The 140453-nt window shown below is 32.3% G+C and overlaps 2 protein-coding genes across 2 annotated transcripts; both read right to left on the reverse strand.

Annotated features, from left to right (window-relative positions):
• Positions 1–27945: 27945 nt before the first annotated feature.
• Positions 27946–46188, reverse strand: LOC127714834 (uncharacterized). Its single transcript, XM_052220865.1, has 7 exons — positions 46038–46188; positions 44955–45016; positions 40510–40581; positions 39521–39610; positions 31862–33283; positions 30989–31184; positions 27946–30282 (listed from the first exon to the last, which is right to left on the reverse strand). The coding sequence occupies exons 1-7, from the start codon at positions 46087–46089 to the stop codon at positions 29078–29080; spliced, it is 3099 nt and encodes a 1032-aa protein (XP_052076825.1). The 5' UTR covers positions 46090–46188; the 3' UTR covers positions 27946–29077.
• A 25124-nt stretch (positions 46189–71312) lies between these two features.
• Positions 71313–107659, reverse strand: LOC127714833 (uncharacterized). Its single transcript, XM_052220864.1, has 5 exons — positions 107534–107659; positions 79577–79799; positions 78775–78992; positions 77227–77407; positions 71313–75961 (listed from the first exon to the last, which is right to left on the reverse strand). The coding sequence occupies exons 2-5, from the start codon at positions 79797–79799 to the stop codon at positions 73281–73283; spliced, it is 3303 nt and encodes a 1100-aa protein (XP_052076824.1). The 5' UTR covers positions 107534–107659; the 3' UTR covers positions 71313–73280.
• Positions 107660–140453: the final 32794 nt, after the last annotated feature.

Consider the following 140453-nt stretch of genomic DNA (forward strand, 5'->3'; position numbering starts at 1 on the left):
TCTGAGTTGGTGGAATATTTTTGGGATGTTATATCACGCTCTTAAAATGAAATAATACGGAAAAATCAACATTTCTTATGACAGGGTTCATCTGAACTTCACCTCGTTTCCATGTTTCTTTTGTCAATATTACGTTCTCTCAATTAGGTTAGTTAGGTCAACTACCAATTGAGATTTATTTCATTAAAAATGATTTTTTGGCAAACATGGCGGTACTTTAGAAAGCGGCATAACTCTTTGACTTTATGTTGGAGAAATGTTTAATACAAAGTTAATTCCTTCCCCTGTTGTTATCTGATTTCAGAAGGCGTTACATCTGCAGATTGAAAGTGGCAGGAAAAGTTGGGAACTGAAATTATATTATAATCTGTGTAATTTGTGTTTAAATAGTACGATTAAATTGTGGATCTAGAAGAAAAGGATTGTATTCTGTGAATAATTAGATAATTGTAATATGTAATTTGACATTGATAATTTATATGGCCGTAATTTGCCGTAATTTACATCTATGTGCTTGAAATTTCCAGAGGTTAAAGAACATTATAGGTTTTTAACAAAGTTTTTCCTGTAGTACTTTTTTATTGATCCGTTACAAAATGAGTACAATAAAAGATGTCCTGCAAATATTGTGTCTAGTGAGTGGTTTTGGATCAGCTTAAGCGCCGGAAATTTAAAAATTCATAGTTTATTTAGAGAGAATTTCATTTCACGATGATAGTAACTGTAGTTGGTAGATCACTGAAAAAAAGAAGGGACGAAAAATCTGGATCGCAATAACTATGTTGATGGTGTTCACTTCAACTATGATGTTGGCATACCAAAATAGTTTGGAAACATAAGAGGGGCAATTATTCAAGCTATGGAATGGAAGATAGTTTATCGCAGTTCAGTATTGGACAGATTTTAATTTATGTATTTGCTAAAATTTAAAGCTATTAGGCCTTGGTAAAATATCTGAAATTTATTAATTCGATAAAGAATGGAAGTCAATTACATTTACATTGTTCAATTTATTTCAAAATTGGGGGTATAACCTGAGTATCATATGCCACACATAGTTTATGTAACTATGGTATATAGTATCAGGATGCTTTGTTCAGATATTAATTATGTCAAAATCAAGGTTCTTATAACCTGAGTATGGTATGCCAACACAGTTCTGTTAACTATGGTATATTATAACAGGATGCTTTTTTCACGGGGCTTTATAGTTACTGCATGGTTTATAAAACGCCATTTCTTATTTAAATATGTTTTATGTACAATTTCATATATACTTTACTATAACTACGTTTGTAAAAGCAGAAACACGTCGCATGTCAACATTCCCAATTGTTTTATGTTCCTTGGATACTTTCTCACACGCAAAGTATTATTAACCACAAGACCACACAACTATAGGGACAGAATATAAACAAACAAAGTCATAAACTAAACGGCTTGTAATTAAAAGTGATAAGAGTTAAAACACAGCTGCATCATACATTAATTTTAGCGGTCTTTCAGGAAGTACACCACTAATTCATGGCCCCATTGCTTTCTATTTTAAATTCCTCAATTTCAAGCAGACACAGCTCTTTTGTTTCAAGTTCAAATAAAGTGACAATCATTGCATGTCAAAGCAACACTTTATGGTTTCTTGTACTGGAAAAATCAACATACCTTTAATGGCATATAATAAAGAACTGGTTCCCGGAACTTCGGATATACCAAAACAGGTACTTCAGATCTGACATACAGGCAAAAAGTACCCTCTTTATAAAATTTGGTGCAGTTTTTTTAATATTCAAAATTATAAGTCAAAAAGTGTTCTTCAATGATCACCAGTCATTCAGCTTTCATGTGATACCAACAATACCTAAATATTCTACATATTTTGAAAGTTACACTCATGCGTAAGAACTATTTTGTGTTAAATATGTACTACTTTCTGGTATGTGCTTTCTGGCCGGGCCGAATTAGTGGTGTTACACCTATAACAGAACCAAACTTTCTATACTGACTTCAGCATCACTTTATTTCATTCTATGATCTATTTCAAGCAATAAAAACACATAAAGGTTAAGTCCAAATACTATTTTACTAATTTTAAGCTCAAATTGGACTGGTAGTAACATATAGGTTATTCAAAGAAAACTGCATATGGATATTATAAATAGCCAATATACTTATTTTATTCTCAATATCATTGTTGTATTTAATAATTTCTGTTAGTAAAAACAATGTGCTTACCAAAGTCATATTTCACCAGAGTTTGTTCATTTAATAAAAATATATTAGACCAAACCTAAGACATAATTGAGAAAATTGTCCCCCCTTTTTTTCTTCAAATTGGAAAAGGGACATTTTTGGTATAAACCATACTTCTGTGATACAACATAGATTATAAAGAGCAATTTATATATTTTTCAGCTGGATAACTTGCTAAACTGGTTCAAAATTGCATGTACAGTGAGATTTTGGAATTCTTATATGAGTATATACCAATTGCCTAGATTGTAAAAGGCTATCATAAGAAAACCAATAAAACTTGAAAAATCATAGGATTATTTGACCAAGAGCTATTTTTTTACCATAAACAAGTCATTATATACATGTTTTATTGATTGCAATTCCAAATAATGCAAAAATAAAAATTTGGAGTCAAGTCTTAACTGCATGCATGTTGTGTGACCATAAAAGGCTAAAATACCTGATTATGTCAATTTAAGAGCTGAAATTTCCAATAAACAGAATTGTTCATCCAAAAAAGATGATTAAACATGTTTACTTACATCAAATATGACTTATTTTCATTGGAATAGGTACAACTTCTAAAAATTGAATTTCTGATGATTCTCTGTAATAGGAAGTACTCCACTAATTCATGGCCCCATTGCTTTCGATGTTAAATTCCTCAATTTCAAGCAGACACAGCTCTTTTGTTTCAAGTTCAAATAAAGTGACAATCATTGCATGTCAAAGCAACACTTAATGGTGTCTTGTACTGGAAAAATCAACATACCTTTAATGGCATATAAGAAAGAACTGGTTCCCGGAACTTCGGATGTACCAAAACAGGTACTTCAGATCTGACATACAGGCAAAAAGTACCCTCTTTATAAAATTTGGTGCAGTTTTTTTAATATTCAAAATTATAAGTCAAAAAGTGTTCTACAATGATCACCAGTCATTCAGCTTTCATTTGATACCAACAACACCTAAATATTCTACATATTGTGAAAGTTACACTCATGCGTAAGAACTATTTTGTGTTAAATATGTAATACTTTCTGGTATGTGCTTTCTGGCCGGGCCGAATTAGTGGTGTTACACCTATAAGACAATCTGCTAGGATGCATGAAAACAATTAATATAGAATGATTTAACAACCCTGACCATAACATATTATTGTAGTCAATTAAATATTGATTACAGAACTGAGATAAGAAATAATTTACAAAGTTTAGCTCTATGACACTTTTTGTTTTGTTTTATTGTAATTGTAACACTATACATGTAGTCACTGTTTCAACACTAAGGTCAGACATTGTAAACATTATTCACATACGTGTATTTAAAAAAAAAACAAAAAAAAACCGGATTTCAACATGTTCAAAGTTTGAAAGGTAAACAAATATGCATTAAATGAATTTTAGGTATGTATGGTAATCAAGTACAGTGCATATGGCACTGAGATAAATGTATTGTACTTGGATACATTATGTACTAAAGATAAGTGCATATGGCACTTAGATGAATTTATGGTGCTCTAGTGAATATGGTGCTTTAATGAGCACTGTATATGGAACTTACATAAATTTATTGTACTTGGAAACATTATGTACTGAAGATAAGTGCATATGGCACTTAAATGAATTTATGATGCTCTATTGCATATGATACTTTTTGTATTTAGGATAAGTGCACATGGCACTTGAATGCATTTAGGGGTATTGATTATACCAGGTATATGGTACGTAAGAGAAGTGCATATGGCATTTATATGTTTATTATGTACAAATATCACTTGTGGACGTTGAAATTCATATCATGCATTTTTATATTTTATGTTCTCTTTCAGCATTCACCTTATCAGAAATAACTTCGCAGTTACCTAAAAGAAGAAATCGCAAAAGAAAAAGGACCAAGATGCTGAGGGGATTATGGGAAACATAGACAATGCTGATCTAGGGGTGGATGTACCTAATATTGACATTCCTTTACCCAACTCATCAAATTCGAATAAAAATTCTGACCAGTTGTCTGGGAATTCATAGTCTAATCCTGTTCAAAACTCAAACACTGATTCTTCAAATCGTGATGTTTCAAATATCGATAATGAAAGTAATGATGATCAAGTTCTGGGTAGATTTACTGTTGCAACATCAATCATTACACAAACTGTTGTTACAATTCTCAAAAGAACTGGTGTTATACAAGGCAGGGATACAAATACATCAGATCTTACTTTAACAACAGCTGTGACAGACCAGTCGCAGAGTTTTAATTCCATGATGCCATCAACACAAAGTAAGACTACATTCAATGCACCATCCCAGTCAGGCTGCCTACAGTGTTCGGCGTCTTCGGTGTCATTTGAAGGAACTCCAAATTAACGAATGCTTAACCATTCATTTCAGAATAATTCAAGCATAGGTACATCTTCAATAGATTTAGTTGGTCAATGTTTATCTCGTCCACTGGCTTTGGGTGTGAACTCTAAACTTACAGCTGATATTTGGTCAAATAAATTCACTAACCTGGAGAATTAATTAAAATCCAAATCTAGAGTGGTAAAATATGTTCCAGTAGAGAAGGATGATTCTTTAATATTTATTAAAAGTAATAATAATTAGGCAAACATTGAGTCTATGGCGCAGTGGCAAGTGGTATTCTTTCGCATTTATGGTTCAATTTATTTTGAAAAATATCCTCATGAATCACCTAAACTTATGAAATATGCGGCTACCATTGCAAATTTGGCAGAAAAAGTGGGAGTTGAGGCAGCATTTTTTTATGATCAGGCATATAGGCAGTAGAGTGAAATATACCCTTTGCTTTTACCATAGGACGGAGTAAATGGGGAGTTGTTCAATGAGGCATTAGCCATGGAGCTAATTGATTAACCAAATGCCTCGTAGCAGCCCTTTTCTATACACAGCCCCACGGCTTCAGTCCATAAACGAAAGAAGTGTTGCTATGCATTCAATAATGATAGAGACTACACAGCCAACATTTGTGGATATGAACACATCTGCAAGGTTTGCAATGGAGACCACAACAGTGTCGATTGCAAACAATCCAAACACAAGATGTATATTAATTTTTTATGTAGATCTTTATCATTGTTATAAAGAAGTAAAAGAGAAGATTTAATTATGTAGATGACTAAAAATGAAATGGGCACATGGGCCTCTTTCATTCAATCCTTGATACATGGAGTAATAAATATTATAATATTTTGTAGTTTAGATGGTTGTTGTAAGGTGTTGGTTGCCATGGGGACATGAGCCTCTGTCAACCATAATGAAAAAGGGTATATACATATAGAGATAAATGTCATAAGACATCTATTAAAATTGGAACTATGTTTGTTACTGTGATTCGAAATGAAATGGGGACATGGGCCTCTTTCATATTATTCCTTTGTACATTGCGAACTTAAGGTGTAATATTATGTAGTTTATATGGTTGTGATTAGGTGTTGGTTGCCCTGGGGACATGGGCCTTTGACAACCCATAGATGTAATTCATGGCCAACCATAATCCGAGAGGATATATATATATATATATATATATTATATTGTGTTCAATTTAGACTTTTATATATATATGTGTATATATAAATGCCATGAGACATTATAACTACAACTAGGGTTGCTATTGTGCAGTGGAATAAACGTTTTTATTTTGTTCTATGTATCTATGTTGTAATATTTACAATAAATACAATCATTTTCCATCACTGTTTTAAAACATTGTTTTCGAGGATAACTTAAGACATAATATAAAGAGATTATAAAACCAAAAGTAATGATTTATCCCCGTCTGTCATTGCAGACGACTACAGCTTGAACTCTAGACGAACCTTTTTGTCATAAAACTTTGGAATCCCATAAAGTTTGATGATTAACTTTCCGCTCTGTAATAAACTCTGTGGGAAATACTATTATCTTTCACGAAATTAAGCAGACGAAAATATTGCATCGTATTAACACAATTATAAGCACAATTAAAACGAATAAAAACGGGTTTACTCTATTCAAAAACTATAACTAAAAGATAAAAGAAAATATGGTAAATATAAGTTTTTTTGGTGTTTGGTTGCCATGGGGACAGGGGCCTCTAGAAGTCATGTTAAAATCTGTACATACATGTATAATCACGAGATTGATGGACTGGGCCTTTAGTAACCAGAATATAAGCTCTTAGATACATGTAGATAATTTAGATTTGTGAATTTCTTTCGGTAGTTGGGCCTTATTGTATTTTTAGAATTTTTTGTCACTTGCTTGGAGTGGGGATATTTTTACAAGGAAGGCTTTATGTAACAATATGATGGCGAGTGTAACCCAATCGTTGATGGAATGGGTCAATAAGGTTTTGTCATTATAAACACATATGTTGTTTATAAATATGATTTATTGATTTAATTATTCATGTTTATCATTTTGTTGCGTCTTCTTCATTTTAATAATAAATGACAGTTTTCAATGCATGTATGTGTTTGTTTGTCATTCCTTAATCCCATCAAACGGAGCAAGCCTGTGTTGACAAAAATACATATTATATGTCTCTGCTACAAGTAATAGATTAACTATATTTTGTCTGCAGCATTATTGTGAGGTGTACAAGTTCGACTGACAAGGTCCACCAAGAGGAAGTTTACCAAGTGCATTAGAAGAGAGGCGAAAGATACCAAAGGAACATTCAAACTCATAAGTCGAAAATAAACTGACAACTCCATGGATAAAAAAGAAAAAGACCAACAGACAAACAATAGTACACAAAACACAACTCAGAAAACTAATGACTGAGCAACACTAACCCCACCAAAAACTGGGGTTGATCTCAGGTGTTCCGGAAAAGCGATCAGATCCTGCTCCACATGTGGCACCTGTCGTGTTGTTCATGTTAGTACAAACCCGGTAGTAAGTCTAATTAGGTAGGTCACATTCGAGAAAAGGGGGCGCGATTGTAGTTACGACATTAGGAACATATCCGCTGTCATCTGTGAAACGGATATTACATAACGATCATTAACTCGTGATGGCGTCCGTAAAATTTACGAAGGGATGATTTCAACTTCACCACTTGGAAGTCTTGGTTTAATAGCTTCCTTGTGAGCAGCAACCCTCTATCAAGGAAATCATGATAGGAAATACAAGCCCTGGAATATCTTATCAACTGGGAGATATATACTCCGTATGTAGGCTCTGCTGGAATGTTGCTACATAGAAATGGAAAGTTTGCAATTGGGAAGCTGACATCATCTCCTTAGTCGCAAAGCTTTGTTTTCAACCGACCCTCATTGTCAATTCCTAGATGTTAGTCAAGATATGAGGTAGACTTAACTGTATCTGTTGTATCCTTTATCTCAAGTTCGATGGGATAGATGCGTTCAACATAGTCAGCAAATTTTGAATTATTTAGTGAGAGAACATCAGCTTTATAGCGGAAAGTAAAGATAAAGGATACTGCTAACTTATTTTCTTTCTTCCAAAGAAGTTCCTGTATGAAATCAGCCTCATATGAAATATAAGTTGGCAAAAAGAGGGGCACAGTCGATTCCCATGGGAATGCCTATTGTTTGTTGAAAAACACGTCCTCCAAACGTAACAAATATTTTGTCAATCATAAAATCAAGCATCTTGATAATATCAGTTTCAGAGAATTTGCTGTTTGAATCAGAGTGATTTTTTAAGTAGGATTTATCCCTCCCAACACAAGATACTTGTATCTACGTTGGTATTTTTGTTTTTATGAAACAAAACATGACCAACTATTTCATTTTGTCTTTTAGTTTGGAATGGGGAATACTTGTGTAAAGTGTAGAAAAGTCAAATGTTGTAATGCTATTGCAAGATGAAAGAGTCTTAAATTGTATGTACTCTAAAAGATCTTTAGAATTTTTTAGTATCCACATCTGATTCACGCCACCTCTAGAATAGGTAGTTTCACAATAACTTTGAAGCCCGGCTTTGATTGCTGATAAAATTGATGTTGATAATTTAGAAGGAGACTTTGTGGAGCACTTTGAAGACCAAGCAATATACTGTTGTTTGTAGGGACACTAATGTAGTTTATGTATCCAATACAGTGATGGGCGATCCAGTTCTTCATCCTTGGTTGAAATTCCAAAGGAACATAGACCAGACCTACATGTATGATTATCCAGGATTTCCTCTTTAGTAAGTGTCGTGGGGGTATATGTTGAGTTTCCAAGTGAATTATCAACGCCTAATTCATTAAGTAAAGTAAACCGTATATGATCTATAGAATGGTAAGGTGTACATATCCGTCTGACTGGGTATATCTAACATTGACGTTATTTTCACGGTCCATTGGTCCAGATTAGGGGTTCTTAAATACATGAATTTGGCAATTATTTTCCAGAATTTAATTTTCATTCCAATAATTACGATTTGTGGTAGTTTGGATAATTTGTCTACTTTTGGAGTAATCTTTTTTTTATTTGAATGTTTATTTTTAGGTTTGGTTTCAAAAGACGTTTTTAGAAAAGGATCATGTTTTGTTTGAACGACAAAAAAAGTTGCTATGCGTAGGAACCATCAAGGGCATTTTTAGTTTTTGATTTTAATCAAATGTAAAAATATGTTATTATTCAGATACAGTTAGATGTATTAGTATAGTCGTCAATGTGGTGTCTGACACTCCGCTTTTCCCCATGAATACTTTAATTTTGGCAATAACTAGCAAAAACTAAAATATTTGTTTTGTTTTAGATATTGAGATTGATTTAAAATATAACTAAATTTTCAATTTAAAAAAAAACTAACCTATACTCATTGTTCTTTTCGGCTTTCTTTATCTCAGGGGCAACTGAGATTTTGGAAGATATTTGTTAGAATATTTTATTTGGTTTCTTAAATAGAAAAATTAACCAATAAGAATTTTACATTGTTCTGGTGACCATTTTTTTTATTTAACCTGGTGGAAACTTGAAATTTTTACAGAACATTTTCCATTGAGTTTAGTTCAAAGTAACGACGACGAAAAGCGGAAAATCCATAGAAACAACAAGGAACCTTTGTGGCATCCTAGCCGTCATATTTGCTAACCGACCGGCACTAAACATGCTAAATAAGGAATTTTCTTAAAGGGTCCCCAATTATTACTCATTATATTTGCCATTAATTTCTAGAGAAAAACAAGTTGTTTAATTCAGAATAATTGGTTACACTGACTTTCGTCATATTGAAAAGTCATAACATTTTATATACAGTACTTTACGTGGATTATACTTGCAAGGACGTTATGTATCAGAGAAGAAGAACACTAGATTTCCCATATGATGGCTTATGACCGATATTTTTTTACCAATTTATACCCTGAAGGATTGATTTGCATACAATTAGAATACAATACAAATGGAAAGAAATAAACAAACTTTTAATGACCAGTTACATAGATGTGTTTTGAACTATTTAACAAGTCCACTTTCCACAGTACTGTGGACTTTTTTATAAATGGAGCAACAAACTACATAAGTTCAGACATAGATAATATTTTGATAAGTTTGTATTTTTATCTACCTTATGTTTAATGATCTGGAATCAGACTATATTTTTTTTCATCTTCTGATCATTTTAACCACAAAATTGAAAAATCCTCTTTTCTCTTTTATTCCTATTATACCAGCCTTTTTCAATTTCCTAAACAAATATCACAACTTTGTATTTATAGAGATGTCTCCTACTTTTAAAACTTGTTTCTGATAAAAAAAAAAATATTAGTGTTGTAATCAATTTTAATATTTCTATATAAAATGATTCAACTATTATCTTAATCAGAAATTTATTTTTCAAAAAAAGTTTTCTCGTGCTTAATTGAATCTATATTTGTATAGCCTGTATCTTGTAAATCTTTAATCTTTTTTTTTTGGATTGCATATCTTTTTCACAAAAGAGAACCATGAAAAAGTACCGGCAAAATAAAGAAACTTGGCCAAAGAAAATGTATCATCTAGAAGAGGATTGTTATTATTTCTGAAAAGCCTTGCTAAATATTTCACTGACTGTATAATAATCTTAAGTACATCATTTAATTTCATTGTTTAATAGTTGTTTCAGGTATGACGAAATGTCAACGAGCGAACGTATGTCAACAGGTGCTCACTATCAGCAAAACAAAACTTAATGATTATATATAAAGTTAAACACAGCTGCTGTGCCAATATGAGTACAATATTTCGATGAATGCTTTGGCTTCAGTTTCTTTAAATAATGTGCAAGCGTACGTGTATATATCTGTTTGATATTTCGATATATAACTAAGGTTCCCTCGAGACATAGTGGAATAATCTTTGTCAGATCCACTTGAGGCTTAAAGTTAAAAAAGACAAATAGGTGGCACGGTAGTATTTCCTGGTCCATAGGGATAACGATAGCCTTTTTAAGAATTTTTCATGATTTTCTAACACTGCCCAAAAAACTACATACACAGTTAACTGAAGTACTTTCATTATAATATCTAGAAACAAATTTGAAGATGTATGATGACCGTTTACTTTTTCTGCTATCTTTATAAACCTAAGGCCACTAGTGCTTTTAGATCTTTAATCATGCAGTGACTACAAAATTCTCAAAAATTCTCAAAAAATCAGTTTTACCTGTATGTGAAATTATTTCATATTTTTCAATACCTGATTCATCCCTCAGTTTGGGAAAGTATGTTCAGCAGATGCTGTATTTGTTGTCCAATCACACTGTTCAGATACAATGACTTAAGAAGGGTACACAAACGAGCAACCTATATTCCGGAATGTAAATACTACCGTGCTACCTTATAGCTTTCACCATGTTCACTTTACACATAAGATTTAAAGTGGAAGGGAATTCGACAACTCCGCTTAAGCGAAAACAAAAGACGGTTGAGGGCATAAAATCAAATGCCTAAACAGGACAGCCATATCCATCTGAGATCGGTTTTGTCTGATGGAACTCCTGCTTTAGTTTTTTAAACAATTGTAAAATCACATAATTTATGAACAAGAAATGATATTGGTTTATGCACTAAAAATTATACATTGGCTTTTTATTATAACCTTATCAACATTATAAATTGAAATTAACGTTACTCATTCATGAAGAAATATAATAAAAAGGTCAAAGTACTTTAGTACTTAAATAATATTACATTCATAATATTGTTTTATTGAATTACATACAAGTTCGAATTATTTATTATCCAATGTAATAATTGCACAAAATAACAATATCATCCGAGACTACAGAATCGTTATAAGGAAGTTCTTTAAAAGTATTGTATAATACCTACTGGGCAACTCTTAAACAGCTTGACCAATGTTGAAACTTTAAACAGTTGTGGAACACTGACAGATAATGTGCATGAAGTATAATATTCCAAATTCAAAAGCTAGTTTTTCTCCTTTGAATTTCATGCGATTTCCACAATTTTCGGTAATTAGTATTATGTTTATACAGGCGCCTTGGAATTTTACGCGCATCAGTATACTACAATTGTGTTTTATTTGATTCCTAATAATAAACAGTCAGGGGCATTACTTAAACAAGTAATTTTTTTTAGTTACTCATATAGGTAATTTTTGTTTTTAAAAATTATAAAATTACTCAATAGAGTTATTTTAAATTTCAATAGAAACATTGACTAAATGTAGTTTTCATGAATTTTTACATCATTGTATATCATAAAATAAAGAATTTATTAGACTTTAGAGGAGTATAGAGATAAAGGGTTACTTTAAAAATAATGACAAAAATATTACTTGAATAAGTTATTTTATACATCTTTGAAAGAATTAGTAATAACACTTATTTAAGGAACATATGTATTTGTTTTGGGTTACAAATTATAAATAACTTCAAGTCTTAATTAAATCACAAGTTTCTATCTATTTATATATGTCTACCTTCAAGATTTTTGAGGAAAATGATATTTTAATAGTCCCAAGAGACCAATCTTTGACCCAGAAGCGTTGATATGAAAGATAAGTGCGTCAGAAAGGCAATTAGTGTTTCAGAAAGGTTAGATTTTATATTTCATGGGGAAAATAACCAGATGACCGTGAAAATTTGTTAAAGCTAGTAAAATCTGTATAGTTGGACACCTATAAAACAAATATTTAGAAAAGTTACTTATATAAGTAATATTTGAAACAGCCTCGTTTTCAACATTACTTGTATAGGTAATTTCAAATGTTACTTATTCAAGTAATGCCCCTGACTGATAAGTGCAATTTGTATCGAAGAAAATGTTATTGTTGCTAAACAACGTTATATATGTCAACATAAAAATAAGGAGACGTGGTATGATTTCTTATGAGACACCTATCCACCAAAGTTCAAATAAATTGGATGTAAGCAATTATAGGCATACGTACGGTCTTCAACAATGAGAAAAAACCATACCGTATAGTCGGCTATAAAAGTCCCCGACATGAAAAATATGAAACAATTCAATTGAGAAAACTGACGGCCTTATTTATAACGAAACAATTTACGAAAAACAAATATGCCAAACGTGAACCAACGACAACATCTGAACTACAGGCTACTGACTTGGGACAGGCATATAACGAATGTGGCGGGGTTAAACATGTTTGTAAGCGCTCAACCCTCGCTTAAATCCAGATTGCATACAAAAGCAAAGAGTTGTTGTATAGCCTTTTAATGAATCGAAAGTGTTACACACCTTCAACAAAGAACATTGATTTGACGTTCCCAGGAGTTTTTGAAGTGCTGACAAGTCTTTTAAAATTTATATTATATTGAAACATTTTCCATTGGGGAAACATGTATTTTCTTCGAGCTGGCACGTGATAAAAGTTAAAACATTTGTTTATTTATCCTCTAGTTTCATGATACGGTTTTAAGATATCTAAGGAACACTTATATTTTAATATGTTACTAGAAAATACCCGCGAAATATACTTTGGTTCATAATTTGAAGATATATAGTTTTGGTGTAAGCCGATATTAAGATGTTAAATACCACCACTAAATATGACACCCAAAAGAATAGTCTTCCCGAAAGAAACTATTTTTTCAAGTGTTTCCGTGCTCAGAACCACCCCTCTATATGAGTGGGCTGAAAATTTTATGCATTAATACGAAGGGAAGGGGGGGGGGGGTCACTTTCCAGCCGCAGTTCTGTACCCGTTTTTAACCGAAAACCGAGGTAATCCATTCATCCTTTTCATGATGAATTGCTGCGGTTCCCCGGAAGGAAAAGCTCTTGACGTGTAAAAATCTGTTGGAAAATTGCGTCGAGGGAAAGTGTATCACAAAGTGTTTCAGTGTAAGGTCAATCCGCATCTGATTTTAGGTGTTTCCGTGCTCAGAACCACCCCATATATGAGTTGGCTGAAAATTTTATGCATTAATATATGAATGGGGGTGGGGGTCACATTTCAGCCGTACTTCGGTACCCATTTTAACCGAAAACTGAAGTAATCCCCCCACCCGTTTCATGTTGAATTGATGCGGTTACTTTCCAGCCGCACTTCTGTACCCATTTTTAACCGAAAACCGAAGTAATCCCTCCACCCTTGACTCCATGTTGAGTTGCTGCGGTTCCCTGGAAGGAAAAGCTCTTGACGTGAAATCAACTGTTGAATGTTTATATCGAATGTTTTAAAATTTGAATCTTGGATGATGAATCGATTGATAAAATTAAAATAAAATTTTGAATAAGAAAAATTGAATGGTGAAAATTTGAATGTTGATGTTGAATATTGACTCCTGTTTAAATCAATTAGTAACCTACACCGATCTGTGCATCCAGATGGAAAAAATGGAATTCGAAGACTAAATAGATACAATTATCAATTAATTTCAATAATTAAAATGTCCAATATCTGATTCAGCTTCAAAACAGTTTGTATTATGTATCGATGAGTACAATGTGTTGTGTCTGTATACTTATATTCTGCTGTTGTCTGTTCTATGGTCGGGTTGTTGTCTCTTTGACACATTCCCCATTTCCATTCTCAATTTTATTGTAGGATGCTATATTTTGTAAGATTCTTGGTCATTTCAATGTCCCAGCTGCTGATATGATCAAAGCTTAGTAAGTACATTGATTGAATTCATTGTTTTCTCCTTTCATTCGCAATTTACCATATACATTTCTATTCTATACTAAATAAAGTAACAAACAATTTGTTTTTATCTTATGTGTTCCCTTTTGACTTCCGATTTTTATTTATATAGAACTTGTGGAGAAAAAAATATCTAGAATATTATTATATGTAAAATATAGATAAACCATTTGTACTGATATGCAATACATATATAAATACACTCAAGAAATGTTTTGGCTTGATTATTTAATTACGGCATAAACCCAGTTGACCGTTGTATCTAAATGTTTTATTGTTGATATTCAGAATTAAAGCTTTGACATTTTGCACTCCATAAATTAAACTTATAATAACCTTAATGAATTCAGGTCGAAAAAAAAATCCGCCTTTAAACATAGATGTTAGTTGACAGGGGTTACTAACTAAATGAAATGTATCTTTAGATGTTTACATTAGGAGATGAAAATCAAAAATTTTCTTACGCAAATAGCGAAATAAACTTTAAAAATTAAGCCTAAGTTTTCTCTTTTGAATTGTTTACATTTTGTTATACGGTATGGGGTTTGGTCAATTCGAAGAACCTGCGATGACCTGTAATTGTTCACATCTAACTTTAATGGACATATTTTTTTTATGGCAATCATACTACTTCTCCTTATTCTATCATTTATCTGACGATTCGTTACAACTTATGAATCTATTTAATTAATACAAAAATAAGAAGATAACATATGATTGCCATTGAGACAATCTTCCATCTCAGACCAAATGAAATAGAATTAGTAACTATAGGTAAAACATGAGCACATTCATATCGAAAAGGAAGCGATGAAAGGCCTCGACATGACAAATATGAAACAATGCAAACGAAACAAATTAACGGCCTGATTTATGTACAAAACAATTAACAAAAAAATATGATATACAGCAACAAACGACAACAACTGCATTACAGGCTCCCGACTTGGGACAGGCACATACAGAATATTGTGGGGTTAAACAGGTTTGCGGGGCCGAACCCTCTATTTACATGGGACATTGTTGTAAAAGTACAGCATAAGAACAAACTATAAAAATGGGGTTTATTTAGCTCATTAAAATTTCGTTTTATCAGACTATTTTTTAGCTATCAGAATCATATCAGAGAAATATGTTTACATATTTTCCATATAATATATGAACCTCAAGAGTTTACTCCGCAGTTAAAGATCCAGAGCGCCTGGAGGGGTGGGAGAGGGCTTGGGTGGATTTGACGTGATATAACTTTGTATGGACACACCCATAGGAATGATTGGGGTATAGGAATATGACAGCTTATGGTTGCTGTAACTGGTGATAATTAATAAAATATGTTCAAAATTAAAAAAAAAAAAAAAAACAAAATGCAGAAAAAAAGTTTACTTTGTACTGTACTGTCACATGAAAACAGAGATTGTTCAATTAACCTATATTGGACTCTAGGAACTTCGTCATTGGTTCTATGTCATACCCTACTGGTTATTTTTAATTATTATTATTTGGATAATTGGCTTTTAATGACAGTTCTTTGATTGTTCTGTAAAATGTATTCACAACTTTAATAGACTCGAGACGATGTACAGCTTGTGATAATTTTGTACCTGTCTCTTTTGAAGACTGTATATGCTGCCCTCTAGATGTCTTTTGGTTATTTAAGCTGTTCGACTACTGATCTCATAATATCCTAACAGTCTACCAGGATTGTTACGACCCAGTAGTAACAGTGAAAATAACATTACTCAAATGCCGTGCGCTTTTCTTGATTAACCAGCTTCAATATGTACGCTTAAAGTCAAACATCTGAAAGAAAGGTAAGTGGTGTTCATTAAGTTTATTTGCTTGTTTATCACATGTACATGTATTAAACAGTGAAAAACATCAGCGATGCAATAAAATGAATCTTTTTCATTTTATACATAATGAAATGTCTGTACCAAGTCAGGAATATGACAGTTGTTTTCCATTCATTTGTTCATTGTGTTTGATCTTTTGATCTGCCATTTAATAAGGGACTTTCAGTTTTGAATTTTCTTTGGAGTTCGATATCTTTGTTATTTCGTTTATTTTTCACACCGTGAAAAAACCTAAAAAAATGACGAACGAGTGAATTCAGATGGACCTTATTATCAAAAATACTAAAAGACGTTTTCAGAGATACGAAAGAGGGAATTTTCACGGTCACAGTGAATCAGAATTGTTCACAAATACCCTTAATAAAGTAGTTCAAAAAATAGATTTCTAATTTTACAATTCAGTTTATATTATCAATCTCATCCGCTCTGCAACATTACACGTCATCTATTGACACCACTAAGAAGTGGTAGTAGCTTATTTGACAGGAATAGTAAAATTAATAATAAGGTTAAAACACAATAGAAATAGTTTTAGGAACCTAATAAATAACCTTGTCTCAGGTTAGGGGGAGGATTAGCGCCAACAAACTAAATGAATCTCGCCACATTCTGTATGTGCCTGTCCCAGGTCAGGACCCTGTAATTTAGTGGTTGTCGTTAGTTGCTGTATATCATATTTATTTTTCGTTCATTAATGCCGAGCTTCAAGGGAAATTCAAAACGGAAAGTCCCTTATACAATGGCAAAAGTTCAAACACATCTTACGAATGGAAAACAACTGTCATATTCCTGACTTGGTTATGTAAAAAATATTTCAATTAAAATTAATCTAACTTTTGAAAAAAAGAAACAAAGATCACTCCGCCAAGCCATGTTGTTTCAATAACACTACAGGGAGAAATGATTTCAAACAATATAAATATAACAGATAATATATATATATATTAATATATATATAAAACAGTGTTCGCACTGCGAGTGTGTATGAAAAATATACACATAATAGTATGTACCTAATAACAATAATACTGCACGTTTTGCTATTGCTTTCAAATAAATAATCAAATCGTTTCACTTTCAATAGTCATTTGAAAAAAAATATTGATTTAATTTTGTTTGCTTAACGTCAAATCACAGTTATTTCACGCAATCCAGGAATACAATGAATTAAAAAGTAAAACACTATGTAGGTTCTTTACGGTAGATTGACCAAGATGAATGACAAGAAATTTTATCTACCACGTGAAAAAGAAATATGTTAGATAGAGGCAGTAGTTTTGCCTCGCAAAAGCTGACCATCTATGGACTCAGAAATATTTTGCAAGGGTTCATTAATAAAGCATGACATTTGCCCTTCAGAAGGCATGATGTTTAATATCGTCTTATGCATTCCGACCTGCTTGTGACGTGGCTGCGTATTTATTCATCCCACACATCAAAACGAACGTCCCATTTTAACATAGGTTTTACTGTCGGACGGGAGAAGATCCGGGGCGTAATATTTTTATACTCGTTTCACGCTTTGGTTTTTTTTTAATAATTGGTAATGGGAATATATACACAATCCTGAGGCAAAAGTTATAGCCAGAACGCTGCAAAACAGTATTTTGAATAGAGAAACCAAGACTTTGAACAATGTTGTCTATGTTCTTAAATAGCTTGCTCGATAGGTTGTGTGTTTGTTTTCGTATGGGCACCAATTGAGACTCTCTTATATCAAAATTGGTCATGTAGTGTTATAAATCATAGTTTATGGCCAAACTTAATATAGATCTGTCTTAAAACGGTTTGATTGATACATTTAATAATACTTACGGTAACGTTGATGATATCTTTGCTTGATAACCAAGAATTCTCATATTATACTACGGAACGTTACCTCAAAGGAACTAACTTTAAATAAATCTTATCTTAACAACAATAATTTTTTTTTCTAGATTTAGTTATTTCAGTTTCACACGAATAAAACAAAACCATTTTATGACAGATACCTGCAGATTTTATTTTTAAAAATGGGATACATGTATCACATTTTAATATTACAGTAAAGTAATGTTATTTTAAAAGCCGGAAATTTAGATAAGATCCATGTAAACGCATTGAGCTTTGAAGAAACTTATTCCTAAGGGATATCAATTTTACACTGTAGTGAGATCTTTCTGTGCTTTGTGTCAATATTACAAGTCAAGCCATTTTCGACTGATTTTTTTAGTTATTTCTATTGTTGTGTTGTAACACCACTCTCCCATGTTAGGGTGGGTTGAGCGTTCACAAACATGTTTAACCTAGGCACATTTTGAAAGTGCCTGTCACAAGAAGGAGCTTGTAATTCAGTGATTGTTGCTGGTTCATGTACCTCAAATTTGTGTTGCGTTTATTGTTTTGTTATAAATCAGGCAAGGTTTTTCATTTAAATTGTTTCAAATTTGTCATGTCGGGGCCTTTTAATCTGACTATTTGGTATGGGTTGTGTTCAATGCTGAAGGCCATACGATTACCTATAGCTGCTACAATCCACTTCATTTGGACTCGGTTGATAGTTGTTTTATTATTAAACATACCACATCTCCTTATTTTATATTAAATATATCGATTTTCGCAACAAGTTAGAATTGATTTGTTTTGTCTTGTTTAATTTGTGTAATGTATAATATATAAGATGATAAAAAATTCTGGTAAATTGACAACACTTAGGTGAACTGCAAGCTTTTCCAGGTTAGCATGTTTTGCGGATTAGATCGGCGTCTTCGGGACAAGGTATACAGAAATTAGAATCATTTAAAGAAACTCTTACAACATGACATTAGGGCGGCTTTGGTTTTTATTTTTTTTATTCATGAAATAATATTATTAAAGGCAATTTAATCTAAAAAAACTTTGCTTCCACATTTTATGGTTTTGAACGTTTAAATTGGAAACAACTGTATAAATTAAGTTTTGAATATCCACAAAATATGCATTTTTTCAAACGCTGCACCATAGATTTAAGTGTACCATAAGTTAATATTCTTTCACAGTTATGATAGTCAACGAGGTTGAAAGCGTTAATCTTACTTACGGCGTCAGTAACCTAAGTGGACCAGATCTGTAAATGATACAAGTGTGATAGTGTCTGAATATGCAAATGGTTTGACTTTGCCAAGTCTAGTATTAGATTCTGTTAAATGGTCTGATCAAGGAAGTTACGAATGCAGTTTTACCAATACCGCAGGATTATTTGAAACCAGACTCACAAGACTATTCGTAAATACTTGTATGTTGTATTGATTTCATTGTTTTAAAATACACTTTCAAACTAGCTATGCTGACGATTTTAAAATAACCTCTAAGATATTTGTACCAGAAAAGCAGGATAACTCTAACATGAATATTGTTAATAAAAAATGTTCGATCACCCACCACTATAATATACATTCACCAGATGTACAAACTAAGTAATGTTGGTCGTTTTTTTTTAGAAATCTCAAGTATCAAATAGCATTTACTGCTACTAAATATGAAAATAATATGAACAGAGGAAAAATAAAAATAACCGTTGATAAAACTAGTGTGTCTGACGCTCATTATTTGATGTACCTTCATTAGGAACGCTCACAACGAAAAGTTCGAAAAGCATGGAGTTATAACCTTCCTATGTCAACTTTGCCTTCGGGAGCTGGAACCATAGTTTCTTAATAATTTTGAACTTAAACAACGAAAATTTTAAGAAATGTATGTTATAGATCATGTCACTGGTGAAGCACTGACTTTCGGGCTCCATTACACCAGCCGTGGTATCCACTCAGCACTAGAAAATAAAAATGACACTTTATATATCAACCTGTTGATGCAATATTCCTGAGCTAGAGTTTCCTATTATCATTTTCTTGACATAGGGTTGCTGCTTACAAGGAATTTGATCGTTATGGACTACATTTGTTACAGATTACCAAAGATACATGCATGTTCCTCTTGTAGCCCAACCCCTTCAGCTGTCCTGGATTGTGACATCACCGAATGAGACTTATCACCGAATTTGTACTTATCATGAGCAAAACACGACGGGTGTCACTTGTGGTGCAGGATCTGCTTACCCTTTGAGAGCAATTGAGATCATCCCGGTTTTTGGAGGGGTTCATGTTGCTCAGTCCGTAGTTTTCTATGTAGTGTTTTGTAGACTTGTTCGTCATTTTGTAATCCGAAGGACCATGTGAGCTTTTCCCATCACTTGGCGTCCGTCGTCTATCGTCGTCGTCGTCCGTCAACTTTCACTTTGCTTATTTCTCTTAAACTACTAATCCAAATATTACCAGACTTGGCAGCAATACGCAATAGGATATCTTGTTTTAAAACTGTGTCCGATGACCCTGTTTGCCTACAAACATGGCCGTAATGGCTAACAATAGAACATAGGGGTAAAATGCAAATTTTGTCTTTTATCTTGAAAACCACTATTGAAAGAGAAAACCTGACAGATACAATGTGTTTAAAATTATGAGAACTACCTGCTAACTAAGATATCATAACTGTCATACGACTTCTTATAGAATTTTTGCATTTAAACGACAAATTTAACCATTTTTTTCGTTTTTGCCTATTGTCTTGAAAATTATAATAAATACTTTATATTCAAAAATTGATAAGCAAGACAAGATCTACAAATAAATTCGATGGTCAAAATCGTCAGACAATTCCTTATCGGAGTTATTGCCCTTTAATGACGATATTTATTTTTTTTTTGTTTGTTTTTGACTAATATCTGAAAAACTAAATTAGATAGATGGAAATTTAAATAGACAAAAAATGATCAGCAAGACAAAATCTACAAATAATTCAAATTGTTGAAAATGGTATGACGACCCTTCATAGGAATTATTCGCCTTTAATGATGATTTTTACTAATATTGAGTTTTGGACTAATATCTGAAAAACTATAATCAGGATAGTAGATAGATAGAAACTTAAGCTAAAATGATTAACAAGACAAGATCTGCAAATAAGTGTACTGACCGTATATATCAGATCATTCCTTATTGGAGTTATTGTTCTTTAATTGCGATTTTTATCCAAACTCAAAACTGAAAATCTAGGTATAATACAAAACCGAAAGAATTCAAAAGACAAATCCCGGCACACGTGTACAATCAGTCCCGAAAAATGTAAAAATACAAGATGGTTCATTGAGTTCAATTCAAAACCATTGATACGTATAAATTGACCATATAAATACAAGAAATACATGAAATAATTGACGAAAGAGGAAGCAGGAAGCAATACATGCCGAAGAAATCTAACCGTTACCTACCAAAATCTTGGTGCTCTGGAAGGTCAGCTCTGTCAGTTCTACTCGTTACACCAATCATGTTACTCCTGTTTAAATCCGTTGATGATTCATATATAGTGATACTTTTATAAATTTTGACTTGGATGGAGAGTTGTCTCATTGGCACTCATACCACATCTTCTTATATCTATAAGGTATGATACAATACGGATTAATAAATTTTTCTTAACTAACACGAACAAGTTACCAAAATTGAAAACTTTTGGTACAGTTTTTTGTAAATAATTGTAATATATCAGTTTTATATTGATACTGAAATGATAAGTCTTTTAGCAAGATATTGAAACTTGAAAATACTAGCCCGACTTCGTATCATCACAGGTAGGTAGAATAAATAAACATTATTAACTAATCTTACGTTTAGTGATTTGAAAATTTTACTAGCTATTTACTAAAGAAACAAATCAATTTTGTACTATGAAATTCAGTCCCTTTGAAAATATGTACTTACCTTTCGACAGTCCAATAGTAGTGTCGTCGGTCAAGTGATACTAAACACACATAATACATTTGCAGTTTGAACAAATGCACATGTTTCTATACATATCTTCATTTAATCAAAAATCAAAAAAACAATTATTTCAAAATATACCTTTAATAGTACACCCATTTACCAATCATTTTAAACATTTCCTATGAAAAATGGTAAAATACTTCCATACAACCAGAATAATCGCGTCATGGCTGTGCTGAGTTTTTGTTAGTTCCTTATATTAGTTCTACATTTATCAATTGATGAATTGTGCTTTTATTCAAACAAAACTATTTGATAATCGTTTTGTCTATTTCAGCAACGACAAGGTGTCCTTGCCGATGTCATAACAGAAGAAAACTAGAATATTGGGAGTCGAAAAAACCACGAAATCAAACAATTTAGGAATCGAAGAAAGAGTTAGAGCCAGTCATACGACAGATTCAAGATCAACTAAAAGTAAACAAAACTAAGCTTTCGCCAACTACTCGCAAATAACATCGGCTAAAGACGAACGCAAGTCATCTCATACAATTGGTTTTGTTGGCGCGTTATTCATTCTGTTATTTTCGGAACTGTCTTTTTCATAGATCTAGTAATGTTTAGACAGCACATAGACAACATCAGGAAAATATGTGGTTATAAGAAGAAAAATATTAGACATAAACTAGCCAGGAAAAGGAATCATGAACAATGTAATATTTCAATAGCATAGAAGAATCAATTACTCTAACAAGTTTGTTGAAATCAATTTCATAGGCTTTTCAATGTTGTACATAAGGTCTTATTAAATCATATACATTTTTCTTGACACTGTTAGGCTTTTTAAATAGATGAGTAAAATAGGGCATTTAAAGATTAATGTTATTTTTTATAAGTAGATTTACCATATGAGCTAGTTGAAGATTATCAATATTTTCATATCCCCATTTCCTTTGGTAGTTCAACCGATGGATTATAGATTCTAATTTGATATGACAATTTCTTTAGTAAAGCTACGTCTTTGACTTACAAAAAATCGTTATACATTCTCTGTAAACTAAATGCGTAACATGTTGCAATGATTTGGAGCAATAGTGCATAAGGTTTGAAAAAGAAAACAATACAACCTTCAATTACCTATTTACTATCTATCATAAATGACGCTTTGAGAGAGGAAAAAGAAATTATCATCAGTCGGACTGAAGCTATCTTTGTAAAATACGCACGTTCTCCTGAAGGATAATATTGACTATTTTGAGGCCACCAATAAAGTCTGGTAAAAAAAAACGAAATGATAATAATAACAGAGTTATTTTTCCCTCTTAATACGAATAACGACGATAACATTAGGTTAGAGGTGCTTTCCGTTAAAGATTTTTATTAATGTTTCATGTAACCTGGACAAACTTAACAAGGAACCTGATGTTCAGTGGTTGTCGTTTGTTGGTGTGGTTCATAAGTGTTTCTAGTTTCTCGTTTTTTATATAGACGAGACCGTTGGTTTTCCTGTTTGAATTGTTTTGCACAAGTCATTTTGGGGGCATTTATAGGTTGCTGTTCGGTGTGAGCCAAGGCTCCGTGTTGAAGGCCGTACTTTGACCTATAATTTTTTACTTTAACACATTGTGACTTGGATGGAGAATTGTCTCATTGGCACTCATACCACATCTTCTTATTTCTATTAACAGACGTTATTTCCAATGTTATATGAACAATGTGTGTGCTTGCATGTACTTAAATGTCAGACTATGGTAATTTTCGAAAACATGTATCATACAAACAATAGTCTGAAGTACTCTACAAATTGATATGTATGGTAAAAGTTTTAAATTGAGTACGAAGCTAAATTTTACCAAATATATCTTTAGAATATCACCGTTATAAGCATCTAACACATTTTTCAAAACATAATGAAAGTAGGACATTATCAACAGACAATCTAACAAAATTATAGGTGGTTATCAAAGTAATTTTTATAAGTTCGATTATTGAGACACATTACTTTTATCACCTGTTACCCTAGTTAATGGTGCTCATTTGTAATTAAAGATTTGAAATGCTTCCACAAAAAAATAGTATCAGATCAACTTCTACCTTTTTATTAGGAAAGATACGATACGTAAATGCATGTAGTTCCAACCTTTAATATAATTTAAATTGTCATTATCGTACATTCTTTCATTTATTTGAACATTATGACCACGAATGGTTCAAGATGTAATTTTCTAGCTCATGCATAGCTCCTAGCTTATATATGGCATGGTATTGGTTGCAAAAATTTGATTTAAATGCAATATTTTTTATTCAATTGGTATATTTCTTCATTTGAATGCAATATTTGTTTATTTGAATGGTATATTTTTTTCATTTAAATGCAATATTTTTTATTCAAATGGTATAATATGTCATTCAAATGCAATGTTTTTTATTCAATTGGAATATTTCTTCATTTAAATGCAATATTTTTTATTTAAATGGTATAATTTGTCATTCAAATGCAATATTTTTTTATTCAATTGGTATAGTAGTTTTTTTTATTTATATGCAATAATTGCATTAAGGTCAAATTTGCAACAACGTTTCTGATTGGTCGGTAATTGTTTGGATTTCCCCCTTTCTTTCTAAACATGAGTGACCAAGAATTAAAAAACGCGTCAGAATATCGCCCCTCTAACTATTATTTCTATTGCAAAATTTCGATGGTCAAAACGTTCGGACCACCACTTTTCAAAAACTTGCATTGTATATGGATCTATATGCAAGTATATCGTTTTTTAACTAGATTAGACACCGTTAATTTTCCCGTTTGAATGGTTTACACTAGTCATTTTTTGGGAGCCCTTTATAGCTTGCTGTTCGGTGTGAGCCAAGGCTCCGTGTTGAAGACCGTACTTTGACCTATAATGGTTTACATTTACAAATTATGACTTGGAAGGAAAGTTGTCTCATTGGCACTCATACCACATCTTCTTATATCTATATACAACATAAACCAGACGTTTCTCATACTGTTTTCTTTTTTAATAAATCATTTGCCGCGCGCTGTGTACTGATTGATACTTCAGTCTGGGAGAACAAGATTTATTCCAGTACTAGTTGTAGTTAGCTTTGAGCAAACTTCCAGTAATTGTAAATACTCTTTATGTCGGTGCGTTGTGTCTATTGTCTTAATGTTAGTTTTTTTTGTGTATCTCATACCGATCTTTTGAGTTAATCTAATTGCAACTGATTAGTGCAGGTTGTTCTTTTATTGTACTGTTACACCACTGTCCCAGCTTCGGGATGGGTTGAGTGCCGCTCACAAACTTGTTTTGTACTGTTACACCACTGTCCCAGGTTAGGGGAGGATTGAGATCCCGCTAACATGTTTGACCCCGCCACATTCTGTATGTATGCATGTGCTTGTCCCAAGTCAGGAGCCTGTAATTCGGTGGTTGCCTTTTGTTGCTGCGTTATATAGATATAAGAAGATGTGGTATGAGTGCCAATGAGACAACTCTCCATCCAAGTAAAAATTTATAAAAGTAAACCATTATAGGTCACAGTACGGTCTTCAACACGAAGCCTTGGCTCACACCGAACAGTAAGCTATAAAGGGCCCATAAAAATTACTAGTGTAAAACCATTCAAACAGGAAAACCAACGGTCTAATCTATATAAAAAACGAGAAACGAGAAACACTTATGAACCACATCAACAAACGACAACTACTGAACATCAGATTCCTGACTTAGGACAGGTGCAAACAAATGCAGCGGGTTTAAACGTTTTAATGGTACCAAACCTTCACCCTTTTTCTGAAACAGTAGTGTAACATCACAACATAGAAAGACACACTATAAAATATCAACTGAAATAGCTTAACTCAATCAAAGGACATATAAACACCATTAAACATACACATATTTGTGTTTCGTTCATTTTTTTGTACATTAATTCGGCCGTTAGTTTTCTCGTTTGAATTGTTTTACATTTGTGATTTCGGGGCCTGTTATATAGCTGACTATGTGGTAGGCTTTGCTTATTGTCGAAGGCCGTACGGAGACTTATAGCTGTTGATTTCTGTTTAATTTTGTCTCTTGTGGAGAGTTGTCTCATTTGCAATCATACGATACCACATCTTCGTTTTTATATCAACCCTGCACTATTCTTTATTTGCCTGTCCCAGGTCAGCCTGTAGTTTAGTGGTTGTCGTTGGTTCATGTCGCGACCCGTAATTGATATTTTGCAAATTGTTTTGCTATGTATAATTAGGCCGTTAGTTTTTTTCGTTTGAAATGTTCACACTTTTCATGTCGGACCTTTTATAGACGACTTTACAGTATCAGGTTTTTGTCATTGTTGAAGGCCTTACGATTGTGTATAATTGCTAACACCCACTTCATATTTGAACTCCGGTGGATAGTTGTCTTATTAGCAATCATATCCCATCTCTTCGTTTTTATATTATATACCTGACTTCTAAACTCGTGTTTTCCTGAACAAGCATGAAATATTTGTCACTGGGCGTTAACAATTAGCAACAAAACAATCAATCAATTTAAACTTGTGTTAAGTACTGTTCCAGCTAAGAGTCAGGCAGAGCATGGTACATTGATATCACAAAATTGCATCTTAAGTTCTCTTTTTATAACACCTTACCCATATTATTATTTTTCATTGTTCAAATCTTTTTAATTTTTCACCGTTTCCATGGTAACGCAAGATAAGGTAATACCGCTTGAAAGGTCATTGAAAACATAAAAATTCACTAATTTGACTATATTTTTAATGCAAAATTATCAAATCCAGTTAAGAAATGGCAAAAACAACTAAAGTATATGTTAAAAAGTTACATTTAAGAATGCATTTCTATACATGAACATCTCCTATCTTACTTTCTATGTTAACACTAATGTTTTCTGTTGAACATATAATCAGAGAAAGCGAAATTGTCCAAAAAGGCAGTTTTTTGACATTTTTGAACAATGGTTTCAAGAAAAAACACATTCACAGGAACATTTCATTTATTAATATCAAAAACAATGCTGTTTTTGAATATTTTGATGAAAAAAAAAAATCGTGTTTTTTTATTTTTTACCGGAAAAAAGTTTATCAAAATAACTTCAAATTTCACGGCACAACAAATAACCATTTTGACCCTTGAAATTGACAATTAAAAAAAATATTTACTTAAATAAACTGAATCAAAACATTTGTCAATCAAATACTTCAGTTATCAATTCTGTTAATTGTTTTCAACTTTTGATGACCTTGACCTTAATATAATGACCTTTAACAAATTGCATTACTACTAGAATTTCAGAAAAAATGGGATCATCGGAACCCTTTTTTGCTATTTTACAATACAATGCTTCATACAATGAAGACCAGCAAAATAACATGAACTTGGTTAGAATTATTAGTTAATGGCAACATAAACAATCAGTTGTCTACATGGGTGTGAGTATTTAAAAGATTAAAAACTAGAGGCCCACAGCCTAAATAGCTCAACAGGAGGGAAAGAATTTCAAAAATCACTTTTTAAAAAATTCACATTTCATATGCCATAATTCAAAAGATAGTCAGATTGTTATGATATCTTGAGGGTGTGTAGTTTTCATCCTTCTAATTTATTTAATCTAACTACACCTTGCATCAAGCTACTATATATATATATATATCTAAAGCTTTAGAGGAAAAGTAAAATTGGAGATAAAATGCTCCACTGGGCGCAGCTTGATACGACTGCAGAGGTCGAACCCCGAACAGTAGGGGCAAGTATGGACACAATATTCACGCTTGATACAGCACTGAATTTGGATTGTGATTAAATATTTTACACAGCATAGGTTTCTGACACAGAATGAATGTGGTCTAAGAGCTTAAAAAATTTTAATTTACCTATTCAAACCATATCATTATTATTTGCTTTTATATATAAATCAGAAATAACCAAATTTAAAATGGAAAATTTTAAACAAAAAAAAAGGAATAAAAAATCCCCCCCCCCCCCCAATTTTTTGAACCCCCTTATGATTCATCACCCCCAAACTCAATCCCAGCCTTCCCTTTGTGGTATGGTACCTTGCAGTACAATTTCAGAGAGATCCATACACTTGAACACAAGTTATTGTCTGGAAACTAGAAAAATGCTTGTTTTTTGGCCCCTAATTCCTTAACGTTAAGGGCAATTACCCACAAACTCAAACCCAGCTTTCCCTTTGTGATATGGAACCTTGTAGTACAATGTCAGATAGATCCAAATACTAATACACAAGTTATGTCTGGAAGTTACAAAAATGCTTATTTTTGGAACCTTTTTGGACCCTAATTCCTTAACTGTTGGTACCATAACCCCCAAAATCAATCCCAACCTTCCTTTTGTGGTATTTAACCTTATGGTAAAATTTCATAGAGATCCATTCACTTAAACTAAAGTTACGAGTGCGAAAACCAATGTCTTCGGAACGTCATACCAATATACGACAGACAAAATTTTTTTGCGGTCATATAAAAATCACAAAACATTGACATTTCGAAACTGAATATTTGTTGAATTTCAGATATTAATGAAAGGTGACCATCTTTGATGTTTAGTCCTAAAAGATTCTGAGACAAAGACAGTTGAAGATCTTGAAATATGCTACAATGTAAAACAAAGACCTAAGTCTGCAATGTGACTGTATTGGACTTCCTATCAATGCAAAACAAGAATGTGTCCAATAGTTCACATATGCCCACTCACACTATTTTTTTCTATGTTCAGTGGACCGTGAAATTGGGGTCAAAATATAATTTGGCATTTAAATTAGAAAGATCATATCATAGGAAACATGTGTACTAAGTTTCAAGTTGATTGGACTTCAACTTCATCAAAAACTACCTCGACCAAAAACTTTAACCTGAAGTGGGACAGACGGACGGACGAATGAAAGCACATACCAGAAAACATAACGCCCCTCTGCTATCACAGGTGGGGCATAAAAACATGAATTTTATAGATGACCTTTCAATAAACTTTCTTACAAAACTTTATGTTCAGACGACTGAGGTACGAACAATGAAAGCCAAATGATTGATATCCCTCACATTGAAATTTTGTCACAGTGAAATAAAATGTCTTCAAGATTTAGTTACAAACAGACAAACAGAGTGATTGACTATAAATGTAAGTTTTCATGGATTTCTTGATTCTCTAATTCATTCAGCACGGCCAATAAATCACTGTCACCAGCATCTAAATCACAGCTGTCTATACACATTATTGTCTTCCCTGCATTCATAGCAAGTCTTGAAAAAAATGATGCAATTTGGCTAGGTTGTAACCATTCATTGGGGGAAAACTTTCGTCTTCCATTTTCTGACATGTTACGCATGTTCATAGCAACAGCTGCTGGATTTTCTTTCTTGCCACTAGCCTCTCCAATCTTAAATAGTTCTGTAAGATATGATTTCACATTCTGTGAAAATCTGACATACTTTTTCTCTTTCTTTAATGCCCAACCCATTGCAGGTATATTCAAATTGTTGCTGCTAGAGGTTCCAGTATCAGATTCAATAGTGACATGAGTAGAAGCATGAAGATTTTCACATTTTTCAGCCCATATCTTTTTAGCTCTGTCATAAGTTGAGTCATTTAATAGTTGTTTCGAGTGTTTTCCAATGAGAATGTGATCTTGCATTTTTTCAAATGACTGGTATGCCTTGGTGCAACCATACTCTGGGCAATAGAATACGTTGTCAACATTATTGCCTTCATGGTCTTGTAATGGAGAGTCTAATTCTTCTAAGACTGTAGTACAATTTGATGATTCAGGAATTTGTTGTTCTATGACTATTGATTGGTTTGATGATGAGGAACTTTGTTCATTTGCAAAGGCAGTTTGGTTGGATGATACATGTTGTTCATGAATTTCTGCTGATGTTCCTTGTTTTAGATTGATATGCCCTGATGACTCATGATCTTGAAAGTCATCACTGATGATCTGTAAACAAGTAGCTGGTTGTTCATCGCGAAACATTTGCTTTACCTTGTTGTTCTCGATAAAGCAACCATCTCCTATTCTGTATGCTTTCCATGTTTTTATTCCAGAACTTGTGTACTCTACATTTGTGATAAAGCTTACACCTTTCCAAGAATGTGTTTTAAGCTGATGCTTTGTTGTATCAACATCAACAACTGATGTATAAACTCCTTTAACTCCAGCTCCACTATCAATCGCTTCTTTCATCTGCATAGCTGTAGTGATGTTATGGCCTTCTGCAGAGAAAATTCTCATTTTTTGTCTCATATGGGCAATTTTAGCATCACAGTAGCTTTTGCCACTCTGGGCCTCACTATAATCATAACGTTTGATTTGTATCCCTAAAAGAATAAATAATGCTTTTGTTTTTTTCATATTTATAAAGATACAACCTACAAACATTGATGAGAGTAAACATATATATTGAAATAATTCTTATATGATTTGCATATTAAGGAATAAGATAATATGATTGGTCGAGAGGGCTTCTGGTAGTGTCTTTTGACCTTATTTTTTTTTTTAGATAGATGACCCTGACAAACTTACTTTTTGTAACAAGTGTGAACAAGATCTTGGTGATACTAACACAAACTGGCTTGAAGTTAAAATATTTATTTTTACCTCTCATTCATCTTTAAATGTTAGTGAATTGGTCCAGCAAATACACCAATTTTAAAATTCCTTTAAAAAGTATATTATCCTACAGTGCATTTCACTTGTTCCTTAATTTATCTTTATGTTGGAGATGGATTAAAATTTATAAATGTGGAGCAGGATATACATGTATGCCTTCCCTTCAAGAAAATCCCAGAAATTGCTCATTCTTGAATAAGCATTTGACAATGTTTGATACAAGTTTTATAAAAATCTAGCAATTATGGTATATGTGGGAGCCCTTACAAAGCAATTTATGTCATTAACATTTCCAAGGGGCATAACTCACTGTTATTTCTATGCCCTCCCCCTCTTATTATGTTGGGCATGGTACCAAAACAAAATCCTAAAAAACTCCATATTTGTATTTCGGTGAAAGTGATATAATGTTACCTGTTCTTTCTGACAAACTTGGTATTGCTAGCCACAGCTGACCACAATGGTAACAACCAGCATTGTCAGATCTAAGGTATGCCTCTGTGATTTGTGGTAACTGTTTCTTAATAGAAGATAGTGTGTGCTCCAACAGGGATAAAACAGCGAAGAAGTCCTGCTTCACATGGTCCATTATATGAGTAAAGGTCTTGTGCTAAAATAAAAATCAGTTCTTATTGTATACTGTCAAAGTATGGATGGTGTTTAATATGACTTTCTACAAATAAATAAAACTAGAACACACCCGTGAAATAGCTGTCATTTAGACCGTGGTTAAAAGTATGTAAAACTTCTGTAGGCTGACATTACAATTTTTTTCTTTCATCCTCCTTTTTCCAAAATCTGTAATTTTTTGTTTTCTATTATTCAATTCTTCTGTTACTATGAACATACATATACTATAAATAAAGTGTATTTCCTATTTACTATCATTTCAAAGTTTACTTTCCACTGTGTCACCAACAGTAAATAGCAAATACACTCTATTTATAGAATATGTGTGTTTATAGCTTACATACAAAGCGAAAAAATTGTCCTGTTCCCAAGTATCTATCAAAACTATTTGTTGTTTTCACAGTCCTAAATATAACGGAAGTCTTGTCTATGACTTAAAAATCTGTCCAATGACGGAAACAATATCTGGACGCCTTATTTTCATTTTTCTCTCAAAATATCCGAAACTGAATAATCATACAGTAAAAGAGAATGACAAATGCGACTGTGCATGGTACCGTTAGGACACGGATGGTTGATAATTAATTTATTGTGGAAAGAAGAGAAGCAACACACAAAATAGGATTATCATTTAAATAATATTACTAGTACTCTTACCTTTAAACTGTTGTCTTCATCTTTAATAATGGCAACACACACATGCCAGTGCATCCCTTTTTGACCAAAGAAATCTTTCATTCTTTCCCTAAACATCTGTGGAAGGTATTTCATTGCCCAATCCATGATAATAATTACTTCATTGCCTTGTATGCTGTTCAGAAGATCAAACCTGGCATCATCTTGGTTGATTGTTCTCAAGATGTGAGATCTCCAGTCCTCAATCTGCCTTGTTGATATTTCCAGGTCTTGGAGGAAAGCTTCTTGATCCTCTGGACAGCTGGATAAAATGGCCAACCGAACTTCTTCAACAATATCTCCAAGCAGCAGACATCTGTCGCAAGCCTTTTGATGCAAATGTTTACATCCAATACTAAGGGCACCAACTTTTGGATCACTTAATGAATACTGCAGGCAATGGAAGGCACATTCATCTTCTCTTTTTATGTGCAGTTTGTAATCTGTTTTTAAGTACAGTCTGCTATTTAAAAGTTTGCTCTTAACTTTACTCTTCCAGTCCTCTGTTTTGTTCAGCTTGGAAATTAAGGACAAAATGTTGTCAAATGCTGTGGTGCCATCTACAGCAATGTTGTCTAAACCCTTAAGGCACTTCCTTTTGGATGCTTCACATGCATTCAAAACTTGATACAGTGTTGAGTCACTTAGAGGATTGAAATCATTGTCGGCACAGTAGAGTTTATACAGTTTAATTAAGTTTGAATGGATGACTGTTCTAACAACATCTGGGATAACAAGAATATCTCCCGAGTCTAATTTTAGGTCATGGGTAGTGTAAGATGATATTTGGTTGAAAGATGGGTCACTGAAGAATTCTACAGCATGCTGTAACATGGCATAGTTTATTCTCTGCCTATGTTGTTGTGTCTTTGAAGATTGTATACATGAGCCAGGACCATTAACAAATGCATGTTTTCTTGCTTTATCTATTTGATATTTTGTGATCTCAGGAATCCATGTCAACAAATCAGTTTTTGAAAACTGGTTCACAACAAGAGACAAAAGTTGACACTTTACATCTGCATCCTTTATATTTGTGCACATCTGGGAAACAACATGAAGAAGGTCATCATCACCTTTCATTACTGGAACCTGATCAGAAATTCTCCTTAGTTTAGTTCCTTGTTTAGGTGCAATAGCATTATATAGAGCTTCAGCTGTTTCCTCTGCCTTTCTTTTGTAGTATCGGATGGTTCTGTCTTTTGCTTCATCTATATTTGTGTTCAGCTTTGATCTAAGTGGACTGATACAACCTTGACCTAGAACATAAATAGCCTTGTTGATATCAGCAATTTGGATTTCTTTAAGAGGCAATGCTTCGTCCCCTTGGCTCCAACTTGAATCTTGACTGCTGCACACTGTACTAACTTGCCCCTCGCTGTCTTGTGAATATGTGTATAAATTCTATAAAAAGAAAATCATGCAGGTAACAATTGCCATTCAAGAAGAACTAAACAATATCATATGTAAGGATGTTCAACAATTTCTTAATATACATGGTTAGAATTCAGCATATCAAATTAAAGACTAACATTAATTATATTTTTGATGTCAGAAATCAAACAAAGTTTATCTTATAATAAAAAAAAGTTTAATTTTGGACCCTTTTGACCTCAATGTTGACTTATTTGACAACAGGGCCCAAAATCCAAACACAGTTAGATTCAGCATATCAAAGAACCCCAATAATTAAATTTTTGTTGAAATCAAACAAAGTTTAATTTTGGCCCCCAATTTGGACCAACTTGAAAACTGGGCCCATAATCAAAAATTTAAATACATGTTTAGATTCAGCATATCAAACATATTGTCAAAGAACCCAAAGAATTAAATTTTCGTTAAAATCAAACTAAGTTTAATTTTGTACCCTTTGGATCTAAATGAAGACCAATTTGAAAACGGGACCAAAAATTAATAAATCTAAATACACGAATAGATTTGTCATATCAAAGAACTCCAATAATTCAATTTTTGTTGATATCACACAAAGTTTAATTTTGGACCCAAATTTGGACCAACTTGAAAACTCGGCCCATAATCAAAAATCTAAACGCATGTATAGATTCAGCATATCAAAGACCCCCAAGAAATCAAGAATATTTTTTGTTAAAATCAAACTAAGTTTAATTTTGGACCCTTTGGACCTTAATGTATCCCAGTTTGAAAACAGGACCAAATATTAAAAATCTAAATACACGGATAGATTCGGCATATCAAAGAACGCTAATAATTCAATTTTTAATGAAATCAAACAAAGTTTAATTTTGGACCCTTTGGATCTCAATGTGGACCAATTTAAAAACGGGGCCCAAAATCCAAAAACGTTATACATGGTTAGATTCAGCATATTGAAGAACCCCAAAAATTCAAGAATAAAACCCCATTGAAATTGGTCAAGAAATAAACAATTTATACAAATATTATTTTTGGCCTCTAATTCCTAAACAGAAAGGGCCATAACCCCCAAAATGGATCCCAACCTTCCTTTTTTGGTATGGAACCTTATGGTACAAATTCAGAAAAATCCATACATTTACACACAAGTTATTGTCTGGAAACTAGAATAAACTGCTTCGCTGAGCGCAGCTGGATACGCCCGCAGAGGTGCAACCCTGAACAGTTGGGGCAAAAATGGACAGTGATCGGGAAGGACGTGCGCCTTGCGCCTATTGCGCTTATCGACCAGAAATGGCGCATAGATTGACAAATGTAAGCGCCCGCGTGGCGCATGATATTTTTCACTTCTTTTTGAAACGTTGAGATATCGTAAAATGGATTTCCGATCGTATTTCGTGCCGCCATTTGTGCATGAGTACACAACTGTGTAGTGTTTACTCCAATGATAGGAGCACCTATATATTTTTGGGACGTCTCGGGTGTTTTCCTATGGTAATAATAGCAACATGCGGTATGACTGATTACCCAAAAAACATAATTAACCATCATTCATGAAATAATTTTTTATAAACAACTTTAAATTTGTGAAAATTAGCTAGTACAGGCGAGAATTCTTCTCTAATTATAATCTTTTAAGTAAGCTTGCTATTATTTCGATTGAAAAACCCAAAAGCCTTTTTATGAATATCATAGTATTTGTCTCCATAAAAGGGGCTTAGCTGTCCTTGTCATTTCTTTTGGTCTTTGGCTCGTTTTGACATTTTGTAAACATGCCTTCAGCGAATTGTTGTTGTGTCTTATCAATTAACGTTGCTCTCTACTGTTATTCTTGTCATCGTGATGAAGTAATAATAATACAAGTGCAGAGGAAATGCCAGAAACTTCCTCTAATACTGGAATAAGTATGGTATCGACGAAGACCCAAATTTAATGTAAAAAAAACCCATGAACATCAACAACATGAACAAGGGAACAGTACCAGTTTTAACATTGTAAATAAAGGTTATCGTAAATATTGCCCGGTTTGGAAGAAGTTATTGTATATTCATTGAAATTGAAATTACAAAATCACAGGAACAATATCCATGATATTAGTTAGAATCATACTTGTAAGTACAGTGAAATATACACTTTTTTTATTTTTTGTTTTTATTGTAAACGAATGGCCCATTAATTCTAAAAATGGCCCATTGAATTTATTTTTGGGGGGCCCTGGGCCCATAGAGAAAAAATCCTTCCAGATCACTGAATGGACACAATATTCAAGCTTGATACAGGTCTGAATTTGGATTGTAATTAGATATTTGACAGATTATAGGTTTCTGAATAAATGTAGTCGAAGAACTTGAAATTGGTTATATGAATTGAATTTATATTTAATTAAAGATTTCTTGCTGTTGTGCAAAACATTGTGCCGTTGCGCAATGCTAAGTAAATCTGTTGTCAGACTATAAACAAATAAAATCTTATAACTCGGAAACCTAAATTCGAAAATTTATAAAAATCAAAAGGGAGCTTACAAAAATAGATATAAACACAATTTACCAAAGTTTCATAACTTTTGAGTTATTGTCCGAAAACTGGAAAATCCCCATTTTTGTCGAGCCTGCGACTTTTGTCGCAGAAAGCTCGACATAGGGATAGTGAATTAGTGATCCGGCGGCGGCGTTAGCTAACTTCTTATTTAAAAGCTTTATATTTTAGAAGCTAGAAGACCTGGATGCTTCATACTTTGTATATAGATGCCTTATGTTACGAAGTTTCCGTCTGTCATATGTCCATTGTCCTTTTTTCCTCATTTTCATGGTTCAGTGACTACTTGAAAAAAAAGTCAACATTTTTTGTAATGTTAATTTCTTTCTTGTTATGAGTAATAGGATAACTATATTTAATATGTGCGTACCTTGCAAGGTCCTCATGCCCGTCAGACAATTTTCATTTGACCTCGACCTCATTTCATGGATCAGTGAACAAGGTTAAGTTTTCGTGGTCAAGTGCATATATCAGATACTATAAGCAGTAGGTCTACTATATTTGGAATATGGAATGATTGTAAGGTGTACATGTCCAACTGGTAGGTGTCATCTGACCTTGACCTCATTTTCATGGTTCAGTGGTCAAAGTGAAGTTTTTGAGTTTTTTTGTATTTTTTCTAATACTATATGCAATAGGTCAACTATATTTGGTGTATGGAAATATTTTATGATGTACATGTCAGTCTCGCAGGTTTTATTTGACCTTTACCTCATTTTCACGGTTCATTTCTCAGTGTTAAGTTTTTGTGTTTTGGTCTGTTTTTCATCAACTATAAGCAATAGATCAACTATATTTGTTGTATGGAAGGATTGTAAGGTGTATATGTCTGTCTGGCAGGTATCATCTGACCTTGACCTCATTTTCACTGTTCATTGGTCAATGTTAAGTTTTCATGGTTAAGTTTGTTTCTTAGATACTATAAGCAATAGGTCAACTATATTTAATGCATACATTGATTGTAAGGTGTACATGTCTGTCTGGCATGGTTCATCTGACCTTGACCTCATTTCCATGGTTCATTGGTCAATGTTAAGTTTTCTTGGTTAAGACTGTTTCTTAGAAACAATAAGCAATAGGTCAACTATGTTTGGTTTATTGAATGATTGTAAGGTGTACATGTATTTCTCGTTTGGTTTATCTGACCTTGACATCATTTTCTTGGATCATGTTAAGTCTATGTGTTACTTGTAGTAAAGCTTTATATTTAGGACTATCAACATAAAATCAATGGTTAGTAAAGAAGGCAAGACATTTCAGCGTGTGCACTCTTGTTGTAATGAATAAAACCCCATAAATCGGAAACGTATAGTCTAAAAATTATTATAAAAATCAAAAGGGAGTTCATGTCGATAGAAATAAACAATATTAATTCGTCAAAGTTTCTTGCAAATTGGTTAAATTGTTTTTGAGTTATTGTCCGAAAACTGGAAAATCCCCCCTTTTTTAATGAATAAAACCCCAAAACTCAGAAACGGTAAATCCGAAATTTACAAAAAAACAAAAGGGAGCTCACGTCAATAAATATAAACAATTCAAAATAGTTTCATGCAAATTGGTGAAATTGTTTTTGAGTTATTGTCCGAAAAACTGGAAAATCCCCCCTTTTTTAATGAATAAAACTAGGGATGTCAACTTGATAAAGATTTACTAATCGGGTACTCGTTGGATTTACAGAGCGATACTCGAGTACTCGCTCGGAAAAACATCTACAAAATGGAAACACAAAATTATACCTATTTTATGTATTGTTTGTCGTTTTCTTATGAACTTAAAACCCTCAACATTATTACCTAGGACTAGATAATTGTTCCAGGAATTTTATACCATAATTAAAAGCTCATTTACTACTTGTACCAATTAAGTAAATTTGTAATAATCTAATCAATTAATTAATCATGTTAAAACACGTCTTTAGAAAAATGATTACTCAAACAACAGTATTTGGGAATCGTAAAAAAACACATTTAATGGTCAGCAAAGGGGTAATGATTAGAACTTATTGATGCCTTTAATCATTTTCTGAGGGTCGACACAGGGTGCAACGAATTTGTTCTTATTTAGAAATATTATCTTGTCAGCTGTTTCTGGGACAAGGTGATTTCTCAACTTTGTTACGTATTTAACATTCCTGCTGATGAAAATATTTGCTCTGACGGTACAGAGGTGGGGGAGGGGGAATGACTATAAGATTAGCTAAAAGTGTAAGACTTGGAAAGGTGGTCTTGTTCCAAGCCTACCTCTGTTCGGAGGAATTTAAAATGACAATTAAACCCACACATTCGAGACATATTTTAATATTGATCAATATTTAATTTCCTATGAGGCGCTCTCAATAACAATATTTTTGTTTAAGCTTAAGAAAGCAACAACATTCTAACAGGAAACTGATTAGTTGAGTATCGTTTTGGTATTCCATACTCGGTACTAACAAGCAATACTCGTTGACATCCCTAAATAAAACCCCAAAACTCGGAAAAGCTCACGTCAATAGATATAAAACATTCACAAAAGTTTCATGCAAATTGGTGAAATTGTTTTTGAATTAATGTCCGACATGTTGACGACGGACGGACGGACAACAGTATACCATAATACCTCCCGTAAACGGGCGTATAGAAATGCTTATTTGGACCCCTTTTTAGGCCCTAAATTCCTAAACAGTTGGGAACATAACCCCCGAAATCAATCCCATTAATTTCATAGAGATCCATTCACTTTAACTAAAGTTATTGTCCGGAAACTAAGTGTCTTCTGACAAAACTTGATTTTACTGTCGCAAATATCCGTTTACCTAGCTCCGCTACGCGTCGCTAGGTAAACTCAATTTGCGACAGTAAAATCTACGTTTTACGAAGGCCAAGCTTAAAATACAATACAGTTATCTCCTAACTTTAAAATACAAACAGGACACAGATGAAGTGACTCTCATTATTTTACATTTGTACTTTTTAATGTTGTAAGATGTTTGTCAAAGCTTATGCTGCATGTACATGTATTTATTATAGAATCGTGATAACCATAGTTTCACAATAAAAGTTGTGTTTGGTCATGTTGGTGCTGCCCTACATGACAGGTACCATACATGGAACAAGTAATGCTGACTAGTCAGGAGCATCTGGTCTTACTTTTTGTTTTATATGAGAGGTCATATTGTTATAGAGCTTTTTGTTTTAAATAATTGAAATACTGTAAATTCAGAAATTATTGCGATGTTTTTATTATTGCGAAAAATGCGACAGGGTTATAAACGCAATAATTTAAACTCGCATTTTGAAATTTTGTATATGAATTAAACAGGATTTTTCTCAAAATCGCAAAAATTAAAATCGTATTTTAATCTAAAATGACAAAATCGCAATAATAAATGCACGCAATAATTTCTGAATTTACAGTAGTACATGTATTTTTTTTATCTTGTGTTCAACTGTTGAATGCTGCTTCTCATGTGGGTTCTTTCTGTTTGTCTTGGACCAAATAACACATCGTTTGTAAGAGAGAAGATGGTTTTTTTTAAATTTAAGCCAGAATTATTTCAAGATATACAGATAAATAAGTGCATTCATTTTCTAATGTTATATGTCTGATAATATTAATTTCTCTGAATATGAAGTTATCTGGATGGATACAATTCTTCTGCAAGAAGTTTTCAACCTTTTTTATTTGGTTATATTGTTCCTAAATGTGTTATGATTACAGTGACTAACTTACCTTATCAAAGGTAGATGAATTTGTCTTTCTCGTGCGAAGTGTATAGTTACAATGCTCATCTTCATCATCTGTTGTAACCACTAATTTTGACTACAATATAGAGAAAGCAAGTTTGTTGACTTAAATTTGATTTTTGTAACAACAATATATTTCTCTTATACAAATCTACTCCTACATGTCCTAAAAAACAAGAGTGCAACTTCTAAAATTTCTCCCCTGTTTAATCCCTTACATATACTAAAAAACTAAAACTTAACATTGGAAAACGAACAAAAAAATGAGGTCACAATCAGATAGACTGATAAGCACACTGAAGGAATAACAGTACTGTAGTTGAAGAGTTGCCACCGTCAATTGTTGATTTGACTGTCGCAAATGCAGTTTTACTGGCGACGCTTGATACATGTCTGAATTTGGATTGTGATTAAATATTTTACACATAATAGGCTTCTGACACAGAATAACTGTAATCAAAGAACTTAGAATTGGTTATATGATTTGATTTATATTTATATATTCAATTTTTTTGCTTTTGTGCAATACACTATGCTGTTGCGAATTGAACCCCCCCCCTCTTTTTTTTTGCTTTTAAGCAATACACTATGCTGTTGCGTATTGACCCCCCTCCTCTTCAAAAAAAATAAATTTGTTACCCCCTCCCCCTCCCCCTTTATTTTGCCAACAAGAAAAAATATTGGAAGAAATTTTATTTGTTAATTTCTGAAATCTGAATTGAGAAAAAAAATTGCCCCCTCCCCTCTTCCAAAAAAAAATCTTTCCCTCATGATATGTTTTTTTTCAATTTATGAGTTTGAATATTCCTTTTGCATATATCTTTCACAAACCTTTTATAACTGCATACACATGTAACATCATTTGGCTCTTATCTAATTGTAGAAATTATCTACCCTGTTTCCCCTCACCCACCTGCTTACTACTTCACCATACTGAACAATATATGTATGTGTGCCACCCTAAATTATACTTACAAATTTAGTAACATTAGGTTTGTCTTCATTTGGATCATCAATCTCTATATCCATGCCATTGCCATTGATATCCTACATAAAAAAATACAATGCTTATCATTGATGGTATTTAATTTTTGATTGATACAATTTAAGTGAAGACAATAAATCATATGAAATAAATGTGGATAGTGTCCACATGTGGACACAGATGATGCCCCCGCTTGCATATCATATAGTTATAAAGGGACATAACTGAAGAACAGTAAAAGTGACGCTACCCAAATTTGAACTTGATCTGAGTTTTGTGTGTAAGTCTCATAACATTTGGTTGAGGCTAACTTAAGTAGAGAACAGAAACTAAAAATTCAGCAATTTTTCTATTTATAAAGGGGCATAACTCAATAATGGTTAAAGTGACACTACCCAAATTCAACTTGATCTGTGTTTTATCAGTGGAAGTCAAAATTAAACATTGCATTGTATAAAGCATTGATTGTAGTTGATTCAACTATAATCATGGACAAAGGAAGATAACTCCAATTTAAATAAAATGCTCCGCAGGGCGCAGCTTGATACGACCGCAGAGGTCGAACCCTGAACAGTTGGGGCAAGTATGGACACAACATTCAAGCTTGATACAGCTCTGAATTTGGATTGTGATTAAATATTTGACACAGCATAGGTTTCTGACACAGAATGAATGTGGTCTAAGAACTTAAAAATTTTTAATTGGACATTCACCTATTATGGTCCAATATCCAAAATCTAAATACATGGTTAGATTCAGCATTTCAAAGAACCCCAAGAATTCAATTTTTGATGAAATCAAACAAAGTTTAATTTTGGACCCTTTTGACCTCAATGTGGACAAAGTTGATAATGGGGCCCAAAAATCAAAAATCTAAATACATGGTTATATTCAGCATATCAAAGAATCCCATATATTCAATTTTTGTTGAAATCAAACAAAGTTTAATTTTGGACCCCGATTTGGACCAACTTGAAAACTTGGCCCATAATCAAAAATCTAAATACATGTTTAGATTCAGCATATCAAAGAACCCCAATAATTCAATTTTTGATGAAATCAAACAAAGTTTAATTTTGGACCCTTTGGACCTCAATGTGGACCAATTTAAAAATGAGGCCCAAAATCCAAAAACTTAATACACGGTTAGAATCAGCATATTAAAGAACCCCAAGAATTCAAGAATAAAACCCCATTGAAATTGGTCAAGAAATAAGCAATTTATACGAAGTATCTTCTTTTGCACAATACTGTGCAATTGAATATTTCTTGCTATTGCGCAATACTGTACAATTGACCATTTCTTGCTATTGCGCAATATTGTGCTATTGGATATTTTTTGCTATTGCACAATACTGTGCAATTGAAGATTTCTTGCTATTGCGCAATACTGTGCAATTGAAGATTTCTTGCTATTGTGCAATACTGTGCAATTGAAAATTTCTTGCTATTGCACAATACTTATTATATAATAATTGACACATCCTGTTTGGTGTGTATCTCCTACCATATCATTATTATTTGCTTTTAAATATAAAACAGAAATAACCAACTTAAAATGGAACATTTTAAAAGAAAAAAAAAGGAAAAAAAAAAAATTCCCCCCCCCAAATTTTTTGAACCCCCTTATGATTCATCACCCCCAAACTCAATCCCAGCCTTCCCTTTGTGGTATGGTACCTTGCAGTACAATTTCAGAGAGATCCATATACTTGAACACAAGTTATTGTCTGGAAACTAGAAAAATGCTTATTTTTGGCCCCTTTTTGGCCCCTTATTCCTAAACGTTTTGGGCAATTACCCCCAAACTCAATTCCAGCTTTCCCTTTGTGATATGGAACCTTGTAGTTCAATTTCAGAAAGATCCATACACTTACACACAAGTTATTATCATGAAACTAGAAAAATGCTTGTTTTTTGCCCCTTTTTTGGCCCCTAATTCCTAATATTTTGAGGCAATTACCCCCAAAATCAATCCCAGCATTCCCTGTATGATATGGAACCTTGTGGTACAATTTCAGAGAGATCCATACACTTGAACACAAGTTATTGTCTGGAAACTAGAAAAATGCTTATTTTTGGCCCCTTTTTGGCCCCTTATTCCTAAACGTTTTGGGCAATTACCTCCAAACTCAATTCCAGCTTTCCCTTTGTGATATGGAACCTTGTAGTACAATTTCAGAAAGATCCATACATGCACTTACACACAAGTTATTGTCATGAAACTAGAAAATGCTTGTTTTTTGCCCCTTTTTTGGCCCCTAATTCCTAATATTTTGAGGCAATTACCCCCTAAATCAATCCCAGCATTCCCTGTGTGATATGGAACCTTGTGGTACAATGTCAGAGAGATCCATACACTAACACACAAGTTATGTCTGGAAGTTACAAAAATGCTTATTTTTGGCCCCTTTTTGGCCCCTAATTCCTTAACTGTTGGTACAATAACCCCCAAAATCAATCCCAACCTTCCTTTTGTGGTATTGAACCTTATGGTAAAATTTCATAGAGATCCATTTACATTGTACTTAAACTAAAGTTAGAGTGCGAAAACCAATGTGTCTTCGGACGACGCCGGACGACGACGCCAACGTCATACCAATATACGACCGCAAAAATTTTTTGCGGTCGTATAAAAATAATAACTTGATATTTAGAAGAAAATAAAAATTTTGCAATTTTTTCCATTTATAAAGGGGCATAACTCTAGAACGGTTAAAGTGACGCCACCAAAATTCAAACTTGATCTGTGTTTTGTTGTAATAAGCATTGTGTATAAGTTTCATAACATTTGGTTGAGGCAAACTTAAGTAAGGGAACAGAAACTAAAAATTTAGCAATTTTTCCATTTATAAAGGGGCATAACTCTAGAACGGTTAAAGTGACGCCACCAAAATTCAAACTTGATCTGTGTTTTGTGATAATAAGCATTGTACATAAGTTTCATAACATTTGGTTGAGGCAAACTTAAGTTAGAGGACGGAAACTAAAAATTTTGCAATTTTTCCATTTATTAAGGGACATAACTCTACAGCGGTTAAAGTGACGCCACCAAAATTCAAACTTGATCTGTGTTTTTGTGGTAATAAGCCTTGTGTATAAGTTTCATAACATTTGGTTGAGGCAAACTTAAGTAAGAGGACGGAAACTAAAAATTTTGCAATTTTTCCATTTATAAAGGGGCATAACTCTAGAACGGTTAAAGTGACGCCACCAAAATTCAAACTTGATCTGTGTTTTGTGGTAATAAACCTTGTGTATAAGTTTCATAACATTTGGTTGAGGCAAACTTAAGTTAGAGAACGGAAACTAAAAATTTCGCAATTTTTCCATTTATAAAGGGGCATAACTCTAGAACGGTTAAAGTGATGCCACCAAAATTCAATCTTGATCTGTGTTTTGTGGTAATAAGCATTGTGTATAAGTTTCATAACATTTGGTTGAGGCAAACTCAAGTTAGAGAATGGAAACCAATTTTGGGACGTACAGACGGACAAGGGTAAAACTTAATGCCCCCACCGCTACGGCGGGGGCATAAAAAGGCAATCAATTCTTACTAACATTTAATATTATGGCATATATTTTACGGCTAATTTCAAGATGCAGATGTTGGTATTCTATCATGTCTATTGTATACTTTGTCATAAACAATATGCCGGCATACATCTGCGTCTTTATATTGTATTTCATATACATACATGTACATACAAAAACTAATGAGATATGGTATACAGGTACATGTAATTGTTAATAAGACAAATATCAAACAAAGTTTAAATGAATTGGATAAAAACAATTACAGGCAACTGTACGGCCTTCAACCAAACCCATATCATACATGTATAGTCTGTTATGAAATTAAAGGCCCTGACATAAAAATTATGAAACTATTCAATTGAGAAGACTAACTACCTAGTTTATCATGTTTGTATATAGGTAGCAAAAAAAAAATGACAGACCTGAAGCTACTTATATATGTAATTTTCTGATTGAGAGTTTTTGTCATTATAAACATCTTTTTTTTTTTAATTCTCCCTCCCATGAATCAATAAATCCAAACCTTCCTTTTGTGGTATTGAACCTTCTTAAAAGATTTCATAGAGATCCATTCACTTAAACTAAAGTTATTGTCCGGAAACCAATATGTCTTCGGACGACAACGCAGACATCATACCATTATACGATCCCAAAATTTTTTTTGCGGTCGTATAAAAATAAATGATAAATTCAATGCAATTTTAATGGTGGTTCCTTTAGCAATTTATTTACATACATGTACATTTGTGTACACCAGAATTATCATCCACCTCACATGAAGTGTAGAAAAAGAATCATAATCCTCGGGTAGTGGAGATATCGTATAAGAAAACCCAAACCGTTTGCAGTTATACCTACATGTTGTTTTCTATTGGTATATGTAATAAAACTATGTTACCTTTTTTTCTGTACATGACATATATGCTTTCAAGTATTCTCCATTACATTTTCTGCATATTCCTTGAAAGAAAAAGAAAAAAGAATGCATAAAATTCATATAAAGAATATATATATGTCATAATGTCATAGTGGATTATATACATGTACAATGTATACAGCTTATAATAATAATAATATAATAATAAATACTTTATTTAAAAAATCATGTAAATTTGTACTGTCTAAGTAAATTTAAATTATTTTATTGGTGTAAAATCCAAAAACCAAGACATTTGCAAGAGAAGCATAAACAATATTTACAAACATATAAAACTTAAATTTATTAGAAACATTCATTTTATATAAGTATATATTTAGATATTTTGGATATTTAGAGGAGGTGATACATTTTGAACTTTTGAAAATTTGAAAGTAAATGATAAACTTCATCATGTTTATGCATAAACTTTTACAAGTATCAATCAAAAGTGAAAACATTAACTTGCTATGTCCCCCTTTCAAAATACTTGATCCTCACCTATAAAAAAAAACTGTGGTTATATAATTTAAAACTTATTTTTTGGGGGTTCAGGTTTGTGGTGGAAAAAGGGGGGAGGGTATCTGTATCTGTATTGGTATGTGTAGAATCCTGTTATGGGCTTATGGCTTTTATACACAGTGGAGAAGAGCCCCATTGTTATGGGTGTTCTTGTAGGGCGGTCTTAAATGCCTCTACAGAACCTGCATGCACAACTTTATCATATATCAACTTGACATGGCAGATTTCAAAAATAAAGTTCATGTAGGGGCATATGTTAATACAAAAAAAATGAGAATGGTTAGGTACATGTAGGGGTAATTTGTCAATACAAAAATGTGCACTTTGTTTTAAAATACACATATATCATGTATATTATCAGTTACTTAGGGAGAAGTGTCCTTGAAAATGTAAACATACTGAACCTGTTTAAAGATTTTAATCGTTTGTTACCAAACAAACTCAATGTATCAGTTATGAACAAACATGTATATATTTGACAATATAATTAATGAATTGGAATACATACATAATAAAGTACATTTTTTTGAACATTGTACTTACCAGAGCCAATGGGCACAAGTACACCAAAGTCGGCTAACATTCGTCTGCTCATGGCCGTTGTAAAGCTCCGATAAGGCTTGGCCTTTCCCTCATGAATTGGATATTGGCACAATGCCTTTTGTCTCCAGTTTATTCCAAGGAAATCTCTATGATAAGGGGACGACCATTTGATATTCTGGGGGGGGCCAGGAGGATTTTGAAAATAAATAACTCAGCCTTGATAATCACAAAAATAAATGGTTTGTTCTGTGGTAGTTTGAAAATAAATAACCTGACTTGCAATGTATTAAAAATAAATAACTCGGCAGGTCTATTTAAGAGCATGAGATTGCACCAGATTCTTCATAAAATTCAACTTTTTTTTTCAAAAAAAATCGGGAATCACTTCCCAAATCTTTGAATAATAAAAGTATAAATATTATTTAAAATACTTGAAATGTCTGAAAAATGGGTTTCATTTAACTTGAGGTTTATTGTCTCAGGAACACTTAACTCACTTTTATTACATATGGCAGTAACTACATTCAGGCAAATGCCTCATGTAGGAAATTTCAAAACCAAAAGCTTGTCTTCATATCAAATTGTTTTCACATCAAGTGTCTTGCAAGAAGCAAGTTCTGTTCTCCCTCAGACGTAGATCCTGTTTTTTGGGGATCAATGTTTCTTATTTATTTGTCTTTTGTTCATTGATTGCCCTTCTGTATTCTGTTAGTGTTGCATTCCTTTTGTAATTTAGTAATTTTGTTATTAACTTGATCAAGAGTTTAAAAAAAAAACAGCAGCCACATACTTAACTATGTGAATTAAATCTTTGCTTTATCTTTGTCTTTTGATGTTGTTCCTAAAAACTTAAGTCTTACACTGAATCTATACATGTTGCTTTGAGACCAAAATATTGTCAAAAAATGATTAAAACAGAACTTTCATTTTCAGATTAAGAAAGGGTATGGGAAACACATTTTGCATCATTAGTTCTATAGCAACTTGGGGGCTTCAGCGGCTCCAAAACCCTTCAAATTTTTTTAGCCTCGCTCCGCTCGGCATAAATGATTTGCAGCCAAACTTTGATATCTTGTATGTATGCAATACATGTATATGCAGTTGGGAATTCAGAAGATTCATTTCTACAGATGATGATGATTAATTCTGATTAAATGGTACATAATGATTGGACTATTCATGTATTATTTATAATAAAAAATAAATTTTAAAATTGTATGTTTTCAAATATTATAAATATAGTTGTGAAAATAAATAATCAGTCCCTTGCTTTAATGAAAATAAAAATCTTGCTTCAACAGTGCAGAAAATAGATAATCTGTCCTCTTAGTTTACAAAAATAAATAACCGATCAAAAACAAATCCTCCTGCCCCCCCCCCAGAATATCAAATGGTCGTCCCCTAAGGACAAACACTGAAGTCACTCTCAACGGTGAACAAACCCACTCTTTTTGAAATAAGTTCCCCCTCGTATGTGACGTCTGCTACTCCTGTTACACCTGCATTCAATCCAACTTTCAACAAATGAGCTTGGATATTCCTCTGGCAGTCCTTTAATCTTGATAAAGTTGTATGTGAAGGGTGCAGTGATGATATTCCACACTGTGTTGAGGCAAAAAATCCAATTGAGCAGGAGCCCATGGGGGCTGCCATTGTTGAAATCTATTGCATTGTGGGTAATGGGAGATAACTCTAACATATATTTTAGCATTGTTCAGTCTTTTTGTAAGGACAATATGTGTATTAATGAGACAAAAACACACAGAAACAATTATTGTTATAATAAAATATGACATTTTATTTTCTTAATTTGTAAAGATATAAAGGTTTCCCATTTGTTTTTTCAAGTATTTCTTCAATGAAAAATATATATTTCAGTACTTTTATAGTACATTATTAAAGGCATGAGGGCACAATCTGACATGCTAAAATAGACAAATTATAATATATATCACTTTTTTAACTATGTCAGCTGAAAGTAGTTGAGAAAAACTGTTTATATACAAATAATGCATCAGATTGACCAAATTCATGTTCCAAACATTATTTGGTATCTGCCTGATTCTTAGGCGGACTACTACTAAAATAAGAGGAAAACCATTTGATATTTATTTATTTGTTGGGGTGGGGGACTGAAGGATTTCATATATATGAGTATGGTTGCCTTGTAAGAGCAGAAAAAAAGGCACGATTAGCGACAGATTAAAATGAATAATAATGCCCTCTCTTCCCTTCCCCATCCTTTATCTATAAATTTAAACTGACCACTACGGAATAGCCCAATAGTGTTGAAAGTAGCGTTAAACACCAATCAATCAAAATCCCTTACCTAGAATATCAAATAATCTGTTATTGTCCGTGTAGTTCTTATATTTATCCAGCTTATCGTCCTACAGGGATGTCTTACTAAGGCTTTCATACCATAAAACGTTTATAACATAGGTCACATTCTAATATATCTGAATTCATAAATTTATTAATGTTATTTAGACTAAACGACGCCATGTTTGTTATGTGCCTCTGTCGTCTAAACAACCTATCAAAAAAGAAGAGGTGGAAGAGAGCCAGAAGATCTTCCCAATGCAAAAAAAAAAAAAAAAAAAAACAGAAATGGACTTCTTCTGGCTCACTACCGAAGAACAAAAAAAAAACGCGCCCCATTAATATGTTTTAAAAACGCCTTGCCCCTATACCTTTTTTTTCCCAAAAATTGACATTGTTAAATATATATACATATATATGATCATCATTAAAATGCTATTGTATTTTTATAAGACCTACTTTATTACATGATCTGGGACTAATGACATCTATCTAAGTCCAAGCATACAGTAAGTTATTATAATATGAATATGTTTCTTGTTTTAATAACCACATTTGATGTTATAAATGAGTCACTATTTATCAGGACAGGAATTGGGTTTACATAGAGAGAATAATGAGCAAAAAATGGATATGGGGTGGGGCCAAACCTATAGATAACATAATAAAGAAATGATGAAATATAAAGAATACGTCGATTGTTTTTTGGTTGCCAAATGTCCAGTAACAAATATTTCACGCATGTTTAGCACAAATATAATAGAGATCAAAGGATAAAGAATAGAGTGAAATGGTAAAAACTAAAAGATATAGAGTTATAGAAACTATCTTTAATCTGAATCCCCTCCCCTCACACACACACACACATTTACCATTACTGCAAATATCGCATATATACATCTCTATACAAATTAAATAAAAAATATTGCATTTAAATGAAAAATATCAAATTTTTGCAACCAATACCATGCCATACTTATAATATTTCAACTTTTTTTCCAGACACCTAGTGCTGTTACGTGATTGGTATATGTCGTAGAATTGTTTCTCATAAATCTGAAAAAAGCCCAATAAAACTTTTTTTATAGTTATATCTTTTCAAATCAAAAATAAAAAAAAAATCGTATCAGCTTCTTCTATTTTATCTTAATGCAATATGCAAGGACTTGCATTGCATATCATTAAATTCGACAGGAACATGACAACCTAGCCATCGTTTCACAAAAAATCGTACGACAATCTTAGATCTTACGCCGGTCGTACGTCAAATCGTAATTCTAATGCAATTATTTCGTATCAATGGTTCTGATACACCTTATCGCTATTTGTCCGCCATTACTGGACATCACAAAAGTTCCCGTATAATTTTGACGTCATAATAGAAAATATATGACGCCACAATGGAAAAGTGATTGTTGTATGACGTCAGAAGTTCAAGCGGGACAGATTCTCGGGTCAAGCGGTCAGATTTCCAAATAGCGATAAGGTGTATAAACGTATTTACACTTTTGGTATTTAGCTATATTTTGCCTCCGAATGACCTTAGATCTACTCCGAATTACCTTTTGACGTCAGACAACAATCACTTTTTAATTGTGACGTCAAATGTTTTGAATTATGATGTCAAAGTTTACGGGACATGTGTGATTTTACGTAATGGCGGACAAATTTGCATACAAGTGTAAATACGTCTATTGGATGACAGTACGCGTAAAATTCTCTATCTCCTTGTCTGTAACTAAGGAAGCCGACATTTTGAATTGCGGAATGTATTGACTTGTAATTTTTACAATTATAAACAAAAAAACTCACATGTTGCACCTAGAAATCTTCTTTCTATCAAATTTAATTACATTCTGAAGCGGTCAAGAAGCCAGAAAACGCCCGGTGTTTACGTTTGACGCCGGAAGCATACCTATGACGTCACCTAGTTTAGGGGCGAAAGAAGATAACATCTTTTCGCGGAATTTTCTTTAATGAGAATTTTACACTGAAATAATGATAGAAGTTGAATGATGTACTTGTTTTGTATTAGACTAGATATAACTGTATTGTATTTGAAGCTTTGCGGACGTCCGTCGGTAGTTTTACTGTCGCAAATACCCGTTTACCTGTCTCCGCTACGCGTCGCCAGGTAAACTAAATTTGCGACAGTAAAACTACCGATGGACGTCCGCAAAGCTTCAAATACAAAATAGTTATCTCTTAAGTTTTTGAACGTTTCATAAACACTCGTAATTAAAATTTGATCTTAAACTTACGAGTGTTAACTGGCAGTCGTAAGTCAAATCGTAGTAGTTTAACCTGTTGAAATTTTGTAAAAATCAACAACATTACATTATCTTACATAAAATTAAGTTCCATTGGGTGAACATAATACATGTATCCATGTCATTAGTCCACAAAAGACTCCTGATGTGCATTGCGTTATATTGATTGATTGGTGTTTAACGCTGATGTTTAACGCCACTTTTATTACTCTGTGGTTTATAGTGGAGAATCCAAGTCAATTAAGGTCAGAAGAGTACGGCGAATGCACCTGCCACGAGCGGGTTCAAACTCACAACCTCATTGTTAACAGGCTAGTGATCGCTGTAGTTGAACTACTTACACAATTCGTCCACCGAGGCCCCTACTACATTACAAAATTCCCTTGAATACTAGGTATTTATCTATAGTTTTGTTTGTTGATAGTATTGAGATTTTTTTCTATCATTGACATTTTCCATCCAGTTTAGTATATTTACCACATGTATCTACTAGTATCTGTAAATTTCCAAAACTCTCACAATTAAAATATAAGAACAATTGCCAAAAAGTATACACTAAATTTTGTGTAATACTTAAAGAGCATATTTATGTATACATGTATGAATACACCCGTATTATTACAGCCTTTTGTCATCAGAGTCTATTTCCTAGTATCGATAAACCTGAAAATCATAAACGGCATTTTCTTAAATTAAAATATATAAATAGAGGTATTGATTTTATTAACTTATCTAGTACATGTATATTCAATGACTCTACCATCCAAAGCCAAATACCTCCATATTTTGATAATATAGAACCACCTATTATTTCGTATTCTTATAAAAAAAACCAGCAGAAGTTTGATTTTTAATTATACGTCAGTTACATCAGACGTCAATATAGAAAATAATGTTCCTTCCACTTGAGATTGTGAAACATCTAGTTTTAGATGTGTTCCCTATGGTCATGTCCTTACAGGAGACCTCAACATCGTCGAAGACCGTGAGGTCATAATTTTTCCTAAGAAAGGACCGAAATATCGTCCTCCATCTAGAATAGATTGGAAACAGTGTCGTCAGGTCATTAAAGACGCTAGATGTCTGTCTACTGTAAAAATTGGTGTAAACGTGAAAAATTTGATAAAAATCTCTAGACAGTTATTTGAATAAAATTATGAATACTGTTAATATTCGTATATCTCATTTTGAAAACAAGTTTGAAATTAGTAATAGGGTCCATGATATTCCCATTTCCAGAATATAAAATAAACTCCAAGTACTCGCAAAGCGGTTTGTGTTCGTACCGGCAGACAAAGCAGCAAATAATGTAGTGGTGGTGTGACGCATATACTACATGGAAGTTCTCCAAAACGAAATTACAAATTCATCACATTCAGGTCCGTACGCTCCATAGAGAGTCAAATTGTAAACAAGCATATCACTGCCACTACCCAGCGTAAAGCCTCTTCCGAACATTTGAAAGTCCCTACTATGTACTGGTTACCTAAATTGCACAAAAAACCATTTAAATTCCGTTTCATCTTCGCATCTAGTAAGTGTTCTACTACCAATCTATCAATGCTTCTAACTACCTCCCTTACTACTATCAAAGAACTTGTTATTAACTTTTGTAATAAAGCTTATGAAAATAATGGTATTAATTATTTTTGGAGTGTTAAAAATTCTTTAGAGGTTTTAGATAAAATACATGCTTTTGATGGTCCTTTTAATTCTGTTGACAGTTATGAGTTTTCTACTCTCTATACTACACTTCCACACAATCTTAGCAAGAAAAAGTTTTCATATTCAATTAAATGGTCTTTTGAAAAATCTCATTACAAATTTATTTGCTGTAACTCGTTTAAAGCCTTTTTCTGTAACGAAAAAGGAAAGTATGCACACAAAAAAAAATATTACTAAGTAATTATATTTAACTTAAATTAAGTATTCATTTTTATTACTCATTACTAGGAATTACTTACCAATTACTCACTATTACTAGCAATTACTTATATTTTACTAGATATGAAAATAGTTACTTGAAACAAGTATTTGTTTTACTGAAAATGTGTGTCTATAAAAAAAATTACTTAAATTAAAACAAATACTAATAATTATTTTACTCACTTGAGTAAATGAATTACTTAGTCCTTATTTAAGTAATAACTTACTGTTTTTAGTAAAAATAAATTACTTAGATTAAGTTATATAACTACACATATTTATTTTTTTATTTACACTAAAATGCAGTATGAAAGTTACTGGAATTACTTCTGATAACTTGAATATAAAACTTGTTATTACTAAGTAGGCTTAGGCACTACATAATGTTGTTTGCTTGCATAAGGCTTATTATATATAATAATAAATGCTTCCTATGAAATTTGACTCCATAATTTTACAATTTCAACATGTATAGGTTTCACAGTCTGAAAATTGCATAAATTTGGATAACTATTATAGCAATTTTCTTTAAACAGGCTATTATTTCAACTTGGAATTATTTAATTATGGAATTTGCATAATTTCTTGTGCTTGAAATTTTTTTTTAAATTCCATGTTTATTCTGTATTTTAATGTTCTGTGTGGTGCACAACACTTTCTATTACAAAGAAGATAGCATATTTTCAATAGAATGTACTGTGCCGCGCGCAACACTATCTATTCAAAATACATTGTATGGAAAGTGTTATGCAATGCTTAAAAAATTATAATGCAGAATAAACATGGAATTCATTAAAAATTTCAAGCACAAGAAATTATGCAAATTCCATAATCAAAAATAATTCCAAATTAAAATACTAGCCTGTTTTTAGATAATACTTTGAAATGCTGAAAACAATTGATTGGAATTACTCAGTATCATAATTACTAGTCATTACTTAAATTATTTTCATATCAAAATATCTTCAAATTATCATTATTAATTTTTGATATAATTTTTATAATGCTTACTTACATGACTTAGTCTTACTAAAATTGATAATTAAATATCTATTATAAATGTACAAAGTTGTATCATATTTCCTGTATTTAATAAGCAGTATTTGATTTGAGACTGAAAAAATATTCAGCCAATCAGAATTAAGGTTTCATTTGACTTTGGTAATCTATATTTGAAAATTGGCTGGAACTCATTCAGATTTATATTTGAACAAAACGTATACTGAGTTTGTTGAAATACTTGCACGATTGACAAGCATGAAAGGAAATGAGAACCTTACAAAAAGGACACTTTGTGGGTATTCATGTTTCTGGCTACTCTGTGTGTACTAATTCAATTAAAATTAAATGAAAATGTAGCACAAAGAGTTGCTGGGGAGGTAACCCATGTTAACTTGCAACAAACAAGAATAGAAATGGATTACAACAAAGGATATAGTATATGATAATTCTTTAAAAAGGTATGTTACTTTTTCAAATTATATGCATTTATAATAAAACAGTGTAGAATTTTTATTTTAATCTGTAAATATATTATATATATATACAATTTATATGTAAAAGAATTACTCAAAACCTACAACTAAATTTACTGTTGCAAGTAATTGTATTTCCAGAAATTACTTGCCATAAGTAAAAGAATGGCTTACAAGTGGTACACGAATTACTAAGAGTATTAAAAGAAATATTCAAAGAATTACTTACTATTATTAATAGAAATACTTTATGTGTATTAAAAAAAATTACTTACTATCATTAAAAGAAATACTTAATGTGTATTAAAAGAATTACTTACTTTGATAAAAAGAAATACTTATATGTATTAAAAAAAATACTTACTATTTTTAAAAGAAATACTCAAAGTGTATTAAAAGAATTACTTACTTTAATTAAAAGAATTACTTACTTTTATTAAAGGAATTACTTACTATCATGACTATAATTAAAAGAAATACTTAATGTGTATTAAATGAATTACTTACTATAATAAAAAGAATTACTTAATATATAGGAAAAAAATTACTTAGTATTTATTAAAAGAATTACTTAAGATACATTGAAAAATTACTTACATTTAATTACTAGGGAATAACTTACAATTAATTGGCATTACTAGCAATTACTCATTTTTTGACAAACATTTTTACTTGTTTTTTTACTTGATATGAGTAAAATGAATACTTGTTTTAAGTAAATTCAAGTAATTTATTTTTTTGAGTGTGCTAGATACACTTACTGGAAATGTGAAGATATGATTGAAGCTTTAAATTTTCTCCTGGACAACATATATGTACGTTTCGGTGATAAAGTGTATCGATAAGTAGTAGGTATTCCTAGGAGTTCTCTAAATATACTACCGAAATTTACCCAATAGAACTTACTTTAACTAAATCTAACATAAACAGCAGTAGTTGTCCTTTTCTGGATTTGGACATTTCAATCTCTAAAGGAAAACTCCATAAGAAAATTTACGACAAAAGAGACGATTTTTCATTCCCTATTGTTAATTTTCCTTTTTTAGACGGCGATGGTCCTTTGGCTCCATCATACGGTGTTTATATATCCCAACTCGGTCGTTATGCCCGTGTGTGTAGTGATGTCATAGATTTTAAAGAACGTAATCAATGCATCACTGGTAAATTATTAAGTCAGGGATTTCGTTACCATAAATTACGTAAAACTTTTGCTAAGTTTTTTCATAGATACAACGATTTGATTAGTAAATTTGGCTGTACCTGTAGAAAACTGACTAAAAACGCTATTTCACATCCTAAATTTTACGGTAATATTGTACTTAAAGCGCGGAAATCGCTATGTGATCCGTGTAAACTCATCGAACCTTTAAACAAACTTATTAGTAAAGGTTATCTTACCAATGTTGTAATTAGATCTTTGAATATAGTTTACATTGGCACTAATATCGATTTTGTCATCAGCAAATTAAAACATAACTAAATTTGTATTCTTTTCAAACGGGATGTATAAAGACACACCCACGTTCATTTTGATCTATAAAGAGGTTAAACTCCTAACTATCCTACTGTCTGTCGATACATTTATTTTTGGCATTGCACAAGTCATGTCTTCTTTGACTGTCCATGACGTTAAAATACTAAATCCCTGGAATGTGTTTTAGTTGATTTTAGTCTCTGATGCATGATTTTTTATTATTAGTTGTTTTGGCTTTTAACTAGCTGTCAGTAACTGCGAGTACTCTCAAATCGTACTTTCTTGTTTATTTGACCTGTTGATACTAATTGTAATGATTTTTTGTTATTTAATGTTATTCAGGGTTATATCTGGTCTATATACCAGCTTTGATAAGTGTTTGGTATTACTATAAATTTTCACTTCGTACTATGAACATCTAAATTATTTATTTTTTTAAAAATATTTCCTTTCTCTATTGGAACTGTACACGTATACATAACAACAAAATTATTTTCATTTACCTGTGTTTAAAGTTATTGCAAATGGCTGATATTTTTGTTCGAGCATATTGTTTTTCTTAAATTGTTTAACATTTCATACCGATATAACATGTTACTTTTATCATTCTTCCCTTAGTTTATTTATTTTGCATTTGCATTGTACCATAGGTCAAATTTATTTGTTCAGTGTATGTTCACTGGTGTTAATATGTCCTTTGATTGAGTTAAGCTATTTCAGTTGATATTTTATAGTGTGTTTTTCTATGTTGTGATGTTACACTATTGTTTCAGAAAAAGGGTGAAGGTATGGTACCATTAAAACGTTTAAACCCGCTGAATTTGTTTGCACCTGTCCTAAGTCAGGAATCTGATGTTTAGTAGTTGTCGTTTTTTGATGTGGTTCATAAGTGTTTCTCGTTTCTCGTTTTTTATATAGATTAGACCGTTGGTTTTCCCGTTTAAATGGTTTTACACTAGTAATTTTTGGGGCCCTTTATAGCTTACTGTTCGGTGTGAGCCAAGGCTCCGTGTTGAAGATCGTACTTTGGCCTATAATGGTTAACTTTTATAAATTTTGACTTGGATGGAGAGTTGTCTCATTGGCACTCATACCACATCTTCTTATATCTTTGTCCTACTTATCCGGTATATTCTGTCATAGAAATAAATTAAAGCTGTATTTTTAGCATATTATTTATTGTATCACCATTATATGTTTGGATGACACAGTAGCAAATGCAGAGGCATTATAAAATATGAAATGAACATATGCACATTAACGATACTACAATCTGTCGATACCCATATTTTGGCATTGCACAAGGTCATGTTTTTCTCTGACTGTTAATGACGTCTTCACTCTAAATCGTTTGGATGTTGGATGTGTGCTGGTTGATGTTTTAGTCTTAGATACATGATTCTTGTATTAGTTGTTATTGGCTTTGAACTAACTGTCAGTAACTGCGAGTACTCTCAGATCTTTACTTAGTGTCTTTTTTATTGTTGGATGTATAGATACGCTGACACGTCCGGCCTGTGTTTTCGTTATATGTTTTCTGCTTTGTATCGATCTGATGAGTTAAGCCCTTTTCAACTGATTTTTATAGTTTGTTCTTATGTTGTACTTTTACACCATTGTCCCAGGTTAGGGGGAGGGTTTGGCACCAGCAAACTAGTTTAACACCGCCACCTTCTATATTTGCCTGTCCCAAGTCATGAGTCTATTCTGTGGTTGTCGTTGCTTCATGTCTGTCATATTTATTTCTCGTAAATTGTTTTGTTATTAATTAGGCCGTTAGTTTTCTCAATTGAATCGTTTCATACTTTTCAGGTTAGGGCCTTTTATAGCCGACCACAAATGTATACGGTATGGGTTTTTCTCATTGTTGAAGGCCGTATGGTTGTCAATGATTGCTTACATCCACTTTATTTGAACTTTGGTGGATAGTTGTCTCATTTGTAATTATACGACATCTCCTTATTTTTATATCCATGGCTTTTTAACGGGAGCTTGGAATGTAGTTTTAGGCGTTTATAAATAGCAAAATATCTGTTGTTCTATAATAAGTCTCTATGTCGTGTCCCTTTGAAGTAAAAGGCTGATTGAATCAGTATTAAAACTCAGAGGGGGATTTCAGTGGGGGTGTGGGCTAGGGGATGGGGCGCTCCCTTATATAACTACACATTGCCGGTGGGTTCCTCTTTAAAAGAAAAGCATAAACCCGCATCAGAAACTATCACGATGCGTAATGAATTTTAATAAACATTTGTAGATACGTATAATTTCATGTAAACAATTTAGAAATTCATTTTGATTTGGATTCAAGAAATGCCGAAGACCTAATGAATTTGTTTTTTTTTTTATTATTTCATCATTCTTTAAAAATGTAAAAAAACAGACCCAGCTTGCGCCAATTTTTCTTATAAAACCAAAGCAAAAAAATATCTTAAAACTAGGCGGAACACTTTCCTCACAAAACCTTTTTACCATACAAACATAAAAAAACCTCATAACCATTTAAAACTACGATTTTGAAAGCTGAGCTGAAAAAAAATCTGTGATAAAATTTTCTTCCTGGTTTTGAAAGAAAGATTCTTTTTTAGACATTAACGCGGCTGTCAAAGAAAGCACCCTTTTTTCTTTGTAATCGTAAGTTTACGTTACGTTTACGATCACCTTTGTGAAACACTCGTAGCTAAAATCTTACGCTTAACGTAAGTTTGATCGTAAACGTAAATCGTACGATTTTTTGTGAAACGCTAGCCTGTTATACAATAATTACAGATATATTCCATTTGATAAATCCCAACTCACCTTCGACATTAATGACATCGCCGATGGTGATTTGTTATTTTATTAACAAGATTATTTCAACACATGGGTGTCACATTTGCAACAGGAACTACAATCATGCCAGACTTTGTTTCGCTTTTTCTTTAGAATCTTTATTTTGTCACCTTATTCTTATAGCAATGTCAAAGTTGTTTCTATCGTTCGTATACATGGTATATTATGTATTTGTAATTGTTACAACGCAAAAAGGTTGTTAAAAATAGAGTGTTCCCCTCTCCATAAATGTTTTGAACGATAACTAAAGAAGGTTTAAATCCTGTAATTTTTTTTATTAATTATTTTGAAATATAATAAAGTAATGGCCTTATCGTCCTGTTATAAATGGGATATAGATTTAAATAATCAGATTGTAGATTAGAATACTGTTTATAAAAACCGGAAATTCGTTTTTCAAAATGTGTTGCCTTTTGTTATTTAAATGCTACATCTACAAATGTAGATGTAAGAACATATTGCCCACTAAAATATAGTGGGATAGAATATATGAAATATTTGATTATTATAGACAAATACTCTTTATGTTTCCTAACTCCTGCTCAAAAAGTTAAAACTAATCACAAGCATTAAATCAACAAAATCAATTGTAATATATTTTCTTATATCCTTATAATTTGATTACTTCTATAAGGTCATACGATGTGCCTTGTACTGTATTATGTAATTTTGCATCTTTCATCTAGTAAAAGTTATTAAAAAATAGAAAAAAGGAGGTCTTAAAAACAAATATGAAAAGTCGGACAATATTTTCTTGGACAAACTACAATGTCGTTAAATAAAATCATAATTGGGACTGTATTTACAGATTTTTTAATTGATTGATTGAATAATTAATTAGAAAGAGATTTAATCATGTCACAAAAAAGAAAGTTAAGACCAATTGTTACTCCTAAGTGTGTTTTTATCATTATAAATGCATATGTTATTATTATTATAAGCCTACTAACGATGTTGTCATTTTGAATTCCAAAGAGAATGTAAAAATAAAAATGTTCCTTTTATCCAACAACTTGAGGAAGAAATATGCATGCTTCAACTATTTTAACGAAAACTGGTATCCACTAAGTTACTGTAGAGTTCGATTTTTACCATATATGTAAAACTACCATACAACGGTAATTTTCGATAATAATTCTGAAAACAACATACTGCACAGCTCATTAATAGATCTTTTTGTAACGTTTATTGGAACTTGATAAATGTTTTAAAGGTTGAAACTTGTACTGTGAAGATATGTAATATAGTTATTTTCAACATTAAATTTTGGTGACCGTTGCCTTTTCAATGAAACAGCAAAAAGATACAAAAAAAAATAAATTTTTAAACTGTATTCAAGCTTGCCAAAATATGACCTCTACTGCATATGTATGCAATTAGTTCTTGAAACTTTAAAAGAACTGCTATCACCAAGAAACATACAAGTTTAGGGTGACATTTTTAATTGCTTGCAATTGGAATTCAATGTATTAATCTGTCTTCTCTATAGCACGTTGAAGGTGTTACGGCCAGAAATCACCTTTAAATTGTAGCCAACAAAAGACACAAATCAATAATAAAATTTAACAAGATTTATTATACACAAATTTACAAGAATTATTATACAAATTGAAATATCAACTTAATTGTTAAAATATAAGTCCGATCCTTTGTCTTTTCTTTATCCGGAATTCTTCTCTTAACTGTAATCGAATATGTCCAATAAGTTTACAATCTAGTATGATGTAGTTAACGTAAATAAAAAGCCAATCCAACAACTCCAGAGAACTTCTGAGAATATCAGTTTATTCATGTATAATCTGTCCAATTTCGGTTTTGGTTTATATAGCTGTCACGGAAACCTCTAGAACACTGTAGAAGGGAAACTCATAGAAAACTCATAGAACGGAAACCTCTAGAACGGAAACCTCTAGAATACGGTAGAAGTTAAAATTACACATGTATAGTAGATTATGATCATTCTGGAATCATTATGTAAGTCAAATAGAAAGTTCTAAGCATTCCATCAGTATCTATGATTGTTCCAGTGATTTCTAAACTGCACAGTAATAACATTATTTTGTAAACAACTATAAGACCACACTAAACAAATTAGGCCAAGATAAATAAATATAATAATTACAATATCATAACTAAGTTATGATAGACTTTATATGTTTAGGCGTGTGTGTATATTGAATTGTGCTTGTGGTAATTTGTGAACCACACAGGAGGATTGGGATTAAAGAAATACTTATGTTATATTCATGTTATGCTATTTTTTGAACTCTTTTCAACAATATTAATTGTTGAATAATCTTAATCACATGTCGGAAAATATACATCCAGATAAATATTTTGAAATGGGGTTTCAGAAATGAACTTGTAGCATTATAGAAGATCAGTAGTAAACATTAATACAATTTATGAATGGAAAATTAAATAAACTAGGTAAAACTGTCAAGTTGGCTAGCACGCATAGTCACTTCCATCAATAGAAAAAAACACCGGTAAAGGTAATTCAAAAGAAACTCTTAATTGTATTGAACGGGTATTGGCATGCCACTTAAGAAAATTAATGGATTATTATGGTGGGGATTTAATCTTCGTTTTAATATGTATAATGCGTTCATATATTTTATGGGATAGTGGGTCCTGGCAGCCAAAGGAACGTATTACATCGTGAACTAAAAACATCTTGTAATGGCAATTTAGAATACATATGCTTAGGATTATTTGCAGTTTTAAAATGGGAAATAAAGGATATCAATTTATGACACAACATCAGTATGCAAGTAAAAATAACACAAAAGCAAAGGAACAGTGCTTTCTTTGCTGTTCTTCTTTCAAAGTCAATGAGCCTTTCAATGAGACGAGTCGGTTTCCGTAAGTCATAATAGCTCATATCAAAACATGTTGTACCTTAAACATCACAATTGCGTATATTTTATTAGAAGTTCTAACAATTAAATTGTTGTGAATGAACGTATTGAAATTTTATGTGAAATAGTTCTGCAACCAGAGTTCTTTTTTTTTTTTAAACTTTAATGCACTGGAAGAACACACACCTACAGTGGATATCGATGGAAAGTATAAAATGTGTTATAAAAAAAATAACAAAAATACCGAACTCCAAGGAAAATTCAAATCGGAAAGTCCCTTATCAAATGGCAAAATCAAAAGCTAAAACACATCAAACGAATGGAAAGCAACTGTCATATTTTAATTGCATAAGAGTTTGGTCGCAAAAACCCTGACTGGTCGCATTTTTTGAGAAATTGAGGCCACATGCCAAATTTCAAATTTATCATAATTTCAAACATGAGGAAAAAAGAAGGAACATTCTGAGATATATTCAGTAGAATGCTACAACAACGAATAATAAAAAAGCATATACTGCAGGGGATGTCAAAACGACTAGACAAGTTTAACTATTTGTATGAACACCTGCCATTGCAAAATGGCGTTAATGCTGAATCTTCTGTCTTTTTCCATTTATGACAACGACAATGTAGATCATTTTTCACCAAAGCATATGAGAATTATTTTCCAAGCAGTTATTTTTCTCCATTAAATCAAGCACAAAATTCAAACACTGAAACTATGTTTTTCCATTTTGCATTCAACATGTTCAAACGGATGTTTATTTTGAAAAACTAGTATATGGTAATCGTTAAGAAATGTCGTGTACTTGCAAAATCGACAGGTCAGTTATTATCCAAAGCACGTCGTCACCCGAGGCGAATGCGAGGTTTAAAAAAATCATCGATGTAACTTGATTTGCTTTACCTGTTGGTTCAGTGTAAAACAAATCAATTTTATGCCATGAATATTCTCTCTGTTAAATTATCCTGATAAAAATGTGAAGTCTCATTACTTTTTGGAGCTAAGTGAATGATCATAATATTAACTGGATAATGTTGTAAATTGAAAATCGACCAAGACCCTTATATTACCTACAAACATTAGCTAAAATAAATGTAAACAGTAAAAAACATTTCACACTGGGAAATCATAAACAAGAATTTTAGCCACGCGTCAATCTCTTCGTCATTGTTTGCAAAAGCGGTAAGCGTATTAGCACGCTTCACCTTTTTGACACGGACACAGTTCGGTTCAAGACGGATTTACAGGTACGAAGTAAAATCTTGCAAGTAATCTGAAGACATTACCTTTTAGAAAAAATTGGGATTTAATTCATTTTGGTCTTTCCAGCCAAAGTCTAAAATATACTGTTTTGGCGACTGTGCAATGTGTGAAAAACTCCAAATACTGGTCTAAAGCGAAGCTCTAAAGACATATTGCACAAACTTTGATTTGTATGGGGATAGTTTAACCAAGCTAGCATCTTTCTGTTTAGCTCTCCTTACCAGGAGTTTACTCATATTACCATGCTGAAATTTGGCTTTCCGTTTCTAGTCATAGATCCTTGCAACAAATGTTCTTCTGACAGCAACAGTGTCATCAATTTCAACGCCTGAAAGGTTGTAAAAATCAAACTGCATATATCATGTTTAGGGAGAAATCTACAACCATCTTTATTGCTGGATATTGTCCCTGTTTGAATAAACTCATCATAGATACTTAAAATAAATTTTGAATGTCAGACACATGTTTCTTCAACAAATGACTCATCAGTGACGCTCGAAAAAAATATTTAAAAAGGCAAAATAAAGAATGAAGTTGAAGTGCATTGAGGACCAAAATTCCGAAATGTTTTGCCAAATACAGGTAAGATAATCTATGAAACCACAGTTCTTGGCTGTTTCTCATAACGGGAATAAATGCACAAAAGAATGAGGACATCTGTTTCCGGAGACTTTATAACTATTTGACCATTCTTGTTTTGTCTACCTATATCTTTTTTCAGCAAAAATGACATGCACGATCATTCGGTTGTTTACCTTTTCGTGTATCCTAAATAAATCCTGAAAGTTAGTAGCCTCTGCTGAAGAGAACTCCTTCACAACAATTGGGTCGACAAATTTCCCGCTAGAAAGAGTTTATCCTGATGCGAAGTAAACACAATCTATTACCTGAATTACCTTTTGGCTAGAATTTACATCAGTTCGTTTTCTCCTTTGGCAGATTTGATAAAAATTTGATGTCGTATCTATAAAAGACACCAACAATTGTAGCTTGATTTTTGATTTTGAATGAAAAGTAGAGCCATATACCCAAAAGCGTTAAATTTCTCAACGTTTAACAATTTTTCTGAAGTAATTTCGTCCCTGACCTGACCTGCACTTAAGCTTAGACTTTTTCCTTAAGCCTTCGAAGGTTTTGATTTTCGATCTAGGTATTGGGCCATAGAAGTCTCAGTTGTCATTTTCTGGTAAAAAACTATAGAAAACGATTTTGCTATACCATCATCAAATGGGTTGTCATTGACGATTACATTTCCTTAGGCGCCTGCATTCCAGTTGAGATGTCGATGAGTGACTAGAGGTAAGGCTTAACATCAAAAGGATTTGTCAGTCGCTGTTGAACATGATCTATAATAAGTTTGACATGTTCTTCGTCTCCTCGTTAGTCAGTTGCTCTAGTTTCCTCAAGAGAGGGTTTTTCGGGAGCAATAAATCAGTTTCGATCTAATTTATGCATTAAACTCTGCGAGCATCCCTACTTAGATTATATTTTTCCGGATCGATAGCATGCATATTAAATGCTCTTGAGACGAACATTTATACATAATGCATTTTCCCAAACCAATCTTATTCGTTCTCCTTTTAGGACTAGTAGGGGAAACTTTACAGGACTACTAAAACAAGCCATTGTCCGGAGAAAAATCTTATCCAAAGGATTCGGTTAACTATTATAAAAATTCAAAAAATCCAAGCAACAAAAATATAACTTATAAAAAAAAAACCAACACAATATGTAATGAAAAAACATCTAAAATCCTAAAAAAATTCTTTTTCTTATTTTATTTTTTTCAAATATCTAATTAATCACAGCTAATGTACAAAATCACATCGAAACTATAAAATTAATTGTTGAACAAAACGTCATAGTAATTGAACTTCATAAATGGTTATTATAGACAATGTAGGGGATTAACATGATTAACGTATATGAATATTTCAATAAATCGTTGTCAAAGCCTATCCCAGCACCCCAACTCCATAGATCACAAGGTGTTTCGAACATCTATTTAGACCAATTAGAATAAACTAATTGACCATGGTCATGCCCATCGTCAGGAGCCCAAACCATTGCATGGTGACACTTAATCTTAAAAATACTGTAATTTTTATAAGGGGCTCGACACCTCGTGATCTGTTGGACTAATACTTTTCTATACTCTTTCTTTTCTTTCCATGTTTATCAATTTAACAAAAATAGTATAGAATATATTTTCATAACTTGCAACATGTTAATTACCATGAGTTGCAGATGTTACTGTGTCTTTCAAGTTTTTATGCCTACGGAAAGCGAAAAGAGGTCTTTTATCAAATACAAGTTTAGCCTCTTTGTCATCTTTTAATTTATCCCAGTGTTTTAAAATATTGTTCTTTAAGGGTGTTTTCTGTCTTCAATACACTGTGGAGAATACCAAGGGAGGCGACTGCAATACAGATTTGGGGTTAACCATTAATGTGTCATTTCTTTGTTTTGCAGTCACTTCCTGCATAACAGTTTTAATTTCATTTCTTTATATCCCCTTTTAATAAGGCATTCAGAAAATAACGCGTATTGTGTTTGTTAATCTACTAGATCGTTCGTACATCTCTTAAAGCGAAGAATTTCTCCTTAAATTATGCCTCTGAAAGTAGAGGATGGATAGCTTGAGGACCTCTCTAAGTACTGATAATTTTCATTTTTTGCCAGAATGTCGTGATGTCTAAGATTCCTGTGTCTCTAAGTCTTGGGCCTTTGAATACCAACACATCTAAAAACTGCATTTTAGTTTGTAATTTCTCGTATGAAAATTTTAGCAATGCATGATGTCTGTTAGCAGATTCAAAACATTTTGCTATTTCATCATCTGTACCTTCATTGTAAATACAAAAGCCATCGTCCCTTAACCTAAAGAGGCTCAATATTTTCTGTTTATGTTGGAAAGTCCTTAAAATACTATTTGAGACTTCATAAACTCTCAGATCGGTAATTTCAGGTGATTAACTATTTCCCATTGGAACTCCAGTTGAAGTTTTGTAAAATTTATCATTGAACATAAATTCATTATTTTCAAGAACTATCTTTAGAAGTTCCAATATATATCGCAGGTGAGGCAATGGTATCGCATGTTTACATTTAATTATCGTAGGCCAAGCATGTTTGATTGAGTCAATAATTTCTGCATGGAACATATTGTTGTACATTTCTTTTATGTCAAAACTGACTAAGTAGGCGTCAGGTTTTACCCGCAATTTCTTTATATTATTTATAAATTCCAAAGAGTCCCTTAAATGTGTTTCTTGTTTTACTAATGCTGGAAGCATGAATTTATCCAAATTCTTCCCTATTCTCTGTAAAGCAGTACCAGATAATGAAACAATAGGCCTCCCTTGAATTCTGACATTTTTATACAGCATAGGATTCTGTTGAACCCTTTCCATTAGTTCAGGATCCAGTTTGTGCAATTTAGGCAGAAGATACAACCTTCCTGGTTTAGGATTTTACTAAGCAGAAAGATATTTAAATGTGATATCATCCATGACCCCTTTCCTATGCATTTCAAAGATAATATTATTGATTTTCTGGTTGGTCTCTATTATATTTAATTTTTCAATTTCTATGAAGTGAGTAGCACTACTAAGTTGCCTCAGTCCTTCATTTATATATTCTGTTTTATCCCAGATCAGTGTGGTGTTATTTTTATCTGCTTTTCGAATAACTAATTTTTTGTTTTGTTTCAGGGAAGAAATTGCCTTTCTTTCCAGCGTAGTGAGATTATCATGGGCTTTTTGTATTGTTAAGTTATCTATCTTAATCTTAGTTTTGAATATATATGTCTCAATTGCATTGTTTTCAAGTTCCGGTTCGTAACCGGTTTGTTAATAAGGGATGACGTTTAAAACTATCACCCTTGTCAAAATGATATTTACATCTTAGTTTTCTGGCAAATGCCGTGTAAACCTAGAAATTCTTCAGCCACCAAATGAGAGCTCAACAAAGGCACGTAGCTAAGAGAATCACCCAATGTGAACTCAAAAATGGCACGTCGTTTTAATAGAAATGCTAAAAACCAAAAATTCCGATTCTACAATAAAAAAGAACGGAATGAATATAATATGCAGCATAAAAGCATGTAATTAATCTATTAAAACGCAAATTATCAAATCAGGAATATATCCTGTTGGCGAAAGGCTTGAAATTTATGCCAACGCCATCAAGCAAAAATGCAAAAATGTATAAACTAAAAGACTACAATGAATTTGCTAGAAAACTACGATGTGGATATATGTTCAGTCAAGAAAAAACTGACCTTCAACCATTTCGTAGCAATGCAGGATATAAACCTGCTTATACGTGCCATACGTTTGAAATTATATCAATTTAACGCAGCTTGAATTATCTTTTCTACCAATAGAAAAAAATATAAAAAAACAATCTTACTAAGGGCGAAAGAATATCAATACGAAATTTGAAAAATGATACAACAATAGTAATAAAAAAGGCAGATAAAAATTCAAATTGTGTTATTTTAGACAGGCTAGACTACATAGCAGAAGTCACAAGACAACTAAATACTCAACATTACTGCCAATTAGATTCATTTAACATAGCAGAATTAAAAACCCAGGTTATTGAATATGTTACAAATCGTTATACGACCAAGGCATTATCGACAACATATCATTTAAATTTTAAACAAATGGTCAAAAATTAAGAGATGCACGTCTAGGGAGAATTTATATTCTTCCAAAAATTCACCGTCTTGAAACGGAGACGTTAAAAAAAATACAACATGATGGATTAAATGAATTAGATGTAATTCCACCTGGCAGACCAATTATATCACAGTGTGGTTCCGTAACTGAACTTATCGGTCATTATGTTGATTATTTTCTTATACCTATAGTTCTACATATATAAAAGATACTACATCTTTCATTAATATCAATGAAAAATTAAAACCTATGGCAAATAGCCTTTTGGTTTCGTATGAAATAACACAGATGTTTACTTATCTTCCTCAAGCTGCTTTATTAAGTGTTGTTGAACGTGCCTATGACAATTTTGACAAATCAAACTTCAAAGTCGATGCTCCGCTGGTCAATGAATTAATACATCTGTTGAGACTCATTTTAGAAAACAATGTATTTGAATTTGATGGGAAAATATATAAAAAACAAAAATAGGTACGGCAATTGGTGCAGTCCCTTCACCGGAAATTGTGACATACTTATGTTCGAAATAAAGAATCACATAATTTCTGCATTTCAACATAAAGACAAAATATTCTATCATGACAGATATAGGGACGATGGATTCATAATATATGATGGAACATCAGATAAAATTACAGAATGTTTTCGTCTTGCAAATAATTATAATACCTTATTAAAGTTCACCTATGAAATCTCAAACGATAAAATATCGTTCTTAGATGTTGATGTAATTAAAGGTCAAAGATTTACAACACATGGCATTCTTGAACTTGAAATACATTTTAAAGAAACAAATTCTTATATCTATCTGCATAGAAATAGCTGTCACTCGCAGCATGTATTCCGAGAATTTATTAAAGGTGAAGTAATACGGCATATTAGAAACACAAGTGACCATAACAAATTAATAAACAATCAAACTAATTTCAAAGTGAAATTATAAGATAGGGGTTTTGATAACGATGAAATAGATGATAGTATTACTGATGCTTTATCAATTGACCGTATTGAATTATTACAACAAAATAAATCGAAGGAAACAGAAAATATTCCGTTAGTTTTAATAACTAAATATAACCCATATATACGTAAAATAATAAAAACGTATCATGAAACACTGGCATGTATTGCAGTTTGACGAAGATTGTGTACAAATATTCAATGTTGCACCAATAGTTGCGTATAAAAAACATAAAAGTGTAGGAAATATGCTTTGCAGATCAAAGTTAAAGACTTGGACATAAAATTGACAGTTGGACTCCTGATGATGGCAGACCTGTCATAATGTCTAGATCTATTGATGACCATCCCAAGCTTTAACTGCCGAAACACTAAAGAAGTGTCGGGTCTCATCAGGCAATATGGGATGCGTGGTTGCACGGGTGTTTAATAATAACAAAATGATTAACGTATATGAATTTTCCGTAGTTAAAATAGGTGCGAGTAATGTATTTATTTCTTGATTTTTACAAAACATTTTGGAGTTTGTTCATTTGAAATTTGCATGTAGTAATTCAATGATATATTGTTTTCACTCAAATATGAAATTCTGTTTTTATATCATATGTTTCCTCGTTTTTAAAATTTAATTCATGAATGGTATTTGTTTATACCTTAATCATCCCTATGACCCTTGATGATATGTGTAACAAAAATATTTACAAACAGAGCCTGAAATTGAATTAAAAATTAAAAGTGACTACCCAAAACCCATAAATTAAGTGGCATCCCATATACAGGCTAAAATAAAAAAAATGACCAAAGAAGTTTTTATCACCAGACGAAAGTTAGAGTGTATATATTATTTTTTCATTAACAATTTCTAGCAGTGTGTTACATGTGTTATTCCGGTACATTAAACTCGTTTATTAAGCGTCTTTTTCTCGAGGTCAGTGACAGTAATAAAACCTTCAACAAAGAAATTGCAATTTCTTTCCTATCTCCTGAGAAGCATATTATGAACTTAAATTAAGCAATGAAACATTTTATGATTTGGTTTGTCTTCTATTTGTGTTACTTCATATGCTGGTATACGCAAATCTGCCAGTTCGATCTGTCAAAATGCAGTTGATTATAATTTTTTTGTACATGTTTTCGACTGTTCAAACCGAGTGAAACTGACTTTGAAATATAATCCTACAGCATAAAGGCTGGACTAAGAAAAATATGCATGAATACTGGATCTATAAACAAGTTTTTTCGATTATCCCCCTTAGTTAGTGACGTGACTCCCAGGTGTCGTCGTAATAGCGGTCGCCATTATACCCGTGAACAAATTGAAAACAAGGTTTAGCGTTTATCAATCTTAGCGAAGAAAATCAACATAATGGCAACAGTAGCAAAAGCATGGAAACCTCCGGGTGTTGATAAAGTCAAGAAATGGATTGACGACATGCGTGTGTGGCCAAATATGTTGTACGGAGATATTTACAACTTTCTTGTTGAATCAAAAGCAGTTGACGGTCAACAAATGAAGAACTTAAAAGCTTTAACTATTTTCAACGTGGAAACGTAGGTGTTACAACACATCATATTTACGATGATAAGACAATTATGTTTAAAGGAGAGGTACGGTCATCACAAACAGTCTCTAGAACAAATGAGGTATTTGTATATTGTAACGAGGATGGGTCAATCGTAAACGGGTGGAGTTCGTGTATGGCTGGTCAAGGCCATACCTGTAGTCATGTTTGAGCTGATTTGTGAAAAATTGAGCATGCAGTTAGAAACAATTTGACAGGTTTAGCATGTACTGATGAAAATGCTAAATGGAATCGTGGAACAACAAGAAATGTGGAACCAATGTCCCTGTTGAACATTATTTAAAAAAAAACCAAATGCAGGGGAAGATGTTATTGACAATGATGAAGATAACAACATATCGGATAGTCGTGATACACCCATGTATACTCTAGATAGCGAGTTTAAGGAAGCCGTCAACAATTCAAATTTACTGCCTTTATATAGTATTAAAGAAACAACGGCAAGCAAACGTTTTACCTGCAAACAATTTGCAAAGGATATCATCCAAGAGGATCATGGCGATTCATGCGGAAAGTGTTCAAACTTCTTGAAGAAGTACATTACTCTGACGCCTGCTAAGGTACACGAATTGCATATGAATACCAAAGGACAGAGTGGCAGTGTGTTGTGGAAGGACGCCAAGAAAATACGCCTTACCGCTACCAGTGCTAGCAAGGTTCCAATAAAGGAAACGACAGATTGCTCTACTTTTATTAAAGAACATTTGTACCCAAATATAAGTTTACACGGTATGGTAATGAGCAAGAGCCTATTGCGAAAAGTTATTTACAGGCTATTACGTTTTTGTTCACGGGATGTATGTGTCATTGACAGAAAATTGGCTTTCAGCTAGTCCGTATGGCATAATGAATGAGGACACAATACTGGAAGTAAAATGCCCATTTCCTATCGCCAACAAATGGAGTTGTTTAGATGAACTAATCACTTATTCAAGATATGATGTAGAGAACAATACTGAGGGGATTTATGTCTAGAAGAAAAAATGGAGCAGAGCATACTTTATGCAAATACAATTAACAATGTTTTGTACCAGGTTACATTAAGCCAATTTTTTTAATTTTGAGAAGTCCTGATGACAATATTCTTATAGATTTAGCTTTTGATCAAGAATATATTCAGCAACTAGTTAGCAGATTGAGAACTTTTTTCTAATAAAATGTTGAACAGAATAGTAAACGAGATTGACAATGATCGTCTTGTACAAAGTCGAATTTTTAGAAATTTTATGAAGTAATTAAAATTGCACCTGCTGATTAAATTTTTTCTATTCTTTCGTTCATTTTTACTTTAGTTAATTTAAGAATTGACATGTGTACATTTTAAGTAGGGACACTTTCTTGTATATGGCAAATGTTAACATAAAATTAAATAATGTTGAGTACAATGAGAACAGGTTTTATACATGTACAGTGACAAAAAATGTAAAGAAGTATAAAATGATATTTTATTTTAAAAAATTGTAATCAGGTGTGGTACATGTACAGTTATGATTGCCAATGAGACAACTACAATATATCAACAAAAAAAGCAAAGGACAACAATGTTAACAATAATAGGTTACCTCACAGTCTTCAACAATGAGCCCCTCCCCCCCCCCCCCCCCCCCCCAATAAAAAGGGAAAAGCATACATTGGAAAAGAATTGTGAGTTATAAACTGAAGAAGGGCCCTGCATTACACAACTAACATTATATATATATACATGTGTATTTGCACCTGAATGTGAAAAAAATAGAATGAAACTGACATTGGTAAAGGTAGTTTGCAATGGTGTCAAAGGTATTTGGTAATTCTTGCATCGGAAAAAAACGTTTTAAAGCAAGAGTGAAATAAGCACTGATATATGTGAGCAAAACCAGTTCACAAAGATTGATCAAGAGACGGGATACATGAACCAGGCTTGTGGCCTCCCCCTTGTTTCACTATATAAATATATATAAATATATATATATATATATATATTTTTATTGAAGGTGCAACTCATACACACACTGTTTAGTTTAGTAAATATCCTGTCTATATATACATGTATCTGGCTGGTATTACATATAGTAAGGCGTCACTGTCAGTCACAATGTTTGTATTCGCTGAAATGATCCACCCTTCTATTTTATTCTGAACTCCTTTCTCCTCTGTCAATAAAAGTTTTGTCTGAGTTGACGTTGAATGAATGTCTGACCACTTTTCAGCATAGGGATGGTCGTCATGAATTAGGAAGTCCGACTCTTCATACTGGGTATATTCGTTTACAGTTTCTGGATAAGTTACATTAAAACTACATATAGCATCGGGATACGTTTCATTGTCATTATTTGCAGACATGTCTAGAGCTTCAAAACAAGTAGAGGTAGATGCATTATCGTCATCAGATTCATTCATGTAACTTTACTGTCTTAACCAAGTTTAAATTTGGGAAACGGATTTCTTGTAGTCGACGCACCATCAAGAAAATGTTCGGAACATCCATAAACTTGTTTAGGCAAAGTTTTGCTGTTAATAGCTTTGATCCATTCAAGTTTTGTAAGTTTGTCAAGGACAGTCATTGTGCAACTCGTTGTGTAATTCACACATTGATTTTTCTACATCTGAAGTTTTCTACGATTATTTGTACAACTATTAGCTGCACAAGAATTGCCTCCAGATTTTTAATACGTTCGGCACTAGTACTATCCATAGTAAAATAAATCAGAAAATGAAAGAAATACAAATGTAAACAGAAAATCGATAATGTTTTTATCAATGCACGTGCGTTATTTTTCACGGCTGTAATGGTTGATCGGTCACGTGAGATTTTAATGAATGCGCCCATGTTTTCTAGGTCAAATATAGATAAACCCGTCTATACAGACGTGTTAAAATGTAAAAATATAATGTTGATTTTTTTGATTTTTTTTTATACATCTAAAAGAAATTCTTTGAAAAATGATAGATATCTCCATGTTAATAAGTTAATCTAATAACTAAAAAAAATCATTCAATCCCAGATAACATATTGATGAAAGTTCGAGGTAAGTTAGTTATTAATCTTTCAAAAATGTTTAGTATTTACAAAACAATCCTCCTTTAATTTTATTCAATACATTATTTGTAAAAAGAAGAAAACCAACTCGATAAATAAATTGATCCCTTTTGTTTTAACAGCTTAAGTAAACGCCTCAAAATTAAAAAAATTAAAAAACCCATAAATATCAAAATATATCGAGATAGATATAGTATTCTAATTCCAAAAAAAATCTTGTAGTGTTTTTTTATACATCTTAATTTAAGTTTGTACACATACAGTATAAAGTTAACTTCACTTTTGTGTTTCAGTTGACGAGCACTAAAATGGAAGAATTAATTAAACAAACTCACAACTAAAATCACAACTGCATTTTAAAACAGCTGTGCAAATCGAAGCACACTAAATTTATGTATATTCGGAGCACATGCGTAACATATGTTGACATCGATGTGTTCAACAAAACTACAATGCCATAACATATGCTTCAAAAATAGTTCAAACGGGGTTTCCAAATTGGAGTACAGCTAAAGGAGAAGATCGTTATCGACAGTTGAAATATAACTTTTGATACATAAACAGATTAATTACACTCTCATTTTCTTTAATTGTTCCTGCAGGATCTCTTCGATGTCATAGTAACCACCTTCTTTTGCTAGGACCATTGGTTTAATTTGTAGACAACGCGCAGCATTTACATCAGCGTCGTACTTTAAGAGACTGACTACTGCATCTCTGTGCCCGTATTTACAAGCACCTTGAAGAGGAGTACCTCCGTCACCCTCCCGATAATTAACTTTGGCTCCGCGACTTAAAAGAAGTTCTATCACATCAAGTTTATTATTTCTTGCAGCATAGAATAAAGGCGTTTTACCCCCTCCGCCGCATGCGTTTATGTTTGCACCGTTACCTATAAGTATATCAACTATTTTTGCGTGTCCATTGCTGCATGCTTTATGTAAAGCGGATATATCATCACAGTTTTTAGCATTGACATCACAGTTGTGTTTAATCAATAATTTGACAGTATCTAAATTACCTTGCGACGCATAAAACAAAGGCGTAAACTTTTCATTGTCGCTTTGATTAATATTAGCATTATTATCAATTAAAAATTTTGCTATATTAAAGAATCCTTTTGCGCAAGCCATCAAGAGAGGCGTTTGTCCTTTGTAGTTAACTACATTTACATTCATCCCCATTTCAATCAATAATTTCCCTACTTCAATGTGTCCGTTATAGCAAGCAGCGTGTAAAGCGGTATCACCCTCGAAGTCCATAACATTCAGATCAACACATTTGTTTATTTGAAGGTTATGATGACTGAAAGGAAAACATAATGAAGGATTGTCCGATGATAGTGATATACCTTTTTTGCTACCAATACTTCTTTTGATAGGCTTATTACCAAAGAGTAATAGTTTGATGATATCAATGTAACCATAAGAGCAAGAAATATAAAATGGACTTTGATGCCACTGATCAATCGGATCCACTTCAGCTCCATAACTGACTAACAAACGTACAATATCTGCATGATTGTTTATACAGGCGTAATGAAGGGCGGTCGATTTATTGTCGTCAGCGCTATCTACCGCAACATTGACATCTAGTAGAAATGTAACCACGTCTACATAACCTTTATATGCTGCAGCCATCAACGGCGTAAGTCCTGTGTCCATTGGCTTGTTAATAAGAATATCGTGTCTTCCTTTTGTCATATCATCTTTTTGTAATGGAGCACTAGTTTTAGTTTTATATTGGTCCATCTCACTTTGATATTTTGAATCGTGCTGTATTAAAAGCTTAGCAATATCTACGTGTCCCATCTGGCAAGATATATAAAATGGAGTGCAGTTACGATTTTGAAGTTGATGGACATCTTTGTCAAAGAGCAACAGATATCTAACAACTCCTACATGCCCTTGTTTGCAAGCTATATATAGAGGTGATCTTTTGTGTTCATCTCTTTGTACAATTTGTTCTGGAAATTTATCTACTAGATATTCGACGAAATCTTGATATCCTTTATATGCTGAAACAAATAACGGAGTTGAACCATCATTTCCCACCGTGGTCACCTTTAACTGCATCTTGCTGAAATTGTTTAAAAATAGTTGTCGGTATTGTTTGAAACGTGTTTGTATGTTACCGAACACATCCCAATGACACCCTTGCTCTATATCCAAATGAAGCCTGTCAAAGTAGGTACTTTCGAGGTCAGTGGGTAGAAGCTGTACAAAATCATTAGGCTTTTCATCGAGTGAACGGAACTGAATCCGACTTGACAGCAACGAACTGTTACCAAATTTGATGACGCAATTGAACATTAATGGAATAATAATAACTGATATGATGTCAAACATCTTATCATGTATCGCGACATATTCCGATTCATTTTCTGTAACAAAAAGATGGAGCTTGTGTTTAAGACTCTGCTCAACTTTTACTAATGAAAGAACATAATCTACTTCAGTTTCAAGAATAATCATTTCTACACAATTAGTGATACCTGATGAATTTGACTTGAACATTTTTTTTTCTAAGGCATTGTTGTGAAGAACCAATAAACAAAGTGCAACAAACGAAGACTTGTGTCTCTGCTTAATGTCATTGACCTCTTTTTCTATAAGTTTGATCGGATATTTAAAGAAATTTGGATCTTGTTCTGTCATATTTGTGTAAATCCTACACATTAAAGGAAAAAACGGAAATTGCTCAAATGTTGAGTCGTCTATACTGACAGCTGTGTCTCTAGGGATATAAGATAGTGCTATTGATCTCATTTCCTCGTTTGAAAGTTTTGTCGTACCTGCAAAATTACACTCTTGAATGTCTAAACATTTTAGCTGCGGAAAACATTCACTCTTGTAAATACTAACTCTTGTTGTAATAATAAACTTATTATTGGTGTTTGGCTGTAGCAATTTCTCAATTTTCGAGTCATTTTCTGTCCATTGATCAGCTTTGTGCTGATCAATTGCAAATTTGCCGCATATATCTTCTATTAGAAATAATTGTTTAGTGTTCGAATTGTAATATTTGACAATTTCATCAGGCTGATCTACTTCTTCAATTTCGTATCCTTCCTCTCTTCGTAACTTTAACGCCACATGCTTCGCAGTTGCTGATTTCCCACATCCTGGGTGTCCCACTAGGATAACTGCTTTTTGTTTAGTTAATGTTTCAGTAACGAGTTCTGAAATCTTTGTTATAACAAATTTGTTCTCTTCTTCTAACCAATTTGAAATTGTCTTTCTTCTTATTTCTGAAATGATACAGCAGATGCATAAGTTATCTTCTAAGGAAGAGACAACAGACTTTTTTTTATGTACGTGAATCTATTTTCAACAAATACTTCTTGAAGATTAAGTAAAATATAACAACTATTTTTATAACACTCATAAGCGTGTTAAAGTTATATTCTTAGGTATTTATATTACTTGATTTAGTAACTGCATCAGTTTATTTTCAAACTGATCCACTACAAATAAGAAGATGTGTTATGAGTGCCAATAAGACAAATCTCCATCCAAGTCACAACGTATAAAAAGTTAACAATAATAGGTCAAAGTACGGCCTTCAATAAAGGCAACAGTAGTATGCCCTTGTTCAAAAGTCATAAATCGATTGAGAAAAAATAAATCCGAGTTACAAACTAAAACCGAGGAAAACACATCAACTATAAGAGGAAAACAACGGAACAACAGAAACACCAAAGTGCAACAAAAACAAACGCCAATGCAACATACATAGACACGAACTATTTGATAACAACTGCCATATTCCTGACTTGGTACAGGACATTTTAAGAAAAAATGGTGGGTTGAAACCTCCCGCCTATATGGCAATGTTAAAAATACCATTAAAATGACAACATTACGTGACAGGAATACAGTACAAATAAATGCAAGAACACTTAGGACAGAGAAAAACACAAATAAATAATATAATAGTACATTTCGACATGTAAACCACAGAATAACAACGAACACCTAAAATTAATTTACGACAGTACACAAATACAGCATAATAGAATTATGAACTGTGTCAACACGGAGCCTTGGCTCATACCGAACAGTAAGCTATAACGAGAAACACATATGAACCACACCAACAAACGACAACCGCCGAACAACAGGCTCCTGACTTATGACAGGTGCATACAAATGCAGCGAGTTTAAACGTTTTGACAGGCGCCAACCTCCCTCTAACCTGAGGCAGTAGTGCAACATTACAACATAAAAAGACACACTATAAAATACCAATTGAAATGGCTTAACTCGAGCAAAAAGACATTTAAACAAAAACAAGCAAACATACACTGAACGAGTTTGATCTATGACACAATATAAATACAGTATTAAAACGTAGGTGTCTATATAACATAGACGTTACAGGTAGTAATAAAAAAGTTGTAAGAAGAGTGTCAAAAAGACTCGACGCCTAGATAGATTAAATGTTGACTTTTGCTATTTTTAGACACAATATATATACAAATGTTGATAAAGTTCTTGTATTTTCATTATTTACCTGATCGATTTATATTCTCTGTTTCTAATTTTGATACTCTTTCTGTCAATTCATCCAACTGCTTTTGTTGATTAACTTCCTGTTGAATTGAATCGATATCAATAGAACCGGAAAGGGTGGATTCTAATAGAAATGAAATTTCGCCATTGCCCATTGCTTCTTGTGCAAGTCTTCCAATAGCCTAAGTCATGACAAAAAAAATGTCTATAGTGAAATGTTACTCTTTTAACGTTAACTTCATTGGAATTTAATCCCGTTTTCTTTAAGATCATGTGATAGCAAATGAGTGAAGTTATAGATTTCTGTAAGCTTTGTCATGTAATACGACGCTTGTTAACATAGACTGAATATTAAAAGCAAAAAAAAAAACAAAAAAAAAACAGGATTGTTATAACTAAATAAACCTTCGATAATTTATTTCGAATAATTAAAAGACCATCAAATTCTTTTTATGTTATAGAAAAAAGTTATTTTTTTTAGAAACTGCAGTAATGTCGTTTTCCCTCTTTTTAAAGGCACGTTACTTTTTAAATTTATTTCTCTTAGCTGCAATTTGTTGTGACGGAATAATAGGAGAAATACCTATGATTTCTGTTAAAGTCATGAACTGCTACCGAAGAATGCCTAATTTGCTAACCTGCACAAGAGTACGAAAAACATTGCCATTCAAATTCATTGCATTTTCGTGTAATATTAGTCTTTGGACAGGTTTGTCTTTCAAATATAGAGCAATCGGTTGTCTTTGACCAGAAAAGACACCCGGAAAGGATTGTTGAATACCCGAAAAGGTGAATACGTTCGTTTTCATTTTGAATTTCTATCAAATGAAATATTGAAGTGCTTTTTGTCATAATAGCAGTGGTTAAAATTTAACTTAATTTGCTTAATTATAATAGAACTCTGTAAAAACTATACTTTAATTTCCTGTTGCTATAATAGATTTGTGTTGAATTAATTATGGCAGACCAGTTTTGTAAAGTTAAATTCATTTTGTCCTCGCGCTCTGAATTTGATAAAATACAACGGAATCAAAGACGCTTGTGGATTCATTATTAATCGTGGGATATCAATTTTCATAGATTCCATGGATATACTAGATTAACCACAAACTTCAGTGTTAAACGAAGTGCTCTTGTTTTGGTTGGTTCTTATGTTGTTTCACCACGAATCATGTCAAGGGAGGATTGAGAGCTCGCTAACATGTAAAACCCTGTGATATTCCTCTTGGGCCTGTTCAAAGGCAGTAACCTACATTCTCGTGGTCGTTGTTGGTCGCTCTCTTCTATATTTAATTTTTGTTCATTTTTATAGAATTAATGAGGGCGTTTGTTTTCTCTTTTGACTTAATTCACATTTTGCCATACCGAGACGTATTATAGCTTATTATACACTATACATGCTATACGGTATGTGTTTTGGCACATTTAGCTCAAAGACAGTACAATAACATGTGATTCTTTCCATCTCTGTCTTTTGATCTGTATGGAATTGACAATTTTAACACATATCCTTACGTGTATACTGTTATCATTGTTATTATACTGTTACCTGTGAAACACAGCGCCAAATTGTATGGAATTCGTCATCTGAAACACATCCATCTTTTGAGTGGACAATTACATTTCGGTAGTGTCCCAACCGTGAAATGTCAGATCCGGGATTTATCAAATGGTCAGGTGGAAGTTTCCCGGAAAAACTTAAATGCGTAAAGTTTCGCAATAGGAATGTCATTAAAGTCATGTCAAAGTTCTTTGAGGACACTTCACCTGTGAAAATAAAATGTTTTAATAGACTGATATAACCATTAACAAAGTAAATTTTCTAATAAATGTTTTTCATGACGCTATTACAGGACGTCTAAAAATATACAATGAAATTTCCCAAACATTTCGACCTAAACATCTAAATCTTGCCTAGGGATACATTTGCATTGTAATTTTACCTATAAAAGTTTTAGCTGTGTTATCTCTTGTTAAAAAAATATTTGTTCTGTCACGTTGTATATTCCATATTCCATATTTTAATGATTAATGTGTTTTATCTTTTGTTTTTATTTATCACTATGTTAATTCATTTTTTGTGACACCTGTTAATAACGTCAATTTTATTATATGAAAGTTGACCATCACAGTACTTAACCTTTTTATTTAAAATCTGAATTTGTCGAAAATTATCGTAAATACCTATGTATTGCTGATGTTCCCACGTTTTTAAAATAGCCTTCACTCTTAGCACTGTATACGTTACACATGTATGTAAACCAGACGGACTAACATTTTACCTTATGTAAACTTTTAATATTTAAAAAATGGCATACTTAGATGTCTCAATTTAATAAACTCTGAGTTACCTGCTGGATATAATAAATCATATTGTGTTTGAGTTATTATTCTTCTCTCTTTGAGTTCGAATATTTTAATCTTGTTCTGTAGCAGTAATGCTTGAAGTTTGTCAGGATGAAATTCAAGGTCAAAGTATCTCCTGAGAGCACGTGGTGATATATGTAACAAAAGGCATGCAAGGCGTAAAAAGCGAATGACGTCATCCCTCAATTCTGGTCCACAGTTTTCCATCTATAAATAGTAATTATTCAGTAAGAACTAGAGAACATCAGTACAAAGTAAGGTCATCGAATTTTCAACCCCCTTATAAAGAAATACAAAGTTGAAATACACAGGTATTTCTATAAACTAAAACCGTGTCCTCATTGAGGTAAACTCGTTGTGGTGTAAGTGTACATAACACTTAAACTAAACTCTATTGCGTTCCCATTGATAAAATGGTTTTCCCTACATGCTGTCAACAGTCAATGTAGGCCTTGTGTAGGTTAAGTGTTCATTAAACTAGATATATAGAACGTTGTTTTTATAATGAATATTTAAAGATAATAAATATATTGAATAATTATGATTATAATGATATTATGAATCAAGTTATTTACCTATGTATATGTCATTAGTGGGCCATCTTATTTTTGGTAGGAGGGGGATTGTATACGTTTTGCTGATGGAATATTCATTTTACACGATTGATACATTTGTAGTACGGCTTATTCATTTAACGCAAATATTATTTTCACTTTTTGTACACAACTATTTCTTGCGAAGTTCTGCATTTTGTCGAACAAAATATTCTTTTTCATCATGTCTTGGACAAATTAATTTTTTTACAGTTAGTACCAGTCAGGCCGGACTATTAATTTCCAAAATCACCCTATGGGTGACTTGGGAATAGAATATGGTGATTTCGGTCTTTTCCATGGGCCGCAAAACCCTTACAAAAGTGCACGGGGCGACCATTGGATATGCGGGATGTACAAGTACTCAGCCACGTTCGATCAGAAAAGGGACATTAAATCAGATGCCTCGTGTAGAGAGAGTGCGACGATCTGAGCACGGTTAGAACCTTTGCAACAACTCTTTAAGGGGTCTGTAGGTGTCCTTTGCAAGGACACATTTCTGTCCGTACCTAATATACTCTCATTTTTCAATGGCAGTCCAAATTGCCTCGATCTCTATCCTGTCCGGTTTCTATTACAGGACCTACCTATATTTAGGTCTTTCCACTTTTCTGTGGAAAGACCTATTCTTTTGTTCTGATTATTAGGTCTTTTCACTTTTCGTGGAAAGACCTTTTGCTTTTGTTCTGATTATTTACTTTTTCTTCTGCCGTCCGAGATTTTTGTTTGTTTTAAGTCATATCGAAAGGATATTTGGCCAATGATGTCGTACAGTGATGGGGATTTCCTCATTCACCCTGTGTAACCGAACACTTATTCTTATAGGAGTTATCTCCAAGCGTTCCTTTTTTCTTGTTATTTTTATTTCTCTGAAACCGTAAAAGATATCAACAAACTTTTTTCTTTAAATTGTTCGTCTACTCTTAGGAATGTTTTGGTTAAATTTAACCGAAGTGATTTGATCACATCTTATGGGAGTTATTTCCCTTTGAAAATTAAACATAAGTGATATGTTGAATAAATTCATACAGCATAAGTCATAGAGGCCTAAAGTCTTTTGATATGAAGTCCTTGGTCCATTTAGAGGAAATTTAGGTCAAGGTTAAAGGTCAGGGTGGTGTTCTTAATTTTGAATTTTGCTTGTTATCTTTATTTAAAAGAAACCGTAACAGTTAATGATATAATGTGTTTGCCAAATAATTGTTTACGATAGGGCGCAACTTAATTTTAAGTCGAAGTGTTTTGGTCACCCCTTTTAAGAGTTTTCTCCCCTTATGTATTTGAAATCAGTATAACTCCTCAACCATACAAGTGAATGATCTGGGATATTTTTATTTGAGATCACTGACCTATGACCTTAAAATTGAGGTCAAGGTCAAAGGTCAATTTCACGTTCTAGATTTTGACCTTTGCTAAAAATTCATACTGGTTCATTATAAAACCATTAGTTCTTTTGCATTTGGGTTGGTAGACATTTGACCTTTCAAAAGGTTAACCGGAAGTGAAATAATTTCAACCGGAAGTAGCCTATTTCATGGCCCAAGACCACAATTAATGATCCCACTTTTCGTTGTCCACGAAGATAGTTCCTTTTAATTAGAGTGTATTTTTTCTTAATTTTTTTTTTCCCTTCCTCACTCATCATTTCTTAGTTTTTTTGGGGTGGAAATAAAAGAAGAGAGGTGAAATAAACTTTTAGATGTTGTATTTTAACTGATTTTGATATGGAAAGAGTGATTAGTCCAGGAGCAAAAAGGTGATATGTACAGGTGAATTCAGGAAATATTGAATTTGTACTTTGACAACTTCCCTGAATAATCTATTGGTATTAATTTGTCAAACTACATGAGAATAAATGATTTCCACTTTTATTTGATAGAAATTTTGAAAAAAGTGACATTTCAGCTTACATGCACAATTTTGAACTTTTTCAGTTGTTTCAATATTTTTACAAAAGTAGCATGCTTACTATATTTCTGACAAATTTTTCTTGTTTTCTATTTGTGTTTGTGGTATCTTATGTAGATGTTTAACTCATTTTTTAACACTGAACACAAAAAAAAAAGTAGATAAAATCAGAATAAGAGTGCAAAATGTGCTGCTTTAATGGTCTTAGTCTAACGGTCAGTATGAAGCAAGTGAAAAATGAGGTTCTATGCACATACAAGTTGAATTCCTTTTAGTAGATTTCACTGAATCTGTATCAAAAGCACTTATTACTGGTTGTTTGGCCTTGTCTGTTTCACAGACTACCTTTATTTTCTTTTGTTTGATAGCTAATGGTTAAAATATTGGCCTTTTGAAGCTGATATTTCATGCCGGTTTTAAAAAGTACAGTAAATAACTTTGTATCAGACAATACTGTCTACATTTATAGTTGGAAGTGGCAGTCTTGTTGCATCCAGGTTCCATGTTTTATCATATCTAAGCAAAGATTTGAGCAAAAAGAAGCATATCTCCATCTCCCATATTATTATATGCTTTTTAATATGCAAATGTGGGGAACGGCCTAAATTGACAACCTGTTTTTTAAGCTTGACATTGCAGAAGACCATTTTATCCACATGTGTTATGATATTTAAAACTTATATTTCCATTAAAAGTACATTTATAACATGTAAAAGGTTTTCTTATAACTTACCAACTTCAGAAAATTGTGGTATGTGAAAAATATTACACTTCATATAAGGCCTCACTTCATTTGAAAACCTCTATTTTCTGGCACATGCTCATATAAAATTAACTTCTGGCCCTTTTTTATAAGTCTGATACATGAAGTATGCTATCTGTTGCTTTTAATAGGTGATAACATATACGTAGAGACATTAAAAAGTGCAAGTTTTGGTATTTTTTGGTTTTTAAAAGCCCAAATTTGATAGTTGAAATTGTTCTCATTCAACGCTACAACTCAGCACCCAAAGTTCTGATATAAACAATGCCACATTTTTTTATAATTGGTATCATATGTCTTTGAAACTTTGTAAACTGTTTCAAAATACACTAAGCTTAAATCATGCCAAGTTTTATTAGAATTGGTCAAGTTTTAGACCCCTAATAGGCCCAAGACCACGATTAATGATCCCGCTTTTCGTTGTCCACGAATATAGTTCCTTTTAATTAGAGTGTATTTTTTCTTAATTTTTTTTCTTTCCCTTCCTCACTCATTTCTTAGTTTTTTGGGGGTGGAAATAAAAGAAGAGAGGTGAAATAAACTTTTAGATGTTGTATTTTAACTGATTTTGATATGGAAAGAGTGATTAGGCCAGGTGCAAAAAGGTGATATTTACAGTTTTCGGAACATATCTGGACTTGTCCATAGGGGTATGGATGTGTATTGGCTAAATTTGTAAGAGTGATTGGTTCAATCTTTCTGAATTTTGGATATATTTTTGGACTAGTACTATACATTACACACACAAAAGATTTGACAAAAATGCATGGTGCAATTGTTTTGATGAAACAAAACGTTATAAAGAACTAATAGGGGAATTTAATTGTGGTCTGTGGCCTCATACTAATTCAATGAAAAAGTAACTAGAAATCTTATATTCTTAAAATCAGTTTGAAGTAACAAATTATATGAACCAGAAATGACATTTTCTTTTTAAAAATTTAATTCTTTATTATCGAAGTCGGGGTGGAAAGACCTTCAATTGTTCTCTGAACAATTGGTTTTTAATTATTTTTTTTTCTTCCGCCTAATTATTTTCTTCTTCGCTGTTTGGTTGTTTCGCAAGATGTCGCTTAGATATTTGGTATATGATATCTAACAGTTTATACGCTTTTGAAACTGACACCGCTTAACCGAATACTTTTCCATGTAAGAGTTATCTCCCCGAACACTGTTTTTCTTGTTATTTCTTATACTTCGCAACCTTTGAAGAAACCGACAAATTTATTTTTCCAAATTGCTCGTTATATCCTCAGGATGTTACGGTTTATTTTGACCGAAGTATTACGAAGACTCCATATGAGAGTTATTCCCCCTTATGTGTTTGAAATAAGTTATATGTATTTGTAACTTGTAAACCATAAGTAATAGAGACCTAGGGTGCTTTGATTTGAGGTCATTGGTCCACTAAAAGAAAAATGAGGTCAAGGTTAAAGGTCAAGGTCATGTTCTAAATTTTGATTTTGGCTTAACTAGGGTCTTTTGATTTGAGGTCCTTACTTTATGACCTTGAAATTTAGGTCATGGTCATAGGTAAATTTAACGTCCTAGATGTTGACGTTTGCTTTAACTTTATATTTATAAATGATAGAGCCATAGGACTTCTTGCATTAGGTTGCAAGCAATATGAATATGTTATAGAAGAGCCAACCAGAAGTGACCTTGTGTGAACCGGAAGTAGCTATTTTTGTACTTATCTAATGTAAAAGTATATAGAACCACATATTTTTAGAATCAGTGTCAAGTAAACTATCAAATTATACCGGAAGGAATATTTTCAAACCGGAAGTAACAAATTATCTCCCTTATTTCAGACAAACGTGTATAGAAACCATATATATTTGGAATCAGCGCAGAGTTAACTATCATTTGACACTGGAAATGACATTTTAAACTTGATTTTAATATTTTCATATCAAAATACATGGTTTTTTGGTGGAAAGAACCTTAATTGTTCTCTGAACAAGTGGTTTTTAATTTTATAGTGAATTTGGACTCGTCCTGAACATGAATTGAATATTTGCCACTGGACGTTAATAAACTAATAATCAATCAATCTATCAGTTCCAAAATACTTTTTTTCACCTATTGTTATTTTGATTTGCCTGTGAAATCGTGACTTCTTTAGAACTCTCAAAGTTCTCTAAATCAGTATTACGATTTTCTTAAGGTACCGACCATTTATTTTCGTACTTTTATATAAAAAAAAAAGAATTTTCAAAAACATACAGGAATATGTTTTAAACTCCATGTTAAATCCCCCGCCCTTCATTTTCAATGGAATCAATCGATTTTTCTCACTTTTCTCTTGCAACAAGTTATTTTTCTTTAAAAAAAGGTATTAAACAATTAATCACCCATCCCCTCCCCCCTACAGAAAAAATATAGATTGGTCTGTGCCTAACTGAGAAATTTTTATTTCAATACTATGTAAAATACTTGTTAATTACGTGTACATGTTGTTTACTGGTGTGAACAATATTTGTGTACGTGTGACATGGGTAATTAAAACCGATGTACAGATGAGAACAAATTTCATGTGGAACCAATGTGTTCATTACATGAAACTAATTGTAAACAGGTTTACAATACGGTGTGAACACGAACTTAGATTAACTGTAAAAATATAGTTTTATACATTGTGAAGACAGTACAAAAATGAAATATGAAAGCCAAAAGACAATGAGCGAGAAATGTGATTCTTTGTAGGGGCTGGTAATTGCATGTTGAGAACTCATAGCTGATTCTCTACGTAACGATCATGTTGTTGGTAATCGATAACCATTATATCATATATTATATTTAGTTTACAACAAAACAAAGCCGTTGAAGTGCTTATGTTTATTTTCGAAGACATACTCTTTTGTATAGACAGAAAAAAACGATAATTTAAATGTCATTGAATAATTGGTGTTAAAATATAAAAAGAGGGTAAATCAGTTTAAAAAAATTACATAGTAATTCTATCGAATACAATGTATACATTCTAGCTTAAGATTTAAGACTACTACCTATACCAGAAAATCTGCCTCATATGTAAATTTTTGAAGAAGTTAACATAGAATTAGTTTTTGAGGGGAGTTGACTAAAATTATCAGCTGGATCAGTTTGGCATACTTGCTGATAATAAGAGTGTCCCCGTTTCTCGACACACTTATAACTATCCGCTTGTGTCAATCTGATATTTTTAATGGCTGTGGAAATAACGCTTGTATACATATCAGTTTTGAATCATTTGACGGGGAATGATCGAACTTAGTTGTCTTTCTAACATGATATGTTTATGATAACCCTGTTGACAAGGCTGGGTTAATGTTTGGAGTTCAGGCTATTCTGGTTACTTTCAATCAATTTATAATTATAAAAATAAGAAGACGTGGTATGATTGCCAATGAGACAACTCTCCACAAGAGACCAAATAATACAGACACTAACAACTATAGGTCATCGTACGGACTTCAACAATGAACAAAGCCCATATCGCATAGTCAGCTATAACAGGCCCCGAAATGACCAATGTAAAACAATGCAAACGAGAAGCTAACGGCATAAAATGTTTCACACACGGACTTGTACTAAGGAACATATTAAAGCTACCACAATAGTTGATCAAAGTATGTCTCAAGAACACGATTCATATAAAAATATTTGCAGAGTTAAATAAAAAAAATATCCTATACCCTTAAAAGATGAAGAAGATTCCATTGAAGCGAACAAAGAAAAAAGAAAAGAAAAAAGAATGAAAATATTCCATAAACATGCCTCAGAAGCTGATACTAGTCTCCCACCCATATTGTCGGTACATGTTTATGCAAGCCTTAATCAATATATTTTTTTTCAGCAGTCCAATTTACCTGCTCTTTGTTCGATCCACCTATTTGGTAAAGTGTTGTATTGTTAATTTGCCCTTGACCTGAATATGCACGAAACAGATGTCACTGGGTGTTACGCAATAATTACGAGGGCTTTCAAATAAAGAAGATATAAACCAGTAAAAGTTTAATTTTGGCAGCTTGAGTTAACATATATGCACAAATAAATAAGTATAATATACATGTACACACAAAGATATTTATATAATACAATACAAAAGATACACATACAAATAAACTAAATAAAGGGGGCCCAAAAGAAATAACAAAATCAACCAAACAGCCCGCCAAAAAAAAAGAGAAGCTTTAAAAACAAAATAAATTAAATACCCAAAAACAATTATACACACACACAAACAGAAGAATTGAACCCAAGGAATGAGACACTTCCTTGTAAGTTCAAGATGAAATAAAAAGGAGTAAGAAACTTCCTTTATACGACACACTCAAGAGGATATGACGGTCTCCACTGTAAGTGCACTAACTTCAAGTAAGCTTATGAACCCAAAGGATAGCACACTCCTTTGTAAGATCAAAATCCTAAGGGATAAGATTGTTCCCTCATAAGATATACATCGAAGTGACGAATGTTCACCTTTTAAATATGTACAAAACATACAAACAAAAATTAAGATGATATATATTGAGGCCAAAATAAATTATAAATCAAGAACTAGACTATACAGATTACATATGATTGATAACATGTTGGAAGCATCTGCGAAGTTCGTATTGACCAGCCCCATTTAGGTACAACCCTCCGTCCTTAAAGGCAAAAAGAGACCTTATAGGACGCCCTTTTACAAAAAACCTTCTATAGGATTTTATAAAGTTAATGTTACATTTCGAACATACAGAAAGTAACTGACTATTAATATTAGAACACTTAAATCCAGTTGATTCAACATCTACAGGTCTTGGTAAAATAGAGGATATATGCAGTATAATATGCGGAGACATGAATTTAAATTTAACAATTAACTCTCTAAAATCAGCAATGATTCGATCCACAGAAAAATCTCTTACGTCGTTAGTGCCAACATGTATAATACAATAAGAATAATTATTCAAGTTAATTTCTCCCTGATCCAGTTTCTTCTTTAATGTAGAGATGTGGTGGCCAATGTGGGGATACATTGAAATATGATACGTCTAACTCGAACAATTTCAAATCAAATAATAAAGGAACAACCTAACAGTGTGAGTAGATTTCACTCACTTACAAATATATATTATTTTTTCTATGACCTTTCCGGTCAATTCAACAGACGAATTTCAGCCGTGTAATTACTGGTTTTTAAATTATAAAAACAAACCCAAAAATATACCAATCAAAAGTTTGTACTTTTGCAACCGTACGTATACAATTAAGAGTATGTGGTATGATTTCCAATGAAGCTATCCACTACAGTTCGTATGACGAAGAAATAAGCAAATATATAGGTCATAGTACGGCCTTCAACAATCAGAAATACCCATACCGTATCGTCAGCTATAAAAGGCCCCGACATGAAAAATGCAAACCAATTCAAGCAAGAAAACTAACGGCCTTAATTTTTTAAAAATACAATTACCGAAAAAAATATGAAGGACATAAAGCAACGACAACCACGAATTTACAGACTTCTTACTTGGGACAGGCACATAAAGAATGTGGCGGGTAGAACATTTAAGTTCGCACTCAACCTTAAGCTTCATCTCACATCGGGCAGTAGTGTTACAGCATATCATAAGAAACAAACTGTAAAAATCCGTTCCCGATGGCATAACTTAAAAAGATGGGATCGAAGCACACAAAAGCAAGTAGCATACAAGCAATAGACACATGGCACCAATAAAAGAGTAATTGTAGTTACTGACAGCTAAAAGTGCGGAGAAATTGTAAATTGTAAATTGTTTGCTATAATATGGTTTACGTAAACTCACCTTATGACAATGCTATTGAAATATTTTGCAGTATTTTAGAAAACGATTTTGCTATGTATCCGTGTATTATTTGTTAATAAATCTTAGTCTTAAAAAGAATTTTCTAATATATAAGGTCATAAATTTGGTTGACTTTTGAGGCCAAAATTTTCTTTTGCTTTAAATACGCTAATGAGAAAAAGATAAACTATGCCAATACAGACGTATAGGTTTTCGGACTTCTGACAAAAAAAGTGTTGTTAAGTATATACAAGAAATCGTTAAGAAAAATCTGTCATTTTCTCCATACCCAATTTACCCCTTACACTGATTTGGATATGGACTGGTCATTGTTATTGAATCTTACGGAATTGGATGAGAGTTATTTTTGCTTCACCTTTACCTGTTTCCCTTTTCAAATTTGTAATGCGTGTATAATGTCAGAACATAAAGTTGTATTATGTTAACATAATTGATTACAAAGACAGGGATAGCCTCAGCTGGCCCTTAAAGAAAATGTGTACTAGTTCAATGAAAATGGACATCACACTAAACTCCAAAACATATAAATGAACTAAAGGCAACAGTGTATACCGCTGTTCAAAAGTCATACATCGATTGAGAGAAAACAAATCTGGATTACAAACTAAAACCGAGGGAAACATATCAACTATAAGAGGAAAACAACGGAACAACAGAAAACAAACGCCAATGCAACATACATAGACACGAATTATTTGATAACAACTGCCATATTCCTGACTTTGTACGGGACATTTAAGAAAAAATGGTGGGTTGAACCTGGTTTTATGGCTAGCCAAACCTCCCGCTTATATGGCAAAATTAAAAAACAAACAAGACTAACTAAGGTCAGAGGCTCCTGACTTGGGACAGGCGTAAAATGCAGAGGGTTAAACATGTTTTGTGAGATCTCAACCCTCCCCTTAATATACATCTGAACGTAAAAATTATAGTCAGATTCAGATATGATCAAATGATCGTGTCAGCAAGAAGAGGAGTACAGATGGTTTCCATGGGAATGTTCCTAAACTTAGGGGTCTGAATAGGGTCACAGATGAGAGAATAATCTACATAATAAATGGAAAATTTAAAAGAGAAATTGGGCTTGAAATGAATACACCAAGGAAACCCCTGAGTCGAGACCATACTATTTATTGCGCCATAATTTATTTTGTTGGAAGTTTCTTATCTGAATGGCTATACAATATAATAAAATTCTGTATATCTGAAAACAGGTTAGTTTGCATTCCGTTTTACACACGCGTGTACAACTGTTCAATTGCTTTTATCAATGAAACAAAAGATATTACTTTTTCACACAATTTTTGTGAATTGTTACAATATCAAATTAGCACATTTTTTTTTTAAAATATGAGAAAATTATTGATCAAGCGATTTCATTTAAAAAAAAATCATTGAAAAATATTTTACACACGTCTGCGCAATGTACAAAGCTTACATGCTTTTTTTTTAACAAAATCAAGGGTTTTTGAGTTATATTTAGTAGTTTCATGTATCGGTTTATATCCAAATAAAAGCAGAGAGTTAATGATGTCAGAATATGACTGGTCTGCCAATTATATGCATTATTGTACACGAAAAAAATTCAATTTGATCATTTTAAGGCTGGATTCGTCTACTTCACAAAACCGTGTAAGGCATTATAGTAAATAAATCATGTTCTGCCGACTACATGAATCATTATTGTTTTAAAACGAAATTAACCTTGTATATTATTGCTTCTCATCACGATGCATGGCAATTCAATAGTTTCATATGGTATACACTCAATTTTGCAATTATTACTTAACAAAAGTTTGTTCTAATTAGATATTTACAATAACTGTCGAACTCGGAATCCTATTATGAATAAGACTACCTTTTATAAAGGTATACGATACAGGTGATTTCAGAATAATATTAACGTTAATTTACACCGTGTAACCATGCTGAATTCTATAATTTGTGTCTATTACTGTAGTTTGTAATTTCACATGTTTCATCATGAAAACAAAATACAAAAAAATCGTTTATCAGAACGAGTTTACGAGATTGTTACTGTGGATTCATTTATTTTCGTGGATTGAGGAAAACTTGCATTTTCGTGGATATTTGATTTCGTGGTTTTGCCAAAGTCTGCATAAATTTCTATACAAAATTTGCTATTCGTTGGACATTGGAATTCGTGGTTCTCGGGTAACTACGAAATCCACGAAAATTGGTATCCAACGAATGATAATGAATCCACAGTAATTAGGATTCAACTAACTTATCTGAATGAAGGGTTTTGGTATTTTTGTAAATTCAATGATAGCTCTAATCGTAGGTGGAGGAGGCGTTACTTCATTTATGCTCATCATTCTTTCGTTAAAAACCAACAACCCTATTTTTCTTGGTTCCTATCATCATTTCTTTTGGAAAAAGCAAGAATAGCAATCCTCCTTCTCAGGTTCAATGATCCTATTTGATGTTTGTTTCATCTATTTTCAGCCAGTCAGTACGCTGTAAACCTCTTAAATGTTTTATCCATAAATCAAGTGAAAGGATTTCCAATTGGAGCATCCTATCCTAGTTTTTAATTGTCGAAACATATTTAGAAGAAAACACTAATATTGAGTAGCAAATGGTACAAAGAAAAACAACGTGATGAAAAAGCACACGCGGCAACAAAATCATTTATTATAACCAGATAGCTTACTAAACCCAACCATTAAGCAAACAATGAATAAAATAAACATCAAAAGGCAAAAAAGATTTAATGTTGGTGGAGTGAGGTAACAGAGGAGTGCTTAAAATAAAAGAAAATAAACTTCAGTTAATAAATTTGCCATACAAACGTTAAAATATTGTAACTCATTTTTTTATATTAAATAAAGTGTAATATACGCTTGCTTGACACTTTTGCAATGCCTTCTCTTTCAATCGAGAAACGCATAAGAATAACGTAAAGTATAATGCAAAAAACAAAACGCTCTCCATTTAGAAGCAAAAAATAGGGTTAGGAAGTGCATGCATTATTTTGGTTATTCAAAAATTTTATTCCTAGATCAAAATATATTTACTCGGGTAATAAAATTTATCCTATCCGTTAGTTGGTTTGTGGAAAATTATACCAGACAATAGATAGTCCGAATGAACGAGTACAGGAAAGTCACCGGAGACATAATGGAATATCAAATCACCGTTGAATATTTCATAAATACTACTAGAAATAATAACAGTATATAATGTTTCTATTATTTTTAGAGCGCCCCCGTTTTTTCAGTCTACTCGGAATCGAGTAGGAGTCATACACCATTTGATAATCCCTAAAAGTGTATCAATGATGTAACTAAGATTATTTTTGCTTGAATGTCTTGAATTGAGAGCACGTTACGGAGAGAATTAATTATATACTCGGACTTTATAAAACTTCACCAGTGTCTGAGCAGAAAGTTGATGAATAGATTCTAGGTACTGACGTTGTATAACATCTTAATTACATGTTATAGTGTTCTTTTATTTGTCTTTTGTAAATTATTGCTTTTACTGTTTTGTCTATTTTTAGTAATTTTTATTTGACGTGGCTCGGTACTTATACATCCCGTCATATTGTTTTTGTGCTATGGTAAATTTTTGTATTCTTGTCTTTCGGTTTTGCTAATGTGTTTTGTCTATATGCCTTTTTGTTTTTCTTTGTTGACATATTTGTTTGTTTTTAGTTATTAAGATTATAACTAAATGTTGACTGCTATACCCCCATTTTTGACATTTTTACCTATTACATGTATGTCTGTTTGTTTTGTTCACACATTGTTGTCAATATTATGGAACTTTATGCGACTGTGATACAAGTGAGAGGTTTAGCTACATTGTAGCTATAAAACCAGGTTTAATCCACCATTTTCTACATCAGAAAATGCCTGTTCCAAGTCAGGAATATGCCAGTTGTTATCCATTCGGTTGATGTGTTTGAGATTTTGTAATTTGATTAGGGACTTTCCGTTTTGAATTTTCCTCGGAGTTGGGTATTTTTGTTATTTTACTTTTTAATGAGCCAAAGTTATTCCAAAGAACGTCTCGTCCTGGTTCTAAAAAGGGGTCATTGAAAGATACCAAGACCTGACAAGTAATACATGATGGTCTTGACGTATTGATTCTAGGTACTGACGTTGTTTATCATCTTAATTACGTGTTACAAATCTCCTTTTTTGTCCTTGTATATTTTCAACCTTTACTGTTTATCCATTTTTTGATCATATCCTTATGACGTGGTTCGGTGCTTTTACATCCCGCCTTTGTGTTATTGTGATATGGTCAATTTTGAGTTCTTGTCTTTCATTTTAGCTTATGTACTTTGTCTATATCCCATTATGTGTTTCTTTGTTGAAAGAATTATTTGTTTTTTTTATTGTGATTAAGATTATATTACAATGTTTACTGCTGTACCCCAATTTTAAAAGTTTTTACCTATTATGTCTGTTTTGGTTTGCTCACACATTGTTGTCAAAATAATGTAATTCTATGTGACTGTCATACAAGTGAGAAGTTTAGCTAGCTATAAAAGCAGGTTTAATCCACCATTTTCTAAATAAGGAAATGCATGTATCAAGTCAACAATATGACAGTTGTTTTCCATTCGTTAGATGTGCATACCGCTGCATTTGTTGGCTCCTGTCCTAAGTCAGGAACCTGTGGTTCAGTGGTTGTCGTATGTTGATGTGGTTCATAAGTGTTTCTCTTTTCTCGCTTTTTATTAAGATTAGACCGTTGGTTTCCTGTTTGAATGGTTTTACACTAGTCATTTTTTGGGCCCTTTATAACTCTTTGTTCGGTGTGAGCCAATACTCCATGTTGAAGGCCCATATTGTGACTTGGATAGAGAGTTGTCTCATTGGCACTCATACCAACTCTTCTTAAATCTATTGAGCTTTTGATTTTGCCATTTTATAAAGGACTTTCCGTTTTGAATTTCCCTTGGAGTTCGGAGTTTTGTTATTTTACTTTTTTCTAGTATCCAAAATGAATTACATACCAAAAGGGGCAATATGTAAATGATATAAAGTCGGATATACATTGTTAGAAAAGTACTTTAAGTCAAAATAACATATGCCTATTCATTTTTACGTAATATACGACGACTAAATGACTAAAACCCGGTCAGACACCCAAGTTTTTGATGCGAAGTCACGATTTAACATTTACCCTTTTTGTGAACTCGTGTTTGTGTCTCTTTTTTCAAGCTATGATTAGTTCATTATTGTTTAGTGTTTTCAGCGAAACTGTTGAATCTGCATTGCCTCATGAATGCATTTCAGTAGTCCTGGGGTTTGTATTTTAAGATAACTTGTCCTTGCATTGCTAAACAAAAAACTGAACGCAAAATTGCGTAACTAAATATCGAAGTATCTAGTTTGCCATCCAAAATTTAGTAAAAAACAAGTGATTAAATATGTTTTTTATATTAAAACTTGCAGAGGATTGCTTAGATTTGAAATGTCATTTGGTAATTCAAATAAACTGCGATTTTGTCAAAATATAAAAATGAAGTAAAGTTGGTGAGAAATGCACTAACACCAATACATTTATCGTCATATCTAATGGTGACAATTATTCAAATATTATAAAGTTATCAAAAATATATATTCTTTATCGTATTATATGGTAGTATGTTAAATAGAAAATATTTTATTTTATTACCCACCTTAAAATTTAAAGAGAGAATTGTATTCTTGTAAAAAAATATGTTAAGATGAAACTTGAAATTTTGAAGCATATTTTGTAGCATAAATTGTGAAGTATTCAAATACTTATTTTCGAAAGGATAATTATTTGTTTCCTTTTATATAAAATAATTTACCAATTGTAAATATACATGATTGTAATTTGATAGATGTGAAAATCTATATAAAATAAAAAAATAAAGAAAAGAAGTTGGTCATTAAAGTCTTTCTTAAGTGTCAGTAAATTATAAAACTATGTAATAATTTCATGTATTTGAAATACATAAACTTGTGAAGATAACTAAAGTGTAAATAGAACTATTCATGCAATATGGTTTTTAACATTCAATATAATGAAAAGGTAACTTTTTGTGAGAAACAATATATTAATTAAACACAAATTTAGCAGAATTGTGAGAATTATATCTACATGCTTGCAAAGAATTTAAAACTACATACAGGATTACCTTTATTAGTGTATGAAAAGTACATACCAATTTTATTTTACTTGAATTCAAACTGGCAAGGCACCTGAAAAAACATTTGGTAGCCCAGTTAGCCCCTAGAGAATAATGTATGTGCAACCTTTGGAACAAGCGTGCAGTTAATTTAAAGTAGCTGGCTGTGTACTTGAGACGACGAGGAAGTCTAGGAAATAATGTATTATCTACATGAAACAATTTAATTCATAAAAGAGATATTAAATAATACAGAATTAACGGTATCACGTGCAAGTTTAAAGATAAATCCACATAAAACCTTCTTTGATCAAATCATTCTGTTTTTGTTTAGCTATTTTCTGTTATATCTGATTTTCACGGTCCCTAATTTGTGATCCTCAGAAATGATGACATAAATCTCTGTTTCAAGAACCTGTTATTTATAAGATCGCACTGTGTGCTATATAACTAATAATAACGAACTTAAAAAGCCAAACATGGATCCAAAAATGAAAAAAAAAAACTAATAAAAGAACATCGTTCCAATGTCCACCGCGTTGCACATATTTTGTTTGTCAAACTGCAAAAACTAGATTTTTTTTCAGGCATGAGATCACTAACTATGCTTTTTTTTTATATATATTTCTATCTCGAATTGGAACAAATCATGTAAAATAAGTTGGTCAGCACTCATCCCTTACTGATAAAAGCCTTTGGTTGAAACAGAAATGTAGCTGTGAGATTACTTACACTACAATGTTCAATTTAAACTAAATCTTAAAGAGAAATAACTAAAGTAAACAAAACACAGATCAGTGCTGATTTTCACCTAAAACATTGCTGATGTAAACGTATGATATGCTATTAAGTGTCAAAAACATCTAGCAATAGTTGTACACTTGAGAGCGCTTGCAATATATATTCTACAGAATGTGCGTTGCTAAGGAACATTGCTCTTGTAAATAAGATTGATCAGCGCTGATATGCAAACTCGTCCCAGACATTGTTGCAATACTGATAAATATTCGATACACATTTCATAAAAAGCCTTAAAAGAAATGTAGGTTTGAAAGCGCATAAAAGTCAATTTTCCTATATAAATAATATATTAAAGGGGCAAAACTCTTTTAAAAATAATTGATCGGTCATGATTTTCGAATTTGTCTGAGAAATTTCTCATTTAACCTACGAAACCAATTCATAATATCTGGCAAAAATTGTACACTTTTTTATAAGAGCTTAGAATGCAATTATCGATCGAATTTACATTTCTAAGGTTAATAACAACTATACAAATAAATGATCATCGCTAACCTTTGAACTTGTCCCAGCAATTATTGATATAAACCTCCGATGTAAATTTGATAACAACCCTACAAGAAATATAGTCTTCAGAGCACTTACAATACAATTTTTCTATATAATTAATATTTCAATTGGACAAAATCTCTAAAAAAAATAGATATCGGCACTGATTTATCCAACTTGTCCGAAACATTGCTGATATTAAACCTTGTTATAAATTTCATAAATATCTGGTGGGAAGAATTGTACAATTGAGAGCGCTTACAATGCACAGTGCTATACAATTGATATTTCCAAGGCGCACTACTCCTTTAAGAATATCTGTTTGGCGCTGAATTTTCAAACGTTTTCGAGACATTGCCGATATAAACCTATGATATAAATTTCATAAAAAACTAGCAAGAATTGAAAAAGTGGGAGCGCTCACAATACTGGAAACAAAGACAAAAGGTGTCATTAATATATATTCCTGATATGCATTCAATTCTTATTATGCAGGGTTTACAAAATTTTACTGACTTTAAAAATATTATGCCTAAACATGTTCAACGAAAATAAAGTTGCTACAAATACATTAAACTCTAAACAACAGGTAAATGCATTCATTTACCATGTTTATTGTATTCATTGTATGCACAAAACCAATATTTAATTTCTTTGTTATTCAAATCAATTAAGGATCATATCCAAAAGTATGAATGGTATAATTGTATTCAGACCAGGCTGTATTGTGACATTTAACATCTGCACGAAAAATGTATGTACAGGAAATATGGCGGAAAAGTCGGTTGTCTTTTTAAAATAGGCATTTTTTCTTTCACGCGAATTACACTATATAACTATTAAATAAGGTTTTGCGATATTGATTTACTTTAAATACCGAACATCAATTATTTTACATTTATCATTTTGAGTGCACGTAAATGTATTTTCTGTATATGAAGAAAGTGATTGTACTAAAACTATAATATGTCGCTGGACCTTTCTTGTAAGGCATCCGGCCTCCAATTTAAGATATTAAATCAGCTGTGGCTGTTTGAGTTTGATATTGATAACTGACCCCTTGTAATGACAATATATAAAGGAATACTTAGAGCTCAAGATAGCCAGAGAGTAATATTTCGTTGTCTTATCTTGTTATATGAATCTGTCACGCAATATACAAATCCATTATACCACGTTTAATTTATTTATTGTGCGTTTGTGTAACGGTAATGATAAAACACAAAAATAAGATTCCACCCATATCAAAAGTTATAAAGCAATAATTTCAAAAAGCTACAAAACAAACCACCAAAAGAATGAGTGTTAATGGCAGATCTTATTTTTGTTTTGCATTTTGTACTTGGTAACTTGTCTTTTATTAAAGATTGTATGTTAATTGTTTTGGTGGGGTTTCTCATTGACGACCAATTACATCATTCTGATCATTAGGACAATTCTGGTAACATATTTAAAAAAAAGATGAAACATCTAGAAAACAATGTACTCACTTCAGTCATAATTTTGAATGAATGAAACCAACTTTAAAGTGTTTATATGTCATACTATTGTAATTTGTAATAGTTCTTCATTGATCTGTTAAGATTTTATAAATAGACTAACAAAAGCAAAACTACAATATGAGCAAATAACCGGTTTGGATTTAAAAATAGATATCATATCTATATAAAGATATCAAAGGACATTTAAATTAAATTATGGTTTAATTTATTAAGAAATAAACATTGAATAGCTTGGATAGCGTCTTTCGATCACATAAAATATAACCTTCAATATCGAGACTTTTTTTGGCACAGCTGTAATAATTTTACCCAAATACAAGAGGGTGTGGGTTTGTTCGTCTCCAACTTTTTAAAATCAATTACACTGATCTGCAGCAAAGCTTAAGCGTTTAGTTAGTTATTCATAATAATATTATAATGTGTCACAGAAAAACAAATTGTAGTGTCCCATTCCATTTGCCGAAAGATACTAACATAACAATAATCGAAGTGTGCACGTGAACTTCATGAAATGTATTATCTTGGTTATTACGAAAATAAAATGCGTGTTTGTGTAAAAAGGGGTCAAAATGTAACACTGGAGAGGATTTGTATTCTACATGTGTGGAACAAAAAAAATATTATCTGATTATCAAAGACCGGTTATGAAAAATGTAAGGATACACATACATACTACCCTATCTTTCACACGGACGGCAAACTATCATATTCTAGAGTAATACTCTTGACATGTCAGTAGAATTCGAAATTATATAGTTTATACAAAACAATATAAATGTACTGTTTTGATGTTAATGGGATGCAAGTTAACTTTGTCTTTTCATTTCTTATTATAGTGTGTGATAACATTTTGTAAGGGAATTCGATGTTTGCTATATCACTGTTCATTTCAAAGAAGTTGATGACAATATCACTATACCAATCAGAATGAAAATTTTTGCAGTGTATTAAGAAATGATTTTACATTGTATCCAAGTATTATTTGTGAAACATTAAATGTTTGAAAACGGCGAATTTTCTGTATAAAGTCAATAATTATGTAGACTTCTGAAGCCCAAACTTTCTATTGCCTTAAATACGTAAATGAAAGATCCGAAAACTATACCAATACAGAACGACATGTTTCTGAAATTATAGCAAAACTTTTGGTTGACAAATTTTTATTCGTTATTGCAAAAAAAATAACTTAAAATATCTGTCTTTTTCCATACCCAGTTTACCCCAATTACTTATTATGATGTGGACTGCTCATTGTTATTGAATCTCACGCAATTTGATTGGATTAGGTTATTATTAGTTAACCTTCAAACTGTTTATGCATTTCATACATGTATATTGAATAAATCAGGACGTGCATGAATGTGTACAGTAACTTAAATAACCATCAAACTGGACATTGGACGAGTCCATATTACGTCTTATCAATGAAACTAAAGGTAAGAAAGTTAAGAATTGCCACTTCTTATATTTTCACAAAAATTTCAACATACACAGTAGATAAATTATTTTTTAATAGCCTATTGCGGAGAAAAAAAGAGAAAGTTTACAAATAAGACGTCTTATTCCTTTAAACACGTCATTTTTCGAAGAGAAATACCGAAATACATTTTACGCACTGCTACGCCAGGTGAAATTATTGTTTATCTTAACAAAAAAACAACAACACATTTTTCAGTCTCATTGGAATGTTATAATTACAATTAATCCCAAACTAAAGTAGTCAGTAAATAAAGTCAAAATATGTCAGGTCTGCCTATTTTTGGACATCAAAAGTCAATACGATCGTTTTAAGGTCAATTTCGTCTACCTCAAAAAAAATTGTTAGGCACTATACAATGAAACCTACTGTAAGAATAGATCTTTGTAGAATATTTGCCAGCTTCTTTTCTTTTAAAATAGATGCATAATTGATAATTGATATGATTAAAACATGTAAAAAAGCATTTTCATTTAAAACTGATAGCACTCTTTATGCCTGTTGGTGGATATATTGTAAAACGAATTTTATTGCTATGTCGTGGTTAATAAGAAACAAGTTACAACCTAATAATCAATTTAAAAATAATGCTTCTTTTCTATTAAAAATCAAGTATATTGAATCCGGAAAAATCATACCGAAACTTCACCTATCCCAAAATGAAACCCAGAATGCCTAGGCTATATTACTCATAAAATTAATAAATTGAAAAGGGGAATGTGTCAAAGAGACAATAACCCGACCAAAGAGCAGACAACAGCCCAAGGCCAGGTGTACTGCATACATACTGCATACATGTATAAAGTCTTATATTTACAAAAAGTTTAGAAATACTGATTATAGTTTAAGGTAAAGAGCCATAGTTCTACCCGTTCTAATTCACACTCGAAAATGGAATTATTATCAAAAATAAAATATTCGCCCTGAAAAAATTAGAGCTGATGTTATAAAATTCTAAAATTTGAGACAAAAGACTGGTACATACATCGATTTAAACAAAAATACAATGAAGTTATTATGATATTGTAATTATGATATTTGTTAATCTTGGCCTAATTTGTTTTGTGTGGCCTTATTACATGTATAATTTGTTTACATACTATTTATAGTTGTTTACCAAATAATGGTATAATTGTGCAGTTTAGAAATCACTAGAACAATCATAGATACTGATGGAATGATTGCAATTTTCTATTTGACTTACTTAATAATTCTGGAATGATCATTATCGACGATGTGTAATTTAAACTTCTACCGTATTCTAGAAGTTTCCGTTCTAAAGTTTTCTAGGAGTTTCTCTTCTACAGTGTTCTAGAAATTTCCGTGACAACTATATATATACAGACACTAAAGTTAGACTTTCAGATTAGACATTAATAAACTTGTATTCTCAGAAGTTCTCTCAGTTGGATTGGCACTTTTATTTACGTTAACTACATCATACTAGATTGTGACTTATTGGACATAATATTCTGTTTTGATTCCCGCAACAGTGAAGAGAACAGTTCCGGATAAAAAAAAAGACAAAAGAATCGGACATATTTTAACAGTTAAGTAAACATTTCAATTTATATGATATTTGTAAACTTGTGTATAATACATCTTGTTAAATTTTATTATAGATTTTTGTCTTTTGTTGGCTACAATTTAAAGGTGATTTCTGGCCGTAACAGAAATTGGGGGCTCGTCCGGGATTACGTTAATATTAGAGTAAAATTTTTTTTCCGTATTTTATTGAATTAGAATTAGCCAACAAAATTCTACAAAATGGCAATTGATGCCGGTAAATTTTTGAAAATGCCAGACCTGAAAGGGTTTGATAAACTAAAGAAAGAAGAATTAATGTTGCTTGCTAAACATCTACAAATAGTTTTTAGATTGTCTATGAGAAAACAAAAATTAAAAAAAATTGGTAATAGACCAATTAGTTGATGCAGTAATTTTTGGTGAAGTGGCCCTTGAACTTAAGGTCGAAAATGTTGATGCTATCAAATTAAAACAGCTCGAGTTAGAACATGGATTTAGATTAAAACAATTAGAAAAGGAAGATGAATTTAAATTAAACAATTAGAAAAGGAAGATGAATTTAAATTTAAACAATTGGAAAAAGAAAAAGAAGAAAGACAGGTAGAGCTTGAAATGAGGGAAGGTTAGAGATGGAGAAAATAAAAATTGAAATGGTTAAAGTAGAAAGCAACACTATAGTAGAGTCATAATCAGAACATTTTTATTTTGATGCAGCTAAAAATTTACGTTTGGTTCACAGATATTGAGAAAAAACAGTTGATAAATTTTTTCCACAGTTTGAGAAAATTGCTCAAAATTTGAAATGGCCAAAGCCTTATTGGACTACAATGCTGCAAATTGTTTTTGAGGGCAAGGCCGCTGAAATTTACTCAGCACTTTCATCAGAAAAAAGTTCTGATTATGACACAGGAAGTTTTGAAAGCTTATGAGCTAGTGCCAGAAGCATATAGACAGAAATGTTGGTCTTATAAAAAGATTAATTCACAAACCTATGTTGAATTTGCTAGGGAAAAAGAAGATCTATTTGATAAATGGCTTAAGTCAAAGAAAATAGATGACAATTATGATAATATAAGACAATTGATGTTATTAGAAGAGTTCAAGCAGTGTGTTCATTTAGACTTAAAAACACATTTAGATGACAAAACGGTTGAGACATTGCCGGATGCAGCTGTTATTTCGATATTTATACCCTTTCACATAAAATAAGTTTCAAAGGTCAAAATCTAAATACTTCGAGTGGAAATTACAAAAATCAAAGTACTGAGCGTACTGATAATAAGCCTGTTGCACAGAATAAGAGTCAATCCAGTTAAAATATGTCCAGTCCAAAATTTGATACTTGTGAGAAGAAGTCACTAACTTGTGCTTATCATAAGAAAAATGGTCACATGATGGCTGATTGTTTTAGACTCCAGAAGAAGAAGGAAAGAAATAATAAGCCCAAGTCCAGTGCTTGTACGACACCCCTTGTTACCAATAAGTTGGAATGTCCTGCCAGTCAGGCTTGTAAGTCCAGTTTTTGTGATTACATGGAGGATTATAAACCCTTTATGTCTGATGGGTTTGTTTCTATTGTTGATTATACTACTCCTCAGCCAATTAAGATTTTACGGGACATTGGAGTTTCTCAGACTTCATTGTTAGAAGGTGTGTTGCCTTTGTCCGATGAGACTTCTGTTGGTGCCTCCGTTTTGTTACAAGGTGTGGAGTTAGGTTGTATAGATGTTCCCCTCCATCGCATTTATCTGAAGTCAGATTTAATTACTGGACCAGTTGTTGTGGGTGTTCGTCCTAATCTCCCTGTTGAGGGTGTTTCATTATTGCTAGGAAATGATCTAGCTAGGAACAAAGTGGTTGCTGAACCAATTGTTACCAGTGAACCGGCTGTGGATGTTAAATCAACGGATGATGATGCTGAACTGTAACCAGCTTGTGTTGTTGCTAGGGCGATGGCAAGAAAACAACAAAATGAGGATGATTACATGGACCTTTCTGCCACTTTCCTTGGCGACATTGAAGGTCCCTGTAGCTCAGAAAAGGCCATAGTAAAACCATTTAGTACTAACAAGAATGTAATTATGCCATGGCCAGATGTGAACAGCCATTCATTAGACAGAAGAAAATTTGTGGAAGAACAAAATAAAGACCCTGAGGTTCTTCAGCTCTGCAAGAGGGCTCAACCACAGGAGGAAGCAGACAAAGTGGTCAAATGCTACTACAATCAAGACGGCATTTTAATGAGGAAATGGAGGTCACCTATTGCTATCCCAGAGAAGGAATGGAGAGTGGTAAAACCAAGTGGTGGTGCCTTAAGTTTATAGGCAAGAAATTATTGGTCTTGCCCATGACACCCCCTTGGCTGGACATTTAGGTATAAGGAAGACTTGCCTTAAAATCTTGCAACATTTGTACTGGCCCAGACTTAGAAATGATGTCACAGAATACTGCAAATCATGCCACATATGCCAGGTTGTCGGTAAGCCTAACCAGAAAATACTACCAGCACCACTTCTGCCAATTCCAGCCTTTGAAAAACCTTTCAGCAGAGTACTAATTGACTGCGTTGGACATTTACCAAAGACCAAGACTGGCAATGCGTATTTATTGACGATCATGTGTACATCCACTCGCTTTCCTGAGGCTATTCCGTTAAGGAATATCAAAACACCAACTATTGGCAAAGCTGTTTTTAAATTTTTCACGTTAGTAGGACTTCCTAAGTCTATACAGTGCGACCAGGGTTCAAATTTCATGTCAGGTTTATTTCAGCAAGTCGTTTACCAGTTAGGGATTGCTCAGTTTAGGTCAAGTGCTTATCATCCAGAATCTCAAGGTGCCTTAGAACGTTTTCATCATACATTGAATAATATGATTAGAACTTTTTGTCTTCAATTTGACAGAGACTGGGATGATGGTGTTCACTTTCTACTTTTTGCGGTCCGAGAGGCTGTTCAAGAGTCCCTTGGTTTTAGTCCCTTTGCGTTGGTATTTGGTCATACTGTAAGGGGACCTTTGAAATTGGTTAAGGAAAAATGGTTTACTGAACACACTGACTTGAATCTTCTAGACTATGTATCTAGATTTAAAGAAAAAATGTATACTGCATGTCAAATTGCTCAGAAAAACTTAAAAACTGTTCAGAATAAGATAAAAATATGGAATGATAAAGATGCGAGGGACAGTTTTTGAGCCTGGTGATAAGATACTAGTATTTTTGCCAGTCCCTGAACATCCTTTACAGGCTAAATATTGTGGTCCTTATACAATAGAGAGTAAAATTAATGATTTGAATTATATTGTAAAAACTCCAGGTCGGCGCAAACAAAATAGAGTGTGTCATATTAATATGTTAAAACCATATTTTGAGCGTACTAATGAATGTGAGAGTAAACCAGTTGCCACTTTAGCCATTGTTAACTTGGAGAATGATCATTACAAAACAGATATAATTGAACCATCATTTGATTCAAAGACTATAGAACAAACAGAAAGGTTGAAAAATTCAGAAATTTTGTCAAATTTAGACGAAAAACTTGCACATCTGACTTTCAATCGCAGAGAAAAATTAAAATCTTTGTGTTATTTTCTTCTAAAAATCTGTTTCCAGATGTGCCAAACAAAAACCACTGCTGTTCATCATGATGTCGATGTAGGTGATGCTTCTCCAATTAAGCAATATCCTTAGCGGCTCAATCCACTAAAACTTGAATTTATGAGACAAGAAATAAAATATATGCTTGACAATGATATTGTTGAGCCGAGTAACAGTGAATGGAGCTCTCCTTGTCTCCTTGTGCCCAAACCAGATAAAACCTTTCGTTTCGTAACTGATTTCAGAAAAGTTAATTCTGTTTCAAAATCTGATTCCTCTCCGATTCCAAGGATAGACGACTGTATTGACAACATTGGGCAAGCAAAATTTGTGAGCAAATTTGATTTATTGAAAGGTTACTGTCAGTACTCTTGACACAGAGAACTCGTGAAATATCAGCTTTTGTTACACTAGACGGTTTATTTCAGTATACTGTCTTGCCGTATGGTATGAAAAGTGCTCCAGCTACATTTCAAAGAATGATCAATAATGTTATAAAAGAATTAGACTGTTGTTATGCTTATATTGATGATCTCATTCTGTGTAGTGATAGCTGGGAAGAGTATTTAACACATTTATATGCTACTTTTGATAGATTGTCACAATCAAATTTGACTGTTAATCTTGGTAAAAGTGAATTTTGTCAGGCCACTGTTGATTATTTAGGGCATACAGTTGGCCAAGGTCAAGTGAAACCTATTATGGCTAAAGTGGATGCAATTACCAAATTTCCTCCTCCTACAAATGAAAAACAACTTATTAGATATTTAGGCATGATTTGATTTTACAGGAAATTCTTTTCAAATTTTGCTACTGTTGTTCAACCATTGACTCATCTTTTACGGAAAGATTCTAAATTCATCTGGAGTGCTAATTGTCAAAACACTTTTGAAAATAGCAAATCACTTTTAAGTAACAGTCCTGTTCTGATCACTCCAGACTTTGAAAAACAATTCAAACTTGCCGTTGACGCAAGTGATGTAGGACTTGGAGCCGTTTTATATCAAGAAACAGATGATAATGTTGAGAAACCTATTTCATATTTTTCTAAGAAATTAGATAAACATCAGAAAAATTATTCAACTATTGAAAAAGAGTGTTTTGCACTGTTGTCTGCACTTCAACATGTTTATGTATATTTAAATCCCACTATGCATCCTATTCTTGTTTATACTGATCATAATCCTCTCACCTGCATACATAAAATAAGAAACAAGAACCAGAGGTTGACTAGGTGGAGTTTATTGTTACAGGAATATGATGTTATTGTGAAACATATTTAGGGTAAAGATAATGTTATAGCAGATGCTTTTTCCAGATCTTACTAAAACACTGTAAACATACGTGTACATGTACTATATATTTTTGTATATATTGTTCATGAAAAGTTCTCGTTACACTCAAACTTCTTTTAAGGGTGGAGGTGTTATGATATTGTAATTATGATATTTGTTTATCCTGGCCTAATTTGTTTTGTGTGGCCTTATAACACTAAAGTTAGACTTTCAGATTAGACATTAATAAACTGGTATTCTCAGAAATTCTCTCAGTTGGATTGACACTTTTATTTATGTTATAACGTCAAACAGAATAGTATGTCCAATAAGTCATAATCTAGTTAACTACATTATAGAAGTTTATGACTTATTGGACATACATGTAATATTTTGTTTGGATTCCCGCAACAGTGAAGAGAAAAAGTCCAGATAAAAAATAAACACAAAAGGATCGGACATATATATTTTAACAGTTAAGTTGACATTTCAATTTGTATAGTATTTGTAAACTTAGGCATAATAAATCTTGTTAAACTTTATTATTGATTTGTGTCTTTTGTTGACTACAATTTAAAGGTGATTTCTGGCCGTAACAAAGTGAACACGAAAAACGTACTTAATACCTATTTTTATATCTGTATAAGGAATCTATTTCCTATTTGTTCCCCTAAAACCCTATCATTACCTCAGCTTATATTGATATTTGTTTTTAACATTTGATATATTGACATTACCGAATTAGACTTATCTCCGAATTTGAAGTTACTATGAACAATAAAACGGATTGCACATGTATCTTATCTCTATAAAGATATCAAAGGACATTTAAATTAAATTATGGTTTAATTTATTAGGAAATTAACATTGGATAGCTTGGATAGCGTCTTTCGATCACATAAAATATCACCTTCACACAGCTGTAATAATTTTACCCAAAAACAAGAGGGACTGGGTTTGTTCTTCTCCAACTTTTTAAAATCAATTACACTGGTCTGCAGCAAAGCTTTAGCGTTTAGTTAGTTATTCATAATAATATTATTACGTATCACAGAAAAACAAATTGTAATCTCCCAATCCATTTGCCGAAAGATACTAACATAACAACAATCGAAGTGAGCACGTGAACTTTATGAAATGAATTATCTTTGTTATTACAAAAATAAAATGCGTGTTTGTGTAAAAAGGGGTCAAAATGTAACACTGGAGAGGATTTGTGTTCTACATATGTGGAACAAATAAATTTTATCTGATTATCAAAGACCGGTTGTGAAAAATGTAAGGATACACATACATACCACCCAATCGTTCACACGGACGGCAAACTATCATATTCTAGAGTAATACTCTTGACATGTCAGTAGAATTCGAAATTATATAGTTTATACAAAACAATATAAATGTACTGTGTTGATTTTAATGGGATGCAAGTTAACTTTGTCTTTTCATTTCTTACTATAGTGTGTGATAACATTTTATGAGGGAATTCGATGTTTGCTATATCACTGTTCATTTCAATGCACTTTATGACAATACCGCTATACCAATCAGCATAAAATTGTATGCAGTGTTTTAAGAAATGATTTTACATTGTGTTCAAGTATTATTTGTGAAACATTGAACGTGTTAAAAGGGCGAACTTTCTGTATAAAGTCAATATGTAGCCAAAGATAGCCAGAGAGTAATATTTCGTTGTCTTATCTTGTTATATGAATCTGTCACGCAATATACAAATCCATGATACCACGTTTAATGTATTTATTGCGCGTTTGTGTAACGGTAATGATAAAACCTAAAAATAAGATTCCACCCATATCAAAAGTTATAAAGCAATAATTTCAAAAAGCTACAAAACAAACCACCAAAAGAATGAGTGTTAATGGCAGATCCTATTTTTGTTTTGCATTTTGTAACTTGTCTTTTATTAAAGATTGTATGTTAATTGTTTTGGTGCGGTTTCTCATTGACGATCAATAACATCATTCTGATCATTAGGACAATTCTGGTAACATATTTAAAAAAAAGATGAAACATCTAAAAAACAATGTACTCACTTCAGTCTTTACTTTATATCCTTGTTTACAAAATAATCAATATAAATTCAGACACACATAATTTTGAATGAATAAAACCAACTTTAAAGTGTTTATGTGTCATACTATTGTAATTTGTAATAGTTCTTCATTGATCTGTTAAGATTTTATAAATAGACTAACAAAAGCAAAACTACAATATGAGCAAATAACCGGTTTGGATTTAAAAACAGATATCTTATCTATATAAAGATATCAAAGGACATTTAAATTAAATTATGGTTTAATTTATTAAGAAATAAACATTGAATAGCTTGGATAGCGTCTTTCGATCACATAAAATATAACCTTCAATATCGAGACTTTTTTTTGCACAGCTGTAATAATTTTATCCAAATACAAGAGGGTGTGGGTTTGTTCCTCTCCAACTTTTTAAAATCAATTACACTGATCTGCAGCAAAGCTTAAGCTTTTCGTTAGTTATTCATAATAATATTATTACGTGTCACAGACAAACAAATTGTAGTGTCCCATTCCATTTGCCGAAAGATACTAACATAACAATAATCGAAGTGTGCACGTGAACTTTATGAAATGCATTATCTTGGTTATTACGAAAATAAAATGCGTGTTTGTGTAAAAAGGGGTCAAAATGTAACACTGGAGAGGATTTGTGTTCTACATGTGTGGAACAAAAAAATATTATCTGATTATCAAAGACCGGTTGTGAAAAATGTAAGGATACACATACATACCACCCCATGTTTCACACGGTCGGCAAACTATCATATTCTAGAGTAATACTCTTGACATGTTAGTAGAATTCGAAATTGTATAGTTTATACAAAACAATATAAATGTACTATTTTGATGTTAATGGGATGCAAGTTAACTTTGTCTTTTCATTTCTTACTATAGTGTGTGATAACATTTTGTAAGGGAATTCGATGTTTGCTATATCACTGTTCATTTCAAAAAAGTTGATGACAATATCACTATACCAATCAGAATGAAAATTTTTGCAGTGTTTTAAGAAACGATTTTACATTGTATCCAAGTATTATTTGTGAAACATTAAATGTTTTAAAACGGCGAATTTTCTGTATAAAGTCAATAATTATGTAAACTTCTGAAGCCTAAACTTGCTATTGCCTTAAATACGTAAATGAAAGATCCGAAAACTATACCAATACAGAACGACAGTCATGTTTTTGAAATTATAGCAAAACATTTGGTTGACAAATTTTTATTCGTTATTGCAAAAAAATAACTTAAAATATCTGTCATTTTTCCATACCCAGTTTACCCCTATTACCTATTATGATGTGGACTGCTCATTGTTATTGAATCTCACGCAATTTGATTGGATTAAGTTATTATTAGTTAACCTTCAAACTGTTTATACTTTTCATACATGTATATTGAATAAATCAGAACGTGCATGAATGTGTAAAGTAACTTAAATAACCATCAAACTTGACACTGGACGAGTCCATATTATGTTTTATGTCAATGAAACTAAAGGTAAGAAAGGTAACAATTGCCACTGCTTATATTTTCACAAAAATTTCAACATACACAGTAGATAAATTATTTTTTAATAGCCTATTGCGGAGAAAAAAGAGAAAGTTTACAAATAAGACGTCTTATTCCTTTAAAAAGTCATTTGTCGAAGAGAAATATCGAAATACATTTTTCGCACTGCTACGCCAGGTAAAATTATTGTTTATCTTAACAACAAAAAAAACAACACATTTTTCAGTCTCATTGGAATGTTATAATTACAATTAATCCCAAACTAAAGAAGTCAGTAAATAAAGTCAAAATATGTCCGGTCTCCCTATTTTTGGACATCAAAAGTCAATACGATCGTTTTAAGGTCAATTTCGTCTACCTAAAAAATCTTGTTAGGCACTATACAATGAAACCTACTGTTAGAATAGATCTTTGTAGAATAATTGCCAGCATCTTTTCTTTTAAAATAGATGCATAATTGATAATTGATATGATTTAAACATGTAAAAAAGCATTTTCATTTAAAACTGACAGCACTCGTTATGCCTGTTGGTGGTTATCTTGTAAAACGAATTTTATTGCTATGTCGTGGTAAATAAGAAACAAGTTACAATCTAATAATCAGTTGAAAAATAATGCTTCTTTTCTATTAAAAATCAAGTATATTGAATCCGGAAAAATCATACCGAAACTTCAACTATCCCAAAATGAAACCCAGAATGCTTAGGCTATATTACTCATAAAATTAATAAATTGAAAAGGGGAATGTGTCAAAGAGACAATAACCCGACCAAAGAGCAGAAAACAGCCCAAGGCCAGGTGTACTGCATACATACTGCATACATGTATGAAGTCTCATATTTACAAAAAGTTTAGAAATACTGATTATAGTTTAAGGTAAAGAGCCATAGTTCTTCCCGTTCTAATTCACACTCGAAAATGGAATCATTATCAAAAATAAAATATTCGCCCTTAAAAAAAATTAGAGCTGATGTTATAAAATTCTAAAATTTGAGACAAAAGACTGGTACATACATCGAATTAAACAAAAATACAATGAAGTTATTATGATATTGTAATTATGATATTTGTTTATCTTGGCCTAATTTGTTTTGTATGGCCTTATAACATGTATAATTTGTTTACATAATATTTATAGTGGTTTACCAAATAATGGTATAATTGTGCAGTTTAGAATCACTAGAACAATCATAGATACTGATGGAATGGTTACAGTTTTCTATTTGACTTACTTAATAATTCTGGAATGATCATAATCGACGATGTGTAATTTAAACTTCTACCGTATTCTAGGAGTTTCCCTTCTACAGTGTTCTAGAGATTTCCGTGACAACTATATATATACAGACACTAAAGTTAGACTTTCAGATTAGACATTAATAAACTTGTATTCCCGAATGTTCTCTCAGTTGGATTGACACTTTTATTTACGTTAACTACATCATACTAGATTGTGACTTATTGGACATAATATTCTGTTTTGATTCCCGCAACAGTGAAGAGAACAATTCCGGATAAAGAAAAGACAAAAGGATCGGACATATATGTTTTAAACGTTAAGTTAACATTTCAATTTATATGATATTTGTAAACTTGTATGTAATAAATCTTGTTAAATTTGATTATAGATTTGTGTCTTTTGTTGGCTACAATTTATAGGTGATTTGTGGCCGTAACAGAAATAAGGGACTCGTCCGGGATTACGTTAATATTAGAGTAAAATTTTTTCCCTGTATTTTATTGAATTAGAATTAGCCAACAAAATTCTACAAAATGGCATTTGATGCCTATAAATTTATAAAAACGCCAGACCTGAAAGGGTTTGATAAACTAAAGAAAGAAGAATTAGTGTTGCTTGCTAAACATCTACAAATAGATTTTAGAGTGTCTATGAGAAAACAAAAATTATAAAAAATTGGTAATAGACAAATAGTTTATGCAGAAATTTTTGGTGAAGTGGCTCTTGAACTTAAGGTCGAAAATGTTGATGCTATCAAATTAAAACAGCTCGAGTTAGAACATGGATTTAGATTAATACAATTAGAAAAGGAAGATGAATTGAAATTAAACAATTAGAAAAGGAAGATGAATTTAAATTTTAACAATTGGAAAAAGAAAAAGAAGAAAGACAGGTAGAGCTTGAAATGAGGGAAGGTTAGAGATGGAGAAAATAAAAATTGAAATGGTTAAAGTAGAAAGCAACACTAAAGTAGAGTCATAATCAGAACATTTTTATATTGATGCAGCTAAAAATATACGTTTGGTTCCCAGATATTGTGAAAAAACAGTTGATGAATTTGTTTCCACAGTTTGAGAAAATTGCTCAAAATTTGAAATGGCCAAAGCCTTATTGGACTACAATGCTGCAAATTGTTTTTGAGGGCAAGGCCGCTGAAATTTAATCAGCACTTTCATCAGAAAAAAGTTCTGATTATGACACAGGAAGTTTTGAAAGCGTATGAGCTAGTGCCAGAAGCATATAGACAGAAATGTTGGTCTTAAAAAAAGATAAAGTCACAAACCTATGTTGAATTTGCTAGGGAAAAAGAAGATCTATCTGATAAATGGCTTAAGTATGGCATGGTATTGGTTGCAAAAATTTGATATTTTTCATTTAAATGCAAAATTTTTTATTTAATTGGTATATTTCTTCATTTAAATGCAATATTTTTTATTTAATTGGTATATTTCTTCATTCAAATGCAATAATTTTTTATTTGAAAGGTATATTTTTTCATTTAAATGCAATATTTTTTATTCAAATGGTATAATTTGTCATTCAAATGGTATAATTTGTCATTCAAATGCAATATTTTTTATCCAATTGGTATAATTTGTCATTCAATTGCAATATTGTTTATTCAATTGGTAAAACTTGTCATTTAAATGCAATATTTTTTATTCAATTTGTATATTTCTTCATTTAAATGCAATATTTTTTTATTTGAATGGTATATTTTTTCATTTAAATGCAATATTTTTTATTTAAATGGTATAATTTGTCATTCAAATGCAATATTTTTTATTCAATTGGTATAGTAGTTTTTTATTTATATGCAAAAATTGCATTATGGGAAATTCTTTGACGTCTTAAGGTCAAATTTGCAACAACGTCTCTGATTGGTCGGTTATCGTTTGGATTTCCCCCTTTCTTTCTAAACACGAGTGACCAAGAATTAAAAAAACGCGTCGGAATATCGCCCCTCTAACTAAATTTGGCGTTCGTGCGAGTTCGTGCACTGGCTGTTAATAGCTAGCCCCCCCCTCTAAGTCCAGATACATGTAATCATGACGTTCTCTGATGCTATATCATTTTCTTCTTTTCTTGATCCTCAGACACGTTGCAGGAAAGCAAACATAAAAAAGAGTAAAAAGCCTTCCAGAATGTTATAATTATTTGGACTAAGCCCCATCTTTTTTGATTCATGTAGAAAAAAAAATCACCTAATTACGACAGCAGAACCAGAGACCCACAAGAAGAGACCTAAGCTGTGATACTCCGGAACTAATTCTTTAATAAAGACAATTCGGGATAAATTGGAACCAGTTACTAACCCATGTTACAACAATAGTCCTATGACATAGGACGTACACTGTATAAGGCGTGAACTTCACATTTTGGTCTATCTATAATATGTGCTCTCATGTCTTATGCCGCAAATCATTTTACATTTAGGATTCGTTGCTGAGTTTTTTTTTACTGTTCACATCTCCGAATCCCTTAAAAAGAATTTGTTTTTCAAGCCCCACAGTAGTTCAATAATTGATATACCTATATCGTTGCATAAATAAGTATGCAGGGCATATTTCAAAACATATTTTTTCTTCAGGACTTTTAAACGATTTACTTTTCAATACTGCATTGGGAGGGGGAGGGGGGTATACAAGTTTATTTTGTGACACAGTATATAATATAATTAGATACAAATCTCTATTGATTTGTATCCAACAAATTATAGGATTGTACGTTTAGAAATTATCTAGACCAGTACAAAATGTATAATATTATAAGATACATTTAACAGGGGCGGATCCAAAACCTCGGTGTCTAGGGGAGTGTGTGTGTGTGTGGGGGGGGGGGGGGGTCAGATTAAGATATTTGTATAGAGATGTATATATGCGATATTTGCAGTAATGGTTATAGTGTGTGTTTGAGGGGAGGGGATTCAGATTAAAGATAGTTTCTATAATTCTATATCTTTTAGTTTTTACCATTTCACTCTATTCTTTATCGTTTGATCTCTATTATATTTGTGCTAAACATGCGTGAAATATTTGATACTGGACATTTGGCAACCAAAAAACAATCGACGCATTCTTTATATTTCATCATTTCTTTATTATGTTATCTATAGGTTTGGTCCCGCCCCATATCCATTTTTTGCACATTATTCTCTCTATGTAAACCCAATTCCTGTCCTGATAAATGGTGACTCATACATGTAGCATCAAATGTGGTTATTAAAACAAGAAACATATTCATATTATAATAATTTACTGTATGCTTGGACTTATAGATAGATGTCATTACTCCCAGATCATGTAATAAAGTAGGTCTTATAAAAATACAATAGCAATTTAATGATGATCATATATATGTATATATATTTAACAATGCCAAATTTTGGGAAAAAAAAGTAGGGACAAGGCGTTTTTAAAACATACTAATGGGGCGCGTTTTTTTTTCTTCGGTAGTGAGCCAGAAGAAGTCCATTTCTGTTTTTTTTTGCATTGGGAAGATCTTCTGGCTCTCTTCCACCTCTTCTTTTTTGATAGGTTGTTTAGACGGCAGAGGCACATAACAAACATGGCGTCTTTTAGTCTAAATGACATTAATAAATTGATGAATTCAGATATATTAGAATGTGAGCTATGTTATAAACGTTTTATGGTATGAAAGCCTAAGAAAGACATCCCTGTAGGACGATAAGCTGGATAAATATAAGAACTACACGGACAATAACAGTTAAGGGGCGATTATTTGATATTCTAGGTAAGGGATATTGATTGATTGGTGTTTAACGCTACTTTCAACACTTTTGGGCTATTCCGTAGTGGTCAGTTTAAATTTATAGATAAAGGATGGGGAAGGGAAGAGAGGGCATTATTATTCATTTTAATCTGTCGCTAATCGTGCCTAGTTTTCAGCTCTTACCAGGCAACCATACTCATATATATGAAATCCTTCTGTCCCCCACCCCAAAAAATAAATAAATATCAAATGGTTTTCCTCTTATTTAACACAAGTTTAAATTGATTGATTTTTTTGTTGCTAATTGTTAATGCCCAGTGACAAATATTTCATGCTTGTTCAGAAAAACACGAGTTTAGAAGTCAGGTATATAATATAAAAACGAAGAGATGGGATATGATTGCTAATAAGACAACTATCCACCGGAGTTCAAATATGAAGTGGATGTAAGCAATTATACACAATCGTAAGGCCTTCAACAATGACAAAAACCTGATACTGTAAAGTCGTCTAGTGCAGGGTTGATATAAAAACAGAGATGTGGTACCGTATGATTGCAAATGAGACAACTCTCCACAAGAGACCAAATTAAACAGAAATCAACAGCTATAAGTCTCCGTACGGCCTTCGACAATAAGCAAAACCTACCACATAGTCAGCTATATAAAAGGCCCCGAAATCACAAATGTAAAACAATTCAAACGAGAAAACTAATGGCCGAATTAATGTACAAAAAAATGAACGAAACACAAATATGTATAACACAGCAACAAAAGGCAACCACCGAATTACAGGCTCCTGACTTGGGACAAGCACATGCATACATACAGAATGTGGCGGGGTCAAACATGTTAGCGGGATCTCAATCCCCCCTAACCTGGGACAGTGGTGTAACAGTACACCAACATATATATTAGCGGCACTCAACCCATCCCGAAGCTAGGACAGTAGTGTAACAGTACAATAAAAGAACAACCTGCACTAATCAGTTGCAATTAGATTAACTCAAAAGATCGGTATGAGACACACAAAAAAAACTAACATTAAGACAATAGACACAACGCACCGACATAAGAGTATTTGCAATTACTGGAAGTTTGCTCAAAGCTAACTACAACTAGTACTGGAATAAATCTTGTTCTCCCAGACTGAAGTATCAATCAGTACGGTCTTCAACACGGAGCCTTGGCTCACACCGAACAGCAAGCTATAAAGGGCTCCCAAAAAATGACTAGTGTAAACCATTCAAACGGGAAAATCAACGGTGTCTAATATAGTTAAAAAAACGATATACTTGCATATATATAGATCCATATACAATGAAAGTTTATGAAAAGTTGTGGTCCGAACGTTTTGACCATCGAAATTTTGCAATAGAAATAATAGTTATGACCAGATGATTTTAACAGCCAGTGCAGGACTCGCACGAACGCCAGATTTGGTTAGAGGGGCGATATTCTGACGGGTTTTTTAGTTCTTGGTCATTCATGTTTAGAAAGATAGGGGGAAATCCAAACAATTACCGACCAATCAGAAACGTTGTTGCAAATTTGACCTTAAGACGTCAAAGAACTTCCCATAATGCAATTATTGAATATAAATAAAAAAAAACTACTATACCAATTGAATAAAAAATATTGCATTTGAATGACAAATTATACCATTTAAATAAAAAATATTGCATTTAAATGAAGAAATATACCAATTGAATAAAAAACATTGCATTTGAATGACATATTATACCATTTGAATAAAAAATATTGCATTTAAATGAAAAAATATACCATTCAAATAAAAAAATATTGCATTCAAATGAAAAAATATACCAATTGAATAAAAAATATTGCATTTAAATGAAAAATATCAAATTTTTGCAACCAATACCATGCCATACTTAAGTCAAAGAAAATAGATAACAATTTTCATAATTTAAGACAATTGATGTTAAGAGAAGAGTTCAAGCAGTGTGTTCATTTAGACTTAAAAACACATTTAGATGACAAAACTATTGCCAGATGCAGCTGTTATATCGATAATTATACCCTTTCACATAAAAGAAGTTTCAAAGGTCAAAATCTAAATACTTCGAGTGGAAATTACAAAAATCAAAGTACTGAGCGTACTGATAGTAAGCCTGTTGCACAGAATAAGAGTCAATCAAGTTTAAATATGTCTAGTCCAAAATTTGATACTTTTGAGAAGAAGCCACTAACTTGTTCTTATTATAAGAAAAATGGTCACCTGATGGCTGATTGTCTTAGACTCCAGAAGAAGAATGAAAGAGATACATGAGATAATAAGCCCAAGTCCAGTGCTTGTACGACACCCCTTGTTACCAATAAGTTGGAATGTCCTGCCAGTCAGGCTTGTAAGTCCAATTTTTGTGATTACATGGAGGATTATAAACCCTTTATGTCTGATGGATTTGTTTCTATTGTTGATTATACTACTCCTCAGCCTATTAAGATTTTACGGGACAATGGAGCTTCCCAGACTTTATTGTTAGAAGGTGTGTTGCCTTTGTCCGATGAGACTTCTGTTGGTGCCTCCGTTTTGTTACAAGGTGTGGAGTTAGGCTGTATAGATGCTCCCCTCCATCGCATTTATCTGAAGTCAGATAAAATTACTGGACCAGTTGTTGTGAGTGTTCGTCCTAATCTCCTCGTTGAGGGTGTTGATATCGGATCTGTTCCTTGTGTCGTAACTACAATCCCGTTCCCTTTTCACGAATGTGACCTACCGAATTGGACTATTTGCCGGCTTTGTAATAACATGAGCAACACGACGGGTGCCATCTGTGGAACAGGATCTGCTTATCCTTACGGAACACCTGAGATCACCCCCAGTTTTTGGTGGGGTTCGTGTTGCTGTTGTACCCCTATTTGTGACATTTTTACCTATTGTGTCTGTTTGTTTTGTTCACACATCGTTGTCAGTATAATGGAATTTGATGCGACTGTCATACAAGTGAAAGGTTTAGCAAGCTTTAAAACCAGGTTTAATCCACCATTTTCTACATAAGAATATGCCTGTACCAAGTCAGGAATATGACAGTTGTTATCCATTCGTTTGATGGGTTTTTTGTTTTTTTTTATTTTGCCATTTGATTGGGGACTTTGCTTTTTGAATTTTCCTCGGAGTTCAGTATTTTTGTGATTTTACTTTTCATTATTGCTAGGAAATGATCTAGCTAGGAACAAAGTGGTTGCTGAACCAATTGTTACCAGTGAACCGGTGGTGGATGTTAAATCAACGGATGATGATGCTGAACAATAACCAGCTTGTGTTGTTACTAGGGCGATGGCAAGAAAACAACAAAATGAGGATGATTACATGGACCTTTCTGACACTTTCCTTGGCGACATTAAAGGTCCCTGTAGCTCAGAAAAGGCCATAGTAAAACCACTTAGTACTAACAAGAATGTAATTATGCCATGGCCAGATGTGAACAGTCATTCATTAGACAGAAGAACATTTGTGGAAGAACAAAATAAAGACCCTGAGGTACTTCAGCTCTGCAAGAGGGCTCAACCACAGGAGGAAGCAGACAAAGTGGTCGAATGCTACTACCATCTAGACGGCAATTTAATGAGGAAATGGAGGTCATCTGATGCTATCCCAGAGAAGGAATGGAGAGTGGTATACCAAGTGGTGGTGCCTTAAGTTTTTGGGCAAGAAATTATTGGTCTTGCCCATGACACCGCCTTGGATGGACATTTAGGTATAAGGAAGAATTGCCTTAAAATCTTGCAACATTTGTACTGGCCCAGACTTAGAAATGATGTCACAGAATACTGCAAATCATGCCACATATGCCAGGTTGTCGGTAAGCCTAACCAGAAAATACCACCAACACCACTTCTGCTAATTCCAGCCTTTGAAAAACCTTTCAGCAGAGTACTGATTGACTGCGTTGGACCTTTACCAAAGACCAAGACTGGCAATGCGTATTTATTGACGATCATGTGTACATCCACTCGCTTTCCTGAGGCTATTCCGTTAAGGAATATCAAGACACCAACTATTGGCAAAGCTCTTTTCAAATTTTTCACGTAAGTAGGACTTCCTAAGTCTATACAGTCCGCCCAGGGTTCACATTTCATGTCAGGTTTATTTCAGCAAGTCGTTTACCAGTTAGGGATTGCTCAGTATAGGTGAAGTGCTTAACATTCAGAATCGCAAGGTACCTTATAACGTTTTCATCAAACATTGAAGAACATGATTAGAACTTTTTGTCTTCAATTTGACAGAGACTGGGATGATGGTGTTCACTTTCTACTTTTTGCGGTCCGAGAGCCTGTTCAAGAGTCCCTTGGTTTTAGTCCCTTTGCGTTGGTATTTGGTCATACTGTAAGGGGACCTTTGAAATTGATTAAGGAACAATGGCTTACTGAACACACTGACTTGAATCTTCTAGACTATATTTCTAGATTTAAAGAAAAATTGTATACTGATTGTCAAATTGCTCAGAAAAACTTAAAAACTGTTCAGAATAAGATGAAAATATGGTATGATAAAGATGACAGGGACAGTTTTTGAGCCTGGTGATAAGATACTAGTCTTTTTGCCAGTCCCTGGACATCCTTTACAGGCTAAATATTGTGGTCCTTATACAATAGAGAGTAAAATTATTGATTTGAATTATATTGTAAAAACTCCAGGTAGGCGCAAACAAAATAGAGTCTGTCATATTAATATGTTAAAACCATATTTTGAGCGTACTAATGAAGGTGAGAGTAAACCAGTTGCCACTTTAGTCATGGTTAACTTAGAGAATGATCATTACAAACCAGATATAATTGAACCATCTTTTGATTCAAAGACTATAGAACAAACAGAAAGGTTGAAAAATTCAGAAATTTTGTCAAATTTAGACGAAAAACTTGCACATCTGACTTTCGATCGTAGAGAAAAATTAAAATCTTTGTGTTATTTTCTTTTTGAAATCTGTTTCCAGATGTTCCAAACAAAACCACTGCTGTTTGTCATGATGTCGATGTAGGTGATGCTTCTCCACTTAAGCAACATCCTTACCGGCTCAATCCACTAAAACTTGAATTTATGAGACAAGAAATTAAATATATGCTTGACAATGATATTCAGTGAATGGAGCTCTCCTTGTCTCCTTGTGCCCAAACCAGATAAAACCTTTCGTTTCGTAACTGATTTCAGAAAAGTTAATTCTGTTTCAAAATCTGATTCCTCTCCGATTCCAAGGATAGACGACAGTATTGACAACATTGGGCAAGCAAAAATTGTGAGCAAATTTGATTTATTGAAAGGTTACTATCAGGTACTCTTGACACAGAGAGCTCGTGAAATAACAGCTTTTGTTACACTAGACGGTTTATTTCAGTATACTGTCATGCCGTATGGTATGAAAAGTACTCCAGCTACATTTCAAAGAATGATCAATAATGTTATAAAAGAATTAGACTGTTGTTATGCTTATATTGATGATCTTATTCTGTGTAGTGATAGCTGGGAAGAGAATTTAACACATTTATATGATACTTTTGATAGATTGTCACAATCAAATTTGACTGTTAATCTTGGTAAAAGTTAATTTTGTCAGGCCACTGTTGATTATTTAGGGCATACAGTTGGCCAAGGTCAAGTGAAACCTTTTATGGCTAAAGTGGATGCAATTACCAAATGTCCTCCTCCTACAAATGAAAAAGTACTTATGAGATATTTAGGCATGATTTGATTTTACAGGAAATTCTTTTCAAAATTTGCTACTGTTGTTCAACCATTGACTCATCTTTTACGGAAAGATTCTAACTTCATCTGGAGGGATAATTGTCAAAACACTTTTGAAAATAGCAAATCACTTTTAAGTAACAGTCCTGTTCTGATCACTCCAGACTTTGAAAAACAATTCAAACTTGCCGTTGACGCAAGTGATGTAGGACTTGGAGCCGTTTTATATCAAGAAACAGATGATAATGTTGAGAAACCTATATCATATTTTTCTAAGAAATTAGATAAACATCAGAAAATTTTTTCAACTATTGAAAAGGAGTGTTTTGCACTGTTGTCTGCACTTCAACATTTTGATGTATATCTAAATCCCACTATGCATCCTATTCTTGTTTATACTGATCAAAATCCACTCACCTTCATACATAAAATGAGAAACAAGAACCAGAGGTTGACTAGGTGGAGTTTATTGTTACAGGAATATGATGTTATTGTGAAACATATTAAGGGTAAAGATAATGTAATAGCAGATGCTTTATCTAGATCTTACTAAGACACTGTATACATACGTGTACATGTATTATATATTTTTGTATATATTGTTCATGAAAAGTTCTCGTTACACTCAAACTTCTTTTAAGGGTGGAGGTGTTATGATATTGTAATTATGATATTTGTTTATCTTGGCCTAATTTGTTTTGTGTGGCCTTATAACACTAAAGTTAGACTTTCAGATTAGACATTAATAAACTGGTATTCTCAGAAGTTCTCTCAGTTGGATTGACACTTTTATTTACGTTATAACGTCAAACAGAATATTATGTCCAATAAGTCATAATCTAGTTAGCTACATCATACTAGATTATGACTTATTGGACTTAATATTATGTTTGGATTCCCGCAACAGTGAAGAGTAGAAGTCCAGATAAAGAAAAGACAAAAGGATCGGACATATATATTTTAACAGTTAAGTTGACATTTCAATTTGTATAATATTTGTAAACTTGGGCAAAATAAATCTTGTTAAATTTTATTATTGATTTATGTCTTTTGTTGGCTACAATTTAAAGTGATTTCTGGCCGTAACAAAGTGAACACGAAAAACGTACTTAATACCTATTTTTATATCTGTATAAGGAATCTATTTCCTATTTTCTCCCCTAAAACCCTATCATGACCTCAGCTTATATTGATATTTGTATTTAACATTTGATATATTGACATTACCGAATCAGACTTATCTCCGAATTTGAAGTTACTATGAACAATACAACGGATTGCACATGTATCTTATCTATATAAAGATATCAGAGGACATTTAAATTAAATTATGGTTTAATTTATTAAGAAATAAACATTGGATAGCTTGGATAGCGTCTTTCGATCACATAAAATATCACCTTCACACAGCTGAAATAATTTTACCCAAATGCAAGAGGGACTGGGTTTGTTCCTCTCCAACTTTTTTAAATCAATTACACTGATCTGCAGCAAAGCTTAAGCGTTTAGTTAGTTATTCATAATAATATTATTACGTATCACAGAAAAACAAATTGTAATCTCCCATTCCATTTGCCGAAAGATACTAACATAACAACAATCGAAGTGAGCACGTGAATTTCATGGAATGAATTATCTTGGTTATTACGAATACAAAATGCGTGTTTGTGTAAAAATGGGTCAAAATGTAACACTGGAGAGGATTGGAGTTCTACATGTGTGGAACAAAAAAAATATTATCTGATTATCAAAGACCGGTTGTGAAAAATGTAAGGATACACATACATACCACCCCATCGTTCACACGGACGGCAAACTATCATATTCTAGAGTAATACTCTTGACATGTCAGTAGAATTCGAAATTATATAGTTTATACAAAACAATATAAATGTACTGTGTTGATTTTAATGGGATGCAAGTTAACTTTGTCTTTTCATTTCTTACTATAGTGTGTGATAACATTTTAGGAGGGAATTCGATGTTTGCTATATCACTGTTCATTTCAACGCACTTTATGACAATACCGCTATACCAATCAGAATAAAATTTTATGCAGTGTTTTAAGAAATGATTTTACATTGTGTTCAAGTATTATTTGTGAAACATTGAATGTTTTAAAAGGGCGTATTTTCTGTATAAAGTCGATATGTATGTAGACTTTTGAAGCCCACACTTTCTATTGCCTTAAACACGCAAATGAAAGATCTGAAAACTATACCAATACAGAACGACATGTTTTTGAATTTAAAGCAAAACGTTTGGTTGACAAATTTTTATTCTCAAATAAACAGCAAATAATATGGGGGAATAAATATATAAAGTCTAACAGACACAGTTTGATTTTCAGACACTGGATAGAAGAAACAAATAATTTACATAAATGACATTATTGATGATAAGGGGAATATTTCTCAAGAAAAATTTTTAAGTATATTAAAATGTAAAAAAAAATGGATTGCTGAATTAATGCAGATAAAACATAGCATACCAAACCAGTGGAAAACAATATTACAGAAACAAGATTCAATTAAAACTATGGTCCAGTGTAGGAGTAAAGTTTTCTTTAAACAAGGGACAAAAACAGATGAATTACTCAATATAAAAAACATTAACATTTATAAAAGATTATTACATTCTGATAAGGAATTTCCAATTGGTTTTTCTAAATGGATAAAAGAGTTCAATTTAAGTAAAACTTACAATATAAAACACACATTATAATTTATTTTCAACTACTTAGAAGATAATAAACTTGAAATGGTTAGATGGAAGTTATTGCATTATATCCTTCCAGTAGGTACTCATTTGTATTCATGGAAAATAAAGCAAACAAATCTATGTTTTACTTGTCAAGTAACAGACACTTACCTTCATAATTACATAGAGTGCAGTTATTTCAGGGAGTTCTGGAATAAAATAAATAATATGTTATTAAAGTTTCATATTGATAAACAGATAAAAAGCTTAAAACATTTGGTTATTGGTTATAAAATAGAAGACAGTGCATATGATGATATAAATTATATATTAACAATAATTCTATTCACTTCACATAAAAGTAATTGTTTATCTGATAATAAAACAAAACCAATAGATGTTTATGAACTATTTAAGAATGAATACAAGTACATATACTTCTTAATGGAAAACAGCAAGAAAACCGTAAATCACCTTTTAAAAAAAATTACAATTAAATCTGTAAAGTTTTCGATTTCCTTCCTTCAAGCATAAAATCTTAAAACAAAATACAAGCATTCAAATGTAAAGTTGTATGTATAGTTGGTCAATTTCTCATAGAGATTAATTGCGGCGTAAAGCAATCAACAATCAATCAATCGTAGAGACATAGATCTACATGTACAGTACATGTATCTCACGGAAAAATTCTTTTGACTTTTATATTTAAAATTATAAAGTTTTATCAAATCATACATATTTCCACCAAAGATAATGTTTATTTGTATACGCTTGAAAACGAAGAAAAGAAGAATAGTTTGTAAGAATAAAATACTGTGTGTATCTGTTTAAGGTTTTTACGATCTGCATTTACTGTATAACTTAATAGTGTACAAATATAAATCATATGTTTACTGAAAATAATTTAGATTAGAAATAATCTAGCATACTTACCAGGGCGAGAGTGAACAAACTTAATTAAAGTAAATCCAAAATGTTCGAATGAATAGAAAGTTAACAGAAACCATGTGCTTTCCTAACGGTTTCATACACCTGTTCAAATTTTATTGGGTCAAAAGGTCAATGATAAAAAATCGATTCAAGAAAAACAAGTCAAACCCGGTTAGTAGAATGATTTTGATCCGTAAACATGTGACACCAACTTAGAAATATATTAACTATGTTTAGGAATGAAATAATGTAAGAAATTGTAAAATTAACATTTACATTTATTTGCTGAACTTTTATTCCCTGGAAGTTCAGTAACTAATCACAGGGGTATCCAGACTAACGCTGTAATCTGGATAAAATGTAAAACAGCAGTTGTGCAATAAAGTTTTGTTTAATTGTAAAAAAAAAAAAAAAAAAGAATACGTGTCTTATATTTGTAAACTTTTTACATTTATGAACATACTAAATAAAATTGAGAATGGAAATAGGGAATGTGTCAAAGAGACAACAACCCGACAATAGAACAGACAACAGCAGAAGGCCACCAATGGTTCAATAAAGTACACATATAGGGTTTGTTGCTCTTTCTGTGTTTATGAACTGGAATGTGTCTCGTATATTTTTGCACTGTTTACATTAATGAAAAAAAACTTTATGCACACGTACACGGTTTGTTCCTTGAGCCTTTTAGATGGAGTAGAGAGTGTGTTGTATATCAGTACACTTTTTACGTTAATAAACATACTACATGAACATGCACAGTTGTGGATTTGTTGCTTGTGCTGAGTTGATGAAATAGTTTTTCTCTCGAACTTTGTTTTATATCTATAAACATACTACCTATACAGGGTTTGTTGCTTGTGCTGTGTTCATAAAGAAGAATATGTTTTAAACATTTGTGCATTTGTTCCATTTAAAATAAAATAGAAAATAGAAACGGCGAATGTGTTAAAAAACAACAATCTGACCAAAAGTTCCCATTTGAATTCCGATAACCTGGCGAAATATGGAATTTCCATAGCGAAAAAAAAAGTTGCAAAATAAGTCCCCATTGAAATTAAGATACTTTGGCGATTAACGGAATCTCTATTGCAAACAAAAAATGAACACGCTTAATGTACACATATAGGGTTTGATACTCCTGCTGTACATATGTTAATTCAGTATAATTTGTCCCCGAGTTTGTGTTGTATGTCGTTATACTTTACAGTCTCGTTTTTTTTTGTGTGACAGAGTTGCCAACCTTTCCATTCTAATTTAATTCATCAACATGACGGATGCCATATGTGGAGCAGGATCTGCTAACTCTTCCGGAGCACCTCAGATCACCCCCAGTTTTTTGTGGGGTTCGTGTTGCTCAGTCGTAGTTTTCTATGTTGTGTTTTGTGTACTTTTGTTTGTCTGTTGGTATTTTTCTTTTTTAGCGATGGCGTTGTCAGTTTATTTTCGACTTATGAGTTTAAATGTCCCTCTGGTAACTTTCGCCTCACTTTTATATGTTTTTTACGTTTTATTTACGTGTTAACGTCGAACAGTTTATTATATAGTAAAGTTATTGGACTGGGTTTATATATGACGTAATTGTAATACAAATTCATTGATATAACTTTCGGCCTCTTTTAATTTCCTCCATTCTTAGAAATTAACCGTTATGATAACAAGGAACGTAGAAACTTCACAAAAATCCACGTGCTTGAAAAAATATTATTCCGAAAATAAATTCTGCTGCCCTAATCAAGGTTAACGTTCTAAGTTTAACACTTCTCACAATTGTGTGAAAAGAGACAATGCAACTGCGACCAGATTATTCATTCATGCTGCTTCCCCTTTTGCATTTTTTGCAGAAACTTTAGAAGAGAGAGAATCTTTAAATAGTAAAAATAAGTTTTTCAAATATAAGTAAAACGACTAAAAACGTCAATTGACCTTTATATGAGTTACTTTCCCTGCTGATATTGTTTACTCAGTTTTTACCGAAATTTTAGTAATTAAAGAAAATGTTTAAGTAGTTAAAATGATCAGCAAAATAATATCTATAATTAAGTCAACATGACCAAAATCGTAAATTGACTACTCATAGAGTTATACTCCTGGAAGGACGTATTTTTACCTATTGTTTTGCATTTCTTGTAGGACTTCAATATGTTTAATATAGAGAGATAATTTCTAAATAGCAAAACTGTTCAACAAATAATTCAATTTAGCCGAAAGTGTCAATTGGTCCTTTATAGGTGTTTTTGTGACTGAAAGACGATTGTTTCCCGTTTTTGCGGTTTTTTTTAATGAAATGACGTTACAAGTGATGACTACTTTTTAGTATGAGTTCTGATGTACACTTCGTAGAAAAAAATTCATAAAACGGACAACAGAATGAATTTCAAATTTAACAGACTGGCTCTTTCTGGGCAATTTATTCGAAAAGTCTGATCTTGACTGACAGCTTTGTTCTGCGCATTTTGTTCAACGAGCCTTTGTTTTAACTAATGTGTTTTATATCAAAATCAGGGATATTTACAAATATAAAAATTAGAAAAAACTGATGTGGTTTAACTGCTAATGAGACAACGCTACATTTGTCATTTGTAGGTTCATTCGACTTATGGTTTGTTTACTCCTTCATTTTAACAATACATATATTCTGATTAGATGATTATTGATATTAGATTGTCATCTAAACGAACAAAATTTTGTAAGTAAAATTTTTAGATATTAAAGGGGAATTAGCAAAGATTGAGACAACAAAAGAAATACGATTCTTTTTTTTCAAGCTTTTGAATAAAAACGGAATTTTGGAGTAATATTTCTTTATACGCAGTCAGTTTGTCTAAATAAGCTCAAAAACATAGCAGGTGTATTAATTTTTTGCAATTCAATACTTTAACCTCATGTTCACTGATTTGACTTAAATTATCATATTTATTTTATAACATACCACAACTTACACTTGTATATCCAAATTTCTAAAAGTAAAAAAATAAACAATTAGGAATGCAGGGACTCGATTGATTATATGTATCAGTATTTCGGGTGTATTTTAGTCATGGAATGGTAGACCACACGCCATCTTATTAACCTTCGAGATGACCTACGAAAACTGCCGACGGTCATATAACCCGATATGGACATAAATGTAAATATATATGTATATATATATATAGATAGCGAACACGAGCAATTGGATTTTTCTAGGTCTTTTTTATTTCATAGTATAAATTTAAAATATGTCAATTTGTTTTTTACTTGAATAAAATGGTTTTTGTGGATGCAATAGGTCAACCAAATGTTTCACCTTTGTTTCACTTTCAATGTTGACATTATTTTCCTTTAATAGCTGAACACGCCTAGTACATGCGTAACCAATCTATAACTAAGGAGTTAAATTGAAGATCACATGAATACAGATCTCTATTCAGATTAGTTGACCTATTCCATCCACAAAAACCATTTTATACAAGTACAAACGAAAATTGACGTATTTTTAATCTATAATATAAAAAAATGAAAAAGATCTATAAAAATCCAATTGCACGTGTTCGCTATATATTTATATTTATATTTATGTTTATATCGGGTTATATGACCGTTGGCAGTTTTCGTAGGTCATCTCGGTGGTTAATAAGATGGCGTCTAGTCAACAATTCCATGATTACATTACACCCAAAATTCTGATACATATTATCGAGTCCATGCATTCATAATTGTTTATTTGTTTTTACTTTCAGAAATTAGGATATAAGTTTAGTAAGTTATAAATCAAATATGATAATTTGAGTCAAATCGGTGAACATGAATTTGATAGTAAATCCCCTTTAAAGAATACCTATTACGTTCCAGATTTTCATTGATAAACATTTTTTTTTCATCTGTGGCAGTGATTATCTTTCCAGATTCAAACTCGTTAATAATTAGGTGGTAATCGGTAATGGTCCTGATTTTCCTCACCTGAGATTCAGTTTTACGAAACCCATACATAGTTTGTACTTAAAGATGATTATGAATATGCCTTTTCGTAAATATCACTTTTAGGTTCCTAAAATTCAAAAGCGATAATGCTTCAAAATGTATTCTAAGATTTTATTATTAGTAAGTTGCAATCACAAGGAATTAAATGGATCTTTTCCGCCGCTTTTTACGTACATTCTATACATTTATAGATCTTTTTCATACATTTTTAATGGATTACAAATGCTACATAAATCGTTTTTGTTTATATTTTGTAGTTGGACGAATTCAAATCGCATATTTACAAAATTGCATATCCGGAACGCATTCTTGACAGACAAGACATATAACTGTGACCGTGTAAAAATAACAACAACAAAGCAACTACGTTTCATTTGTTACCGACTCAGCAGTCATTCCACTTTTCAAAAAACTCTTCTATCAATTAAAACATTTCATGGAATGAAAAATACGAATCAGATCAATTATTCTATTTTGAGAAATATAGATATAATGCACGAACCTCATAGCTTATTTGTCAATAAAGTCCTCTGGGAAAAGGCTATATGAGTGCCAAGTATACAATTCAGATTAATTCTGATTAACAGATATTTATAGTAAGCAATTTTGTGTTACCAGTCCACTAGTAGTAAGTGCTACGGTATTGACATGATTTATAACATACCTTTTGTAAAATATTCTCCGTTAAATATTTAAGAAATTATTAATATAAGAAACCAAGGTTCCAACTCCCTAAAACGACTTAAGAGGAATAAAGTTTTTTTCTGTCTTTTTTGTTTATATGAATGTTGCTTTCAGCGTTTCTACGTATTTTTACAGTCACGACATTCAAATGTTTAGGTTTAAGCGTTCCTGGTGAGATGAAATGCATAAAAATGTTTGAATGCAAAAAAATTATAAGTATTATTTTCATTTGATAAATAATTTATCTTTTTTTTTAATTTTAATCTTAAAAAAAATACACAATGGCTTCAAAAGATGATCAATTCAAGTTGTTTTGTTTCTAATTTCATTTGCATATTATATGCTGATTTACATTAAACATTGTTTTGGTTGAGGGATTAATGGACAACATAATTATATTCTGCCAAATGGAAAAAAATAACAAAAAAAATATACACGACTGATTGAACGCACTTGAATTGAACATTAATTCATTTATTTGAAATATAAATGCATTGATGGATCATTTCTGTTTAAGAAAATCGATAAAATGATTAGATTTTGAATGAAATGCTTTGAAAAATTTTATCAGTGAAAACAAGTTTTAAGCTGAACTTGATCTTGAACAACTTTTGCTCAGGTGCATGTCTTTACCATGAAAGAAAAATAACGGGTTCATTTGGTAATCCTGGTTTAAACTGAAATGTTGTATTTATGAATTTAGGTATTTCAGGTACCCTTCGACTGTGATAAGGATTTTCCCTTCTATTCCAGTGTAGGGAAATATAAAATTAACAATATCACAGATAATTCAATATATGATTTTAATTAGAAAAAAAAAAAAAAAGAAAAGACAAACTATTGTTTGATCATTTTCTAAATAAAGATAAACGTGAAAGTTTTGTTTTAAAAAGTAAAATTTTCTTCGTTTTTTTTATAAGGGCATAATAACTGCTTAGAAGCACTTGATAAATTGCATGCTCATATTGGTGCTTTCGATCTGTTCACAGTTTTTATTTTTCTACCCTATATACCACTTGACCTCATAATCTCATAAAGAAACATTCACTTACCAAATTAAATGAGCATTTAAAATGTCGGAATGCGAATGTATCTCTTTTTTGTAAGTTTTTAGTAACAACAAACAAAAGATCTATGTCAACTGAACCTGATTTGATATGATAACTGCACTTGGCATTTTACTAGATAACCTTTGTGTTTGCTTTGGAGATTCCGTATATCGCCAAGTTATCGAAATTCCAATGCGGACTAACTGCACCACTTATTGCGGACTGTTTCTGTATTGTTACGAATTACTATTTTGAATAAAATCAACAAAGACCCACCGAAACAACATTTGATACAGAAATTTAATAACACTGTTAGATGTTTGGATGATAAATTTGCTCGCAATAATGATTAGTTCAGTATGTTCACTAAAGAGATTTATCCCGTTGAACTGACTGACTTTAACTAATGCTAATACTAACAATGAACATTGCCCTTTCCTGGATCTTGATATCTATATCTTAAACGGGAAGCTCAATACTAAAATTTACGACAAAAGAGATGATTTTTTCCTATCGTTGTTTGTCCATTTTTAGATGGTTGCGTTCTTGGACGTTAGATGGTTCACTCGAATATGTAACAACGCATTTGCACCTATCCTAAGTCAGGAACCTGTTGGTCGGTGGTTGTCTTTGTTGATGTGGTTCATAAGTGTTTCTCGTTTCTGGTTTTTGTCGAGCCTGCGACTTTTGTCGCTAAAGCGAGACGTAGCGATCCTATATTCCGTCGTAGTCGGCGGCGTCCACAAATATTCACTCTGTGGTTAAAGTTTTTGAAATTTTAATAAATTTCTTAAACTATCCTGCAGTTCAACCAAACTTGGACAGAAGCTTGTTTATGATTATAAGATAGTATCCAGAAGTAAATTTTGTAAAAAAGAAATCCTGTTTATCCGTATTTTACTCATAAATGGACTTAGTTTTTCTGCCAGTTAACATAACATCTACTCTGTGGTTAAAGTTTTTCAAATTTTATTAACTTTCTTAAACTATCCTGGATTTGTACCACACTTGGACAGAAGCTTGTTTGTGATCTTAAGATAGTATTCAAAAGTAAATTTTTGTTAAAAAAAAAATCCTGTTTATCCGTATTTTACTTATAAATGGACTTAGTTTTTCTGCCAGTTAACATTACATTTACTCTGTGGTTAAAGCTTTTAAAATTTTAATAACTTTCTTAAACTACCCTGGATTTGTACCAAACTTGGACAGAAGCTTGTTTATGATCAAAAGCTAGTATCTAGAAGGACATTTTGTAAAAATTTATTTCCTGTTTTTCTGTATATTACTTATAAATGGACTTAGTTTTATTCATTTTTAACATTAGGTACAGTCTGCAGTTAAAGTTTTTAAAACATTTATTAGATTCATAAACCTTCTTGGATTTTTACCAAACTTGACCAGAACTTCTTACAATCAAAAGATAGTATCTAGAAGAAAATTTAAAAAAAACATTTCCCCATTTTTGTTAAGCCTGCGACTAACAGCAAAAGTAGGCGAGACACTGGGTTCCGCGGAACCCTTACGAATTTTTTATATAGATTAGACTGTTGGTTTTCCTATTTGAATTGTTTTACACTAGTCAATTTAGGACCTTTTATAGCTTGCTGTTCGGTGTGAGCCGAGGCTCCGTGTTGAAGGCCGTACGTTGACCTGTAATTGTTTACATTTTATACATTATGACTTGGCCGGAGAGTTGTCTCATTGGCACTCATACCACATCTTCCTTTTTCTATTTATTGAACAATATACAACTCATCTGTATTGATTGAAAAGTATGTGTCCTCAAAATATCTTCAGGTGTTATTGAACTATATCTATCATGTGTTTGACGTTTCCTTTGGTTGCCATGCATTTAGTCATAATAGTGATAAGAGGGGATCATTTGATACATGTACCCATCGAAAATCAATTTTGTTGTCTCGGCTTATGGTATATCAAAAATGAACATATACATGTATACCATCAAGCGAACAATATAATTATTTCACCCATTTCAGTAAATGTACATTTATTGTATTTTTGTAGGTTGTATTACTAAAATGATTTCACCAAATTCACTGAAGGCTATTTTATTCCATAGGAATGTTTTGCTTTATTCTGTGGTTTCTATTATTTTCTAGGTTACAACATTAAGTTATTTAAGAAGAAAAACACAGAAGCTAAGAATTCTGCATACAACCCCATACGAAGTTTTTGATTCATTCAACCTTAAAATTAATTCTTCACCTATTCAAACGATATCCACGAAAATTAGTACCCGACGAATTATTAAGTATTCACAGTGAGATTATAATATGCGGTAGTGTAAGGTAAAGTAGAGTATACATACCAATAGATCGACGAAGACAAACTGGCTTTTAGAGGAAAGTAACCAATCAAGAACTTTAAACCAATTTTCAAATACTCCTGAAAAAGTTCATATTGGTATTGACAAACGATTTATAACACTCTTGATTATGAGTTTGAGCTTTCTAAATTGAAAATGGCAGACGCAGAGATAAATCTTAAGTAATGTTTTTAACTGACTGCCGATATAAAACATTTTTTTTGTACTTTAGAGAGCCACAACATATTGTTAACCTTGCAGTGTTATGTTTGTTTTTGTGGAATGCATTATCTTCGTTCAGTAGAAGTAGTCATTATCAGTTTACTTGAATTTGTAATTCCAAATTTAAATATCTGTGTATAGTCATTTTTTTCTGACATCTTTATCAGCTGATACAATCAGAAAGCTTACTTAATTTGTTTCCAGTCTTAAAATTGTTTTAGTAGACTATTTTATATAAATGTACCTAAAAAATCAACAAGATGAACACAAAGAATGATACTCAATGTTGGCTTCCCTACAATCCTGCCATAAGATTCGAGAAAGTAGACGATATTTCGATTCCTTTTTCAGAAAAGTCATTACCTCTCGGTTAGGAACATTTTCGATTTCAAACAGCTTGGCCATAATGATCATATGTTAACTTTAGTTTAAAATACTTGCATAATCAAAGTCGGCTTCAATGTGTAATTTGAAATTACGGTACCGTTTATGTTTGTGTAAGATAGAAGAACGAAGGACTTTAACATAATTGGCACCCTACACCCTCCCCCGCCTTTGAAAGTGAAGTTTTATCGACTTTTGCTTGCAGTTTCACATAAAACTCATTACTCAATCTATCAAATATGTCCGTTGATCAACAATCCTTATCATAAATTTACACAGTTCTCTACAGATGAAGATGGGTGCCAAAAGATAGAAATACCAAGTGAGGAATCAAAACACAACAAAAACCATAAACAAAACAAAACAATATTAAGGAATACCCAAAATAACAACATCAGTCCGCGAAACATTTCACATAAAACTCGAGGAACATGAACTCCAGGTTAGGTTATCATAAAAGTGATACGTTTCCTGCTGTTATAGAGGGATGCGTCGCGCTCGTTAGATGTGTCAATCAAATGATGATTAGCATCTGGAAATAGAAGTACACGGGAAAAAGAGGATAACTTAATGAGAAATATATATTCTGAACGCTACCCTTGTAACGTTTTACAGTTTCAAAAGAAGGTTACGGTTTTAACATTGTGCCACTATAACTAATGAAATATAAATAAATCCAGTATTTGATATTATGAAAGACATCAATCATAGGAACATCTAAACATGGTTGATGTAAATTTTGGCTATAGTGAAATACGACTATCTCCTAAAATTGCGTCTTTTGTTCAAAATGAACCCGGTTAAGAAAACAGTTGCGTTATAATACAAGTTAAGTCGATAACATTATCTGAATTGTACAATGAAACAAATATATTTTTAAATGTTTAATTTTGTTAGTAGTAACAGAACGATCAATGACGTGTATACATTTCACTTTGTACAACGCACCCGTGATAATGTTCTCATAATAACGATATCAACAACAAAGTTTAACTTTATTTCAAAATCTTCTCCACCATGGTTACGAGGACAGAAGCACCGAAATTATATGTCTGAGTTTCTACCGTAACGGTAATCCTCACGTTTAGGCTGTCTTTTATTATTATGCCAGTCCCTCTATTTATTGAAGACAATTTCAGACTGCCATGGTCAAATTTGATTTATTGATTGATTTTTATTTGCTTAACGTCCAGTGGCAAATATTCCATGCATATTCAGGACGATAGTAATATTGGAACATCGGCAAACCACTGTTGCCTACAGTTATTTTGGTGTCAAATTTCAACCAGATTGTTGTATACCTTCATGTCGTTTTATCAAAATTTAAGAAAAAAAGTGGTGACATATTTAAAGATGAAGATGGTACCGGTACAAACTATCATAATTGTCGTCATTGTTCTTAAACAGGTATATCATTCGTTCTACACTTCCCTGTTCTGACTTAATGCAATTTGTAACATGAATGGTAATTTTTCCTTTGATCTTCGAGTGAGTTATCTTCTGTTACTTTTAGAGGAGTGCGCTAACTGAACGAATTTTTAGTTATTGTAGTCTCCAGCCCCGCCGTGTGTCGCTTGTCATAGGAAAGGTAAAGAATTGGAGGAGCTTAGACCAGTGCTCTAACTTCCATCTCAGAAGTTGCTATTTCACTGTCTTGTTTCGCCTCCTTGGCGTAATAAACAATGAAATCAATGACCATAAAATGTCCAAATAAATTTTAACAAAATGCAGACACAACAATATATCCACAAAAAAAAAAATCGGGAAAAGAGGGGGATTACCTTAATACTTGCCAAACTTATTAACCTTACCGTAAATTAAAAATGGTTCCGTATATACTTGAAACAAATAAATGCCAGTGGAGAGCTACAAAACAGGAATAACGTGGTCTATAAACGGAGAGGTGATATTGATAAATTGGTAGTATCGTGTCAAAACAAATCTTCCAAATTGTCACTGGATGTTTAGTCGTTATATTTCCTCCACTTTTCAATGATATATCTAGATCTTCGCGTGAATTAAGCATGATTAGAATATTTATCTCCGGATCTTACGCAATCAGCCCATCTATTAATCGATCATTTTCATGGTGTAGGGAAAGGCAAAATACATTCACAATAAGTTTAAAAAACGTGTCCTTCTTTACCTCTTCTAAAACTACACGTCCTATTGGTTTTGAAAGCAGGCAGCATGGTTTACATCTAACAAGATTTGGCATCTTCCCTCTTAAGAATTTTCGCCCTGGGGGGGGGGGGGACACACAAATCGCCATCTGATCTTTGAACCTTGATGAAAGTATCACCGCAACAATTTATTTACATGTACATCTATCATTAAATCAAATCCTACTAAAAATTCCAATCCGTGGGTCCATTTTTTCAAAACAAGAGGCGTTTTGTCATAAAAAGCACCACTATTTGATTGACATATTTAATTAATGAAAAAAACAGTTAAGTTTAACCTTTGAAATGTGTCATCGCCCATTAATGTTACAAATCAAAGGTAGCCATGCCTTACTCATTAACATATGTTATCCACTCAAAGCTACGCTTTTCGTGAATTAAATATTCGTAAAAGGCGTGCTATATATTGATACCTTGTAATTGATTACAAGTCATTGAATGTTTAACGGGTATTTGAAAAAAATCCTAGTGGAAAAAGTAAAAAAAAAAAAAGCTCTTGGAGCTGTCTCCTAATGTTTTTTTCAGCATTTTACTTGTTGATTCGTTAATTTCATTGTATTATGAATTGCTCACGAGGACCATCTAAGAAAAGTTTATATTATAATTAAGTGTTTAACTGAAAAGGGATGGGGGAGGGCTAATAGCTTAACTTACGATTTTGATCATGGTTCAACTTTATTCTATTACGACATACGTTTTACCTCTTACCAACGCTCTATATTATTAAAATGTCACACTAAAATTATTATCATTTGCTTCAGGTCAATCCACTTTGAATCTCGTCGTGATATGCATGACATATTTGCCACTGGACATTAAGGGAGCAATCTATTCAGCAAGCTTCATTAAGTGATGTATAATCACTAGTCTTAATTGATAATTGTCTCATACAGTTTTCTAATTTTTATATATTTGATTTTGATTTATATTTGATTTTTCAAGAGTAAATTTTAGCACTTCTTTTCTAATTTTTCTCATTGTATATTTTTTTTTTAACATTAAATAACGTAGTACACATCAGGGGTTACATTGTACCCTATCCAGGAGGAGGGGAGTAGAACAGAAAAAACATCTTCATTAAGAGGCAATATATATGGAAGAGTACAGGTGACAAAATTTGCTGTGTCAATTTTTTTTTTATATCTGTTATAGTTGTCATAAAAGCAAAAATAGATACAAAAAAAATGTTTGCAACAATTTATATAACATGTATAAGGATTCAACTTATTTTGACCATTTCATCTATTTTTTAGATATTGTTTTACTGAACGGTTTTGTTATCTTAAGTTTCTTTCCATCTACAATTGTCCTTGCAAAAGGCGCAAAAATATGTTAAAATAAGCCATTCGACTTATTTGACGATTTAGTTGACCTTTGTTGTAGTTTAGAGATTTCGCTCATTTAACTTGTGCGTAGATCATCTTTCCCCCCTCAAAGAGTTATTCAAATGGTTTTTTAAGGTATAGATACATGTAGAGTGAAACTCTCACTACACCAGGCATCGGATAAACGACATTTTTGTTTCGACCGGACGAAGTTGTGTATTTATACATCCGAACAGCCAAACGGATGCACCCCTTTAGCAAGAGTATACTGTCGGACGGGAGAAGTCCAGAGATGTCAATATTTTTATACCGAAGTCAATCCTTCGGTTTTTAATAAAAGGAGATAAAAGTTTACATTAATGCGACAGCAACCCAACGACACAGACAAATCAAAACATTAAGAGTCAACATACAGTCTTTTGTAATAGAAAGATGTTTAGCGTTGAAACAGCAAATACCAATTGTAACGTCTTTGCTTGACCCGGTCGGGATTCGAACCAACTACCTCCCGCTCTCGACGCAAACACACTCTCACGAGACCAACCAGGAGAGCGTTAGTAAAGAATATCATACCAAAAACTCAAGTACAATAAACAATACAGTTTCACAGAATTTTCAGTTACTAAAGCGAGCTAAAAGTATCTAATCTAAATTAGATGCGTTAAATGATATTGGAAACTACACGTAAATGTCGATGGCCTACATCAGAGAAAATTTCATGGATCAACGCCCTCTGCAAATTAAAAACTCTTGCACCGTTTATTTGAAGGGTCCGGATGTGGCCAGCTGTCTTTATTCATATACCCTTATTTTCCAGTGGTATTCCAAATTTCACGTCCAACCCAACAGGCGACCTCCTATTGTAAGACCTAAATGTACCTATGGTATTTAAAATTCATGTGTTCTCGTCATGAATATGCATGAAATATTTGCCACTGGACGTAAAGCAAACAACAATCAATCAACTTCATCAATTATTCCATGTACATAGTACACAAAGACAAGTTCTTGTAAAATGGTATAAATTAAAATTTACATTTAAATCACTCAATAATAGTGCAAAAGATTTTATGTTTGTTTTTGTTTATGTTATTTTTTTTTTGCAATTTACTACATAACTGAACATTTATAATTTTTTTTTAGATACTTCTTTACTATGGTTATTATCTACTGTTTTATTACGATTTATAATATATGATTATATCAGGCAATTATAAAACTGAGAAAGGTAAAAGTTTTTTTCTAGGTGTTTATGGTTCATTTAGACTTGAAAAGGGAATGACGGACGACTAAAATAAAAGTGTTTGTTTTTATATAATAGTCATTACCTTTTATTTCAATTTAAGAATTATGATCGGCCTTGCGAAAATATCTCTTGAATGAGATATAACGAGTCCAGAACCAATCCTATATATACCAATACATATTCTTAGTATTAGATTTTATTTCATAATCTATTTTGTTCAATTCAATATTTTATCATAAATATTTGTTGTTTTTTAAGGTGTTTCGGTTAAGGTTTAACTACCAAGGCTTTTCCTCATCAGGTATTCCAAGCCTCTAACTAATAAAATAATCAGTTTCAAAAGGAAAGTTCAAAGCATCCATACGCATAGAATTTAAATATTCTGCATACAGGGATACGACACCTGGTAACTTTGTATTGATGTATTGTACTCTAAATTCAATCAGTTTATGTTTTGATATAACTACTGTCTTTTATGTTGTGATTTATCCTATAACTTGGAGGATGTAAGTAGATCCTTCAAGTTTTTGTGTCTTTTATATGCTATGATCGGAGGTTTTGGAAACATAGTTTTTGTGCTATCATTTTGTTCAATTAGGTGCCAATGTTTTTTTATTGCTTTATTAAGTCCATTGAAGGAAGGATTAAATTTGGTGGCTAAAACTAATGGAGGCATTGCTCTTTTGTTTTTAAGCTTGTACCTTAGACAATCTTTTCTTGAATGAGATATAACGAGTCCAGAACCAATCCTATATATACCAATACATATTCTTAGTATTAGATTTTATTTCATAATCTATTTTGTTCAATTCAATATTTTATCATAAATATTTGTTGTTTTTTAAGGTGTTTCGGTTAAGGTTTAACTACCAAGGCTTTTCCTCATCAGGTATCCCAAGCCTCTAACTAATAAAATAATCAGTTTCAAAAGGAAAGTTCAAAGCATCCATACGCATAGAATTTAAACATTCTGCATACAGGGATACGACACCTGGTAACTTTGTATTGATGTATTGTACTCTAAATTCAATCAGTTTATGTTTTGATATAACTACTGTCTTTTATGTTGTGATTTATCCTATAACTTGGAGGATGTAAGTAGATCCTTCAAGTTTTTGTGTCTTTTATATGCTATGATCGGAGGTTTTGGAAACATAGTTTTTGTGCTATCATTTTGTTCAATTAGGTGCCAATGTTTTTTTATTGCTTTATTAAGTCCATTGAAGGAAGGATTAAATTTGGTGGCTAAAACTAATGGAGGCATTGTTCTTTTGTTTTTAAGCTTGTACCTTAGACAATCTTTTCTTTAATGAGATATAACGAGTCCAGAACCAATCCTATATATACCAATACATATTCTTAGTATTAGATTTTATTTCATAATCTATTTTGTTCAATTCAATATTTTATCATAAATATTTGTTGTTTTTTAAGGTGTTTCGGTTAAGGTTTAACTACCAAGGCTTTTCCTCATCAGGTATCCCAAGCCTCTAACTAATAAAATAATCAGTTTCAAAAGGAAAGTTCAAAGCATCCATACGCATAGAATTTAAATATTCTGCATACAGGGATACGACACCTGGTAACTTTGTATTGATGTATTGTACTCTAAATTCAATCAGTTTATGTTTTGATATAACTACTGTCTTTTATGTTGTGATTTATCCTATAACTTGGAGGATGTAAGTAGATCCTTCAAGTTTTTGTGTCTTTTATATGCTTTGATCGGAGGTTTTGGAAACATAGTTTTTGTGCTATCATTTTGTTCAATTAGGTGCCAATGTTTTTTTATTGCTTTATTAAGTCCATTGAAGGAAGGATTAAATTTGGTGGCTAAAACTAATGGAGGCATTGCTCTTTTGTTTTTAAGCTTGTACCTTAGACAATCTTTTCTTTCCCTATGCAATGCCTTTGTTATTATGGGGTTTATATCCTTTTCCGAGTATCCCCTATGGAGAAGTTTTGTTTTGAAAGTTTCAATTTCTTTTAGTGTATCATTTTTGTTATTTGATGATCTCATAAATCGCAATATTTCTGCAGTAATAAATCCATTGAACACCGATGATGGGTGAGCTGACGTTCTTTCAAGATACTGAAAGTTATCAGTAGGTTTACGGTATAGTTTTACGTCTAATATATTATGATTAAGGAATCTGTTTCCTTTAAAAATTGTGACGTCAAGGAATTGAATGCTAGTGTGTGATATTTCATGCGTAAATGTTATTAACGGGTGTATATTATTAGCAATGTTAAATAATTCAGTAAGATTATCTTGACTAGAATTAAAAAGAATGAATCCATCATCTCTGTATATAGATAACAGTGCTAAGTTATCTTTAAAAGGAAATATATCAAGAATATTCGTTATAATTTCAAACATTCTGAAATCATTTGGAAACTTACATTCGACATGGGTAACTATTATTCAGTTTCTAATAGCATCACACCTTTACTTCATACAAAATAGTACGAAGCGCATCGAATTTGATTATCTGTAGGGAAAGACCACCTGAACATTGTAACAAATGTATAGTATTGTTTATAACTATAACGATCTTCGTTATTTCTAATCCAAATAGTTAGACCAACCCCAATAATGGGGCATTGAAATTTACAATCTTAATATTAACCAATGAAAATTAATATTTTTAGGAAAGCTTTTCTAAAAATTTAACATATAAAATTGCTATAAACACTTATTTCTTCACAAACCTCGATAACGAGCTACAAATGCACAAATCTAAATTAAGTCTTGGCAAAAGGAAGATGAATAACAATTCTGAATCGGATACGGATATTGCTGACGCAATTAATGAAGGCATTAAAGATGAAATACCGTGTGGACAAATACCGAGTAACGTCAAAATCATACCAATTAACTTTGACTTTGATAACTTAGTAAATGAGAGCTGCAGCAGTGGTAACATAACGGATAGTATCAATATTGACAAATGTATTGACAATATGGACAGTGCATTAGCTAAAAGGCACCCAATACTGACTCTACTAAGGGACATTAGAAGATTCGATAGGGACACCCTACCTGTTTACGCAAATATAAACAATGCTACGTTCTCGCCAAGATTTGGATCAGATGACGCAAGCACCTTCTTTAAATTGAAATTGCAGGAGTTCAATAGTACTGTAAAAATTAATTTCCGGGAATTCCTAACTGTATCAGTTAAAGAATATGCTGACAAGCTGACAGCTGAAGTTGAACAATACTGGCACCAGACATCAGCGGCAATAAACAACGGATCAAGCATTGTCCGTTTGAACGACAGAGTGAGGATCCTGAAAGAAAAATGGGCCGATCAATATAGACAAAGTGCTAACAAGGATCCAAAAGAACTGTCTGATCTTGACAGAATTAAGCAGGAACTACAGATACTTAAACAACAAACTGACAATACTAAACCAGTAAGTGAAATGGACTTGATGAAAAAGGAAATTGATGACCTTAAGAATGTTCTGGGTAACAGATACGGTCGTGGGAACCGTGGAAGAGGCCGCAGAAACTTCCGTAATAATTATTACTAAGACAAGTGCATTAATATTCTTACGTATTTCAGTGGAATTATGTGTTTTCAATGTTAAACAAAGTGTCTTTATAATACAAGATGGATATCAACTTTTATTCAACTATAAACGGATGTATTTTATTTGATTATTAAAACAGGTCTGATTACTTTGAATATTGTAGTTTTATCTTATTGAT

The sequence above is a fragment of the Mytilus californianus genome, unplaced genomic scaffold (genome assembly GCF_021869535.1).
Source record: "Mytilus californianus isolate M0D057914Y unplaced genomic scaffold, xbMytCali1.0.p SCAF_9, whole genome shotgun sequence".
Classification (NCBI taxonomy): Eukaryota; Metazoa; Mollusca; class Bivalvia; order Mytilida; family Mytilidae; genus Mytilus; species Mytilus californianus.

What these genes read in the sequence shown, in the direction of transcription:
- LOC127714834 (XM_052220865.1), bottom strand. Translation starts at nt 46,089, where the DNA reads ATGAGCAGACGAATGTTAGCCGACTTTGGTGTACTTGTGCCCATTGGC. An exon ending in ATTCATCTACCTTTGATAAG is followed by an intron (nt 33,284 to 39,520) that starts GTAAGTTAGTCA and finishes TTCTTTTTATAG; the next exon opens with AATTTATACACATATTCACA. An exon ending in ATGAAGACAACAGTTTAAAG is followed by an intron (nt 31,185 to 31,861) that starts GTAAGAGTACTA and finishes TTTTTATTTTAG; the next exon opens with CACAAGACCTTTACTCATAT.
- LOC127714833 (XM_052220864.1), bottom strand. Translation starts at nt 79,799, where the DNA reads ATGGAAAACTGTGGACCAGAATTGAGGGATGACGTCATTCGCTTTTTA. An exon ending in TGATTTATTATATCCAGCAG is followed by an intron (nt 78,993 to 79,576) that starts GTAACTCAGAGT and finishes TTATTTTCACAG; the next exon opens with GTGAAGTGTCCTCAAAGAAC. An exon ending in TTTGGCGCTGTGTTTCACAG is followed by an intron (nt 77,408 to 78,774) that starts GTAACAGTATAA and finishes GTCATGACTTAG; the next exon opens with GCTATTGGAAGACTTGCACA.